Source organism: Rhinolophus hipposideros (genome assembly GCF_964194185.1).
Source record: "Rhinolophus hipposideros genome assembly, chromosome: 3".
Classification (NCBI taxonomy): domain Eukaryota; kingdom Metazoa; phylum Chordata; class Mammalia; order Chiroptera; family Rhinolophidae; genus Rhinolophus; species Rhinolophus hipposideros.
In genome coordinates, this window is record NC_138049.1 from 36,577,270 (window position 1) to 36,721,448 (window position 144,179).

At 36.0% G+C, this 144,179-nt stretch overlaps 1 protein-coding gene across 7 annotated transcripts; it reads right to left on the minus strand.

Annotated features, from left to right (window-relative positions):
* Positions 1-1,181: 1,181 nt before the first annotated feature.
* PKIB (cAMP-dependent protein kinase inhibitor beta) lies at positions 1,182-107,571 on the minus strand. Of its 7 annotated transcripts, none has more exons than XM_081036455.1 (6): positions 107,205-107,571; positions 82,293-82,392; positions 36,275-36,344; positions 20,135-20,239; positions 4,928-5,104; positions 1,182-2,823 (listed from the first exon to the last, which is right to left on the minus strand). In XM_081036455.1, the coding sequence occupies exons 4-6, from the start codon at positions 20,217-20,219 to the stop codon at positions 2,753-2,755; spliced, it is 333 nt and encodes a 110-aa protein (XP_080892581.1). In that variant the 5' UTR covers positions 20,220-20,239; positions 36,275-36,344; positions 82,293-82,392; positions 107,205-107,571; the 3' UTR covers positions 1,182-2,752. The 7 variants fall into 7 exon arrangements, 6 of the variants coding, with proteins under 6 accessions (XP_080892581.1, XP_080892580.1, XP_080892582.1 ...); XM_081036454.1 differs by having other exon boundaries at positions 107,201-107,476; XR_013992444.1 differs by lacking the exon at positions 20,135-20,239 and having other exon boundaries at positions 2,121-2,157; positions 2,699-2,823; positions 107,205-107,570.
* Positions 107,572-144,179: the final 36,608 nt, after the last annotated feature.

Consider the following 144,179-nt stretch of genomic DNA (forward strand, 5'->3'; position numbering starts at 1 on the left):
TCATATGGAATAAAAATGATGGTGATGATAGCTAATATTTGTTGAATAATTGTTCTTTGCCAGACATTAGTCAAGTGTGTTAGATATACAGTAGATCCTCACTTAACATTGTCAGTAGGTTCCTGGAAACTGCAACTTTAAGCGAAAGGATGTGTAACAAAACTAAAATTTTTAGGCGAATTGATATGAACAAGAGTTAAATTCCTAAGGCATATTTCTGGTCACAAAAACATCAAACGATTCAAGATCCAGAACACTTCTCATATTAAATAGTGAAATAAATGTGAACTATACATACTGAAGAAAGATGAATAAAAACGAGATAATTATTTTCCAACTCACTTATTCCAGTTCAGGGTCACGAGTGGCCGGGCCTGACCCCAGGAGTTCAGGGCACAAGACGAGAACCCACCCTGGACAAGATGCCTTTCCATTTCAGGGTGCCCTCACACACACCCACACTCACTCACTGGGACAATTTCATGCCAGTTCTCCTAATGTGCACATCTTTGGGATATGGGAGGAAGCCAGAGTACCTGGAGAAAACCCAGTAGACACAGGGAGAAACATGCCAACTCCACGCAGACAGTCACCCCAGCCAGGAGTTAAAATTTTTCCCCCTCATTATAACAAAATGACAAAACAACCTTATTGGAGGACCTGCTATCCTATCTCATTTACTACTTCCACTAGGCCTATGAATAGTAGGTACTACTATTAATACCATTCCAAGAGGATAAAACTGAGACTTAGAGATACGATGTAAATCGCCCATGATTACACAGCTCGGGAGTGACAGAGTTAGGATTCAAACCCCAGTCACCTGAATCCAAAACCCATGTGCTTGGCAGTTTAACTCTACTCTTGGGTTTCTCAACCTCAGCACTACTGACACACATGGCCGGATAATTCTTTGCTGTGAGGCTCTACCCTGTAGGACTGCAGGATGCCTAGCGTTTTAGCAGCACTCCCGGCCTCTGCCCACTAGATGCCAGCAGTACCTTCTCCCCTTGGTCCCCTCCCCAACTTGTAGGAGCCAGAAATGTCTTCAGACATTGCCAAATATCCTTTAGGAGCAAAATTTCCATGTCCGCCAGGTTGAAAACTACTGCTCTACTCTAACCTTTCTATATACTGATTATATAATATCATGTTATTAAATAATGCAGAAATAACATTTTAATGGCTATAGCGTATTTTATTGAATATTAAATTAGTGCTATACCTAAAATATTACTTTTGGTTATTTCATAAAGAAAATTTTATATTTGAGAACTTAAAACAATCAGGTTCTTTGCAATCTACCCCCACCCCGCCCCTTTGGTGTACATTAGATATAAAGACAAACTTCATTAATTAAATAATAAGCAGGAAGTGTTTTATATTGCAAAGACTATCAACTTCTTTCTTTAAAATATGTTGCTACTTTTCACCTGGTATGCTTTAGAAGATGGAGACTTGTGTCAGTAACAGATTTAACAGTGAAAGAGTTTATTTGATTACTGTATACAGAATGGCCTCAGTTACAATCAAATCAAATAAAACTACATGCATATATATCTAAAAATGAAAATAAATTCATTAGTATTTTTTTAATTCAGAATTGTATTATTTTCCAAAATACCTACTAAATCAAAATTTACTAAGGCTTTGGTTTGTTCCTTTTAAAATATATACTTATATATTAAAAGCAAGTATTTTGCTATTCCTAACTACACATCATTCACCAAATATTTAAGTGCCTACTCTTATGTTAGATACTTTAGGAAAGATATAAAAATCAAGGTCTGCATTCCTGAGGAACTTATTTTAGAAACAAGTCATGTATACACAAAAGCCCCAAGAATAAGAAAAAAACAGTGTAAAGCAACTATAAGTTGTTTGCATAATTCACATTAAAGAAAAACGTACCCACACACATACAACACCAAAGTTAAGGAAGATAGTGAAATTCATTCAGTAGGCATGTTACATATAAATAATTTGTCATATATTTTGCATTTTAAAAGTCCGCATGAAAAATCACAGTCTGGGGGCCGGCCCGGTGGCAGAGGCGGTTAGAGCTCCATGCTCCTAACTCCGAAGGCTGCGGTTCGATTCCCACATGGGCCAGTGGGCTCTCAACAAAAAAAAAAATAATAAAAAAATAAATAAAGTCTATAAAAAAAAAAAGAAGAAAAGAAAAATCACAGTCTGCATAGACTAGAAGCAATGTATATCGGACAAAAACATCTTAGAGATGTTTAGATTGTCAAGCTTTTACAATTTTTTTCCAAATCTTTTTAGGGTTGGCGGTGAAACTTTTGATTAAAAACACTCTATCCACATGTCTTTGATTATTCCATCATTCCTTCTCAACAAGAAATATAATTTCCTACAAATATCATGAAGTTTTAAATTAATGGTGCTTAGTTTTTATTTACCGAGAAATGTTTTACCCATTACCACAAAAATGGAATTAAAAACACACCTGACTAAATAAATGTAAAAGAGAACAGTGTATTTTGGTTTATAGACAATGATATGTATTTAAGTGACCATACATTCTTAACCTTTTCCTTGGGTGCAGTTTGAAAGTAATCTGCCTTTTAATAACCTACACTGGACATCATGATTGCAATCCAAATGAGTAGCATCACAACAAAAGTATCTAAAACACACATGTTGCTTAGGGCTGCAATGTTACCATAGTTACTACCAGATCAAACAACTCAGGAAAGCAGAGCCACTAGGTCTTTCAACGTGCAGAAATTCAGGAATTTTCTTCGTTTGGGGGCTTTTCCAATGGGTCTTGTGTTGTTCCTTCATCTTTCTTTTTTACATCTAAAAAAATAAACAATTTTCATTCATATATAGAATATGCTAAACTGTATTTTGTATTATATTGGAATAAAACAGTTGGTTTTTCCTTTATGCACCCCAGTCATTTTTTGCTTGATTAGGACACACTTTGGCATCAGTCCAGACATGGAAACTACACAAAGAAAAGGCAGACCTCAGCTTTGTGTTTTTCTTAGCAACTGGAAACTATTCATTTTTAAACCCTTAATAGTATTTTTACTTAGCTCATGAACAAAAAGATAGGCCTTACATCTACTCATTTATAGCTTTGTTAATAAAATATTGTTTATACCATCTAACTTTAATTAGGCCTTTTACATTAATTAACAAGTAACGTCTCTACCTCATTAGTTGAGGATGGTCCTTCAACAGCTACATCATGTTCTGATAACCATAGGAATAGCCCTTTAACCTTGGTTTCAATTTCTGAGGTTCTAGTTGCCCACAGTTAACCATGATCCAAAATTATTAAGTGGAAAATTCCAGATATAAACAATTCATAAGTTATAAACTGCACGTTGTTCTGAGAAGTGTGATGAAATCTCTTGCACTCCATTCCACCTGGGACATACTCATCCCTTTGTCCAGCATCTCCACACTCTACACGCCCCTGCCTGTTTGTTATCTAATAGTCCTCTCAGTTATCAGATTGACCCTTGAGGTATCAGAGTGCTTGTGGTCAAGTAACCCTTATTTTACTTAAAATAACCCCAAAGCCCTTCACATAATTTTTATAACAGTATATTGTTGGAATTGTCCTATTTTATTAAGTTACTGTTGTTAATATCTTACTGTGTCTAATTTATAAATTAAACTTTATCATAGGTATGTATGTATACAAGAAAACATAGTCTATATAGGGTTTGGTATTACCTGCGATTTCAGGAATTCACTGGGGGCTTTTGGAACATAATCCTGCCCATAATGGGGGGCTACTATATGACATTTTCAAACTTAAAAGGCCAAAAACATTACACATATTTTTATTTTCTTTTTGTTTCTTCCATCTTTCCTTTCATTGTATAATAATTTATGTGTATATCTTTTTACTTTTACCTGTAGTGTCCCATATGAGAAATGCAATAACCTTTGGAAAAAGGTAAGGTAACCATGGGACTCCAGGATCTGACCACAGTCCCTAGCCTAACAAGGATATATGTATTTCAGAAGGATCAAACCAGGAATATTTGTAACTTTACCAGGTAACAAATAACCTCCTGAGGCAAAAAACCAAAAGCCCTCTTGTGGGGCTCGCATGAGTGGGGTAAATGTGCAGAAGCTTCCAGCTCTCTTTTGCCTCATCGATACCAAGAATAAATTTCTACACATACACTGGGTCCACATTGACATAAAAAAATGGGGCACAAGGTTATTTTAGTAATGACTTGGAACTATAATTATCTTTAACCTCTATGATTTTTTTAAATGAAGAGACTCTTTCAAAACTGTACTGAAATTATCATTATGTTTATTTTCAGAAGACTAAACTCTGAAAGCTATATAAACTATATGTAAGAAATGGGGAGAAAGACCCAAGATTTTCCTTCATTGGTCTGCCAGCTTTCCTTTTTCCTTTCCTACTAGTTGAAGAATGATCACCTCTTATACAAATATTCACCTTAGAGATGTCCTCTCTAGTTGATAATAAACTTATTCTTAGAGAAATAGATAGGCTTATAGAATATAGCAGTGGAGCAGAAGCTTGCAAAGTAATTTGTCAATGGGTGGCAGAAGGAAATTTATTTTATTTCTGAGTACTTCTAAATAAATGTTGTAAGCTTATTAAGGGAAGAAACCACATTCATTCACCTTTTACTCCCAATCACTAGCAGTGTGCATGACTATGTATAACCAATGAATAAATACATGTTTAGTTTCCATGTACACACCATGACATAAAAAGATAAAATTGTCCACTTTTGGAAAGCCTGAAAAATCTACTTAGCCTTAAATAAAAGCTTTGAGGTTTTAAGAAACAGTAAGAAAAAAGAGCACTTCTAACTAGCTAAAAGGGAGAATGTTCCACAGGAAAGGATTGATTAAATAGAAAGAAGTGCTGCTGACTTTAAAAGAATTTTTCTGTTACCTTCCTTCATGGAGAGGGCCTTCAGTTTGAGAGGCAACTCTGAGGTTCCGCCCATCCCTGCTGAACTTTGGATGTCTGGAACAGCATTCCGGCGGCCTGTCCTTGCTGAAGATGCAAAATTGCTGACCACAGGCTCCACATCAGTCATTTTTGATGAATCTGTCCTCATAGCAACATCTACAAGTAGAATGTGCACATGAAGAAGAGGATAAACCTATTCTGAGGTAAATGTTCACAATGGTTGCCGAACGGCAAGGCTTCATCAAAAACACAACAGGTTTGAGAATCTAATCATTGGTCATACTCTGCATCTATGTCTAGTTACTGTCCTGGGGTTTCCCTTTACATATTCACACCTTCGCTGAATAGAGCAGGGAGTTCTCAGTGTCAGCCAGATTGCTATAAGTAACCCCTGAACCAAAAGAGCCACTTGGACGCTTTAGGGGGCAGTAATCTCTTGCCTTTTGTTCTCCTTTTCTATGGACGACGGATCAGCCAAATGAGACCTTGGAAGGAAATGAAAACTGACTTGTTTGGCCACTTCTGTAGAGACTCTGCCTGCCAGTATTTGCCTGTGGTAGTTGTTCAGGATGAAACCAAGTCACTATAATTTGTGGGGACAAAACAACACACATGCTGGTCCCACTCTTTAGAAATAAGAAATTCAACATTATCTCAAAGGCTTTTTACCCCAGTTACAGTTGTGTTATTTCTATCTGTTCTCGTCTAGGACCTAATTTTCAGTACTGCACGTTCACGTTGGGGAGAGCAGGACCTGTTTTAGCTCTTCTTGCCTTCAAGTGGACGTGGTAATTACTCGTGCTTTCCTAAGCATCCTTCATCTTCTTAGCAATTGTCTGTCTCTACGAAAGGATTCTCAAGAGATCACTCATTATACAGGGAGAGAGGTAGCAGATATTGCTTATTTTAAAACTAACCCTCTTTCATAGGATGTTTTCTAATGTATCTTACCTAAGAAGTCAACATTGAATAGTATCTCAAAAGCAGCAGGAGCAAGAGCAAACTTTATTGAGAACCTATTAAGTGTTAGGCTCTCAGCTGGGCATTGAGAGTACCAAGGCATGATATACTTTGTTTTTAGGGGACTTGTACTTTCGAAGGGAAGAAAAAAAAAATACATGAAGGAGAGATAACATCATAACACTGAATGTGCTGAGTATCAACCAAAGGAAGGAAAAAATCATCACTGGTGGTGCTTGGGAGCAGAAATACTGGGGGTGCCAAAATAATGTACACATTTTAAGAGATGTTATCTATGTATTACTTTTTTGAAGTTGAATTGAATTATGGTAGCAATGTATAAGTATGACATTTGCTCAAAAAATGGCGTTAATCAAATGAATGCTGGTGTCATTCACTGTATTACAATTTTAATACAATTTTTTCCTCTCTTAAAATGTGTATATATATATTTTTGGCAGCCTCTGTATGTGCACCTTGGCCTACACAAAGCAAACCAAACTTTTCACTGTAGTTGGAAGGGAGCCCTTTAGAATCGATTAACTTCATTTAGGAAATACTAAAAATGAAGGGAAATATGGTGCATTTGGTATTAGAAATGCAACTCTTTTTGTCCATAGCACCCAAGACATGCAGGCTGAGCTTAGTGTGGGCCTCAGGAGCCATCTAGGCTACTTCTCCAGAGATTTTCATCTTTCCAGGAATCATGGAAAATTTGAGAACAATGCTAGATTTTCAGACACAATTTTGGAATCAATTAGACTTCTGTTTAGTATTGGCCAAATATCCGGCACTGATAGACAACATAGAGTAATGTAAAGACTACTGGACTATTAGTTTAAAAAAAATTCAATACACACTTGCAAGATGATATTGATCAATCCATTTAATTTCTCTGAGTCACAGTTCCTGCCTCATTTTTGTATAAAAAATAGTCTGACTGATTCACAGGATTCATGTGAAGAACTAATGACATAAAAGATACAGAAACTCTCTGCAACTATAAAATCATACGGTTGGTTATTGACGTCATTGTTCACATCTCATTAAATTTCATTTACTCTTCCACTCTCCTCTGTCTCCCCTTTAATTCTAAGAAGAAATATCTCCCCACTGGAAGACCTCTTGGGTTTTCTAAGAGGGAAACCAGCCTTTATTCAATACTACATGAGCATTTGCATATCTATTATCTCATTTAAACCACCCAATAATCCTATGATGTAGTGAGAAAAAACCCTCACTATATGGATATGGAAGCTAGGGCGATCAACATGGAAGAAGAAATCCTGGGCTCCAAGTTTATTTTAAGGTTTCTTTGCTGCTGGCTGCTATTGTGGACATGTTTGCTTTTGCCTTTATATTACTATTTTAGGCATAGATTTTCTAAAATAGCCCTTTTCCATCAATTGGTGTTAGGAAACAAGCTCATCACAAAACTAAAAGTTTGTCAGTTATACTCATTTACTACCATTTTAAGATGAAAAACAGAACTAGATATGCGGGAGGCCAAGCAACACACTGCGTTCCTCTGGAGCTTTACTTGGTCATTTCCCAACTCTCACTCATCTTCCTTTCAGAGCCTGCACTGATGCTGAGTGACCAGGATGTCATGCTCCACCACAAGATGGACAATTCACCCAGCCCAGCCCCCCAGGGCTGTGGGGAGAGGAAGCTTTCTATAGTGAAAAGTCATCCGATCTTCCTGACAGAATGTATCAGTGATTTTAGAGATCGCTGGCAGGAACATTTGAACCCACCGGGTGATTCTTGACTGAGCTCTTTTAATTCTCTGGCAAGAAGATTCATATACATTACACATACACAAACACACACACACACACACACACACACACACACATATATATATGTATGTATAATGTTATGGAACATTATACAGTTATTATACAGCTGTTGTAAAGAATGTACCAAATCCACTTAGGTCTACCTCTGAAGATGTGTCCGTGACACATTGTGAAATAAAGCAAGCTTAAAAAGTAATATTTACAGGGTTGGGGGAAAGGGGAAAAAAGTAATAAATATAATGTGATTTCAACTTTATAAAAAGAATAAAACTCTTAGTTGGGAATGTGAGAGAACAAGGAGAATATTAACCATTTTTGGAAACTTCTTAAATATTATATTTTAACTTGTAATAATGAGAATATAGCATTCCTGTAATTTAAAAGAGTTAAAACACATTCACCTGGCAAAATTATGAATACACAGATGTTCTAGCCAGAAAGGCTCTAAAAATAACATTTTGACAATTTAACCAAAAATAGAATATCTTTAAGTGAAAGCCCCTCTGTCCTCCAAATAGACATCTGTTCTTATCCTATGCAACAATGATTGCCTACGTTTGATTTTTTAAAGGGATAACATATATGAGAATTACTCTCTTCAAATGTTCTGTGACATTTAAAAAACTATATAACCTATAGAAAGTTGAGGGAACACTGCTAAGAAAAATAAAAGAGAGATTAACTTTCACGTTAATTTTCTGGGATTAAAGAGCTAATTTAATTATGTTTATGTTTGCTAACCAAGGCAGATGACTCACTAGCAACTCTTCATTGTTTCTTTTACAGAATTAGCAGAAAAATCCGGATGAGTTCTGCTTTGTCAACTGTGGCTGTTGACAGGAGCTGAAACCATTTGGACATTTGTAGATATCGCAGAAGTCCTTGCATACCCATAGCACGGTAATACGGTTTACATTGCCTGGGACACACTTCCATCTCTATTGAAAAGACACAATTTTCAGGAGGTCTTAACAAAAGACCATCACACAGTCATGTATACACACACGTCAGCATCTCTGCAGTCCCTGAAATATTGAAAATGCAACACCAGCACCCCTGAAGAGGACAAAGATGTTCAAGCCAAATGGAGCACCGAAGGAATGTGTATTAAAAACAACAACAAAAATCACTAGTCAGCTTCCAGTGGGTTCAAACAAGCTTGCTAAGAAAAGTGTATGTTAGTATAAGTATACTTATAATAGACATTTTTGTAACCTCTTTCCCTCCCAACTGAGACAATCCAGTCTCTTAGTTCACACTCATTCCTTTCTGAAGCTTCCTTACTTGAAACCACGTCCGCAAGGAGGTGGACAGCTTTTCTAATCTCTGGATCCAGATCACTCACTCCATCTCCTACAGTGAAATCACTACGTATTCTGCATATTGGACTTGAAATAAACGTCTTACGCTCTAAATCAGTTCTCTGAAGGTATAGTTCTCAGACTCTCTGAAAAAAAAAACAAACACAAAGAAACAACTCAAAAAGGAAGACTAGGCATTTTGGAAAGTCAGTGTTTTTCCTAGCCAAAAGTCAGAGAGAAAGAGACAGAGACACATACCCTGGTTTCCATTGATAACCAAATGCATCTGTCTCTCTCCAGCTTTCAATGTCTTAACATAAGAGCTTACACTAGATTTCTTCAGTTCTCTGCCTACAGATCATTATTTTGCATGATTCTCTGTCTGGAACATACAAACCTCTTTTAAACAAGGTAGAAGAACTATAACAATTGACTCTTAGTGTGGACCAACACAAACAGATAATTATTTATTTATCCAGTCGACATTTATGGAGCTCCTACTAAATTATCAAGTGTCAGGTTATGTGCTAGGACCACAGGCTACGAAAAGGAATCCACAGTCTGGTGAGATCAAACACATTCTGATATTTTCATTTACTTTTATTGAACTCAAATCCTATTCTTTGCAAATTAAGTAACAGTATCCACCTATAAAATGTGAATCCTTTAACACATCTCCTATTCACCTTAAGCATCAAGAGCATTTTAGGCTAAACAGAGCTTTCCTGAAATATGTATACATGGATGTTTTTTTTTTTTAAACTTAGAGACCTTCCTCTTTTTAAAAATCCTCCCACATACGCTGTTTCTGTGCCTCAAATATAAACCAAAGAAAATTCTACCTTTTGTCTGTGGACACATAATTTTTTTCATGCTAGATTCTTGCTTGATCATGATTTAAACAGACCCCTCAACATATAATCGGTAGGCATATGGAAGCTATTTTTACCACAGAAAATGTTTGACAGTTGAAATCTATAAAATTCAAATGCAAAGCCAATAGATTTTCCCATAATCTCCCAGGTAAAGTAAGGAGCACATCTGAATACCGCTCCAGCACAATGACACTTATTATACTAAGATAACAAGAATAATAATATGGAATTAGAATAATAATATGGACTGATGTGAATAAAGATAAAAAAAATTAACTGCATTAAACCATGTAACCCACTGGAGTGTGGGGGTCACATCTAACTGGTCACCGTACTCTCTTTAGTTTCCTGCCGGAAAAATTTAGCACCTTCCATACAGGATTTTGGGAAGTTAGCTTTCCATAGGGCTTCCCCTGACCCCTTGCAGCTTCCCAAAAGAGCCATTAAACTTTTGCCATTATTGCAGGATTTTCAATTTGAAAGGACCATACATAGTCCAACCTTCCAGACCCACATAGCACATCCAGTGTGTGTCAAAATTGTTCCTAAATTCAGAAAGTACTTTCTGCCATTACTGTGACTTTCCGTGCTCCTCTCCAAAACACCTTTCCCTATTTATTAGTACATTATTTTGTGTGTATGTGTGATGTATACTGAGTAGTATCCATGCCACAGTGATATTTTCAGTTCTCCTTTAAGTAAGAATAATACTAAATAGTTCATAACCCACGTCAGAGAGCATCCCTCCGACCTTACATCTTACACAGTTTTATCTTTTCACCTCCCACCTACCTTTTTAGTTCTATCTTTCTGAGTGATTAGAATTGAGAGGATTTAGCATGAATTGGAAGGAAATGTTCTTATTCTTTTTTTCCCCATTTACCTTAAGTCCTGCCTGTACTCTTTCATTCTCGTTTATTTCTCACATTAACCTTTCTAATCAGTGAGTCAAATATCATTGTGTTCTTATTTTATTGAGCTTCTGGAGCTTAATTAAGGAAGTATTTGGAGTCACATGAAAAACTATCTAACACCAAATCTGTGCAAAATACCGTGCTGGTACTATGGGATTTGTCACAAAAGCAAGCACTTCCACCGCCTCAACCAGAGAGAGCTGGGAAGGCTGATGGCCAGGCAGCTCCCACCCTGCACAGAGGAGGGAGTGCTGAATTCCAAAAGAGAAAATTGGGCAGAGGAGGGGCGGGGCTGCCTAGGGAACATAGCATTTGAGTGGGGTCCCAGAGCATGAGTAAGCAAATTCCAGTGAAAGACTGCTCTCAGATCTTTCACTTCTCATCTTTGCCCTTTTCCACTGTTTTGGACACAAAGTGGTCCTGTTTTTCAAAAGGCGCACAAAGGCTCTCCTCAAGTTCACAAAAGCCCAAGAACTCAATTTGTGCTAGTGAGAAAAATGATACAATTTTGAGGTTCATGTGGTCTGCTTGGACCCTTTCCGTCTCAGAACGAACACAGCCTGTCTGTGCAGGGAGGTTTAAAGGCAAGGCCTGAAAAGTCAGTTCCTTTTATTCATAAGACCGTGGTTTTAAAATGTCAAGTGACTCTTGATGACATCAGTAGGAAGAAGATAAGAGGAAGTTAACTCTGACCAATGTGGTCACAGTAGAAATAACTTTGTATTCCTCTGCCTGGTACTTGGACTGGAACATAGTTGCCAAATAAATTTAATAAATGTTTAACTTGAGGAAAGAGTGAAAATAGGGAATGTACAAAATGGAGTCATTTTAACCAAGCTGCTCAAATTAACATTATCAAGTTTGAGGTATAAGGAAAGACTCCATTCTTGTTCTAATTCACCTGGGAACTTAAACTTTTTTGAACTTTCCAGTCCTGCATCAATGCCTGGACGGACTCCTGGATCTCCATGTATCCCTCTAGTTACCTCCTGAAGGACTCAAACACATGTTCACCTGACATCCATTATCCAGACCACCAAGACGTAACCAGACCTCCACGCACCCATCTTCCTCCATCCTCCTGCCTGCCTGCCTGACATCTGACTGAAAGCCACACGGGGCAACACTAGGGGGAAGAATGCAGGACTGATGATTCTCAAGAATGTACTTTTTACTCTAAGAATTTTTAACTTTTGTTTTCTTCTTTGGAACACGTCTGGGTTTTTGCAGAGCTAGCTATATTTCCAGTTTGAAAATCCCAAGACCCTGGAATAGATCTTTACGTATCATTTATTCCTAGCAAAGCCTCCTGACTCTTTTTGTTTGTTCAACAACTCAATACCTGATACCTACAAATTATGAGCAGGCAAACATAGTCGGCAAAAGTGCTTTTAACTATTAATACCTTTAATAAAAATGGAAAGCTTAATTCTTAAATATTAAAATGAATCTTATGTTAACATTAAAATAGTCCTGGAGGCAGAGCAGTAGTTAATGCAAAAACTCTTACAGATCCACCCTCACTGGGGCAACTGGATAATTACACTCTTCAGACACCAGCCCTCTCTGGATCCATAAACATTAAAGTGTGAACAGACTTGGCAACCTGGTCAGTTACATACATTCATCAGCTTTCCCTTGCACAATATACAATCCTTTAATACTTTAAATAAACCAGATCCTATAGTTTTAAACTTATTCAACTAATTTTCCTTTACCATTTTCATTCTCAACAAGGGGAAAAATAAAGCTCTTTATCCTCAGCTTATTTTCTTTGCCTACGATTATTATTGAGAGTGATACATCTAGGACAAAAAAAGAGTCCTGTAATTACTATTCTAGTGTAAAGGTAATTCACAGCAATAGCTTACGCATGGTCACTTTATTATTTATTTATTTATTTATTTATTTATTTATTTACTTACTTACCTACTTACTTACTTACTTACTTACTTACTTACTTACTTACTTACTTACTTATTTTTAAGGAGGGCACAGCTCACAGTGGCCCACGTGGGGATTGAATCGGCAGCTTTGGTGTTACCATCACGACACGCTAACCAACTAAGCTAATCGGCCAACTCCTTAATTACAGCCACTTTAAATTGCATACTTTTGTTTTTAAAAAACTTTTATAATTTATATATGCTTTTCTGTCTTCTAAAGGAAAATGCAGTGTGATGCAAAACAATAGAACTATTTTTACTGACAAAAATTTAAACATGTAAATGTGTTCCCTATCATCAAAGCAATTACTTTAGGAACCTACATATTTATTCCACTTCTCAAAATATTTTTGTGACTCCATCTGTGCAACTAAATTTATATTCATATATAATATAAAGGTAGAATAATACTGTATTTAAAATATAACATTATATTTTGAAATAAAACTGTTTGTAATTAAAAATTGCATGTCCCAACACCGTACACAGTTATTACAGCATATAGTGTCAGGCATGGTATTAGCTGGGTACTAGAATGATCAGTGTGATCACTCCGTTGTACACCTGAAACTAATATAATATTCTATATCAACTCTAATTGAAAAATAAAAATAATAATTTTTAAAAAACTGTCCCATTTGATTATCCATCTCTTTGTACTAAGAATGCCTTCAGTTTCTTTTGAAATCCTCCTTAAGTAATTTAGATTTGCATATTTTCAGAAGAAAAGTATTTCAAGTGAAGAGTTCAAAGCAGAGCTTTAAGCAATGGCAATACTGAACGGCGTACATTAACACACCCTTGGGATGACAGCCCTTAAATTAATTCTCATCTCTGTAAAGCAGTCCATATGGAGCAACAGAAAGTTTCGTTGACTAAAAGTGAGCACTGCTGAAGTGGAAGTCTTCATTGCTTTCTAATACACTTCTGACTTCCTACAAGACTTCTTTGTTAATTAAGTTTCCACATTTATCAAAAGTAAGATTAATATTACCTGGTTTATTACCTTACAACCAAGCAAACTAATGGATATAAATGTGGTCGGTTAACCACCATACAAATGAAGTTTGTTCAGAAATTAGTCATATTAATTTATAGGCACTATACTAGATTATCATTATAAAATTCAATTTTCCTGTTAAACTCTGGTATTGTGGCTCTAGAGACAGCCTCTGATGCTGTGAGTTATAAAGACAAAAATAGATTAACATAGAGATACTGCTAGAAACTTGGTGTTCAGGAAAAAAAAGAGCATTAAGAAAAAAATCATTTACAATCCCTCCCGCCCCGCCCCCCACCAATCCTCCCCAGCAAACACACACTGCAAACTCCTGTTACCTTTCTGCAACATTCCAGATAAGACACCTGTCACAGAGGACCACATCTCCCTTACACTGTTCATCAAAGTTTCTCCCTAAAGGTGAACCTTTCATATACTTTCAACAATAAATCATGTTTAAGTGTTTCTTTAATAGTTAAAATGGGATTGCCATTCTCAGTTTCTTCAAGATGCATGAAAAACAATTATTATTATTATTATTATTATTATTATTATTATTATTATTATTATTGAATATTGGGGAACAGTGTGTTTTTCCAGGACCCATCAGCTCCAGGTCAAGTTGTTTTCAATCTAGTTGTGGAAGGCGCAGCTCACTGGCCCATGTGGGAATCAAACCGGCGACCTTGGTGTTATGCACTGCGCTCTAACCAACTGAGACAACTGGATGCCCAAAAAACAATTCTTAATCTGAGTAATAACACAATGACATAATATAGAGAGGAAAGAAGGATCACAAAATATGTGAGAGAACTCTGTTTTCTCAGTCAGGCTTGCCCTGACCGCACCATTTAAAACAGCATCTCCTCCCTGTAGCTCAAGATCCCGCTTACTTCGTTTCACTTTCCCCAAGGACTTAGTAGCTTTAATACATATTATAATTTATCATGATTACACTTTTTTTATTAATTTTCTTTGATTTTATTTTTTTAAAAATAATATACTTTTGACATTATTTCTGTGTGATTACAATAGACAGACAGTAAAATTACGATGTTAGCCTCTGAAAGGAAAGGAGGTTGATACGGCAGAGGAAAAAAATAACCTGAGAAGATAACATTTTGCATATATTTAAAGTGAAAATAAGAGAAATGGGGCTATCAGACATCTGGTATTATGATTACACCTTTTTAAATGTCTGTTTCCCTCCGCTAGAATGTAAGCTCGACAGAGGCAGAGGTTTCTATAGGCTATTTCACTGATGTATTCTTAACACTTAGTAGGTACTCTATACATTTGTTTACCAAATGCTACAATTATTATTCCATTTTTCTTTTTCAAAATGAATTACTTTCTGTTTGCATGTGAACATAATATATGCTCATTGTTGGAAAAAATGACAATCCTGAAAAGCATAAAGAAGAAAAAAACGATAGCCTTATATCTCATTATCTAGTGATAGCACTATTATAATTCTGGTGCATATCCTTCCAGATTTTTTTTCAGTGCTCACATGCACAAGTGTATCACATATATATCTTACCTGTATATATTTCAAAGCTAGATTATTTGATGTCATTATATTATATCTTAAAAATAAAATCTTTTTTTAGGCCAAGATAATTCTAAACTCTTAATGAAAGTTTCGAAAAAAGAAAATTTTCTAGCGAGTTGACATTTCAAGGTGTATAACTACTACATAAAAAATGCATAACCAAAGGCCAAAAACAATAGCAAAAGGGACATGGCTAAAAACTGAAAGTCATTCACAAACTTTTTCTTAATTGGATAAATAAAGTTGATATATAGGTAGGATTTTTTTTTAGATGTGTACTTTAGAAGTTCTAGTAATGTTTTTTTCTTCCATTTTATTAATTTAAACAAAAATTCTTTAGGATGTCTCTTAGCCCCCCCCCCCTTTTTTTTTAAAGAGGGCACAGCTCAAAGTGGCCCATGCAGGGATCAAACTGGCAACCTTGGTGTTAGTAGCAATGCACTCTAACCAACTGAGCTAACCGGCTACCCTCTTAGCCCCTTTTTGAATGGACTTAATTTTTGTCTTTTTTTCTTCCAACTTTTACTCTAAGATAAAGGGGGGAACGATTGAGCCTTTTCAAACTCTGATTTGTTTTCTAAGTTCACTTCAGCACTTTATTTTTCTTCTCAGGAGAAGAAATCATTTTAATGTTTCATTAAGCACAAAATTCAATAAAAATCACAGCAGCAAAAATTTTAAAGTTTGTTTTGCAGATTTTCTGGGTCATACAGAAAGAAATTTTCCAACTAAATAACAAATAACTTCAGAGAGAAAAGTCGTACCACTGAAATATTTTTTTCATCAAATTATGTATATTGGTATTAACCTACAATTAAGTTAATTGAAGTAACATTATTTATATGGATGCATTTAACTTTTACAAATTCCTTTTGTAAAAATAAGAAATTAATTTACTATAGTTATTTAATATGATATAAGTTGAATAGAAAAAAGACTTAATTAAAAATGATATCTAAAATATATTCAATAGACATAACAAATGAAAGTTCAAAAACAGAGTATACATATAATTTTTAAAATATATGCACAGAATAACATGGTAAGAAACATATACCAAAATTTTAACAATAGTTCAGTCTCAGTAGTATTACAAATTATTTTTTTATTTTCTTCTCTGACCTTTACATTTATAGTTTTCCAAATTTTCTGTGATAAAATTTTTATCTGAAAAATCGTATAAACATGAGTTGAGTACACACTGTTTTAAAACATTTTAATAAGAATTAGCTCATATGATTCTGCACTGTGGGGAAGTCATTACTATATTATTTTAAAGGTGAGGACACTGAAGGTCATAAAAATGAAATGGTTTGGCTAAAGCAACCCAGTTGGCAAGCGAGAGAGACGTGACCGGAACCCATTTCATCCAACACCTCATTCATTGCTCCTTCTATCACAACTAACCAAATATCTGTTGAAAAACAGGCTCAATCTTCACTCAACGTATTGTTTTTAGCATCTACTATATCCTTAACTCAGTGCCAGATTGCAAAGAAATAGTGCCAAAGAAGACTAAATGCTGTAATGAACCCAATGGAGACACACAAGAAAACAGAATGCCTGGCCTTTACTCTGAAAGAATAATCTAAGTGTAATCTAAGTGTACAGTGAAATACAAGCATATTAAAGGAAATGTAAAACTAGAAGTCAACACGATATATTCAAATAAGTAGTATAAATGAAAAATGCCATAAAATGTAGAAGGAAAATGGTTATTGAATTTGGGGGTGATTCAAAGAGACTCAGAAGCTGCAAAACACATACTGAGCCTTAATATTTGGAAGAGATTTATACAGGTAGAAAGAAAACAAAGGCTTAACAAGCCAGAAAAACATCTTGAGTTAAATAATCAAAATGGGAATGTAAAAGGCAAGTTCCTAATAAAGGAAAAGGAGATATCTGGATACAATAGAGTGTTATACCATGTAAAGCTGGAAAAATAAATTGGATCATAGAAATAAATAGAACCCAAATTGCAAAGAAAATGAATGCTATTTAAAAGGAGATTGCATTTCTTACTGTGAGCACTGGGGAACCACGAAAATTTCTACATCACCTTATAAAAGTGTGTATGAGATCCATTGTCTGAAAATGGAGACTGATGTGAAGGAGAATCATTAGGAGGCTATTAAAAAGGAAAATTTTGTAAGTTTGAGTATTTTTGTCTTTGATGCTCTGAAATGTCACTTATCTCTTTGGTGCTTTTTGCTTTTTGTTCCTCTTTCTGATAATTTGTTAGGATTCCTGATTTTGAGATTTTCATTGATTCTAGACAATTTTTAGGTATTACTTCTTTAAATATTACTTTTACTCTTTTCTCTATTATTTCCTGGAGAATTTCAGTTAGATAAATGAGATAGACACTCTCATTCTGTTGACCATATATCTTAATCTTTCTTTCATATTTTCCCTCTTTTTTGTTTCTCCGTGCTGCATTTTGCATAATGTCCTTAGATCCATCTTCCTATTCCTAGTTCTTTCTATCTCCATCTGTGTCTAATCTACCACATATGCTATACACTAAATTTTAATTTCTAATTATTATATTTTTCGTTTCTAGACAATTTTACTCCTTTTCAAGTCTGCTTCATTGTATTATAGTACTTATCCCTTAGTCATACATAATTAAATGCCCTCATTTATTCTTTTCAAATACATTAAGACTATGTTTTAAAATTCTGTATAAATAATTCCAACATATGAATTCTTTATGGTCTGATTTTGTTGTTTCTTGTTTCTGTAGAATCTTTCTCATGGTAGCTTATTTCCTTGCATGTTTTGTGATGTTTTGGTTGTGAGTTTATGTTTTTTAAACGTCTTCCTTGAAATTACCTGCGATCTGAGTTAAAGTGTTTTCCTCTACATAAGTTCTGAATTTGCCTATCCTGAGTATCTGGGGGAACTACCAAACTGGTGAGTTTTAAATTCTCAGCATGGAATTTATAAAACTACACAGTTTCAAACATGTGAGGTACTACTTTTTTTGGTAATAAATAATCAGTAGAGACCTTTTCCCTCTTTTCCACCCTGCACAAGGTCAAGGCTCACAAATATCCTTACTGTCTTCCTTTGAAGGTTAGGGTTTTGCCGTATTACCCTTTGGCTGAACATGTCACTCTTCAGCAGCAGTCTAAGCCTTCTGCTGGGGACCTAATCTAATTTTCACACCTTGAGTGGGTCTTAAATTTCTTCCCTGTCCCAAGAAAATGGCTCTTTAAAACAGAAGTTGTGAGTCACTACGGAACCCAGGGGAGCCTCTCAATTTGTGATTTCTCATTGAGCTTATGAATATTCTCTTACTTATAGGCCAATATGAACATTCTTTTAAAAGGAGTTTTGAAAATACTTTAGCTTTTATTTTAGAGTGTTATGTACTAGGGATTTTTAAAAACATGTATTTAGTCTTCCATCGTGCCAGAAAAGGAAGTTCTGGCTAGGGATCAATAACTTTCTATCCAAGTAATAGTGAGACATCCATTTCACTTAGCCACAAAAAATAAACAAACCAAAAAAAACAAACAAACAAACAAAAAAAAAACACCAGACATACAATCAGGTAACTGCATTATGCTTTAACAGAAATCATTTTAACTTACAGATCCCCATTTTTCCTTCATAACACAAAGCAGTCTTGTGATTCAAAGTAAAATCATTCACTTTCATATTAAAATGTATTCTCTTTGCGGTAAAGTTCCAACTAATTTACAATCATTCACAGGATTCCTTCCTCCCTGTGGTGTAAGGCCTAAAATTAATGCTCTCTATCACATGCTGCCCTGACATCTAGTAAGACTGGAAGGGCTTCAAAGGGCCTAATCATAACTTTCCCTCCCCACGCTGCTCCCATGGATAGATAAGGTACCCTAGGCAAACAACTCTTCTTATCAAAGGGATCAGGCATGGTTCCTGCTTATTCCTGAGTAGTGGTTTTTGGTTTCAGGCCAGACTGTGGAATTATTCAAATAAGCCAATCACATCCTCTTGTGGGATCCAGGAGGTACCACCCCCTCTTGTTGCTACAAAGTTTGCCTTCCATATCTCTTGATTATTTACTCTGTCCCTGAGTATAATCCCCATGTGGCCCTGCATGACCTACAGTCTCCTCCCTGGGCAGTGAATATATGTGTCTGATAAACAGCTGTGGACCTCATCTGTCCAGTGTCAAGTGTTGTGTGTTCAGTCAGCTCCATATCCCCAGGGTAGGAATCTCTCCCTCATCAACAAAGTGATTAGAAGGCAATACAAACTATTGATGTCACAAACCACATAACATGTCCAACCATGAGTGAGGATACCTGGTCAACTTTAATTAACTGTTCTTCGCTAACTTAACTGGTTCTGTGATATGGCTAAGGCTACCTGAGATGAAACCGCCAATTGCTGACAGGCTTAAGTTATGTCCTGTGTGGTATTCTGTGGTCTTTTTTGGCCACTGCCATCTCTTTCCATCCTAAAACCCTCTTGTCTCCAAGACAAGAATTATTGTTATTTGATATTCCCTGGATTAACCAGGTGCTGTCAGGTTTATCCTGTGTTTGGCAGGTGGTCTCTGAGGGTCCCATCTGTAAAGGCAATGAAAACACAGTGCCTTAACCAGTTAGAACTTCAATTCAGCTTACCAAGGGTCAGGCCAGGTCACTGCACCTAGCCTGGTGACCATCACTGACTACTTGGGGAAGCTATATAGACATTGCGTGTACTTGTGCACCTCTGGAACAGCCCCAGAGGTAGTCAGTACTCTGTGAGGCTAATGGCAAGGAAAGAGACCGCTACCCCACAGAGAATTAAGGTTGTCACCCAGGTTGTTATTTTTCGTGCAAAGGTAATAACCTTGCTTGTCTCCTGTTTGGCTGCATCCCTTGCTGCTGTTGCTTGCGCTCTCCTGACCCCCAACGGTATTGAGGTGCACATCCATGGTGGCCTGTGGTCCAGGGGCTGATGAAAACAAGAAGGGTTGGGGAAGGAAGGAGCATTTGGTGCTCAACTGTTCTCCTAATGCAAAATCCATAGTCAATGTACTTAGGCTTGCTCAGTGCTGCTGTTTACTAGCAAGCCAAACACCTAATCTTGCAATCATGGGCCTTATGGCCTCCGTCCAAACCACAGACAAAATGACTTTACTGGATATGGACCCTGATTCCAGAAAGACTAGCATCCCCTAGAGAAAGAGGGGGCCACTTACAAGGAAGGCTACAAAGATCCCAAACGTTCCCTTATAACCACCCAGAAGGTCTGCACCACAGGCGAATGTGCAGACAGAAATTGAAAGCTACAACTTTACATGGCTAGAAACCCAAAATATTCTCGGGGAATTTGTATAGAGAGAGAAAGAAGGAAAAAAGGAAGCACACATGACAGAAATGATGAGGCCATAGCAGAGTATGGTTTTGATCCATTAAATCAGTGGTAGGCCTAGCACTCTTCCCCTGCACCACTCTGCTATCTACTGTATTTTGCAGTGTATAATGTGTACCTTTTTTGCCCAAATTTGTGAAAGAATAATAAGGGTACACATTATACATGGGTAGTACTAATTCCATACCTATATAATGCTTTTAAATCTTTTATTTAGGCTTAGGAGTTAAAAGCATAACTCTAGAAATCAATAACGATATCCGTATGCAAAATAATTCCCTGGAATAAAATAATCTGTTTTGTTGAACTTATAATGAACTTGGAACGATGAAGAGGTCTTGGCGTTCTGTGATGCGTAAATATCATAAATTTGTTACCAGTACATAAAATTTCTTGTACCTTCTATCTGTCCTTGTGTTTTGTAATTATTTGTTACATAAAATTTCTTCACCACAATATGTTAAAAAATAAATGCTAAAATTCCTATATAATACAAAAAACAAGTACCTAAATGTAAACAAATAAAACTTTGAATTAAAAAAATTAAAGCGAAAAATTTTTTTCCCTGAAAGTTTGGGCCAAAAAATGTGAGTGTGAATTATGCATGGCAAAATGCACTGTATGTCTCCATCACAACAAAGATCCTAATCTTCAGAATTGTAAGGAAATATCCATGACACCCTTGCATTTCTCATTAAGAGGTAAATTCAAACCCAACGTAAGCCCACGGTCTTTAAACCACATAAATCAATCACTGCTATGAGAGAGACCCCTAACTCTAATAGTACTTATTTAAGACTCTCTGGAGGAAGAAACTTACAAATATGATAGGGATAGAGAGGATCACCTCCCCCTTCCCCCCACCACCTACTCCAAGTATATCCAGTGACTAGAACAACAGCAAGATAAACAAACAAACAAACAAGAATGAAAAGAAAAGAAAAAAAGAAACCCTCTATCCAGGGAGAGAAAGCCAACAAAATACAACTTAAACCAATGCCTATTATATGGCCCATTGGAAATCCAAAATTTACTAAAAAAAAATTTATACAGCAAACAACGTCTCTACAACATAGGCACTGAATTAACTTTAATATCTGCTGAAATTCACCAACTGGCAAAACTTCATGGCCTTAACTAAGGCTAAAATTACAGTTTTTACCTGGGTATCCCATTATATTTAAACATGGTATACACCATAAGGGGGGATTAACTTGCAGTAATTACTGAATAGAGGACAAATAGGCATGCCTCATTTTAACTATCAGAACTTTTGTCTTGCTTAAATTACCCATGGTTATAGCACTCATTACCCTAAAATAGCCCATAATGCGCATGGATGCTCTGACCCAATGAAAAATAAATAAAAATTAAGTTTTTGACATTTACAAATAAGCTTGACAAAATGAGAACCTAAGAACTCCCTCCTTATCCTGTTAAAATAGTTAACATGACTATATGTAATTTAAAACAGGGTCTTCAAGAATTAACATTTGTTACATAACAGGTAATGAGTGAAGGGTAATTAACCCTATTCTTCCTCCATTTAGCAGCCCCATCTGGCCTGTTCTTTAACCTGGAACAAATCAATGGTGCCCCACAGTGGACTGCTACAACTGTAACGCCATGGTCCCAGCCCGTTAAGGCCTTACTCCCAACAATTTATTTACTGAAATTGCTGACTCCATTCAATCAGCAACTGGTGAATATTTTGCTACTATAAATCTGACTAATATGTTCTGTGCAATGCCTATTTTCAACAGCCTGTTAGCCACAGTTTGCCTTTATCACTGAAGGGACACAATACATCTTTACAACAAGGCTACTCATAGATGTCTTGCCTTTGTACATACCATGTTCCCCTGAAAATAAGACTGGGTCTTATATTAAGGTTTGCTCCAAAAGACGCCTTAGGGTTTATGTACAGGAGACATCATCCTGAAAAATCATGCTAGGGCTTATTTTCCGGTTAGGTCTTATTTTCGGGGAAACACGGTAATCTTTACAGGCAAGATCTTAACTATATGAACTTTTCTTCAGGAGCACAGGTATGACATTATACTGATGACATCCTTCACTGAAGAGATCTGTCTGACATACTCATTAAGGTCATACAAGTACTCAAAAAGGAGCTCACAAAAGGGGACTGACCATTGTCCCACACAGTGCAAGGCCTTCCCACCGCCATTAAATTCCTGAAAGGTACTTGGTAAACTAAAGGTCACTCTATCCTTTACACTGCCAAAACTCAGACACTGACTCACAAGGTCTGATACAAGCCCAACATCTTTTAGTCCTTTATGAATTCTGGAGGCAACGTATTCCTCATTTACCAATTTTACTTGATGTCATGGATGCTGATACTTACAAAATAGCCCAACAAAAAAGGCTCTAGAAATCTGTCCAAGTTTAAATCAACAAGCACTCCAGTTTGTGCCCTCAGAAACCTCTTTACTGTAGAGGCTTCAGTAACCTTGTCTCACGTTTCCTGGCGTCTCTGGACCGCCTATCATGGCCATAAGTTCCCCAAAGGCTTTTAATGCAAGAAGCTGCCTTCGCTGGCCTTGCGCTGTACATCATATTTCTGGCCACATACTAGGCTCTTCTGGAAAGACAGGCTCTCACAAACCTTGAGCCTCAGATCGTCTGTATCCAGCTCCCCATTATGCCTTGAGTTATTGAAGCAGCATCTTAATAGCTCGGCATGGTTCCTGAGTCCTCCTTTCTGCAGAATGGAGTCAGATTTAGGCCCTCTGGCATATTCCACTTGCAGGAGGATGTGGCCTCGCCTTCCTTAGTCCCCTGACACTCACCCCTCTCCTAGAGTCCAAGGCTACTTGGGGAGCTCGTATGTCAAATGAGCGAGCAGCAATGGGAGTTTACACATATTACCGATGCTATCATCACAATCATACATGATGGAACTCAGTGGAGAGCTGCTGCTTTTCATCCCTCAAGCAGAATGCCCCTGAGAAAGGAGAAAACCCAGGGGCCAGCACAATTGGCACACCTCAGGTAATCAACAATTGGCCCCCTCTTTACATTTTTTCAAATTCTTAGGTCATTACCTAAGAGTTGCCCTGTTTAGGGTAAAGAACTCTGAGAATCTCCTGCTTCACAGATACCCAAAATATAAATCAAGGTAACAGATTTCTCTGTATACACTAAGACCTCTCCAGGATATTCTGTATCTAGATACTACTGATAGTGACCAAGTCACCCCTCTTACTTCTCAGTATACACAGCGCTGGCCTTTTGAAGAAGGCATTCAATCAGACTTCCACCTCCCCTGGGGGACCCAGACAGTCAGCTCCAGGCAGCTAGTTTAATTGAGAGGCTTAATGGATTCGTCAAATAATTCCTATTTAGGTCATAAAATGGAACATTCATACCCACTTCCCTGGGGATACCCACTCTACACCAATGCCACACAGATCTCTCAATTGCCTTGACTGGCTTTAAATAGGGACACCTCTAAAGTTCGTGTTTTTGACAACCACCTCACTGTGTGGCCTTCTCCCTCTAGGTCAGATGCTGATTTTGTTCCTTAAAAGTCTCAGTCATCTCAGTTTAAATTGATGTCAACATTTCAAGGGGTCAATTGTGTCTGTCATAAGGCCAAACATTAAGGATTGGTATTACGTGGTATCTTGGCATTTGATAAAATATGCCTTGAATAGCATAACCCAAGTTCCCTCCCCACTCTGCTCCCATGGATAAGGTCCTTTAGCCAAACAACCCTCCTTATCAAAGGCACCAAGCACAATTCCCACTCATCTCTGAGCAGCAGGTTTCAGTTCCCTGCCTGCCTACAGAATTACTCAAATAAGCCAATCATATTCTCCCACAGGAACCAAGAGGCACCCCACCCTCTTAGTCCTAAAGCCTGTCTCCCACAGCCCTCGCTGTCACTCTGTTCCCAAGTGCAGCCCCAGCATGGCCCTGCATGGGGTCCACCTCCCCAAGGCTGTAAGTATGTATGGCTAATAAATTGCTGTCAATCTCATCAGATTGCACCTATCTAGTGTCAGGTGTGTTTTTAGCCATGCCCATGGACTATTTAAACCACTCTTTGACTTTCTTGATGTCATTTCAGTCACTTTCCTGTACTCCTGGGAAGTCCTGAGGTGTCACTCAGGTCCATCTGCTGAGGCACTTCTCTTCACCACTGCTTCTCACTCTTTCTAGGGTTATACTAGACATGGAGCTTCTTTATGGAGCTCAGTTTTCCTGGAAGTGAAGGAAACGTCCTCTCTACACTTGGATTTCCTAATCCCATTTCAATTTCTATTGTTTAATCCCCCTCTGGCTCAGCCCAGTGAGGTGGTGTCCTGGGCACCATCCAGGAAACTCAGACAATGCCCGGGGCCTCATCACATCTTGAAGTCTTCTCCCACAAGCTAGTCAATGATTCAATGCCCTTCCAGAAACAAAAACTTCTACAGTCATCACATACTTTTTTCCCACCCTAAGATTTGTTCTCAGTTCTCCAGTCTGAGGTAGTTCAAAAAATCTTTTCTCTCAAAAAGTCAGCATATTTTCAGAGACAACTTTGATTTTCAAGACTATGGCTCTTTGTTTGCATTTAAAAAACCGATCGGAAAGTTAGCTAACTTTAGTTGTAGATTATGGGCTCCATTCCTCAGTGAAGATTGTCTAGAGAAAGCATTAAAGGAATTATAAAGAATTAAAGAGAATCTTAGCTGATACTTAAAATAATTATCAGCTAGACATATTTAAGACAACTACTCTTAAGTGAGCCATTATTTAGCTACGTAGTACATTGCCTTATATACATTATTTTATTTAATCCTTACCACAAATGTCTGAGCTATGAAGTCGGGGGGATTATTATCTTCATAATTCAAATGAGATGACTAAAATTAAGTCTTCCTGATATTAGGAACTTGCACTAAATTAGGATGTAAGCCCTGTTTTGTGTGATTCCAAAATGTGGGATTTTAATCACTTTATTACATTTCCTTTATTCTAGAGTCATAGGCCCTTATAAATTTGGAAGAGACTAAAATAGCATAGAAATACTTAGGGCTAAAGTTAGGGAACCAGATGCCACCTAAAATTCACCTACTATGCTATCTACCATATGCATAAATCACTTCAGCAAGAATATTTTCTTTCTTTGAACAATATACTCTTCACAGTGTTGAGCCAAACTCAAACATTGCTCAAATAGTTATCTGATATGAAAACTTTAATTCAATTTTGAATCTTAAAAAGGAAGATCATATGATTGAAATAATATGCACAACTTTGATTAAAAATTGCTTTTGCTCTTTATAATTCTCATTAACTATTAAATATTATACATAGTATAATTACATAATATGTGACCATACATAATTCAGAAGCCTTAAAATTCTTTCACAGAATAAAATGGAAGCAAAATCCCATTGCTGGTGGTTTAATCTTATCTACAATTTAATTATGGTTATCTTCAGGTATGTTAGTTTTACTTTCTAACTTAGCTACTATGTCACAACTAGCAGAATTTATTGAAAATAGTGAAATATCAATATAAACTTTTGTTTCAAGATTTTTTTGGTTTAATGTTAGACTTTATTGACAGATGCTTGACCTTTATCTTTGAAGTTTTTGTTAAAATATGAAAATAAGTTTGCATTTAATGAAAAGGCATTTTCCGATCACAAAGGAAAGAGGTCCCAAAGAATGCAGCAAAAGAAGTCCACTATTAGATTCCCTGGCGATAACTGACAGTTAACGGCACTGTATTTACCAAATTTGTTAGTCATTTTTATACAGTCAGACACATAAATATGAATTTTAATGTAATATTCTGAATTTTCCTCTTGAAAACCACGACTACAATTTGGTGACCTTCTCCAAGCTGCCCTATCTATGAACACCTTGGCCCAACTGTCCTTTTAGCCCAGTAGCTGCTAAATGATCAGGCACACTGCTTCATCCATCTGCTCTACCAGTGACCTCTTTCAATTTTTTTTAATATAAGGTTTGGATATTTCCTTTTTATAGCTTTGCGAACATATTACATCCTGACACAAGGCAGTGTAAATTAATTCCTCTTCAGTCTTACGAGCCACTCTACAGAGAAGAACCAGATTTTTCACCCTAACACTTGATTAAACGTGGAAAGAAGACAAAAAAAATAAGGTCTCTGAGAAAATTATATCTCACCTATGCCAGCCTGGAGACTAACAGGGTGATTTTAAGCAAATTAGTTCTTCCTATGATTTTTAATTTTTTTAAAAGATATTTTATTTATTTATTTTTTTTATTTGTTGGGGTGACAATTGTTAATGAAATTACATAATTTCAGGTGTACAACTCTGTATTACATCATCTATAAATCCCATTGTGTGTTCACCACCCAGAGTCAGTTCTCCTTCCATCACCATATATTTAATCCCCCTTACCCTCATCTCCTACCCCCCAACCCCCTTTCCCTCTGGTAACCACTAAACTATTGTCTGTGTCTATGAGTTTTTGTTTTTCATTTGTTTGTCTTGTTCTTTTGTTGTTTTTGGTTTATATACCACATATCAGTGAAATCATAGGGTTCTCTGCTTTTTCTGTCTGACTTATTTCGCTTAGCATTATACTCTCAAGATCCATCCATGTTGTCACAAATGTTCCTATATCATCTTTCCTTAACACCGAATAGTATTCCATTGTGTATATATACCACAACTTCTTTATCCATTTATCTATCGAAGGACATTTTGGTTGTTTCCATGTCTTGGCCACCGTAAACAAAGCTGCAATGAACATTGGAGCACACGTGTCTTTATGTATAAATGATTTCGAATTCTTTGGGTAGATACCCAGGAGAGGGATTGCTGAGTCATATGGTAATTCTATTTGTAATTTTTTGAGGAACCTCCACACTGCCTTCCATAGCGGCTGCACCAGTCTGCATTCCCACCAACAGTGTATGAGGGTTCCTTTTTCTCCACAGCCTCTCCAACACTTGTTACTATTTGTCTACGGCCATACCACCCTGAACGCGCCCGATCTCGTCTGATTTTTAAAAATTTTAATGGTGGAGAAGGAGAGAAATAGATAAAGGAAGAGAGAGAGGAAGAGTGGGTAAAAAGCCTATTTACCTGAAATTAATTTTATTCCAAATGAACCAGAGCAGTGTTTCCCAAACTTGCTTGATCACAAGGCTCATCTGGGCAGTCTGTAAATGATACATACCCCTACTGCCTTCCCTAGAGCCTCCGATTCAGGGGTTTGACAACATATATATTGCAAGCACCCTAGGAGATTGTTGTTATCCTTGATGGAGCACGGAAAGAAAGCAGAGATGCTTATCTTCTGTTAACCTGAATAGTCTTTGTATGTTAAGGTATTGTTAATTGCCAATATTAAAATTCAAAACCTGTTTCCTAGTAAATTCTAAATCAGAAGTCTTTCTGTAGTCTTAAAATGCCATGTTTCTTTAATGTACCTTTAATTTAAGATAAACTAGTCCAGTCATAGCAGAATATTTTCACTGAATTTTTCTTTCTTTCTTTCTTTCTTTCTTTCTTTCTTTCTTTCTTTCTTTCTTTCTTTCTTTCTTTCTTTCTTTCTTTCTTTCTTTCTTTCTTTCTTTCTTTCTTTCTTTCTTTCTTCCTTCCTTCCTTCCTTCCTTCCTTCCTTCCTTCCTTCCTTCCTTCCTTTCTTTCTTTTTTTTTTTTTTTTGGAAGCATTTGTTCAACTGAGGCCAAGCTGAGTGGCCATTTTGCTGTTGTGTTTAGGCATGAGTTGAACTCTTTAGAACCTAAGAATCATCTCTTTCTTTTAATCCTTTCTATAACTTCCCTCCCAGCTGTATGTGGGAAACATACCTTGAATCATTCTCATCTCTATTTCTCATATACATAGTAGTAATTGTAACTGGAAATAGAATTTTTAGTCTTTTAAAAATTGCAATTTTAAAGCATTATCTGCACTCTGGCACACTCTCTCCCTTTAATTTATTTTGGTGGTAACTTCCATTTTTAAAATAAAGGGTAGGGATGGAAACATATGATTCAACTCCTAATTCTATACTTGATCTTAACCAAAAGGCTGAGAAGCGATCAACTCCTAATTCTAACTTTTCACAACACATTTTTAATGACCTGTGAAGTCCAGTAACTGAGTGAAGATTAATAACTGTGTTTTATGCATTTAAAAATATATAAAAATATTTCAACAGGCTAATTTTTAAGACTGAGATGTAATGTTTTGCACAAGACACTCAAATATCTATCTGACCTTGATAAACCAGTCTCTTTTTCCTATTTTACAATCTAACGGAATTGATGTGAAGTCAAACTAATCAATGCCATTAAAGACAGTCAAAAGAAAAACAAAAAAAATTGACAATCCATAGGTAACTTGGAGATACCTGAAAATTTTAGAGGTAGAAGGAACTTTAGGCATTAGCATATTAATAAACAAATAAAAAGCAAAGCTGATTTTAAAGATGAGGAAAAGGAGAACAGATTGTTGGTATGATGGTTATCTCATTAATTTCAGAATTAAGTTCAGATATCAAGTTACTGAACATCTGGATCAGTACTTATTCCACAATAATGGTGGTTCCTAATTGTTTCAAGGATAAATTCACTTTTTAACATCAGATCACTTGTGGACATGGTGGATGTAATGTGTAAAGGGAAAAGGCCCAGTCTCTGGCGTAGGAGGGTGAGAGAAAAAGGTAGAACTTCTGCCAGGCCTTCATGTGCTTAGGGGAAGTTTTCTGATTGTAAAGTCTATTAGGGAAAGACATGTCCATATATTATTAACTTGAGCCCTGCTTAGAAGTCGGTCTGTGCTGTGTTCTCTTAAGGTTTTATGAAAAACAACAAAAAAAATCATTCACCCCTTTGATCAGCAAACCTCTCTTACTTAGGAGTAGATTGTTATTGTGGAGGAGGCTTGGTTAAATGAGAATCCCACTTTGGAATGATGAGATTCAGACGATAATAGTTACTTGTTATAATTTAAAAGTTGTATTCATTGCATAACTGGCAGACTATAACAAATCATAGCATGTATTGATTTATTTATATGTAGGGAGAAGGATTTTAGCCTAGATTCCAGGGAGGCAGGTCAAGATTGACACTACCTTGCCTGTGGAAGGTGGGTAGACACCTGAAACCTGGTGACAGGCTGGATACTAAGGAGAGAGCCAACCAGTAGGGAGACCTCTGTTAATGAGCATAATAAATGGCCTCTATTAGGAATGATGTTGAATATCCAATTCTAGGTTTCCCTTTTCTGCACTATAATTCTATCATATTATCCTCACGTTTTTGGTAATGTTTACTATGCACCATAACCATATGAGTGATATCGCTGTTTAAGGCAACAAAAAAAAAGCCTCTGAGGACAATCTTAAGGCAATGTAGACTAGAGAGAGGTGTAGAAGCAGCAAAAAGCTTTAGGAGACAGCCGGAAATATGAGCAAGAGACAGAGCATCATCCCAGGACAAGTGACATGTAGCACTCAGGAAAGATTCATTCTGAGGATTCTCAGAAACACTAAGTGTGGGAAAAACAAGAAAACATTGTGTTCCCTGTCGTATGAGAGCTAAGTACATTGACTGAGGTTTCATGGCAAGATGATCCCGCAAAGTTGAAGAACCTAGATTTTTTTAGATATCTGTTGATTAAAAACCATAAAACAAATAAAAATTACTTTGAAATAAATTTTTTAAAGAAATTAATTCTCCTTCGTATAATAATGATCTATAGATATTTGAAAACCAGTAGCATATATGGTATGTGATATTTATTTAGACACAGATAAATGGCTTTGTGGACACCTTTAAAAATTCTACAGAAACTAAGGAGGCCAGAATCCCCATGTTGGCAAATACTGGACTACAACCTAAATCATGGCCCTAGTGGCCAGCACCTTGCCCCTGTATCAACCATAACTTTAATCTCCAACATATAAGCCTCCCTCCACCTCTCTCTAATTCCGTCCTTCATCCATTTAGAAGTATAGACCATTCAAATTTAAAAAAAGAAAAAGAAATTGTTTAGCATTCATCTAATCTAACTCCCTCAGTTGGCTCTCAGATATTGAAAGGTTATATAACTTTTATGGTCAATGTTCAGTAGACAGTTCCGGGGCAGGGGTGCGAGGGGGTTGTCCCAGCAGTATATTTGGAAAATAGAATGCAAAAATCTCTCAACTAGATGACATCCCACAGTTCAATCATTTGTTCAGTCTTGAGAGCCAATTTTGAGCCCTGACAGGTCACTTCCACTTTAGAGCTTGGGCTGAGACCTTAGTGACATCCGTCCTTAGGCCTTATCCAAGCCTCATTTGTGAGACTATGACAGTCACATGGCAGAGAATCATCCTTGAAAGGAAACAAATGAAATTTCAATCCTGAAAATTCTAAATTATTTTCGGTAAGGCTGGGATCAAAAAGTTTTATTTAATTAGCAATAAAGATGTAACATTTAAAAATAAATTAAATAAATTATAACACATTTCCATCCTTCATTGGTACACTGAAATGATGACACATTTATTGTTCTTTTATAGTTGCCATTTCCAAGTTTTAATTGCTTTGGTTTAATTGGTTTAATTAAAAAAAAAAGTCAATTCAGTAATTACCCCCATGCTGTTGAAATTAGCTTCACTTATTGAGCAAAACAAAACTGACTTCAGGAAAGGAAAAATAATTACTATATAATACCAGAGGAAGTACTGTATCATTGAGGTATTAAAAAACAATATTGTATAGGTCTAAAACTCAGTTTATTTTATAGGAATAAAAGAAAATGTTCATCTTTCAGTTCTAAACAGAAATATACCAAATAAATAATCAGATATAAATTAGTTAATCCAGAATCACTTTCATTCATTTATAAATCTATTATTCACTTGGAACGTATTGAGTGCCAATTACGTGCATGGCAAAACAGTTATATGACTGCTTTTATGGAATCTAATAGGTGAGAAAAAACATAACCCACATAAATCTATGTATAAATACAAACTATGATAAATCTTCAATGAAAACTTTTAAGGTGTTATGTGAGTGTACCTGAACTGGAATCATTCACAATATAAGCTGAGATATGAAAGAGTAAAAGGAGCTAGCTGGTATGAGACAGAAACAAATATTTCATACAGAGGAGAAGAGCACAGGACATTTCAAGAACTGAAGGAAAGCCAGTGTGGCCAGAGCACAGAGAAGTAGAAAATGATGTAAGATGAAGAGGATCAGATAGCAGGGTATATCATTGAGGCATGTTAAGGATTTGGTCTATCCTAATAGCAATGGGAAGACATTGGAGGTTTTCAATCTATATTGTGGTGATCAAAATTGAACTTTAAAAAGATCCCTTTGGTTGCAGCAAATGGGATATGTTTGGAAAAGAAGAAGACTAGAATCATGAGATGAGTTTGGAGGCCATTGCGGTATTCCAAGTGAGAGATAATGATAAATTAGAAGGTAGAGTTTATGCCTTCAATTTAACACTCCATAAAGTCTAAAGTTATCTGTGTTCTACAAGTGACCTATTTTCACAGAATTATATGTGTCAGAGCTAAAAGGAAAGCAGAGTGATATAATAGAAGGTGTGGGTGCAGTAGAATGAAATACACCTGCTTAGAATTCTGGTCTGAACTTTTGGCTCCACTACTTTTCAGCTAAGGGACCTTAGGCAAAGCATTAAGCTCTGTGAGCCTGAGCTTCCACACCTTTTGAGGGCAGATAATAATAATACCTCCCGCAGTTGCAAAGATTAAGTATGACAATGTGTGTGATATTCTCAGCATGTGGAAGGCCAGTTAATATTGAAGAACCCCGGGAGAGATCAGCTGGTCTCATCCCCTCGTGTTAGAGAGCTTCGTCTTCCTTTTGAAACCTGTTCCTCCTCCTGGGTTTTCTTTCTCAGTGTATAGCATTATAATCTATCCAGTTGCACAAGTCAAACTCAGGAAGCATCTTTCTTCCTCACCCTGCATGATCATCAAGTCATATAAACTCTGTTCTCTAAATAGCTCTTCAATTGGTAGACTGAGTGCTCTGTTCACCCTCATTCACTACCCCAGTTAAGGTCACCAGCCTCCCTAGGTTAGATTACCCTCTTCGCTGATTACCCAGCCTCAGTCGTGTTGCTCTCTGGTCCACTCTTTACATACCCAAGCAAATCTCACTATCTCATCTCTTCGTTCACTGTCCTTATGCCAGGAAAACGTCACCCAGTTCCTCAGCCTAACAACATCATCTACACTCTGCTTACTTCTCAGGCTCCTTCCCTTTCGATGCTCCTTCCTACTCCTGTGATCCAGCAGTTAAAAGAAACTACTCCCCAGTCAGGACTTGTAACTCTCAGGCACACCTCCCCTCACTTCCAGGTTCAGGCCAATGGATGGATTCAGTACCTCCTGGCTGGAATACTCTCCTTCCAAAGCTTCTCTTCACCAGGTCAACAACTACTTAAAACTGAGGCCTCAATTCAGACAGCACTTTGCCTGGGAGGCACTTTTCCTGCACTTACCATATCCCAGTATACAGGTCAACTTATGACACGAATTTTATTATTTGAATGAATTGAACAAATAGTCAAATGAGGTCTAGAGAGTCTGGATTGCCAACAGTCACATAGATTGGGAGTGATAGCATGAGAAGGGGACCCAGGTCTCCTGCCCCATGTTGCAGTATCTCTTTCTCTCCATCATGCTGACACCTGCCTTATAAACATCTATTGTATCAACTCTTCACTAAGTCTTAGAAACCTTCTGTTTGAGTAGTTTCAAAATGTAACAAATTTATACTGTGGGTTATGGCTTTGGCACCCAAAACAGACCAATGTCACTTCCTCACCAAAGCCTTCTTTGACTCCCCTAAGAAATGGCTCAAGTGCTCCTACAGCATTTTCCATACTAGTCCCTTCCCCATGATACTGTGAACACTTCTGAAACTAGGATCAGGATGGATTCATCTAACATCTCTGGTACCCAGGATTGTTCTTGGGACAGAATAGTACTTAATATTTGTTGAACTTAATGGCATCCGGAGGTGAATAGTGTCCAAATAAGGACAACTAAAATAAGGACATAAGGGGCACCATGAAAAAAAAAATGATGCAAGAATAAGAAGATAGACAAAATGAGGAGTGCTCTGTCATTGAGAGTTACGGAGTTTGATAAAAGGCACGGTCAGCTCTGGTTAAGAAAAAGAATCAGAAAGGTAATATGGTGCCACTGGTGGAATAGGCTGCCTCTCCTGGTGAGTTCTGTTGGTTCCCTGATCATCCTGCTTCTTTTTATTCATGGCAGAGAACTGGAGTTGGAAAGGAAGAAGCTCTAACTTTCAGACGGCTGAACAGTTAAGTGGGGAAGCTGACTCACAGACTACTCTTTATGGTTCCACCTGCAAGGAAAGTACCAGCCTGCACTAGAGAAGCTGACTTCACAGGGGTTGCAGGTTCCTAAATGGGCAGAATCAGAGCCAGTTGATTGTAATAGAAATAAAATTGAGCTAGAGGTTCAGATCTTGCCCTGTGATCTTAGGCAAATCTCTGAGCCTCTGTCTCCTCTTTTGTGAAGTAACAGGTTTGAAAGACACAGTAGTCTCCAACAGTCCTTTCTTATTCAGAAATTCTGCAATTTATGGATTTACTTAAAGCAAGACATAACCAAGGGTGAACAGTCTCGTTAATGCGTGCAAATGCAGACATCCAAATGCATGCTTTTTACTCCTGTAACTTGATCTGGACTAGCTGAAGCACATACTCATAATGATTTCCCCTCATCCTTATATGGCAAGCACAGCCAAAAGCTTTATCAATAAAAAGTTAGAGATACAGCCAGGCTATAAAGCAGTGGTTTGCAAATATCAAAATCAGCATGGCAACTTTTTGAACACACAAGTTCCAAACCCTTGCTTCATATCTGTCAAATCAGGATCAACCAAGCGGAAGCCTTAGAAATATGTATTTTTTATAAAATCCGTATGTGATGTTGATAATCAACTACTGTCGTTTGGGGATGATTTTTAAAGAGAAATTAGTGTTTCTCACAGTGTAGCCTGTAGACTACTTTCATGTGAATTATCTAAGATGCTTCTTAAAACTATCTGGGAATGTGTCCAAGAATGTACATTTAAACAATCCTTTCAGTGATTTTATAAACACCAACTTCATACGTAAAATAGCTTATTTATGCTGACAAATGAAATAAATCATTATGTGAACAAAACTTCAAATGCATGAAACAATATAGTAAAGAGAAAAATTATGATTGCAGTATAGGTTTATTTCATTATTATTTAGATTGTATTATGTCATCATTTTATTTAATCCCCATAATAAACCTGTTAACAGAGTAACCAAAATGCCTAGTAACATAAGCATTTGCACCCTCATTTTACTGACAAATTGAAGCATTAGAGAGTTCAGGTAACTTGCTCCAAACCACAAGATTCATAAATAGATGTATAGAACTAGAAACCAACCCCACATAGTTAAGAAGCCACCTATATTGCTACAGAGCGTGTAATTAAAAGTTCAGTACACATTCTAATTAAAGAATTTACTGAGATTTTATCTGATGAAGCAAATTAGAAATATTCACAATTCCTGTTGGTTGGTTTTATTAGCTACTATACAAATGTTAATGTCATTATAATAACCACATATTAACCAAGACAAAATAACTATTGACTGCTAAGCAACAAGGTTTCAGGGATTTCCTGGAATCACAAAATCATCTAAGATAGTCATCATTTCTAGTCAACAGCCTTCAAATACAAATATTTATAGTTGAGAAGCCCAGCCTGAACTATGCTGTCCAAGGTTTTATACGTCTAGGGAGGAACCCACAGACTCTAGACTTCAGTTAGCTAACTCCGCTTCCCTAACCTGTCTTTACATCATAGGTCCTAGATTATGGTATGCTCTTCAGCTCAATATGCTGACTCTTTGCTTTCGTCCTAGAATTGCACTACCTTAGACTTGAAATGTCACTGGTTCTTCTCAATTCATCTAATAAAATGTCTGTTTGTGAAAAGATATGCTAGTCATGATCTCTTGCTGAATTGAAATAGGAAGTGTCTCCCAGATTCCCCATTACTGAGTTGGGATTTAGCACAATAACAGGCATTTCATAATATGATGAAACGGAATGTGCCTTAGTTATTATGAGACCCAGCTTTATTTTTTAAAAAAATCACTAAAAGTGTTAATGGAAAATACAAAGTTGTCCAAAGCCATTTAGCTTTTAATAGAATATAAATTCTTCCCTTTCCTGTGTTCACATCTTACCCTTTTCCTCTTCCTTCCCAGGGATGCTACAGACTTTCTAAAACATGTGGAAACACAGATATTTTCACAAAGAGGAATAAGTAATGAAAATGACATCAAGAAAAAGAAATTGCCAAAAAATAAATCAAACCTTCACTAAGTAAGGGAAGGTTTTCTCATTGAAGTTTGATTTCTTTGTTGTTGTTTTTTTTGAGGGGTGATTTTATGTGTGTTTCTGTCATTCAAATTATGCATGCCAACTGAACTTGTATAGCTTAGCTATATCCTGGCAAGTGTTTTACTGAAAGAGTCATTTCTGCTACAAAATCAATATCTAATTTCCTAAACAAAGAAGAAAAGTATACTTACAAATCCCTGATTGAAATGCGTTGTTATTTCTAAGACAGGTTTAAGAAGAAACTCGGATAAATTTTCTTTCCTGTAAATTAAAAAAAAAAAAAAAAATATATATATATATATATATATATATTTCATACATATATATATATATCATACATATATATATATGTATGAAGAATCAGAAAAGGTAAAAATCTAGTTAGGTTATCAAACTTTAATCATTTTGTTTGGGTTTGTTTGTTTGTTTGTTTTTGTTTCTCATTAAGTTAAAACTAGTAAATTCCATGACTTCCCTGACTTTCTTGGGAAAAGCAGAATCTCCAATTCTACAATACAATTTTATATTAAAAGTCAAAAGGGGGCCGGGCCCGGTGGCTCAGGTAGTTGAAGTGCAATGCTCCTAACGTCTTGCCTGTTAGATTCCCACATGGGCCGGGGGGCTACACTCTCTACAGCTAAGATTGTGAACAACAGCTGGAGCTGGGCTGCCGAGAACAGCCTGAGGTCAGTGTGGGCTGCTGTGTGCTGCTGTGGGCTACTGTGTGCTGCCAGGAGCAGCGACTGACTGCCTCAGCTGGGGGGAAGCACAAGGCTCATAATTCCAGCATGGGACACGGAGCTGTGTCCTACACAACTAGACTGAGAAACAACGGCCTGAACCGAAAGGGGGTGGGGATAATCAAAAGGGCCTTACTTCAAACAACAGGTATTAGTGCCTGGGAATACCAACTACAAAATGCAGTATAATTACTTCATTAATGGTTTTAGGGATCAATGCCAAGTTGAAGAAAGTCATCCCCTAAAAATGACTGACCATTACAGCAAACATTTGTAGGCACAGAAAAATGACTGTACAGAAATACTTGGCATGACTACACCTTTCAGAGGTTGTAGAAACATACCACACCTTTGGAATATGACTATAGAGAACTTTTGCATCTTTGGCAACTTTCTTAAGTGCCCTGAGGCACTGTACGAATATTCTCAGCACCTAAACACTGTATGATAGGAATCTAACCATCTTGCTCCTAGAAACAAACTATACACATATAATTCCTGTTCACAGAACAAGCCCTGTATCTCAGGGCTTAGTACCTGACACAAGAAGGGTGAAAAATACTAGGAGCATGAATAACCTCAGTATTCACATTAGCCACTTGGAGAAAGAGGGCATGTTGCAAATTCCCTCTAACACTACCCTGCCAATTATTCTTCATGGACTATTGCAACAACATCCTCAATGATTTTCTTGTACTCATTCTTGCTTCCTATAAATCTATTCTTTACACAGCTTGCAGGTGGATTATTTTGAAGTATATCTACTCATGATCTTTCTATGATTAATCCTTCACAGCCTCCCCATCACCTACAGGATCAAGTCAAGCCCCTTCACAGGGTGCAAGGTGCTAGTCCAGGCATCGGCCCCAGTCTACCTCCCCTTCATTTTCACCCCGGTCTGACCTGCATTAATCCTAAAGCTCTGCAGGCACAGCCAGCCAGTGGCAACCTTGTACCTTGTTTATAGTGCCCCTGCGTCTGAAATTTTTTTTGTCCTCATTCCCCTCCCTTCCCCCTGGCTAACATCTATTCATCCAGTCAGGGTTAACTTGGGCACCCCTTTCCCAGAAGCCTTTTCTACCCTCACAGGCTAGATATTCTTCATCCTCTGGGCTCTAAAACACTCTGGTACATCTCTATTATTGAAGTTATCACACATATTATAAATTTCTGATTAGTGCCTGCCTTCTCGCCCCTACCTCACATAATTTTTCTAAAGTCTTTTGAGGTCAAAAAGTCACATTCATGACTTTTTGTGACTCATTCATCTTGCACAATGTTTTGCACATGGTAGGAGAAATGCAATAAATAACTGTTTGAATGTCAAGGTGAATGAGGTGTTTTTCAGATTCTGAACTGTCTGAATGCATACATTATCGTCTTGAAAGAATTTAAAATCAAAAGCAGGCATTTTTTAACTTTGTTCCTATACCCAGTTTCCCATATGCTTTTTGCTGTTCCTCTCACTCTGTATCTAGAACTGTTTCCCTTCAATTGAATCCTATTTGTTCAGGCCGAATATAAGGAACTGAGAAGAGGAAGAGAAAAATAAATGGGAAAAAAAAAAAGATCATATGGGAAGTAGTAGTAAAAATAAAATTTTATAAGCTTCAAAGTTTATGGACTATAATGTAAATATGTACCCGTAAAAAAACAAGCTTAAGAAAATATACTTTTGTAGTCCTAATTTTTTCAAACACCAGGTCTTGTCAATGATCTCGTCAAAAATGCAAAGAAGAGTCCAGTTTAAAGTCAATTAGATAACACTAAACAGTGTTACTTTTGCCTTTAAAATGCATATTTAAAAAAATTCATTTAATTATTTCTGCTCAAGATGGTGAAGTAAACACTGTGCTTACATCCTCTCATGACCACATCAAAACTACAACTAAATTACAGCACAGCCATCATTAAGCACTGCCTGAAGTCTAGGTGAATTGAAGTCCTACGATTAATGACATACAGAAGAAACAACTTAGAGACTGGTAGGAGGGCAGACTGGTAGAAAGAGTTGGTCTGACACCCACATGTGACCATTAAAAATCAGGAGGAATATCTTGGCTGTGGAGGTCCGTTTCCCCACCCCCAAGGAGTGAGGGGTCCCAGCCCCACACCAGGCTCCCCAGCCCAGGGTTTCAGTGCCAGGAGGAGAAGTCCTCATAGCTTCTGGATGTGAAAACTAGTGGAGATTGTGGCTGAGACAAGGGAGGCTGCAGTCCCAGGTGCTCCTCTTGAAGGGCCCACAACACATCGACTCACTCGCTGATGGACTTACTCACTCTAATCTCTAGCACCAAGGCAGCAGCTCAAAATACTGGGACATATGGGGAGGAACTGGCTTGAAGGTGAGGACTGGAGGGGCACTTTTCTCCTGGATGGAGGAGCTGGTGGAAGCCATTATTTCTTTGTTGAGCCCTCCCCCTCCTGGTGGGCAGATGCAGGCAGCTGCCATATCTGAGTCTCCATTAAACTGGCTAACACCCTTCATTTGCCCCACCCAGGTGATTCCCAGAGACCCCGCCCAACCAATTTTCAGGCACACCCAAGCAGCTTCCAGTAGATTTTCAGTATAAATGGCCTGTCTTGGCTCATGCTGCAGACTTTCCTAAAATATTTCATAAGTTCAAAAATACCAAACAAGCAGTATACGACTTTGGCATGTCCCATACTCTTGCTGAACAGCCCTAAGCATGGCACTAGCCACAGTCAGTCTCAGTTCGTGGCTGGACATCTTGAGGTACCTCCAAGTCCAGCATGAGTGGTGGCCATCTGGATTGCTTTGTGGGTCATGCCAGCTGGCTCCAAGAAGGGGACAGGTTGTGGCTGAACTTGGCCTGTGGTGGGGTCCCTGCCAGAAAGCCCTAGGAACCAGCACCCCTGGAGCCCAGCTTCAGACTAAGCCAGAGTATCAAACAGCCACCCTCAAGGATGACACACTCAAAGGACAGACTAGGTAGGCACCAGAGCCCTGCTAAAGCAAATACTGCTCCATTGGGTCAGCAGCAGCACAACAGCAACTCCACTGTAGTCATAGCCAGTCCTCACAATCAATCAGCCTGAGGGTGAATTCCTCCCATTGATGTGCAAACAGGTTCAACTATAACAAAGAGAGCACACACAATCCACACAAGGGACACACCTGGAGCACCTGGCTGAGGTAACCAGGGAGACTGTATCACTGGGCCCCACAGCACACCTAGTACACCAGTCTACTCTACTAAGACCAGGAGGCATAGCAGCCCTATCTAATACATAGAAACAAATACAGGGAGGCAGCCAAAATGGGGAGACAAAGAAACATCTCAAATAAAAGAACAGAACAAAGCGCTGGAAAAATCACTAAATAAAATGAAGCCAAGCAATCTACCAGACACAGAGTTCCAAACACTGATTATAAGGATGCTCAGTGATCTCAGGGAGGACTTCAAGAAAGAGACAGGAAACATAAAAACAGACAGAAAACACAGAAAAGAACCAATCAGAAATAAAGAATACAATAACTGAAATGAAGAATACATTAGAGGGAATCAACAGTAAATTAGATGAAGCAGAGGATTGAATCAAATATTTAGAAGATATAGTAGCAGAAAACACCCAAACAGAACAGCAGAAAGAAATAACCCTTCAAAAGTGAATATAGTTTAAGGGGCATCTGAGACAACATCAAGTATACCAACATTTGCATCATAGGGGCACCAGAAGGGGAAGAGAGAGAGCAAGGAACTAAAAACGTATTTGAAGAAATAATGATGAAAAAGTTCCCTAACCTGATGAAGGAAATAGACATACAAATCCAGGGAGCACAGAGATTCCTAAACAAGATGAACTCAGAAAGGCCCATGCCAAGACACATAATAATTAAAATGCCAAAGGTTAAAGACAAAGAAAGAATCTTAAAAGCAGCAAGAGAAAAGCAGTTACTTACAAGGGAGCTCCAATAAGGCTGTCAGCTGATTTCTCAACAGAAACTTTGCAGGCCAGAAGTGACTGGCACACAATATTCAAAGTGATGAAAAGGACCTATAACCAAGATTACTCTACCCACCAAAGCTATCATTTAGAATTGAAAGACAGATAAAGAGCTTCCCAGACAAGAAAAAGCTAAAGGAGTTCACCACCACCAAACCAGAATTACAAGGAATTTTAGAGGGATTTCTTTAAGACGAAAAAAATAAAATAAAATAAAAAATATGAATAATAAAATGGCAATAACTACATATTTATCAACAATTACTTTAAATGTAAATGGATTAAATTCTCCAATCAAAAGATAGGGTGGCTGAACGGATAAGAAAACAAGACGCTTACATATACTGCTTATAAGACGCTCACTTCAGATCGAAAGACTCACAGAGACTGAAAGTAAAGGGATGCGAAAAGATAGTTCATGAAAATGAAAAAAAAAAAAAAGAAAAAGAAAAAAAAAGATGGCATAGCCATACTATACCACACAAAACAGACTTTTAAAACAAAGGCTATAAAAAGATACAATGAAGGACCCAGTAATCCCACGTCAGGGCATTTATCCAAAGTAACCCAAAACACTACTTTGAGGGGATGTGTGCATGTATATGTTCATTGCAGCATTATTTACAACGGCCAAGATGCGGAGGCAGCCAGGGTGACTGTCGATGGATGAATGGATAAAGAGTAGGTAGTACATATATACAATGGAATATTGCTCAGCCATGGAAGAGGATGGCTTCTTGCCATCTGCAGCAGCATGGATGGACCTGGAGGGTGTTGTGCTGTGTGGAGTATGTCAGACAAAGAAAGACAGATGTAATGTGATTTTGCTTATGTGTGGAATCTAAAGAACAAAACGAACAAACAAAACAGAAATAAAGCCATAAAGAGAATATTTTAATGATTGCCAGATGGGAGGGAGTTTTGAGGGTGGGTGAAAAAGGATAAAGAAGTACAAATTGGTTGTTACAAAGTAGTCATGGGAATGTAGGTTTTGGCATAAGGAATGTAGTCAATCATATTATAATAACTATGTATGGTGTCAGATGGCTACTAGATTTATTGGGGTGATAGATGAGAGGAGGATGGGGGCAGGGTGAAAAAGATGAGGGCATTAAGAAGTAAAAGTTGATGGTCTCAAAATAGTCATGTGGATATAAAGTAAAGCCCAGGGAATATAGTCAATAATATGGTGATAATTATGTATAATGTCAGGTGGGTACTAGACTAGTCAGAGGAATCACTTCTTAAATTATATAAATGTCTAACCATTATGCTGTATGCCTGAAATTAACATAAAATAATATTGAATGTCAACTGTAATTGAAAAATTTAAAAAGGGAGGAAAAAAAGTGAAGGGGAACAAGAAGTTCAAATTCCAGGTATAAAATACATGTCACGGGGATGTAATGTACAGCACAGGGAATATAGTGAATAATATTGTGATAGCGTGGTATGGTGTCAGATGGTTGAGGGATTTCTGGTGATGATTTCTTTAGATATATAAATGTTGAATAATAATGGCATATACCTGAAACTAATATAACATTGTATGTTATATATATATTTTTAAAATCTTTTAAAAATAAAAAATAATAAGTCCCTTTAATTTGTATACCTCTTCTACGATTAAATTTGTGTTCTTATTTTAGGAATTTCTACTTATCTCTCTGTTCATTGCAATAGAATCAAAAAACAAAAAAGAAATAGGAAAAGAGTAACAGTTATCTTTCCCTCTCCACTTCTTTGAAGCTTATGTTACATCCAAATATACTTATGCAGTAAACTTTAAAAATAATATTCCATACATATATTTCGTTACTCACATCAAAACTCAGATTTACAGGGGATATACTAAACCCCAATACACAGAAGACTAAAAGATAGTCTATTCATCCTTTAAGTTATCAGTTATCAAAAATTTTACTAACAAAAGAGAAGTAATTCCTATAAAGCTTTCAAAAACAGTGGCATGCCCCTAACAACAAAAAAATGTTTTGAGCACATTTCTCCTATCATGAATATTTGTTTTTATAAATTATAAGTATATTAACATACTAATATACTTATAACTACTTATATTATCAATTATAACTTATATGTTATATCATAATTATCATTAATGTTAAATACATTAACAGAAATGTAAAATAAAATAAATATAGCTAGGTGCTCTACTATCTTCTTCCTGAACATTAGCGTAGGATGCAGAATTTGAAAGATGTTGCTACTACATGAGGTCTAATTCTCTGTCCATTAGCTCTCTTGGAACTGCAATTAAATCTAGAGAAATCCTGGTGATATATATGACAGCTAAGAGATATCAAAGGCAAAAACATCAGTGGTCTCACCAAAGGGTGGTGCCTGCCTTGCAAGAGCAGATCAAGGTGTGGATGGATCATAAAAAATCCATCCCTTTTAGAAATACATGTACATTCAGAGTTGTGAGTTAACAGAGATCTTGAAAATTTCTAGTCCAGTGATTTTCAAACTATTTTTTTCAGCTGAAGAATTTTTTTTTTTTTTTTCAAAATAAACTCTTTAGCAGATGGTCAACATACAAGATGGATACAAGCAGAACTGCTCTGGCTAATGCAGTTTCAGGGTCTGAGGCTCTACCCATTCTTCTCTTCTTCCTCCACTTCTCCTCCTCAAGGGGTGTAGCTCAAAAACCCATGACCACATTGTCATTTTGGAGGTAAGGGTGACAGAACAGGAGCAGCCATGTCCAGATCATGTACTAAAGTAGCTAAAATTAGTCATCCTGGGCACTTGTCCATCTTTCCTTTTGATGCACCCACCTTGTTTTCATGGACTGGCTTCCTTGTATATCCCGATCTGATCTCAGTTGTAAATGGAAAGAGTTAAACTATGATCTGATAGGATTTAAGGTAATGTTTGCGTCTAGGTTTTGGTAAAGTAATAAATACTTATTTTCTCATTTAATATACATATTTTCTAAAACTTGAAAGCTTTAATGACTCAAGCACCCAGACACATCAATATGTAAATAATCTGCATAAAGAAGAAAGATCCAGGGCATCTCAAACCCAAGACTTCAGGAAGTTGCCGAAACCTCAGAAATCAAGATAAAAATATTTTAACGTAGTGTGTGTGTGTTTCGCGAATCAAACTGAGTGCAAAAAATCCACAATGAACACAATGTCAAAATTTTAAATAAAGATTTGACCCTGGACTTGCATACCTCAGCCTCTTGCACCTCACTGTAATGCTGAACCTGGCCCAGTACCTTCTCTGAAAGAATGAAGTGCACTGTATAAAAATGACGTCAGGTTAGTTGTGTTATGTAAATGTCTGCCTTTGTAATACTTAGGCCTGTAGAAGGAGAAAACAATGTAGCTTGGAGAACAAGGCCCAGTCAAGGTATTTGGTGTGATGTACACCTTTACACCTCAATCTGTAGACCGAGGATGAGGTTAAGGTGTTTGGAAACCAGTAAGAAACCGGAGAACTAGAACAAATGAGGCCATACGTAGTCCATGTTTACACTTGAGCTGTTGTACAATCTCAATGTGTTCCTAAATCTAGTTATCGTGGCTTCAATAAGCATTATTTTCCATTTTTTGTTTTGCTTTTAAAGTCAAATCATAGTTCCAAAATGTACAAGAAGCTGAACGTTCAAAATGTCAGGGGTCTGACATCGTCTGACTCCTAAAAGCAAATGAACCACTTCAACAGCAAGATTTGAAAAGCTGTTCTTAAGATGCATTTAACCTCTCAAGCATTACAATGGTGAACACAACGATCAAAAGATGAGTCATTGTGACAGTAGAGTAAATGGACTTTCAGGAGAATGTTTTCTATCCACGGAACCCACAAAAACTATCTTAGGATAACAAATGATTCCATGCCTGACACATAGTAGGTACTCAGCACATAGTTACTGGACAAGTAAATGAATTAATGAATGAATGAAAGTTGAAACAAAGACTGGACACAGGTAGAAAAGGACTAGATTGTAAAGAGCTTTGAAACAGTGACAGTGGGCTACTGAACAGGGGTTTAACAAGCAAAAAAAAAAAAGTGGCTCTTTGAAGGAAAAAAAAGGATGAGTTGATAGTAAGCAAACAGTAAATTCAACTATAAGTCTCCAGAATTAATCTTGGCATTGGACGATAAAATCCCACCAAAGGGTAAAGACAGTAAAACTGGAGTAAGAATGTTGTGGCAGTAACTGCTGATTGGCTCCCAAGAGCTCTTCTCCCCTTCTTTAAAAATAGAAATTTTATCTGGATACATAGCTAAGAACCATATTACCAAGTATCCTATGCTGCTAGATATGGCCACGCAAGTGATTTTTTTTTTTCATTTAAACATGAGCTATGAGCAGAAGTGATGTATTTCACTTCTAGGTTATACCTTAAAGAGAGAAGAGTGTGGTTCCTCCCTCCTCTTTCTGAAAACTGGACTGAAGCGACCAATGCTGGTGAGCAATCATTCATTCCTCAGGTGGACAAGGACAGTGCCTTGGGAACGGCAAAGCAACAAGATGGAAGGAGCCTGCATCCCTAACATGGTAAAGCCATTATACCATCTCTGGACAGTCTACTTGGGCCATCCATAAGACAAAACTAAACTTACTTTATGTTTAATCCACTGTTATTTTTGGACTTTGTTACAACTGCGAAACCAATGTCTTAACTAATACAAATGAATGCAAAACAAATTTCAAAATGGAAAAATCCATGAAATGTGGTGATAGGCTACAGTGAATGAAGGAGAACAATGAGCTGAAACAATTATAAGGTTTTATGTTTAGGAAACTAGGATAACAAAATCACTACCAAAAAAATAGATGAGAAGGTGAGCTAGTGGAGATCAGATGATGGCAGTATCAGAGGGATATTCATGGTAAGTAATTGGAATTATAGGCCTGGAACTTAGTCAAGAGGAGAAAATTGAAAACGAAAATTAGAGTGCATTTATAGTATTGATGATTGAGAAGATGAGAACTGATAGAATCTCAAACTAGAAGACGTCAGAGTGTATTAAAAACTGAATGACAAGGTGTCCTCACAGAAGGCAGGAGAAGGAAGCAGTAATCAGCAAAGGAAAAAAAAAGAAAGAAAACCGTTTTCTTAATAAGAGAAGGGTAATGATTGAAAATATGGAATAATAGAACTAACCTTAATCCAAGATGACAAATAAATTTAAAAGGATGTCGATGTGGTCTAAATTTCTTAAGTCTGTTTAAGGGTCTCATGAAAAATTAAAGCAATCATTTCTTGAAATAGAAAAGCATTCATCAGAGTTCTGAACAAGCCAGATCTCAATCATACTTTAGTTTCAATTTAAATTTCCAGAATCCCCAGACAGCAAAGAACAAACTGCAGGTAATTACATCATTTTCTCCTTTCTTCTCACAACAGAGGGAGAATGAGTTGAGAGGAATACAGGGACAAGGAAGCAGAAGTGTTTTGCTCCTTTCGGAAGACTGATGTTTATAAGTGGAAGTGATAAAATGAAGTAAGAGTCTTGTCCCCAGATTTATTAACTTACAGTTAAAGACACAGGGGAATCTAAATTTCACATTGAAACTTTGAAGTTAATAGAAGGCTGGCAACATGGAAGCCAGCTGCTACTTACAAGAAGCAAGAGTTTGGAAATCTGTATCACATGTCAGATGCATTCCCATCATTGGAAGGTCACCAGAATTCCAGAACACTCAGCCAACATTGTTGGATCGTGCTGTCCAACAGTTTTTGTTCCCCACCTGGTGTTGGCAATCCAACCAGAAGGGCATATTTTAGGGAAGAGACAGACCAGAGATTTCTGTTTTTCATTCCACTGTCCACTTCAGATTGATGAAGCTCATCAGGTTAGCTTTTTCTGAAGATTATTTTCTCTCTAGCTTTAGCTTGCAGAATGCTCCTTAGAGCTGCCCAAGGGACATCAGGGGAAACTTCAGGATTCTTTACCACTACATTTTCATTGAAACCAATCATAATAATTCCCTTTGGATGAAAAATTGATATTCCCCTCCTTTCCTTTGAAGAGAACTCTGTTAGTAATCTCCTTTTCCTCCTCTCATCATTGCTTTATCCATGGTCTTTAAACTGCTCCGGGGATAGTTTTTGTCCTTGTTTCTAGGGTTACATTTGAGTTTCATCATCAACCTTTTTTTTTAAGTTATTAATACTGGCTTGAATTTTAGAATCCCACCCTCCACCCTACCCCCACTTTTTACAAAATGACTAGACATCACTATTCATTCCTCCAAGTAACTCAGGATGAGAAGGTCTGCCCTAAAATGATCTCTCCTTTACAATGGTGGCAAAATACCTTAGCAAAGGTTGCTGTACACCATCAAACTAGCTTGAGAGGAAAATAAATTTTTGAGTTCTGAGTTAGTGTAAGTATAAGGGGAATGAGTGTCCGTGTGTCGGGGGTGGGAGCAGGAGGGATCGTGTGTCATGGTACTTAGTATTCAGCATGCAAAACTGTCATGCTTCACCCCCATCTGTTCTGCCCATCTTCTTAGGTGTGGCTTGTGTGGTTCTAAAATTCCTGGCATTTAGCACAGAGTCTGAAAGCCACTCTGACCATTCCGGAAAGCCCCTTGCTCTACCCTTTTACCATGTGTCATATAAAAACCACAGAACCAAAGCATCAGATGAAAATTTATTATTAACTATGTACTGCTTTTTAATGTTTGCTTGCAAAGCTTCAATGAAGGAAGTAACTTTTACATCGTTCCAACAATATTAAACTTCTTAGCCTATATTACTTGCTTGCCTATATCATAATCCTCAAACACCAGGAAATCAGCTCATAAGCCTTAAATGTGTCCCATGCAACTCACAACACTTAAGTAGGTACATCTGTTGCTAAAGAGAAAACTAAGGCATCACAGCTGATAAAGGAATTTTTATGTTAATAATAAAACAGTGTTAAAATCTTAAGTACTAGCCTCCATACTGTTATATTCATACTAGCAGATTTAGATCTGGCTTTCAAACATTTAGGTTCACAAAAGAAAGCCAATGAAAACTATGTTGTATAGGAAAGAAGCAAAGAGTTGCTGAGTGCTCACGATTTTCCAGATGTCTCAAACATTCTCTCACCGCATACTTACAAAAGCCCTCAGAAGCAAATAGTAATACCATTGGATGCCTGAGGTTTTCATAAAGCCAGCGCCAAGTAGTGTCAAGATTTGAACCCAGGTCTGCCTAACACAAAGTCATATTGACTCAGTACTAGCAGGGGTGCTTGACTAAGTCAACCCATAGGAGCAGCAAAGAATAAATATGTGCGAAAGTGGAGTTGAGGAACTCTACTTTAGTGGTCACTTAGGATATGCCACATTTTTTTCAAAGTGGTTTTGATAAGACATCCTACTAGCATTATATTTTAACACCAGATGCTCCATCTCCACCTTGACAAAATCAGTAATCTGTTCAAAGGAACCTGATCTGTTTTTTAAAAAGTACAGCAATGTCCTCCAAGGCAGTTCAGGACTAGCATTAAATGTGTTGCCATCTTGCATGTTTTCCAGAAAATGATGCGACATACTCCTAGAGTAACAGAGGTAGGAGGTGGGAGAGGAGTACAAAAAAACATTTTAAAAATTGTTTTTGAAATAGATATTAATACAGTGTGGTGCCTCTTTGGGGAAGGCAAGATGCTCTTAAGAAATGGACATAATGACCTCTTACAAAACAATAAGCTCTTTGCACTTCAGTTCCCTCTGCACAGATAGCCTAGGGGAGCTGTAAGGGATTTTGCAATCCTAACCTTCTTGAGTCTGGTTAAGATGCAGTGTGTCAATGGTAAGAACACTGGACAAAGGAAGCCAGACAGGCATTAAAGTTTGGTGAGAGAAAGCTAAAGCTGGGAGAGATTCTAACACTAAAGGCAGTATAACGCTATGCACATGAACTTTGGAGCCAGACTGGCTCTAGAACCTAACAGCTATAACTTGGGCAACTTCAGCCCATCTTTCCTTAGTCATATGTGGAAATAAAATTTCTGCCTCACAGAGTGTTATGAAGATTAAATGACACAATGTCTGAAAAGTACTTAGTACCTAACACATAGTGCTTAATAAACAACAGTCATTATTAGGAGGTTCTTTATACTAAAGTTCTTTGCACTTTAGAAGATTAAATGACTAGCACGAGATCACAGGACATTTCTTAATTGGGGGGAAGTGACTATAAACTCAGCTCCATCTAAAACCAAATTTCTTCTAAATAACCAATTACCAACATAGGACCAGAAAAGGTCTGCGACTTTTTAATAACCAATTACCAATTACCAACATAGGACCAGAAAAGGTCTGTGAAAATTTCAAATGTACTGTTTTTTCCCACTAATAAAATTGACTGTGTAGCCAACTCTTTTTCTCTTCCTGATCTCCATTTCCTTTCAAAACAGTCTGTATGAATTCCTATGTGTTATTTTTTGGGGGCTGAAGGTGTCTCTCTTACTAGTAGATCTACTTTGTCCTTATATTCTCACTCATTGCTATTTCTTTCTCCTGTAGTCTAAACACACACACACAAGAAATGTATTAGGGGAATCTTATTCAGAGGCATGTATATTTGCTAACTATTTAATATGTTGCAGGTTTAGATGCTTTTGTTAAATAAGACACAGATTCTTAGAGTTTCAGCTTTTGAATAACAGGAAGAAAAAATGAGAAATAGCATTTTGAGATAAATCCATTCTTAAAGGTCTTTAGAAGAGTGACTCTTGGGCACTATCTGTAAGAACAATCTCTGTGAAGTAAACTGACTGAGTTAAGATTTGACACTTAGTTCATCAATAAAGACGGCTTACATGGAAAGACTCATGTCCTTATTCATCTTCACTAAGGGATGCAGCCTAGCCTTATTTCTGTTTATCATTATTGTTGTCATCATCATCATTTTGAGGATTAAAAAAAAAACAAAAAACCCAGGTAAATGGGTCAACTAAAAAAAAAAAAAAAAGCTTCACTTTTCTGATTCATGATCCATCTAGACCTGGAGAGGTATTCATAGCAGGCCACTGCATTAGGCTGTGCAGACTGTGTACTTCACAACTGCCATTTACACTGGGTCCAAGGAACACACACAGCTGAATGTAAAACTGTTTCCATCAGCAAAGTCCAAATCTAGAATAAAAGAGTCTTAATAACTTTCTACAAGGATGTGTTTTTCCCTAGACTGTTGTTTACTAGGCTCACTAATTTCTTTACATTAAATGTATATATATATATATATATATATATATATATATATATATATATATATATGTATATTGCTTTTTAGAGAAGAATTAACTTATTTAGATATACTTTACTTCAAGACATTGTTCTATTCAAGGCAAGATTACAAATAGGACAAAAAAAGAGAAAAAATAAACAAAAATATATTTAATGTCAAAAGTATCTCCTTCCTTGAATCTGAGAATGACTGCATATCTCACACTTAGGCCTGTGACATTCATTACTAGCTGAATTTGCACCTCCTATAACAGCACCTTGTTTATGTCAGGATTTATTTGGCTCAAAGAAAAATGGCAGATGCAGTGGTGATTCACTGAAACTAATTCTCAGTGAAGCAGCTGCTGTGCAAAGCTGTGCTTCACACATCCATCATTTGCTGATTGTCGCAGCTAGTTCAGTCACATCATCTGCTCACTCTATTGATTTTGTGGTTGTTGATATTTGGATTGCAGTATTACTGTTGTCATATCATGCTACACTCGTTGAAACAACAGCATCTTTCGGGACTTCAAAAATATGAGAAAAATCCACATAATCATAAAAATACAACCACTCTGTGAAAGAAGTGGTAAAAAGAACATTTGTCCTAAATGCTAAGAAACGAACTGATTTTCAGCAGAATGAATCCACTCACCTCTATGTTTCTCTTAGGAGTTGGCCTCAGTCAAGCACCATCCAGCAGCATCACAAATGCTAGATTTGGTGTTATGGGTTGACTTGTGTCCCTGAAAAGATAAGTTGAAGTCCTAACCCCCAGTACCTGTGAATGTGATCTTATTTGGAAATAAAGTCTTTGCATGTATACCAATAACAAAGATGAGGTCATACAGGAGTAGGGTAGATCCTTAATCCAATATGACTGGTATCCTTATAAAATGAGGGAAGACAATATGAAGATAGAAGCACACAGGGAGTACGTCAAATGGAGATGGAGGCAGAAATTGGAATAATGCATCTACGAGCCAAGAAATACCTGTGGCTACCAAAAGCTGGAAGAGACAAGGAAGGACTCTCCCCTAGAGGCTTCAGAGGGAGCATAGCCCTGCCAACACTTTGCTTTCAGACGTTTAGCCTCTAGGCTGTGAAAGACTACATTTCTGTTGTTTTAAGCAACCCCTTTTGTGGTACTTTGTTGGCAGCCCTTTGGTGATGGTGAAAAAATACCAAATCTCTCCTCCAGGGCATGGGTATAGACTGTGTTGACCTAGGGAGCCATAATGGTTGAAGAGACTCCTTTTTCGGGGCATATTTACTCAGATTAGAGAATTTCCTCCAATTAGAGCATCCTTAAGTATATAGATGATTCCTAACATAAGTCAAGATCAGATGAATAGATCTTTAGTAGTCACATAGCATTCTAGCCGACTGTCCCCCTGTGTCTTTCCCTGAGGAAAGAAACGTCTGTGCCTTTTTAGGACTTTGCTTATCTCTATGGTTTACACCTTATGTCTCTCTGTCTGCTCCCCTAAAGATGGTTTGCAGCCAATGACGAGTAAGATTCCCCACGGTGGGGAACAACTCAAGCCAGGCGGAACCGCGTGGGGACCCCCAATGATCTGCTTTAAAAGATCCAAAAAGGAGCCTTGCCTCCCCTTTTCCCCCGCCTGGGAAAAGCCACTGCTGACTCTGGCTTTCCTCTCTCATCTGATTGTGAGAAAAGTCATGAGGGCAATGAAGATCAGTTCTCTCCACTTATCTCAACGGAACTGTTACAATATGAGAGACTTGTCCCTGAGAGGGTACATACCATAATTAAGACATCATGAGACTTTATGCTTCAGCTGTTGACAGACAAAGGGTGATTAGAATAAGCATTTTTTCTGCTATGACGTATGAGTCTCACAGACTGTGTAAGAAGCAGTGTTACTTTCTTGTATTTGTATGAGTGTCAATAAAAACCACCAGTCGGCTCGATTCGAGGCTCCAGTCTTTCAGAACTGTGAGACCCCTGGCCTTCTGAGATTTAATTGCATTAAGTCTCTGTTTGTTTCTTTCTTAAAAACTTAACCCAAAGCTGCTCCTTCTGGCACCCTCACTGACCGTGTTGTGCTGGACGCGACAATCTTTGATTCAAAAATGCACAAAAATGGCTTGAGATGAATCAAATATCCCATAACAGCTTGTATTTCTAGTGCTTCCTGGTGCTATCTCATGACCTGCTGCTATATTAACAGACACAGGGCAAAGGAAGTCAGACCATCATGAAGTCATCACCACATTTATTCATGCCCAGAAATCCCCACACACTCAAAAGAAGAAAGAGATGTATTAGAATCACTAGAGTACCTATTTCTATGAAGTTTTTTAAAGCAAAGTAAGTGGAGAAGAAATGGTACAATCAGGATAAGGGAAACAATAGAAATAGGCATAAGAAACTGAGCTATTAAACTAACTCTCCATGATTCTTTCCTTAAGCTTTTCTCTTGGAAAGTAGCAAAACATAGAAACTAAACTCAGACATCCTTGAGTCATGCTAGCTCTACCACTGACTGGATCTGTATCTTTGGGCAAGTTATACACCCTGTTTAAATTTCGACCCACTCATTAGTAAATGAGACTAATAACTCCACCAACTTTATAAAGAAAACATTTGGTAATTATTATCATTACTAATCTCAATGCCACTTCACTCATGGGAAGAGACATTCCTCCACACCTCTGCTTTTTGTTTCTAACCAGAAAGAAATAAAGCCAACTGCAAAATGGGTCAGCTTTAAAAAGCAGGCACAGTGCCATAGCCTCACTTTGACTATATGCAAATGGATGAAAAAGAGTAAATCCTTTGCAAACATTGCTGATGAGAATTTTTCCAAAATGTTCTAATCCCTTTTTCCTGTTTGGTCAATAGAAAATACAGAACATGACAATATATTTTTAATCATTGAGTCCCCTGCCATTTTTAATGGTCATTATTCTGAATATCGAATATTATTAGGATGATTTTTCTTACAAACACTGTAAACTAATAAATATACCAAAATATCCTTTTATAATGTATAAAGCAAGTTCACAGCGCTGAATAGATTCCCTTATAATGTTATCTTATTCTTTTGCTTCATTTTGTTTCATATTCCATATGTAAAATTTCAGACATCTAAAAAGCCATCTATTATGCCCTAAGTCTTTTCTTCTCGAACTAAAATAAATATCAACTATACATAGTTTGATATTTTCAAAACTTTTTCCAAATTGCTATTTAGCAGTTAAATTTTTGAACCTGAATATAGTTATTTACTTTTAAGGCTGACAAATTTCACATTGTTGATTTCAGTTCATCATTCGGCTCTGAGATAAATATCAACGCAACAAATGTCCATTCCATCTTGTGCCATCAACAAAGTTGAAAAAAAAGGCCTTTTAATATTAAAAAAAGCGATGCCAAGAACAATGCTATGGTAAATACCACTAGAGATTTTCCTCTACCTTGAAATGGGCCCATTCGAGAAAGAAAGGTAAATTTCATAGATAGATTTTGGATCTGAAGACTTAATATGGTTAATTTAGAATGGCAATACTTTCCAAATTGATCCACAAATTCAAACACAAGCCCCATCAAAATCCCAGCTTACTTTTCTGCAGAAATTGATAAACTGATTCTAAAATCCAACGGGAATATACAAAACGTAAAATAGCCGGAACAGACTTACAAAAATCACAAAGTTGGAGGACTCACATGTCTCAATTTCAAAAGTTACTACAAAGTTATAGTAATCAAGACAGTGTGACACTGACATAGCATTGACATGTAGATCAATGGAATAAAATTGAGTCTAGACAAAAAAAAACATACATTTATTACCAATTAATTTTCAACAAGAGTTTCAAGACAATTCAATGGAAAAAAGAACAGTCTTTTCAACAAATGGTGCCACGCAACTGGACATCGAGATACAAAAGAATGAAGTCAGATATATATTTCACACAATACACAAAAATTAACTCAAAATGGATGTAAGAGCTAAAATTGTAAAACGTTTAAAAGAAAAGTAAAAAGAGTAAAGTTTCATGACCTTGGGTTAGGACATAGGTTCTGAGATGACACCAAAAGCACAAGTAATAAAAGAAAAAATATGTAAGTTGAACTTAACCAAAATTTTAAAATTTTGTGCATGAAAGGACACCATCGAAAAGTGAAAAGGTTATCCATGGAAGTGGAGAAACTATTTGCAATCGTATATCTGATAAGTGACTAGTACCTAGAGTATGTAAGAGCTTCTACAATTAAATAATAAAAGATAAATAACTCAATTTAGAAAATGGGCAATGGATATTAAATGCATTTCTCCAAATGGTCAATAAGTACATGAAAAGGTGTGCAACATCATTAGCCATTAGAAAAATGCAAATTAAAAGTGAAAATACTATTAAAAAGTGAAATACCACTTCACACTCACCAGGATGTTTATAATAAAAAAGAGTGACAAATGTTGGCAAGGATGTGGAGAAACTGAGAGCCTTATTTAATGTGGTTAGAATGTAAAATTGTGCAGTCTTGTTGGAAAATAATTCACCAGTTCCTCAAATTGTTAAACATAGTGTTACTATGTGACCCAGCCAATGGACTCCTAGGTATATACCCAAATGTCCCTCAACTGATGAACACATAAACAAAATGTAATGTATCTTTACAATGTAATGTTATTCAGCACTAAAAAGGAATGAAATGCTACAACATGGATGAACCTTGAAACCATTAGAGCTAAATGAAAGAAAGCACATGGATGGCTCCATTTATACAAAATGTCCAAAGTATGCAAATTTATAGAGACAACTTAGGCTTATGGTTTCCTAGGGCTGGTGGGGGTGTGGTGGTTTGGGGTAATTGGAGAGTCACAGTCAATGGTTTTAGGGTTTTTGTTTGTGGTGATAAAAATGATCTACAGTTGATTGTGATGATGGGACATGAATATACTAGAAAACACTGAATGTATACTTTAAATGGGTGACTTTGATTGTTTGTGAATTACATATCAATAAAGATATTTTTTAAAAAGTTAAATAAATTTACTGCAAAACATCCTCAGAGGATATTAAAGTTCAGTGTGAAGATCTGGGAGGAATTAATGTGCAATATGCCAATCAAGTTATCCATAGAGCCATTTGTATGTAAAATATTTTGAAAAACACTTTGATTATAGATCCCAACTTAAGCCTTTCTCTTTTTTCTAAATGCAGGATGGAGATTTAGGATGCCAGGATGTTACATTTAACACATTTTGTATATGTTCTATCTTTTGTAGAACATGTTTTCTTCTAAAACAGTAAGAAATGTCTGTATATTCTTCTAAAATAGTAAGAAACATCTCTATGTGTATATTCAATATATAAATATGAATGCTTTGTATATAGGAAGGTTTATTAAATGGGTGAGTTTTTATATGAATGGTAATATTGATTGCAGGAAAACGTCAATCACTGACATTTTCTCCTCTATGTGTTTACATCTCAGTTCCAAATCTGTTTTCTTGAAGAAGCCACACATTGCAGTATGAAAACATGCTCTCATTGGCCACTTAATAATAGACACAATCATCCTTTAGACCATAAAATGACATGGAAAGGGGGTTGCCTCATTTTATTCTGATTAAGTATTTGTGCTTAATTTGTGCTTAATGAAACAGGAATTTTTTAGCGTAAATAAACATATGCTTATTTAATTCCAAGATATTCATGCCTTTTATGCTTTCCAGTGATCATCATTCTAAACATGCAGCCTAAGCAAGGAGGACATGAGTGGTTTAGTTTATAAGAGAACAACAGATCAGAACTATAGAATTCTAGAGTTGGAAAGTGCCTTAGAGAAGAATACATTTAAGTCTTTAATCTCAATTCTCTAATTTCAGAATTGAGGCCTCAATTGCTGTAGTCTCTCAATGAGTTGCCAAGATGAAGAGTAGAGGCAGAATTAGAAACTAGGTCTTCTGAGATCCTCCCCAGTGTTCTTTTCTCTACATCATATTGTCTTTCAATACATAAGGCAACATGGGCTTCTTTTCTCTTAACCATGTTGTCAAAAACAATGAATGTGCATGAAAGTATGATAAACCCACCACGTTTCCTGGGGCTTTTCTCATGCATGTTAGCGTCCCCTAGGTTCTGCTGTGTTCAGAAAACACTTGCAGATGATTCGGTGCTTGGTCTTCTCATTCATTCAGAAATTTGTTTGATATTTCCAATTTATTTGTAAAGAAAAACTAAAGTACAGAATTAATTTGCATGCTCTTTCAGAATATTTTAATATCATGCTACACAGGATAAATGTTTTCATTTTTTTCTTTTTAATTTGTGCAGCTCTTTCTGTTGTTGACTGTCATTCTCTGTGTCTTTTTATAAAAAAGTTTCTTGGTTTTAACTTTTTTCTTTATTTGTATACTCTAAAGATAGCATAAGGAGAAATCTCTGAGCTAATAGATTTACAAATCTTCACTTCTGCAATTACAAATTCCTCTCCTGCTACTTCATTAAATCAATTCTAGTCACATACATGGACAACATTACCCCAAAAATGTTTACTAAAGTAGAATTTCAGATGCTAGTTAAGAATATATCTCCCTACAAACAGTGAAATTCTTGCCATAACAATCCTTGCTTAGTTATGACAGAATAATGTTTTCCTTTACTGAGTTAAAGCTTATTCAGTGGTTAGGTAGAAAAGAAATACCATGTACCTATAGATAAAATATATAACAGGCAATGGTCTTGTAGGAAGATTTCCCACTTAGTTTGATTTATCAATAAATTCATATTTCAAAATGTTTTTTAAAAGCATAGTTAAATTTTGCATAACCTCTGAAGGAAACAGCATGGTACATCAGGGCTGAATATTCCTGATGCCAATAATTTTGAAAGTATGTACTAACTCTCTAGCTATAAATTTAAAACACATTCAAGTGTATTTTATGTATTTATATAAAACCTCATTAATTTTTTATGTAAATTAATGGAGAAAATAAAATTCTAATGTGAGGTAGAGATCTTCAAACTCATCAATAAAAAAGTTATTGTAAAGTATTTAGAAGTATCCATCTCCATGTAAATAATATGCAAATGTAAACATCTTTATTAATTTGAAAACTCCATCTGACTTCTATGTGGTAATATCCAGCTTTTTGTTCCTCATGAAAAAAATTGCTTTGATTAAAAATATTAAATAATTCAAGTCTACTATTTAATATTACTATAAAATGTTAGTTCCATCAGGCTATGGTTCTATTGCATTCAAAACTATGTCTCCAGTATCTAGAAGAGTGCCAGGCAGATGGTAAGTAGATGCTTAAAATAAAGTTGTCAAATATGGGATGCCGCAAAAGCAGTTTTAAGAGGGAAATTTATATCATTACAGGCCTATCTCAATAAACAAGAAAAATCCCAAATAAATAATCTCATGTTACACCTTAAAGAACTAGAAAAAGAAGAACAAGTGAAACCCAAGGTCAGCAGAAGAAAGGAGATAACAAAAATCAGAGCAGAACTAAATGAAATAGAGAACAAAAAGACAATAGAACAAATTAATGTGACAAAGAGCTGGTTCTTTGAAAAGATTAACAAAATTGACAAACCCTTGGCTAGACTCACTAAGATAAAAAGAGAGAAGACACTAATTAACAAAATCAGAAATGAAAAAGGGGAAGTTATCACGGACACCACAGAAACACAAGGGATTATCCAAGAATATATGCCACCAAATTCAATAATTTAGAAGAAATGGACAAGTTCTTAGAAACATATAGCCTTCCAAGGCTGAATCATGAAGAACTGGAAAATCTAAACAGACCGATCACCAGTAACAAAATTGAAATCAGTCATCAAAAACCTTCCCAAAATCAAAAGTCCTGGACCAGATGGCTTCACTAGTGAATTCTACCAAACCTTCAAAGAGGATCTAATACCAATCCTGCTCAAACTCTTCCAAAAAATTGAAGAAGAGTCAGTACTCCCTAACTCATTTTATGAGGCCAACATTACCCTGATACAAAAACCTGGTAAGGACAACACAAAAAAAGAAAACTACAGACTAATATCTCTGATGAATACAGATGCTAAAATCCTAAACAAAATTCTAGCAAATCGAATACAACAATGCATTAAAAAGATTATTCATCATGACCAAGTGGGGTTCATCCCCGGGGCACAAGGATGGTTCAACATTCTCAAATCCATCAATGTGATACATCACATAAACAAAATAAAGGACAAAAATCATATGATTCTATCAATTGATGCAGAAATAGCATTTGATAAGATACAACATCCATTTATGATTAAAACACTTACTAAAATTGGTATAGAAGGAAAATACCTCAACATAATAAAGGCCATATACGACAATCCCTCAGCTAATCTCATAATTAATGGTGAAAAGCTGAAGCCCTTTGCTCTACGTTCAGGAACACGACAAGGTTGTCCCCTATCACCTCTGCTTTTCAACATAGTGTTGGAAGTCCTTGCCAGAGCAATCAGGCAAGAGAAAGTAATAAAAGGCATCCAAATTGGGAATGAAGAAGCTAAATTGTCACTCTTTGCAGATTACATGATGCTATATATAGAAAACCCTAAAGACTCCACCAAAAAGCTATTAGAAACAATAAATGAATACAGTCAATTTGCCGGCTACAAAATCAATGTACAAAAGTCCATTGCTTTCCTATATACCAACAATGAAATCTCAGAAAAAGAGATAGAAAAAAAACAATTCCTTTTGCAATTGCAGCAAAAAGAATAAAATACCTAGGAATAAACTTAACCAAGGATGTGAAGGATTTATATGCTGAAAACTATAAGGCGTTTTTGAAAGAAATTGAAGACACAAAGAAATGGAAAGATATCCCGTGCTCATGGATTGGAAGAATCAACATAGTTAAAATGGCCATATTACCCAAAGCCATATACAGATTTAATGCAATCCCCATCAAAATCCCAATGGCATTTTTTACAGAAATAGAACAAAAAATCATCAGATTTGTTTGGAACCACAAAAGACCCCGAATAGCCAAAGCAACTTAAGAAAAAAGAACAATACTGGAGGTATCACACTCCCTGATTTTTGCTTGTACTACAGGGCTACAATAATCAAAACAGCTTGGTATTGGAGGAAAAACAGACACATAGACCAATGGAATAGAATTGAGAACCCAGAAGTAAAACCACATAAATATGGACAGATAATTTTTGACAAAGAAGCTAAAAACATACAATGGAGGAAAGACAGCCTCTTCAATAAATGGTGCTGGCAGAATCGGATAGCTACGTGCAAAAGAATGAAACTGGACTGTTATCTGTCACCATGTAACAAAATTAATTCAAAATGGATCAAAGACTTAAGCATAAGACCTGACACAATAAACTGCATTGAAGAAAACATAGGTACTAAACTTATGGACCTTGGGTTCAAAGAGCATTTTATGAATTTGACTCCAAAGGCAATGGAAGTAAAAACTAAAATAAATGAATGGGATTATATGAAACTGAAAAGCGTCTGCACAGCAAAATAAACTATTGACAAAATAATGAGGCAACCAACTGAATGGGAGAAGATTTTTGTAAACAGTGCCTCTGATAAGGGCTAATATCCAAAATATACAAGGAACTCATGAAGCTCAACAACAAAAAAACAAACAACCCAATTGAAAAATGGACAGAGGATCTGAAGAGACATTTCTCCAAAGAGGACATACAAATGGCAAACAGACATATGAAAAAATGCTCAACATCGCTAATCATCAGAGAAATGCAAATGAAAACCACAATGAGATATCACCTCACCCCAGTCAGAATGGCTTTCATCAACAAGACAAATAGTAACAAGTGTTGGAGAGGCTGTGGAGAAAAAGGAACCCTCAAACACTGTTGGTGGGAATGCAGACTGGTGCAGCCGCTATGGAAGGCAGTGTGGAGGTTCCTCAAGAAATTACAAATAGAATTACCATATGACCCAGCAATCCCTCTCCTGGGTATCTACCCAAAAAATCTGAAAACATTTCTCTATAAAGACACGTCTACTCCAACGTTCATTGCAGCTTTGTTTACAGTGGCCAAGACATGGAAACAACCAAAATGTCCTTCGATAGATGAATGGATAAAGAAGTTGTGGTATATATACACAATGGAATACTATTCGGCGATAAGGAAAGATGATATAGGAGAATTTGTGACAACATGGATGGATCTTGAGAGTATAATGCTAAGTGAAATAAGTCAGACAGAAAAAGCAGAGAACCCTATGATTTCACTGATATGTGGTATATAAACCAAAAAGAACAAAAGAACAAGACAAACAAATGAGAAACAAAAACTCATAGACACAGACAATAGTTTAGTGGTTACCAGAGGGTAAGGGGGTGGGGGGTGGGAGATGAGGGTAAGGGGGATCAAATATATGGTGATGGAAGGAGAACTGACTCTGGGTGGTGAACACACAATGGGATTTATAGATGATGTAATACAGAATTGTACACCTGAAATCTATGTAAATTTACTAACAATTGTCACCCCAATAAATTTAATTAAAAAAAGTTGTCAAATAAATATTTAATAAATGAATAATTGTAATTGTTAATATAAATATCTAACATCACCAATTGCTTCAAATTTTTCCAGGTACTATGCCAAACTCCCTATTTTGTCGCTTTTCATCCTCAAATAGTCCTATTGGAGAGGAACCATTGTCATCTCCATTTTATAGATGAAACTCAGTTCATTGAGGCTAAGTAAATACAAAAGGTTGCCCATTCAGAAAGGGTGAGTATTTAACCAAGTTCTCCCTGATTGCAGAGCCTGAGCTTAAACCCTACTCTGCAGTAACAGTAATACTACTAATAATATTAGGAATGATATAATAATAATATTGATAGTAATAATAATAATGATAATAACATTGTTGAGCCATCCCTGCATGCTATATATGATTTTAAGCCTCATATATCTTAACTCGTCTAATCTTAACAATCTTATAAATCAGATATTACTCCCCCCAATTTACAAATGAGCACAAAGTATGTTATTATGGTTTTCCCTCAATTATTTTCAATTATTAGGCTTGTTTTTGTTATGGTTCTTTTTTGAGTAATAAACCAACAAGAAGGGCATAATTTTGGTCTTTCCCAAATATTTGGTTCCAAGTCATACGTTTGGTGGGTCCCTGACTAACCAATAAACATATAATAAAAGTAACTTATACTGAGCAACTGAAATATGCTAGTCAACTAAAATGAATTATTATCTTGGTCCTCTTAACATTCTCAAGATAGATTTGATTATCCTCCTTTCAACGTGAAGAAAGCTGAAGCTGGGTAAGGTTGCCCAAGACACAAGCTAGTTGGTGTCAGGGTCAAGATTCAAACTCAGGTGTTGAGTCCAGTCCAAACACACTAACCAATTATTACTGGTGCTGCTTATTTTCTTGATATAAAGGTTTTCCTAGACCTTTGGCAAAGTAGAATTAACTCATTCCTGAACCTGCTTCCCAAAAGTAGCTTCTTCTCTATGGGCCTTGTCACTGTGATATCAATGGCACATCAAAGCAATAAAGAGAAAAGGGCACACATCACTGGACTTCATTTCAGTAGGACCCAGTGTAGTTCCTGGACGAGAAATCCATTGATAAGTTGCCTGATTCATTTTCACTCCATCTTCTCATGGAACATAGTGCCTTATGGTTGTGATACTGCAGTTTTCATGTTTTATCATATCCAAAGTTGACCAAATCCAGTCATAGGAATATCTCATTAATTCCCACAACTTTTCTCAGATAACAATACACTTTGTTTATTTTATGATGATTTGTGTAAGAAAAGGCATAATAGAATGAATGCTGAAAATTTATTTCCCTATTGAAGAGACACATGTTTCCTCTAGATACCTTGTTTTCAGTGACCCCTGTTTCAGATTGAAGGTTAGAAGATACAGTGGTCAGGAATGGTCCTGAGTCAGCTCTGCTCTTGCCAAGACCATGAGGTTCTCCCCTGGCCTTAATTTAGAAAGAGTTCTACACATAGAAAGTCCCTACTACTAAGGAAAAGTAAAGCATGAACTCAACCTTGTTAACTTCCATTGTGACGTGTATATTACATCATGAAAGCAGTAATTGCAAGCTTGAAAAAAAGCCAAAATGAATGGAGACAATTAGTGAAAAATTAAGTCAGGCAATCGGATTTATTGCACCTCAAGGGATAATATTTAAGTTATAATCTTAAAGCTCTCAAAACCTAAGCCAACATATTTCCTACTCCATTTTAGAGTAATATATAGCCAAAACTTATACATGCACACACACACACACACACACACACACACAGAGTGACAAAAAATGTACACATATTTTAAGAAAGAAAAAACTATTATAATTGTAATACAATGAATGACGCTAGCATTCATTTGATTAACGCCATCTTTTGAGTGAACGTCATACTACACATTGCTATCCTAATTCAATTCAACTTCAAAAAGTAATACATAGATAACGTCTCTTAAAAATGTGTGCTTTTTTTTTGGCACCCCCTATATATAGAGACAGAAACATACACACATATACAGACACACACGAGCACGTGTGTGTGTGTAATTTATGTGTGTATATCATTACTTTTCTGAATGTGTAAATTAAATCTGACTCATCATTTAGTAAGGATCATTAAATTAGCATAATTATATAGTAACTAAGCTACTGCCCATATGTACAGATGTTGTCAAGGCATAACAATAAACAGCGTTATCCAAACCAATTTTGCACATATAATATCTAATATTATATACAATATTTCCTACTAATTATTCCAGCACCAGCACAAAACCCACTCTTTCCAAAAATATTTTAGAGACCTTCAGAAAATTAAAAGCACACAATATTTCTAATTATTCTCAATTAGTAAACTAAGGGTCCTGGCAGATTTTTCTTTGAAATTTGCCTGAAAGGCTAATAAATTTAATTTTAATGTATATCTTAATCAACATGACATGAAGAGCTTAATCCAGAGATTCAGGACAGCAGCAGAGAACTAGAATTTGTGACTGTTTCTTTAAGGCTATCATACACACCACCACATAGCTGATATTTGACAAAGCCTTATTTTTAGTCCCTTAATTGCTCAAGCAAAAGCTGCGTGGTTCCTGCATCTGTGAAGCTGTAGTGAGAGAACTTCTTTTGGTTATATCACTACATTAAGATGTGGGTTAAAGCCAATGTTTAAGTTGAATTACTCCCTAATCTTTCAAAGCTTAGAAACACACAGCGGAAAAGAACTCAATAAATATCAATACAGTTTGCTGGAAACATCAGTGTAAGAAAGATTGACACAGTTCTTCCTTAACTATGATGGAAAAGGAAGCAGCCTGCAGATATGCCCCAAAACAAGAGATAATCCAAATACTTTGGTAATCATTCACTCATAAATTCCCCTCACTACTAATTCTACATATTACCCTGAAAACTAAAGCTAAATTAGCTCCAAAATATCATCTTAACATCCATCATTGATATCAATAAAAAGTAACTAATGACATTAACATAAATCACAATACTAAATTATGATGAATAGCTGCATTTTTGGTATAAACGCAATCACCAAACACTTACTGCAAGCCAACTGAATAATGGCTCTAAAAAAATAAAGAAAATTTCTAAACATTTTTTTGCAATGTTTATGAGAGCTCAAAGGAATAAGTAGCCCAATGCAGCAATTTTAGACTCAGGTTGGATAAATGGGAAAGACAAGAGCAACCAACTGAAAGCTTTCGTTGTCACTCATCCATTCATTTAACAAATATGTATTGAATAACTAAAAGCTAGTGGGGGTGGGTGGATAATATGGTAAACAAGAAAGACAAGATCCTAAAGACTAAGGGAGATTATAGAATATATATAAGTAATCAAATACATACTTTATAGTTTTATTGAGGGCAATGAAGGGGGGAAATAAGTTGTTAGAGAATAATGAGAACTCAAGGATAATATAAATTAGATGAAGAAATTAGAGGCAGCCTTGCTAAAGAGGTGAACCCAGTGGAGCTGTACATGACAAATGTATTAAGGGTGCCTTGGAGAAAACATGTGGATCGCCAGTGACCTTATCTTCATTGATAATTTACTTTTATCCACATGCCAGTTCTGCCTCTACGCCCTCAGGGCCATATGTATAATATAGGGATGCCCTTGTTTCTCCTCTCTTCTACTCACAGGAGTCCCAACTTTTCCATCAACGTCCTTGCCCCCTCACTTCTCCCAGCTGGGCTTGTCATTGGCTGGCTGTATGTCTAAAGCTATAACTCAGTAGTCCTGCTGCGTTATGGGGCCAAGGTCAGAGGAGTGAGAACCAGCCAGCTGACACGTATGGGGACAAATCTCAGCACTGATAAATCAGTTTGACTAAGAAGCTGTTCATGATATTATAGGAGCAATATCTTACCACAATAGCTGGGCAAATTTATTTTTCTCAAATTCAAATACTATCTTTAAAATCTCTTTAGGTGGACAAATTTTATTTAGTTCCTTATGCACTGGTCCTTTCCAATTATTTAGGAATATCCTTAGTGTTCAGTTTACCTAAAATAAAAATGAGATTTATGCTATCGTTGCTACCCATATTCTTAAAAAGAGGCAACTAACTGTTGGCTAGTTCATCATGGTGTCCCTAGAAAATAAATATATAGGCACTCTAAAAACTTCTTACTTGATCTGTATAAGCATAAGAGTTCACTAGTGAACAGCTGTCTATTTTGAATCATCCAAAAAGAGTCACAATCCCTCAATCAATTCTTAGTCTTGATCTAGTTTACAAACCCAGATCCTTGAATGATGGGGAGTCTGGCTCCCCTTGAGAAACGGTTACACTAACACAAATGCATATTGTTGATCTTTTTTCCAGCCTTCTCCAAAAGAACCTACAACCATTTACTAGGGCAACTGCATACTGAGAAAAATAAAATAGTCAGGGTTCTTCACAGACTACCGGACACTGACTTTGAAGTGACACTAATATCAAGAGATCCAAAACGTCACTTGGACCACTAGTCAGAGTAGGGACTTATAGAAGTCAGGTGATCAGTGGAGTTTTAGCTCAGGATGGTCTCACAATGCGTCCAGTGGGTCCCTGAACCCAGCTTATGGCTATTTACCCAGTTCTGGAATGCATGATTGAAATGAACATACTTAGCAACTGGCAGAATCATATTGGCTCCCTGACCTGTACAATGAGGGTTACTGTGGTAGGAAGAGCCAAGGAGAAACCACTAGAACTGCTTCTACTTAGAAAAAATAGTAACCAAAAGCAAAACTGCATTCCTGGAGGAACTGCAAAAATTTGTGCCACCATCAAGAACTTAAAGGCCATAGGGATGGTTATTCCCACCACATCCCCACTTAACTCACCTATTTGTCCTGTGCAGGGACTTCTACCTCAGAGAAATTCCTAGAGGGTCTAGTGGCACGGAGCATGTGGACATACTCCTTCCAAGGTGAAGGTTAAGCTGTTGCATCTGGCCTTCCTACCACCAAAAGAGAAGCACAATGCCTAGTGGGCCTTTTGGATTCTGGAAGCCACTTATTCTTCACATGGATGAGCTACTTTGGCCCATTTACTGGGTGTCCCAAAAAGCTGCTAGCTTTGAGTAGAGCCAGAACAAGAGAAAGTTCTGCAACAAGTTCAGGCTGCTGTTTAGATGACCCAGCAGATTGCATAGTACTTGAAGTGCCAGTGGCAGAACAGAGATGCTGCTTGGAGCCTCTGTGAGGCTCCTGCAGGTGAATCACAATGCAAACCCTCAGGATTTGGAACAAAGCTCTACCGTCCTCTGCCTACAACTACTCTCTTTTTGAAAAAACAGCTTTCAGCTTACTACTGGATCTTAATAGAAAATAAACGCCTCACCACGGGCCACCAAGTTACCATGGGATCTGAGCTGCCCAACATGAACTAGATGTGGGACCCACCAAGCCTCAAAACTGGGCCTGTACAACAGCACTCCAATCAACTAGAAGAGGTAGATATGAGATTGGGCTCAAGCAGGCCCTGAAGGCGTACGTAAATGTCATGAGGAAGTGGTACAAATGGCTTCTACTCCTATTACGTTACCTTCTGTCTACCAGCCCATATCTGTTGCCTAATGGGGAGTTCCCTAAAATGAGTTGACTGAGGAAAACTTGAGCTAGGTTTACAGATGGTTCTGTATAATATGCAGGCACTACCGAAAAGTGGACAGCTGGTGCACTCCAGCCCCTTTCTGACACATCTGTGAAGGACAATGCTGAAGGGAAATCCTCCCAGGGGGCAGAACTTTGAATTGTGCTGCTAAGTGTTCATTTGATGGGAAGGAGAAATGGACAGAGATATAAAACTGTACTGATTTACAGACTGTGGTCTATGACTTTACTGGATGGTCAGTAATTTGGAAAGAAAATAATTGGAAAATTGGTGACAAGGAAATTTGGGGAAGAGGTATATGGATAGAACCCTCTCAATGGGCAAAGAACATAGAGATATTTGTGTCTTATGTGGGTGCTCACCAAAGGGTCACCTCAGCAGAGGGGGATGTTAATAACCCAATGGACAGGATGACCAGTTTTGTGCATATTGTGCCTTTGCCATAGCCACTGCTGTGATTGTCCAATGGGCGCATGATTAACGGCCATGATGGCAGAGGTGAAGATTATACCTGGGCTCAGTAACATGGAATTGTTCTCACCAATGCTGACCTGGCTATAGCTACCACTGAGTGTACAATCTGCCAGCAGAAGACACAACACTGAGTCCCCAATATGGCACTATTCCCCAGGGTGGTCAGCCAACTATCTGATGCCAGATTTGATTATCCTGGACTGCTTCCATCATGGAAGGGGCAGAGTTTTATTCTTACTGCAATAAACAAACCCTCTGGATATAGATTTGCTTCCCCTTCATGCAATACTTCTGCCAAAACCACCATACATGAATTTAAAGAATGCCTTATTCATCGCCATGGTATGCTACATAGCATGCTTCTTTTCAGGGAGCTCACTTCACACCATATGAGGTCTGGCAATGCTCATGCACTAATATTACCACATCCTCCTACTCCCTCCAAAAGGGGTCTCTGAATTTCAGGCCCCAGCCCCAAACCCAACCCTGGGCTCCCACTATTTGTGATCAGACTTCTTTGTTTATCTGCCTGGATATCTATTGCCTACTTCCAGACTCTGTCACCATGGCCTGCCCACCTGCTGGGACACCATCTGTTACACCTTGCTGGTCTTCCTGGACTCCTTCTTACCGCTTGCCTTTCAGGACTACCTCCTCCTGTTGCCAACATCATTCTCCCTAAATAATAAGCCCACTGGCCTGGCTGGACTTTCTCCCATCAGCTGAAATAAGCTCCAATTTCAGTTGCCTCTTTCACACTGGTGGGTGTGTCCTGCCTTTAACAAACAAACGAATCTATCCCTCTACCACCAAGCTCTTATTCTGACATTAGACTACTCTAGGTCATATAAAATATTTAAATTTAACAGGTTTCAAGCTTAATTAAAAGAGATTGTGAATTGTTTGACAAAGAGTTATGGGTGTGTGATAAGTCTAAAAAGACAGAAGTCATGTACCAACCTGCACTAAAGAAACCTGATAAACAGTGGAATATTTTCACTGACACCACAAGCTATCATCAACTTGTTTTCCAAGCAGCCTGCATCTAATAGCACATTTATAAAGACAGAAATTGAAAAATAATAAATGACATTAATCCTTTAGAAGGTGAACAAAATGTCTACACAATGTGAAAAGAAGTTCCAAGACCAATTAATAGGTGCTGTCACAGTCTATATACAACTATGAGATACTGTATATAGACATTTTGCCTAGATTTTAAAGCAAATCTTTAGTTATGCATATGTGCCTTAATTTAAAACAAATGACAAAAAAAATCAATGGTTGACCATATAGGCCTAACACTGCATAGAAACTATGTTTTCACCAGCATAAGTTTAATAAGTTAAAGGTATGTTTTAAAAAAGGCAAGAAACACACAATGGGATTTATAGATGATGTAATACAGAATTGCATACCTGAAATCTATGTAATTTTACTAACAAATGTCACCCCAATAAATTAAAAAAGAAATTGCTACTAAATATAATGCTGCAACAACAACAAAAAAAGGAAAGAAACAGAAACTTAAAATGATACAATCTTCAAACTGGACTCTTAGAGACATCAAACCCAGTGAAGTCCAATCACATTAAAATTTTATGAAACAATCAGTCACTATTCTAAGTGCTTTACAAATATCAACTGATTTAATCTTCTTAGTAATTTTTTTAAGACAGATACTATTTACAGATGACAACCTGAGACAGAGAGGTTAAGTAATTTGCCTAACGGCAAACAGCTAATTAATGAGACACGAGGGACTCGAATTTGGCAATCAATGATTTGATCCACTGCACTGTGCTGTACCTCTGAATAAAAGACTTAATAAGACTCATGTAGCTGGACAATGGCAAAGAAAGGTATAGAATAGAGATCAGATTTTCAATATTAAGTGCTCTTTCCACCAAATCTTTTATGATGTTAAAATGTTCATCTAGTGTCAGAAAGACTATAAAACCCCATATGATGGGCTAGTAAATTATCATAAGCAAAACAGCCAAAGAAATATTATATATACCATTGAAATTACAACTTGATGTGATGTGATTAAGCTATGATATGCATTTAAATACTCAAAATAGATTCCGCAAACTAACACATACAATAATTTTAAATGAAGTGGCGCATCTTGGGGTAGCCCGCTAGCAGTCAGCTCACAAAGTTGAGTCATGTTCCACATGATATATGAATCACAAATGACCACAAACTAAACAAAACCAAATAGGAGCTTCTTTCACAGATAGGCAATGTGGATATCACTTTGAGGGACATCATCCTTTTAGCCACCCTTCAGCAGCCATGCCCACACATACTGAACTGTTAGACACTGAAGACTTTAATAATAATCAGCAGCTGAAATATTCATGACATCTTCCAGCAATTTTAAAATATATCATCTGAGACAAATAACAAAAATCAGCTCATGTGCAGGTTTTGGACAATAATTTCATCTTTTCAAAAGTTACATTCTTGACCTTTTAAGGTTGTATTTAAAAACAACCATAAGCACTTATACTTTCCTACCAATTGTGTTTTTTTTTATAACTATAGTTACAATTTCTAACCTACAAGGTAGGATAAGAAGTTGACATTAATCAAAAATGTTATATGTTCTCAAGCATCTATAAATTAGGATTTTACAGGTTGAACTTATTTGTAAAATAATCAAATTACATACTTTTATTAAGAAATTAATTTGGTAAAACTTGATATATAACACATACTAAATCTTTACTTTCAATGCATCATTTATCTTATATAGAGCATTTTAGCAGTTAAATTATATTTCCAGCAGGTAGTCAAGAATACTTGTTTTTTTTTTTATCTTAGAAATGAATAAAACATCTTGGAAAAACAGAAACAAATTTGAAATAAGTAAAATTTAAAAATTATTTGCAAGCCTTTTAGTCCTAGGAGTTGTATTAGAAGTTTAAAATAAAAACAAAATGATGAATTATTTGTCCTAACCCCATGAACTATAAATGACATAATTACAATACCATCCTACTATGAAGGACACCTGAGATTGGTCAGGTTGAAGGAAATTACAGACCTGAGTTGGAACTGAAAACCGTTGGATAATTAATGAATCAGTTCTCTGTTTCCCATACAATCTTGGCACAACCAAACCTTGCAGAAACAGATATGTCACATTCATTAACTAGCCAGCTGTTAATTGAACTAAGGCAACACTAAGCTGACAAGTAACTGGAAAAGACATGACTTCTGATCCCCAGTGAAACCTGATTTACCTGGCCACTTCCCACTACCTACTGGGACAAATAGGATGGAGTACTTTATCTAGTGGAAAGAGGCAGTAATTAAGTTTATCTGGGAAAGGAGAGAGCAAGCATAAGGAAAAAATGATGGATCAAAGCCATTCAGTAACTAGCCATTCTGAAGGCAGGATATCAAGCATTTCCCTGGTGAGGTGGCCCTCAGAATCCATTATCTTATTTCTCTACATCTTTAAACATAAGAAGCAGCATAAAGAAAATAAAAATGGACTGGAAAGCTATATATGTCTTCTATATCTTACCCCATGCAATTGTTTGCTTTTGAGATTTGGGCTGGGTATTTCAAGGACTGCCATTAAATCAGCTGTGTAACCCAGAAAGCCATTTCACTCCCTCGGCCTTGTTTTCTTCATACGCAGGCTGATCCTCCATTGTGATTTGCCTGGGAAAGTCCTAGTTTATTTACATTTTCTTTGACATCCCTTCTGGCTTAGCGTTTGTCATTTTCAAAAAGTCCCAGTGTTGACAATGTATAAAAGTGTAAACTAGAATGATATTTTCCTCTAACTCTTCCAGCAATAACATCCTGTCATCCATGGACCCCATTTAGGTGTAAGGAAGATCACCAGATGTGAACAGCAAATGTCTAGTCAAGGAAAACAAATTTCAACAGGGAGAACAGAACTAAAACTATATATAACTACATAGATCTCAAAAACATAATGCTGTAAAAAGCAGTGAGATATTACTTTTGTAAGTTTAAAAAATACAAACCAGGACTAAATATTGAAATAGTTATATAAATACATGAATAAAAGTATAAAATAGATTGGAACGATATACACTAATTTATAGATGCTTCTAAAATGAGACTTAACTAATTGTACCATTAATTTCTTTAAAAAGACAGACTTTTAGCAAATATTATAAAACAAAATAAGTGTCAATTCTGAGAAGTGGGAGTTGATTTTATTCTTTTTTTGTCTCTGCCTTGTTAAATGTCTCAATATATAAATACACCAATACAAAAACAGAACACGAACTAGTGAATCAAAAAGTAGATGGAGCTAACCAAGGATAAGCCTGGAAAAGTGGCACAGAAGATTGAAATGGCTCATGTATTGCAGCTGATAAGCATGACTCACAGTCAACTACAGTGTTTTGAGTTGATGTTACAGGCAATCACTGTATATTGCTTTCTAGGCTCCTGTTGGCATAACCTGGCTGTAGCACAACCAACTTTTGGCCTTTGTAATGGCTAATTCAAATTATTCAATGGTCAATACCAACAACATGACTAAAACAAAGGAACTGATAGCAACACAGATACTTGGTTACAACCAAAGCCCCAGCAACTTTCAAATTTCATCCAAGTACATAAGCAGGCTTTCTTTGAACAGGTCATGACACATTGTCCAAGATCCTTTTTGATATAACAAATGGAGGTTGAGAATATACATCCCCCAGCATAATTCAAACAGCTACAGACTGAGCTAAAAAACAAATATTTCCAGCAACTAAGAAGAAATAATAAGCAAATGCTAACAAAACGGAACAATTAGCCCAATGTGTTTTATAATGTGCATTTACTATTTCTCACAGTACATTTTAGAAAGATGTTGTTTCTACAAATTCCAGGATAGTGAGACACTATCTACATTAGTGGGTATCCTTTTTACTTTCTGAGTTTTTTAAGTCAGACCAAGTGTTTCCCAAAATGAGACTCTAGGTTACCATAACAGTACCATTTGTTGAGTGCCTATTATAGGCTAAACAGTTCAAATTAGTTCATTTAATTTAAATGAAATTTGGCCAAGGTCTATAAGTTAAGTGCAAAGCTGCTGGGCCTGACTCCAAAGCAGCCATAGAGTCCCTCATTGTGTTGTCTGTCTTCAGGGGAGCTCTTCACACATCAATGATCTCAATAACGCATCCTGAAACTTTTGTCTTCATAGATGAGTTAATTACCAACCCTCCATCCCCAGCCCCTCAGCATCCCATACCCTGTTTCCCTGAAAAGAAGACCTTAAATTAATATAAGATCTGGTATTACATTATATTACATTATACTATACTATACTATACTATACTATACTATACTATACTATACTATACTATACTATATTATGTTATATTATATATTATAATTATTAAAGACCCAGTCTTATATTATAGTAAAATAAGACCTGGTCTTATATTAACGTTTGCTCCAAAAGACGCATTAGAGCTGATTGTCCAGCTAGGTCTTATTTTCAGGGGAACACGGTATATGAATTGTTTGTGCCACATTCCTTCCTACTGATACCAAGCTTCTGCAATCATCTCAGTTACCAGAGATAACTTGCTATAATTTCAGGCAGCCATTCCTTTGATTAAATAAAAAAGTATCTTCCTCTGATTCCCATCCACTCAAAGCAAGTTTTGCCTTCTCAGTCATGTAGAACGGATGATATTTCTTACATAATTGAAGAAAGTTAGGATGTCATCCCAGGATTTCCCCAAAGTACTAAACGTCAGTCACTCCTAAGAAGATGCTCTATGGGTCTCCTCATAGTCCTCCAGACAATTTTTCACTAGATCAGCATTTCCATTCTGGCAGTTCACAAACCATGGGAAATTGTAAAGTCTATACCTCTGTGAGAGCTCACAGAAGGGCACAGGATAAATGGGGTAAGGGCTCAATAAATACTGAGCCCAATAAAACAATCAATAAAAACAATGAATGAAGGAATGAAAATATTTGTTTGGCAAACACTCTGAACATTAAATGATAACAATTTGATCACTAACAATTAGCGCTAAACTGTCAATGACCACCTCCATTCATTTTATATATATCCCTTTTTGTCTCCTTTATTTATAAAAGTGTCTGTTTGTTCTGCTCTTTTGCGTCTTGGTTGTTTCACTTGTTTTGTTGCCCATTTCCCCCTCCATAACTCACCAATTACAAATAGTTTTTTAACAGTCTTTAAAAAGTGACAGTCTGGCTAGCATGAAAATTAACAAGATTTATTTCTTTATCTCTAGAGTTGTGCTTGCTTAATTTTGTTACTCTTACTTAACATAAAACAGGTAAGCTTCTCTTTTGCTTTTATTACTTATGAGAAGAAGAAAACATTTTATACATTCGTTCTGGTTACTCCCAGGCCTTTTTTTCCTGAGGATGATCAATAATATACGTACTAAGTGTATAACTATGAACAAAATAAGATACATTCTTAAACCAATGTTTATTTAGCATGGGTATTAGAGCTAGATCTAAGCTGTTTTTGTTTTTTTGTTTGTTTGTTGAGATTTGGACATTTCCAAGCATGTCTCGTGAGCCAGCAGGATGGATCTGCCAAAGATATAACTTCGTGAGTACCTAAAAGTCCTTATAAGATGGGCAATGATGATGGCTAAGACCTCTAAGCTTCCTCAGAAAAAGCCACCTATTAACAGTCCTGGCCCCTGTGTGAGAGAGGGAAGAACCTCTTAGAAGGAAGAATCTCTGTATGTTGACGGATAAAGAGAGTTGGAGAAAAAAACCTGATCCCAGGACAATGGTCAGGTTAGGAAGGAGCAGAAAAAAATGGCTGAATGCAGAACATTGTGCAAGTTGAGCCTGGAAGAAAAGTGCACCACAGATGAAACAGGTGGCGGGGGATGTGAGCTGAGGGATCGCTAGCAGAAAGGCGTGGAGAAGAGGGTGTGATCTCGGGAGGAATAGCAGTGGCCAGGAATCAACACATTGCCCAAGGACATGGAGAAAGACTGGATGTAACAGAAAGACGAGGAAGTTCATGGGCTTTTTGGTTACTCTTTCTCATGAGCTATTTGGGGCTTGAAGCAATTTTCCCACTAAGGATCAAGACAAAATTGTACTGTTTTGTTAGTGTTTGTGTAAATTAATTGTCAGGCTGATAGCACCTGAAATGTTTTAAATAAATTCAAACTGTTTTCCTTTATTTCACTGTTCATTGACCATAATAAATTTCCCTGTTCTATTTGTTTCTGGGGTCCCAGCATTAAAGGAGCGAAACTACTCTGGAAAAAGATGAAGAAAACAATCTTTGCTGTACTATACAATAAAAAGGAAATACTTCTCTCCAAATTTTATCAGTGTGTCACTCCTCTGCAATTATCCACTACATAATTCAAGATAGGAAACTGGAATTATTTCATTTTTTATTAGTGATAACATGTTTTAACGCATTATAAAAATTCAGACATTACTCAATGATGTTGTAAATAACTTCTACTGAAATGAGATGTCCTGGCACGTGTAAGAATTACAAAACTGTCTAGTTGAAATCCCTATTCTCTTGGATGTTATAACTCAAATTAGTTGACCTTTTTAGGTGAAACAATCCTGATTTCCAAGACATTATTTGGTCTTCTCTAGAACTCCATCTTTATTTTTAACTAGGACATATAATATATTCAGCCCTCAAAAATGTCTGTGATGCTCTGTGTCTGCAGTGGGTACAATTCCACAAAGTGCTGGCCCAGGATGGGCTCTGCTTTATTAAGCCTTCAAACAGTCGTATATTTGGAATGTTAGTCAGAGCTTACTATTTATTAATTCTATCCCTCCAAACACCAAGAAAAGGATTATAAAACACACTGTTAGGCATACTGCTTGAATCTCTTTCCTGTTTATATTTATAGAAATTTTAATATGTCTATATTCAAGTCTATCAATCTTAAATTATGATTTCTGACTTTGAAGTCATATTTTACAAGATTAAAAAACTATCCACTGATCTATTTTCCTTCAGTTATATCTCATTATTTGTTTTCTTTAATTAATCTGATATTTGTGTATTATATGAGTAAAAGATTCCAACTTTAAAATTTTTCCTTGTATTAATTCCAATTTCCAATTTCCTTGGAATTGTGTTCATATAATGATAGTTTCTTCACCGACATAAAATGCTGCCTTTGTTACACATTACCTTCATATACTTAAATCTGTTTTGAGAATTTTCAAGCTGATTGGTAAATTGTAAAAATTGACATATTGTCTTAGTAATTGTAACTTTATAATATTTTTTAATACTTGGAATTAGAAGTTCCTTCTTCATTATTCTTTTTCAAAATTTTGCTATACTGTACATTCTTACAGATGTATTTTAATAATTATTTTGCTAACCTCTCCCTAAAAATCTCTTTACAGTTTTAATGGAATTGCATTAATTTTATAAATTAATTTGGGGAAGCTAAAATCATTACAATATTTATTATTCTCATTCAGGAACACAATATAAATCTCTATTAGTGCTAATCTTATTTTGTGTTTCTCAATAAAATGTTTTATTTTCTTTATTTAAGTCGTACATTTCTTATATAGTTTATTCAGAGATATATGATATTTCATTGCTATGATAAATGGGATTTTTTCATCATGTTTTTCAATTTGTAGCTATTATAGAAAAGTCAATTAATTTATACATATTTATTTTTTGTATGGCCACTTAACTGAAGTTTCTTATTCTAATAGTTCTTCAATTGATTCTTGGGGGGTATTTTTAGTAAAAACAAAAAATACATTGTTAAAGAAAAAAGGTGTCATCTCTTTTCTAATAATTGTTAAATTTTGAGAGACAGCATACCGTACTATTTAAGATTAAAGACTCATGAGTTAAGCCACTTGAGTTTTAAAGTTCAGCTCTGACACTTACTAGTTGTGTGATCTTGGCTAAGTTATTTAGCTTCCCCGGGCCTCAGCTTCCTAATTTGTGAAATGAGAATAATAGTCTCTATTTCCTAAGATTGTTGTGAAGATTAAACCAGTTAATATTTGCAAAGTAGAACAGTTTTTAGCATATATAATAAAAAAATTTTAAGATGTTTGTCTTTTAATTTTATTGCATTGACCTATAAGTGATGAAGTTGAACTATAAGTGATGAAGTTGGGCATATGCTATAGTAAGCCTCTAACATTCTTCTGTTTTCTTGAAATTGATTTTTCAGAATTTAATAACATTTCCATTCCTAAATTACTCTGTTGTATGGATGTATTTTTTTCTTAAAAGTAATATGGTTGCATTTTATCAAATGTCATTTGGAATTCATTAGGAAGTAAAAAATAGGGGTTTTAATCTTTAGTCTATGACTATGAAATTATTTTAATAAATTTTCCAATATTGAAACACTTGCACATTCCTAGAATAGACACCATTTGTTATATTATTGTATTTTGTTGATTTCTACATTCCTATAGCTAGTATTTCAATGAATTTTTGTGATTTTCTTTTTTTCCCTACTTTTATTAGTGTTTTCTTGTTTTTGGTTTTCTTTTAGTATTATGCTTTTTATTAAATGAATTAGAAAAAAATAATTCATCTCTTTTGTAGAACTTATAGAGTATGGCATAATATGTTCCTTAAAAATGCATATTTTCACAAAAAACAATTCCTTTTGCAATTGCAGCAAAAAGAATAAAATACCTAGGAACAAACTTAACCAAGGATGTGAAGGAAATATATGCTGAAAATTATAAGACATTTTTGAAAGAAATTGAAAAAGACACAAAGAAATGGAAAGACATTCTGTGCTCATGGATTGAAAGAATCAACATAGTTAAAATGGCCATATTACCCAAAGCAATATACAGATTTAATGCAATCCCCATCAAAATCCCAATGGCATTTTTCAAAGAAATAGGACAAAAAATCATCAGATTTGTTTGGAACCATAAAAGACCCCGAATAGCCAAAGCAATCTTAAGAAAAAAGATCAATACTTGAGGTATCACACTCCCTGACTTTAGCTTGTATTACAGGGCTACAATAATCAAAACAGCATGGTATTGGCAGAAAAACAGACACATAGACCAATGGAATAGAATTGAGAACCCAGAAATAAAACCACATAAATATGGACAGATAATTTTTGACAAAGAAGCTAAAAACATACAATGGAGGAAAGACAGCCTCTTCAATAACTGGTGCTAGGAGAATTGGATAGCCATGTGCAAAAGAATGAAACTGGACTGTTATCTGTCACCATGTAACAAAATTAATTCAAAGTGGATCAAAGACTTAAGCATAAGACCTGACACAATAAACTGCATAGAAGAAAAGATAGGTACTAAACTTATGGACCTTGGGTTCAAAGAGCATTTTATAAATTTGACTCCAAAGGCAATGGAAGTAAAAGCTAAAATAAACAAATGGAACTATATGAAACTTAAAAGCTTCTGCAGAGCAAAAAAAAAAAAAAAAAAAAAAAAAATCTACAAAACAAAGAGGCAACCAACTGAATGGGAGAAGATTTTTGCACACAGTGCTTCCGTTAAGGGGCTAATATCCAAAATATACAAGGAACTCATGCAACTCAACAAAAAAACCCACAAACAACCCAATTGAAAAATGGGCAGAGGACCTGAAGAGACATTTCTCCAAAGAGGACATACAAATGGCAAATAGACATATGAAAAAATGCTCAACATCACTAATCATCAGAGAAATGCAAAAAAAAACCACAATGAGATATCACCTCAGCCCAGTCAGAATGGCTATCATCAACAAGACAAATAGTAACAAGTGTTGGAGAGGCTGTGGAGAAAAAGGAACCCACATCCACTGTTGATGGGAATGTAGACTGGAGCAGCCGTTATGGAAGGTAGTGTGGAGGTTCCTCAAAAAATTACGTATAGAATTACCATATGACCCAGCAATCCCTCTCCTGGGTATCTACCCCAAAAATCTGAAAACATTTATCCACAAAGACACGTGTGCTCCAATGTTCATTGCAGCTTTGTTTACAGTGGCCAAGACATGGAAATAACCAAAATGTCCTTCGATAGATGAATGGATAAAGAAGTTGTGGTATGTATACACAATGGAATACTATTCGGCGGTAAGACAAGATGATATAGGAACATTTGTGACAACATGGATGGATCTTGAGAGTATAATGCTAAGAGAAATAAGTCAGACAGAAAAAGCAGAGAACCATATGATTTCACTGATATGTGGTACATAAACCAAAAACAACAAAAGAACAAGACAAACAAATGAGAAACAAAAACTTACAGACACAGACAATAATTTAGTGGTTACCAGAGGGAAAGGGGGTGGGGGGTGGGTGATGAGGGTAAGGGGGATCAAATATATGGTGATGGAAGGAGAACTGACTCTGGGTGGTGAACACACAATGGGATTTATAGATGATGTAATACAGAATTGTACACCTGAAATCTATGTAATTTCACTAACAATTGCCACCCCAGTAAATTAAAAAAACAAAAAACCCTATACTACAAGGCTATAGTAATAAAAACATCATGGTATTGGCATAAAAACAGACGCATAGGTCAATGTAACAGAACAAAGAGCCCAGAAATAAACCAACTCTTATATGGTCAATTAATCTATGAAAAAGGAAGCAAGAATATACAATGGGGTAAAGACAGTCTCTTCAACAAATGGTGTTGGAAAAATTGAACAGATACATGCAAAAAAATTAAACTAGACCACCTTCTTACACCATATACAAGAATAAACTCAAAATGGATTAAAGATGTAAATATAAGACTCCAAACCATAAAACTCCTAGAAGAAAACATAGGCAGTAAACTCTTTGACATTGTTCTTAGTAATATTTTTTCTGATCTATCTTCTCGGGCAAGGGAAATTAAAGAAAAAAAATAAACAAATGGGCATACATTAAACTAAAAAGTTTTTGCACAGCAAAGGAAACCATCAACAAAACAAAAAACCTATTGAATGGGAGAATATATTTGCCATGTATCATTATACATCTGATAAGGAGTTAATATCCAAAATTTATAAAGAACTCATACAACTTAACACCAAAAACTCCCAAAACAACCCAATTTAAAAATAGGCAGAGGACCTGAAGAAACATTTCTCCAAAGAGGACATACAGATGGTCAATAAACATATGAAAAGATGCTCAAAATCACTAATCAGAGAAATACAAATTAAAACCACAATGAGATATCACCTCACACCTGTCAAAATGACTGTCATCAGTAAATTAACAACCATCAAGTGTTAGCAAGGATGTAGAGCAAAGGGAGCCTTGTGCACTGTTGATGGGATTTCAAATTGGTGCAGCCAGTATGGAAAACAGTATGGAGGTTCCTCAAAAAATTAAATCTAGAACTAACATATGACCCATCAATTCTACTTCTGAGTATTTATCCAAAAAAATCCAAAACACTAATTTAAAAAGATATGTGGGGGTGGCCTGTTAGCTCCGTTGGTTAGAGCGTGGTGCTAATAACACCAAGGTAGCGGGTTCAATCCCCACATGGGCCACTGTGAGCTGCACCCTCCTTAAAAAAAAAAAAAAAAAAAAAAAAAAAAACTCTGAAAAGATGTATGTACGCTTGTATTCATTTCAACATTATTTATAATAGCCAAGATACAGATGCAACCTAAGTGCCCATCAATTGAATAAAGAAGAGGTGGTACATATATAAAAGAATGGAATCTTACTATTTGTGACAACATGGATGGACTTAGAGGGTATTATGCTAAGAGAAAGATAAATGCTATATGATCTCACTTATATGTGGAATCTAAAGAACAAAATAAGTGAATAAACAAAACAGAAACAGACCCATAGATACAAAGAAAAAACTGATGGTTGCCAGATGGGAGTGGGGTTGGGGGGCTGAATGAAAAAGGTGAAGGGATTAAGAAGTGCAAATTGGTAATTACAAAATAGTCACAAAAATGCAAAGTACAGCACAGGGAATATAGTCAATCATATTATAATAATTATGTATGATGCCACGTGGGTACTAGACTTATCAGGAGGATTACTTCATAAATTATATAAATGTCTAACCACTATGCTCTACACCTGAAACTAATATAAAATAACATTGAATATCAACTATAATTAAAAATTTAAAAAATGACAATGTGGGATAAAAAAATGCATATTTTCAACCACTGATTATAAGTATCTGGTGAAAACAAGATACTTCACTCATCTAAAAGGAGTAGTATAGCTCCTGCCAAATGTTCCTATCCAAGCTGGTCAAAAACAGAGGCTTAACTATCAGATAAAATTAGGCTCAAATCTTAACCCCACCACCCACTAGCTAAATGTGTGCACTTGGCAAGTTGCACTTTGATTACAGGGAATAACCATACCTTTTTTTACATTCCTCACAAAGAATTATTATGAGGATTACATGAGATCATATTTATAAATCACTATGCACTCTACCTGCAGTAAAGACTCAATGAATTATTTAATAGATTAGTTTTAATTTTCCTTAAATACAAAATTAATGTTTACAATTGTACTTGCTGCTTTTCCTTAGCATGGAGATTTTAGTTGTTTATGTAGAAATAGAAATGTTTTGGAAAAACAGTTCCGTATGAAATTACTTCATAATAAAAGGTAGATTTCAATTAAGTCAGTTATTCTCTACTGACAAATTTAAAAGTTGACATGAAAGTAAAAATGCTCTGATAACACATGAAAATGAACTCATTGCCACTGTCTAAATGAAATCACAGAGGATGACTGAGAAAATTGTACTGGTTTTTAGAAAACCCGACAATAAGCCTAAACTAACTTAATGTCTGCCACTCTTTCTTGTTCCCTTGGAGCTTTGTTCTCATGGGAATCAGAGAGTGGGAGGAAAAAGTACCTTTACACAGGCTGAGGCTTACTCCCTGTTCTCTGATCTGCCATCCAAACTGCAAGAGGACAGCAAGTCTCACATTCCAGGTGGCAGCAGGAAGGGATTGGAGTGGCCTCAAATATAACCAACATAATATAAGTTTTTGTTAAATATTAAGATTGTACCATAAATGTAGTTTCATTTTTAAAAGACACACAATCTGTATAGGCTGTGGACGCTGAGACAGAAAATACTAATGAAGAAAGGCTCCTGCTGACTACCTGGGTTCAAATTTCAAAGCAGAGCCTAGCAGCCCTTTCTAAACAGGGGCAAACAGTGCTTCAGGGAGAAGCCTGTACTAAGTTGCCTACCTTCCACACTGAACTGCCTACCTGAGCTCTGTGCCTGCCATCTGAGCCAGCCCTTGTAAAGGAGTACCTGGAATGGTATTTCAACTAATAGTACTGAGGTATTCCCCACCTAACTGGAGCTATACAGGTATATCCCCATCAACATCTTCATTGACCAATCAGAGCGGCTCCATTCTGAACAATCAGGGCAGTGCCATTTGGACCAATAAATTGTAAGCACTAGGAGTCCTCATGTGATTGAAGATGGACCAATCAGGGACCAGGGGTAGGGACTCCTGTCTATATAAGTCAGCTCTAGCACACTTTCTCTTTCCACCAAAGACGGAGAAGTTTGTGTTTCCCGGCTGGAGCTGAAACACCAAGGATGAAACACTAAAAATGTCTTGCCAGAGCAGAGCGAAGTGGACTAGACTGGAGCAGGTGAAGCAGACTAGAGCAGAGCAAAGCTGTCTAGCAGGAGCAGGGCCTCGCCCCAGGGCCACCTTGTTCCAGGGCAGCCTTGCAGCCATGCAGTTTTATAATTCAGCTGTAACACTATTGAGCTGTTCCACAGCCATGCTATATCACAATTGAGCTATTTGCAATGAAAAAAGTTTCCCTCTTTACTGTACCCCAAATTGGGGATTCCTGTTGGCATTGAATTGATGCCAACAAGCATCAGTTGAAAAGATGAATATGAATATATACATATATATAGTGTATATATTATATATGCAATATATATAATATATATACAGATGAGTATAAACAGAGATCTCTATTCATATTCACCTACACAAATGGATGCCATACACACACACACACACACACACATACATATATACACACACACATATACCATTGTCATATATATGCCATTTATATATGTGAAATATATATGATACATATGCATATATAGGTATATGTAATCAGCACACAGAAATCTGTTTCTCAAGAAATATTTGAGATTTATGTCCACCAATCAATGTCATCAAGAATATTGACTTGTGTGTTCTGATTATAAATCTATTACTATGATCTCTGAGAAGAGTAATATTAGAAGAGTAGTACGTTTTTAAGACCTGATAGGTAATATTATGAATTTCTCTTCTGTTTCAAAGGCTATAAATTGAAACATTATTGTGGTGGGATGGTCACGTCTGCTGAGAACAATTTAAATAAGCACAGCTAAGCATGTAAATATCAAACCAAGTCTGGTCTCTGTACTAATCCCTGGTCCCTGGCAGACACAGGATGGAAATGTATATCTTAGGTTCTCAGCATGCATTATTTGCTATTAATTTGACATTAACAATAGATTCTATCAAGTTTTGATTAAACTGTATCTATCTGATTTCCAAGAAAAGATCCCCCCACCCTACCTTTTCTTTGCTGTCCTCTGGCTTTATAGCAAAAAAAAAAGGATATTTTCAGGGACAGCCTCAATAGTAGGATCAGTGGATAAAAAGTGTACCTACCTCTGTCTTTTCTCCTCCCTGTATGGCTACAGTAACTTGATGACTTCCAGCTTCCCCCAGATTTCTCTTGATCGAGTGCCTATTCAGTGTACCATGACCCCTGAAGGAAACAAAGAGAGAAAAAAGATTTATTAAGATAAACCTCTCATTCCTTGTCTCTTTCAGAAAAGAACAATGGTTCCTCGGGCAATAACGTCTAATTTAATGACAAAATGTCATTAAAATTTTAAAACAAAGTTCATTGTTATTTTTTCATTCCTCACCCTGGTTTCCTTTTCTTTTATATTTCTCTAATTTTTAACAGGAGCAGGATGAATTTCCTTGAGTAAGCAGTTCAATACTCCTTTGCAAATGAGAAGCGTGTTTCTTTTTATTATTTTGTTCACCATTCAAACCCAACGCTTGTATTCCAAGCAATCTTTCCTGTGTTTTGTTCTAAGAACATGTAACATGAACACTAAGAGCCATTCTTACTAAATAGTAAAATCAACAATATAGCAAGATACATATTTTTCTTCAGCTTTTCAAATTTCCGTTGAACACAGGTTCACTAGCTAAGTGACAGCCTTTCTCAAATGTGTGATTTTAAAAGCAGTAAACCCCTGCAGCAGTTCATCTTTGAACCCCAGTGCCAAAGAACAAGGACATTACATTGTTTTCCTCAATTATACAATATGGTGATTGGAATTCCGGAAGAGAAAATGAACCCAATGAAATCCAGCCCACATGTAATGCCTCAGTATCAAGAGGTAACTTGAAAATTTGCTATGAATAGGCATCCAACCCACTTGCATTGTTGTCCTGTTCATATCTTATTAGGTATTATATATACAAAGTCCCTATTTTAAAACTAATAATACAGAGAACAACTTAGTTATTGTCATTTCCATATATACTGACAGAGGTAGCTACAGTTGATCACAGGGTAAACCAGGCCCCCTTTCACTCGGGCAGTTTACATATCTGAGCAGACACATAGTAAATGCTTAGTTGGCCACGATGAGATAGCCATGTTTCTTTCATGTTATGGAGATCATCTGCTCCTTTTTCTACAAAGTGTGGCACCGGTAATGTCAACATTCCTATACTTATATGCACTGTTTAACTTTACTAGGGTTATTCAGAGAAGGATAGAGTCCAATGCTGTCTGCTGTTTTCTTCTCTCCCCTCTCCCTTTCTACTAAGTCACCAAATTTTGTCTTTTCCAGGCTCATAATGTTCCTCAACTCACTCTTCATTCCAATTCCATTCCCCCAGGCACCATCTAGTTCGACCCTCCTCACCTGCACCTTCCTCCACTCCATCAATTCTTACACAGATTAAGACATCTCTCACTAGTCTCCCTGGGTAGAGGAATGCTCCTTCCAGCTCATGTTCCACAGACCATTCATGTTGGGACAGTAACTGAACTTTAAATTTATATATATATATATATATATATATATATATATATATATATATATATATATATATATATTCCAAGAATTAATTGTTGTGAAAATATTTCAGTATAATTCTAAAATAAAGTATTTTTCCCCAAATGCTAACAGCACTATGCTAGCCATCTTCAAAGTTAGTTTTCAAATAATTTCATTATTCTTCTCTTTCTTTTGCTTCTCACGTTTCCTCATAGCTTACAAGTAACCCAGTAAGAGAAAGTCCTAAGGATGTTGTAATATAAAGGCAGAAGCACTGAACTTAATTCTAGCTCCAGCTCATCCATTAATCAACTATTGACTCTGAGGAGCTATCTCCTTTCTTGGAGGAAATGACAGAGCTTTGTTTATCAAATGGAGATGAAAATATTTATCCTGCTTATCTCTCCAGGTTGCTTTGGGAATCAAGGAAGATCACATATAATAAAATACAGAATATATGCTGTATTGTTATTACTCTCCTTGAAGAACTGCAAAAGTAAAAAGGGTACTTCTTGTGTTCAACACTAGATTTAGATTGGGATCCTAGAAAGGCAGCTGTGAATACACTCCTAAGTCTTGCAGCTTCCTTTTGAGATTGTGATGTTCTAAAGCATTTTGTTTTGGCTTCCAAAGGCGGGAAAAAAACAAAAATCAGACTCTAATATTTGGGTTTCCAAGACATGCTGAATCTAAAAAAGAAAGAAAAGAAAAAGGGTCTCAAAAAAGTGACCAAACTTACTTGGCTGAAACTGCCATTTAATTAAAATAACCCAACAGTCACTTGTGGCATAAATGTTAATGCAATCTCCAGCTAATGACTCCAGATATTACTGGACACTTTGCAGTAGGAAATATATGCCTATTTTCTACCATTGTATTGCAGGTTTTTAATTGGAGAATGTGGAATGTGTGTAATAGGATGAGCTTGTTTTGCTTCTAAAAAGAAAATTGTAAACAACCCAAATGTCATTTCATATATAAGCAGCACTGTAGCCTAAGTTCAAGGCAGTTTTTTATTTTTTTATTTATTTATTTTTTTATTTTAGACTAAAGAAACCAAAGGGATATATTTGAACTCATGCATCTAAACAAACCAATGAAAGTACAGAAATTAAGTGTAGAAAGAAGAGCAGAGTGCTAGGAATAAAGACCAAAGCTATATTTTCTTAAAATTTGATGAGATGAATGTTAATTAGAGTTCACCAGTTTAAATTTTTCTCTGAATTGCAGATGTATAATGAGGTAAAGAAAACAATCCTCAATGAAGTATAATTTTTTATTTGAAAGTTATTGTCCTACATTAAGAAGAATCTGTGTGTTCATTCATCCATTCATTTAGATATTCAAAAACCAATACTTACTGAGTGTCTCCCGTGCACGAGACTTTGTATAAGATGTGATAAAATGTGCTGGTTTGGACCCCTTGGCCACATAGGGGTAGCAACTAATGTCAAAAGAATTGCACTAACAGGCCACATTAAAACAAACAAAAAAACAAAAGAAAAACAACAACATTCTGCTTCTGCTTAGAATACACATCACCCTTTGCTCTCAGCAGGATAGCCCTGTGGGGCATTCCTTAAAGGTCCAACCCTAATACTGCTGCTTTTGTAGAGCTCTTTGGAATTGCTCCAGTTTGGTATTCATCATAATCCCTGCCCCTAAATCACTTTGTTCATAACTCTCTGATGTACTTAGCATAGTCGGCTTTGCATTAAGGCTGTGTGCGTGACAGTTTTCCCTAGCATCCTGTGAGTATCTTGAATGGCAATATTTCACTCATCCATCTGTAAGACTGAGCACGATATATGTAGGCACTTATTTAGTGATTACTGAATGGAAAATTCATACATTTTTGCTTGCATGAGTAAAAGGTATACTATAACATCAATATGAAGATTTGCAAATGTTTTACGCTCCCTCTTCCTCCATATAGCTCTAAAAAGTTGTATTTATGTCATGAATTTATACCTTTGTGAAAATATGAAAAACTCGTGGAATTATTTATAAAAGTGTTCATAACAAATGAGCTTGATTCTACTCAAATTCTTTCATTTACTTATTCTTAAGTTTACTTCTTGTTGACCCCTTAGCATATTCTCTCCTATTTTTTCCTACTATCTATGCTTGATTTCTACAATTTCAACTATCCTACAAACAGATCCTTAGCTATTGCTACATTTTCAAAAGCTTTAATGGCTACTGTATGTACATAAAATTGCAAATAACCTGTGTGATCATGCATCCATCCATCCATCCATTCATTCAGCAAATACTATTGTCTACCATGTGGTAGATACCATGGAAGAAACACAAACCCCTCTCTCTGTCTGTTTCAAAAGACAGAGAGTCACACCTACAGTAGTTGATAAGAAATATACACAAATGATCACAATCAAAATTTTATCTAAGTGTCATATCTCTAATTTATCTGAAATTATTAATAAAAAAATTGCATGAAGCCTTCATAGCCAGAGAATGAATTAAGAGGAACTAATGAAAAGGATTACAAATCAGAAATATATTCATGTTTCAGATTCAGTTAATACAAATAGTTAAACATTCAGTCGAATTGTCTTCTTAGATTCAAGTCAATACCATAAACATCTGTAACAGGCAAAATAAAATTAGATTTTCTAATTTAAAATGGAACGCCTGCATTGTACAATTGCTTTTACCTAGCAATTTGGCAAATTTGACCAAGAGTCTTAAAACTTTGATCCCATCATCCCACTGTGAAACTCCCTTGCCCCTTCAGATCCCCAGGATAAGCCTCCTTTTACTTTGCTATTGTTGCTAGGAGGGAGAGGAGATAAAAGGATTTTAACATTAAGTAAATATGTGTCCTGTGTCATGCACCTTGCAAGATACTTTGCCTTTTATTCCATTTAATCAACACAAGTAATCTACCACAGAGTAGACTTTTTTTTCGAAGCTTAGAGATGGTAAGGTACCTGCCTAAGGCCACACAACTGATGTCAATATCACAGAGACAAGATTCAAGTTCAGCCTTTTCTGACTCTAAAGCCTGAGATTGATACTAGTCACCACGATGCCTCACAATATTCTTGGACTGTTGACCTAAGTTTTATATGTAACTTTTCCCAAGTATTATTTTTCTCTTATGACTAAACAGCAGTTCCTTGACTCTTATTAATTTTGCTTTGTATCTAAAGCTCTAAAAAATATGAAATTTTGGAGAACTGACTCAAAAACAGTTCACTTATTCATATTCTCTAATTTTTCTTTTAACTATTTCCTTTCCTCCACATCTCATATGCCAAGGAAAATATACCTCACATGTCATACTAAAAAGAAAGTTCAGTGCTAAATGCCTGAATTATTTTTCACGTTCGTAGAATGTGAATGGATGTAAAGAAGATTGATTAAAAGGCTGTGCACTGTAGGCCCAAATAATAAAATAAGCAAATTTAGTTATGTAAATTATTTCATACTTTCCCTCTCTTGCATTTTCTCATTATATCATTATAACCCTGACACAAACTCCAAGCAAATGGTATCCAGAGAAAATCAGGTGTAGCCATGCTGATATCAGATGAAACAGACTTCAGGGTGAAAAAGATAACAAGAGACAAAGATGCACATTTCATAATGGTAAAGGGGACTATACAACAAGAAGACATAACAGTCATCAATATTTATGCCCCCAATCAGGGAGCACCAAAATATACCATGCAACTACTGACAGAACTAAAGGAAGAAATTGATCAAAACACAATTATACTAGGGGACTTAAATACATCATTGACAGCTATGGATAGATCATCCAAACAGAAAATAAATAATGAAATAGCAGCTCTAAATGACACATTAGATGAAATAGACATAACTGACATTTATAGAGCACTTCATCCTAAAACATCAGACTATACATTTTTTTCAAGTGTAGATGAAACATTCTCAAGGATAGACCATATATTGGGACATAAAATCTGCCTCAGCAAATTTAAGAAGATTGAAATCATACCAAGCATATTCTCTGATCACAAGGCTTTGAAATTGGATATCAACTGCAAAAAGAAAACAGGAAAAACCACAAATACGTGGAGATTAAACAACATACTTTTAAAGAACGACCGGGTCAAAGAAGAAATTAGAGGAGAGATCAAGATACATAGAAACAAATGACAATGAAAATGCATCCTCCCAAAATTTTGGGGATGCAGCGAAAGCAGTTTTAAGAGGGAAATTTATATCATTACAGGCCTATCTCAAGAAACAAGAAAAATCCCAAATAAATAACCTCACGTTTCATCTTAAAGAACTAGAAAAAGAAGAACAAATATAACCTCGAAACAAGACTTTCTGTATTGCCCATATGAAATCATATGGTACTTAAAGTATAGTGTTATAATTGAGAGCACAGATTCCGAAGACAGACTTTCTGATTATAAATTTGTTATTGTATATATCTGGTCTAGATACCAACCTTTCTGGGCAGGACTAGATTTCCCCATATGTAAAATATCCATGCTAATAGTACCTATCACAAAGTGTTGTTGGGAGATTTAAATGATATACTGAATGTAAGTCATATAAACAATACCTGGCACATACTATGCTTAATATATTTTAGATTTATTAATACTCTTATACAACAAGGATAAATACAATACTTGTTCCAATGATATGTATGATAAAAAACAGTGAAAAGATCATCTTTTTTAATTTATTGGGGTGACAATTGTTAGTAAAATTACATAGATTTCAGGTGTACAATTCTGTATTACATCATCTATAAATCCCATTGTGTGTTCACCACCCAGAGTCAGTTCTCCTTCCATCACCATATATTCGATCCCCCTTACCCTCATCTCTCACCTCCCACCCCCCTTACCCTCTGGAAACCACTAAACTATTGTCTGTGTCTATGAGTTTTTGTTTCTCATTTGTTTGAAAAAGAGCACTTTTAAACATTAAGTAGTTTTAAATAAGGCATCTTAGGAAAACATTTAAATTTTCTATTACTACTGATATATTTCAGTAGTACTCTAAGTGAATGGCTGAGACACATTAGTGGGTGTGCATGTTTGTGAGCAAAACAAAAACCTGTGTGCAATTCTTGAGAGGAATTTTTATTATTTTTATTTTTTAAAATATAGGTTCCCTCAAAGAGGGAGGCCCCCAGTGCCAACAAAGAAGTTTCCCCTGTGTACCCAGAGCAAAGCCCTGCGTCCTGAACCCTTAGAACCAGAGGGCAAACAGTAACCGCCCAAGGCCGGAAGTACTGGATGCAAAGGTAGAGGAAGGGAAGGAGATAAGAAGGTTTATATCACTTCTCTCTAGCTGGCCAATGTTAATTATTTCTCAGCTCTAACAGTTGCATATTTCTCTACTTCACACTTTAGCCTCAGATGCAACTGTGTGTTCTTCCAACCTATTGAAAGAGCTCAATTTTGGCTGTTACACTATATGCCTAGATCTTCACGAGAAGCCATTGCTCAACACAGGTGACTTGAAGTCCTAAAAATAGAACTCAAGCCTCCTTACAAAAGCTGTTTAGTTTCGACATTTTATCAACTCTCCTGAAGAGTCATTTATGGACTGTGTCAAATATTACAAATAAAATAAGATGTGGTCCTGGTGAATTATCTTCTGACTTTCTTATACAGACAGAAAATTCAAAGCAGTATCTCCCGTATTAGTAGCAAGTTCTTGCATCAATATTAAATCAAATACTTTGCCATTCCAGGCCCCTTTGACAAGACCAGAATTAGCTTGCTGATTTTTCTCAAATGTAAACATTTGTTTTGGCTTAATACTATTAATAGGGAAAGTACGTATTTAATATGGCATAAAGAAAAAATAGTTTCCATTGAACCAGAAAATTTACCTTGCAACTACGCCTGAAGGAGAAAGAACTGAAATGGAAATATTTGATATGAGAACTCTAGCTGCCACGGCTACCTGCCTTGCACCAAGTTCATGTTTAATTGGATTTACATCAATTATATCATGAATTGCTTGCATGTTCATAGAACATAAGTTGTTGTCTTTGATTCTAAGGTCAAATACTCACTGCTAGCAACCCTTGTGCCTCTGAGGGAGGATTGCCCTGCCAGACTACTGCTTCTCCCATGGGGGCAGGCCCACTACTGTAAAACTCCATCGGGGCTGACACGCCACCATGAGCCCCTGGTTGCTCAGCAACAACCCCTTATGATGGCTCCTCTGGGACTGCTAGGCAACAGCGCTGAGTCTGCCCCAGCTGCTCCCATAGCACTGCCTCTCAAGGGGGCCAGTTTAACAGGAGACCAGGGGCCCTAAGTGACTAACTAGTTACATAATTAATACATATTTCACGGAAAGCTCTCCAACTGTCTCTAAGTAAAAATCAGAGCAGAGCTACTTTCTATCCTGAAGAGTACCCTTGAATGTACCCTTAATTGAAACTCTATCCTTGGATCTTTACAGAAGCTGACAGAAAACTAATGCATTACAGCCAAAATGTGTGGGGGTAGAGGGGTGCAGGGAGAAGTCTATTTAAAAAAGCACACACATACACATAAAGGAGGACATTCCTTTTTTAAATCACGTTTAAAATATGACTTTCAAAGCTTTCATAATTTGAAAGAATTTTGCTAGTTAGATATTTTCTGTTAACAGACCAAAAAATAAAATAAAAATGGGAAAAACATAAGAATTAAACCACATTACTCTTATGGCAAGGTTTTTCCTAAAATATTTTAAACATAACTCCTTTTAAGTATAGCAATTTTTAGGAAAGACCTTCTATTCTTATCTATAGTTAAACCTACATTTACATCTTCAGTCTCAATGTCTCCTTAGCTCTAGACCAGGGGTGTCCAAACTGCAGCCCTCGGGCCAACTGCGGCCGGTGGGCCAACTGCGGCCCGCAATCCATTTTTTATTGGCCCGCAGCAAATTCCAAAAATATATTTAGTTTACTTAAATAAACCAGGTGAGGCAATACGTACTTCACCTCGAGTGAGTGGCCTGTCTGTTTGTGTATTTTGCCACATATGGCCCTTAGTGAAAAACGTTGAAAAAAGTTTGGACACCTCTGCTCTAGACTCTTAACTCAAACTCCACACAAATCTAAACTGGTCATATTTTTCCATCCATATACAGGCTACCTGTTTGTAAAAAGGCAACAAGTCCAGTCAACCAATCTAAAAACTTATCCAGACATCAAAACAAGAGTCCAGCCTTTCCTCTATGTCCCCTATGTCTTACCTCTCTGTTATAGAGGAAGAGGTATGTTCTCCAAGAGACATGGACTTGCCACCAAATACATCACAGTACAAAAAGATTCTACTACTGCACTAATTCAAAATAGTCAAATCTAAGCTACTTAGCCTGATACCACAAGGCACTTCTGAAACTACTTCCTGTCAAACTTCCAAGCATATATGCTGCTATCCACTATGCTGATTTAATTATAGTTCCCTAAACACATCACTTTAAGTATCTTTCCTCTTCGAAGGACACATTACCCTTTGCCTGGCAAACTACTGCTTCTCTTTCAAGACCTAGCAATAACATTACCTCCTCTGAAAAACCGTCCCTGATGTTAGAATTACTTATCACCACCTCTAAACATCTGCATACCTCATTCATACTGCTATGGTGGTATTAGTCACGTTGTTTTACAGTCATTTACCTTCTCAATATTTATTCCTTGTTCTACAAGGTCTAGGACCTTGTTCTGTTCAACCTGGTATATTCCTTGGCATTAAGAAGGTATTTTATACTATAGTTTATAAATGGTTAGAGAACTGTACTCCTAGGTAAAATTGTAAAATATATGAGGATTGGGCATTTTTAACGTCTTAATTAACCAAGGAAGGGTAATAAAACAACTCACCAACAGCAAAAACTTAATCTTCTGACTGTGGCCTGGTCTTTTTCTCCCTAAATTTATGGTGAATCATGGAGGAAAAACAGCAGATATCTCTATAGTGATCCAATCCATCCAGTAATAGGGCTGAAATAATCAGATGGCCTATGCCCCTTTTATTATAATCATGACAACATGAAACTCAAGGGAACTACTTGGTAACCAAATCACTAAAAGCTGGTCTGCAACTGATCTCAGGGAAGATAATTTCCCACTCAGATTAGCAATTCTTAAAGCAGTTTTTGCAGAAATCTTGGTGCAACTGAAATAGGGAAGCAAATATAAAAGAAACAAACAAAAAATAGGGTTAAATAAAAAACAAAAAAAAAGTTATTCTAATTTTAAAACCTCTTAAATAATGCCTCAAAAACATCATTTATTTAACATCTAGCTCCCTCAAAACACTAACTAAAAAATAAATGGAAACATGAGCAAACAACACACAAAAGGCCACAAATGCAGCAGCCAAGTGTAATATTAGGAAGCCACTCTTACCTCATCACCTCAGGAACTAAAGATATTGGTTCCTTTTTCAAATATAATAATGCTTCTATGCTTTTTCCATAACTTCTTAAATTCATATATATATATATATATATATATATATATATATATATATATATATATATATATATATTCATACAACTATCCATGCAACACAAATTCTATTCTATAGAAATCGGAAATATTATCCTGTGTTAAACTGAGAGAGAATTCTTAGTCTATTCCAAGCTTGTGGATTCTGTATTCTGCCAGCCTGTGTTTCTTCAACTGGGAAACCTGTACCCTTGGAAATACTTGACTGTATGCTGAAGGTACTCATAACCATATGATGAATTTTGTATATCAAAACAGTATTACTTTATTTTATATATATATATATATATATATATATATATATGTGTGTGTGTGTGTGTGTGTGTGTGTGTATATATATACACTTACATATACATATATAGGCCTATTTATGTATTAAAATAAAATAAGCACATTATAAAGCAGAGTGCTAAATTTACACAAATTTGTTTTGTAAGATACCATTACTTTTTAATTGCAGCTTAACTTTTGTAACATCTTTTTTTATTTTGTGGCAAAAATCATTTTCTCTCCAATATTAGTCCTAAATCTTTCTTCAGATACCTCACAGGGCCAGCCTAAACCCCTATGTACCTAAGACATTCCTTCAAAAAAATAATAATAATAATAGTCACAACTAATGGAGGATATGTTCCTTCTATACTGGATGCCAGGAAATGTGCTGGGTACTTGACAATCATTCATCACAACACTAGAGCTGAAAGTAAACAGTACCTCTATGCTATAAAAAGAAAGGAAGGAAGGAAGGAAGGAAGGAAGGAAGGAAGGAAGGAAGGAAGGAAGGAAGGAAGGAAGGAAGGAAGGAAAGAAGGAAAGAAGGAAGGAAAGAAGGAAGGGAAGGAAAGGAACTAGGTCTACAAAAGGATAACTAAATATGGATCTAACTCCAAAGCTTCTGTTGTTTCTTTCTCTTTTTTAGATACCATGTTATACTACATTTCCATGCCTTCTTTCCTGAGTGTTCATTTCTCCTAACTAAATATCTCCATTTTATGACTAGTCCTTCTATCATTCTGCAATAACTCACCATGCTGATCAATATGTGATGTGTGTGGGTGTCTGTGTGTGTGTGTGTGTGTCTGTGTGTGTGCGCGCGCGTATTTATTTGTAGGAGTAGAGTATCCAGAATAATTTGATCATGGCAGAGCAGAGTTGGGTCATCACTTTCCTTGTTCTGGATAAGTACTGCTATTAATACAACTTAAAAATATACTACCTTGTTGGACAATAACTTGATATTATCAATTCTTATTGAATAGGCCATAAAACAAAACTCTTTCGTATTTTTTAACAGATTCTATTAATAACCATTTCTTCTCTATCTGGCTTAAAAAATGTATACAACTCTCGTATTTATCCACATCCAAAACAACTGTAAAAATAATTTTTGACTCATAAAGTACAGCACAGGTTATATGACTCCCTACTCAAAAACATTTAAAGATCCTACAAAAGTAGTTACAAATTTAAGTCTAAAGTCTTCATCCTAGCATTTAAGATTCTTCCCTATAGCCCCAGTGCATCTCTCCATCCTCATCTTCTTCTAGTTGCTAAAATTCTATACAGCTAAATCACATTCTTTTCTGTATTTGTACTTTTGTTCATGTTGTTCTTTCACTTGGGAATGTTTCACCTACTCATTGAAATTTCATCAGTCCTTCAAGGACTGTCCCAATTACTACACCCTCTATAATATCTTTCTGATTAATTTCAAACTTTATCTTTCTCTTCTTTGAAACCCCATAGTACTTGTTAGTTCTTTTGGGGTACATATTACAGTCTACCTCACAGAAATCTTATGTGTATTATCTTCCCTCACTTCCCCAAACAGATGGAATTATACGCTTCCTATAGAAAGGATGGGGTCTCACTCCTTCCTGTACGCACTAACTATATCACTAACACAAGTACCTGAATCCAGGAAGGAGCTTTTTAATAGATATTTGTTTATTTGAATTTCATTAGCTATACATCTCATACACGAATGTACTGAATTCCAAAATTCATGAAAAATTTAAATAAAAGACGTCTATAACCATCCACAGAAATGAACCTGAAAATTAATGGGCACACGTATGGTAGCATTAAAATATGGAATTATAGATTCTATTCAGAATAATACAAGTACTTTTTTCACTGTATTAATTTCGTGATGAAGAATTGAAATTGTGTTATTCATGTTGGTGTAATTATGTTGACAAAAAAATTGAAATGTCAAGAGATTAGGGTCTCCAGGGTCACATGACTAATTAGAAGCTGAGTTGGCCACACAACAAAGCTTTTTAATTTCTAGTTTATTGTTTTCCACTGCTACCTCCCAAATCATGTGTTGATATTTTTTAAAACGTTAGCTGCAAAAATATTTATATAAAGAAGAAAGATTCCCTTCTTTCTTATGTATTATTTTATCTTTAAAATATTATTTGAACTTGCAGAATTTAAAATAAAATCCATTAATGATGCTTAACAAGAGTGATATTAAATAAAATGTACCTACACAAAGGTCACTAATTTTGCAACTTAACTACAAAGAATACAATCAAGAATCAGGTTATTTAAAAATACTACTGTTCAGTCAAAACAAATGTCACAAAACCTATATACTAATAATGTTCACCTTCTTTTCTCATAAGAGAGTCTTACAGGTTTAATCAGAGCCTGTTTATTCTTCTGTTTTGTTTTTAACCTGTTTTGTCACCAATTTGGAGAGTCGTAAAAATTTTGCCTGTTCAACATCCTGTCCCCCGTTGAGGAGTGTTCACTCTTATACTCACTCCATGTGATGCAGTTGCTTCCAAGAATGAAGTTGAGACCCAGACCTGACACATCAGAACTCTAAATACTCCTTAGCCACAGTGATTAGTTCAGAAGTGATGAGTGACTCAAACCCACCCCTGCAAGCTTATTACATTTTTCCATCCCAGCAAATGATTAAAGAGTGGGTTCATGGTACAAGTTAGTCCGTCATAGGACAGGTGCCAAAGCTACTAAGTAAAGACTTTTTTCTCTTTGAATTTCAAGTTGGGAAGTTAGATCCGGAGCTGTTGATAGCTATTTTGTCACCCAGCAGAGCCTGAGAATAAGCCAAGTAGAAAGAGAGTAGAGCCAAAAAGTAGAAGGGAATTGGGTCCTTACAAAATAATTTGAGTTCTAGATCAAGCTGAGACTGAAGGCTGGATTACATAAATTGGAAAAATTCTCCCTCTTTTCTTAAGCCAATTTGATGCAAATTTTCTGTCATGGGCAACCATAACATTCCTAACTAATGTACTTGGTTATCTGAATTTCTTAACTCACACTAGATTAAAAGGGTCACATAGAAAGAGAGGAAAGAGTAAAAGATATCACATACAGTAAATCCTCACTTTACGTCCATCCGTCTATAAGTTCTGAGGCTTTCAACAAAAAAAGTCTATGAAACCAATTTTACCATCTGTTAATCGATAATAAGAGTTAAATTCCTACAGCATCTTATCAACATTATAATGAGACGATATTATTCAAAGACTTGCTATAGTTCAGATGAGCTAATAGCTTATAGCTTGAAAGTGGAAAAGAAAGCAGGTGATGTGTAAAAAGAAAATGAAGAACTGCAAAAATTTCAAAAATGTGACGTCTTTATATCAAGGACTTTCTCCATATAGCATCCTGCGTGTGAAACCCCTCCGTCCCAGGAAAACCAGGACAGTTGGTCATGCTACTTGGGAGTATAAGGATTCTTGCAGTGATTTGCATGAAGAAGAAGATAAGGGGTCATTAGGTCATGGAGGACTCAAGGCAAGTGGTGGTGAGGCTCTGAGGTTGCTGTATTGGGAAGGGAGAGAGCTAATAAGGGACTAGCCAGAAGCACACCGAGTTCTTAGGTCCTACATTGACTGGTGCTGATGGAAGTAGAATCCACTGAGAAACATCTTACTCTAAGCAATAAGAGCACGGAGAGTGAAAATAGATGGGTCAAAGAATCGGCCATTCCAATGAAGCCAAAGGACAAGTGTAGGAGTGAATCATCAGATTGTTGTAAGAAAAGAATATAGGATGCTATGCCCAGAGAGTTTCTGAATTTTAAATTTTAGGAAGGAACAATTTCTTATGATAGCAAGCCCAGGGTGTGGGTACAGAAGAGGTTGGGTGAGAAGGAGTAATAGAGAAGATTACTGCTTGAGTTGTGGAGATCAAAAAGTGAGAGGTTGTGGTGTTGGGTTAGATATGAAATTACCCAGATTGAAGATAGGAGATGACGGTACACCAGTTTCTGGAGTATTCAGTGAAGGAAGGGTTTGTTCCTACTCACCAGGTGGTGAGTAGATAACAAGAATGAGCAATGGTACAGGATAGTGCAGCCAGAAGGCTCAAAGGAACAGCGGTGAGTATAAGAGGGTGGAGAAATAAGGGTCTAGAGGTGGGATATAGGTATATTAAGGGCATGTGACACACCTCCCCACACTGAAATTCATAACTGATGAAATAATAAACAGCCTCTAACAGAAAACCTCAAGGAGAAGTGGGATGCTCAGGGGAGAGCCAAGTTTCAGGGTTCGGGGAAAGAAGTGGAGGTCAAGAGGAGTTTATTGTGATTGAACAGGTGTTCCAGAGGACATGATGGGATGGTTTTGATGGAAGAATAAAAAACAGAGATTAGGTCAGAGAGACAGCACAAAAGCATAACAAAGTTTCAAGGCAAACAGGAAAAATAAGTAAACAATAGATGAAATGATGAAAATAGAGAAAATAGAGACTTAAAAGCACTGGAAAATTACCTGTTTTGCAGGGTTAATACAATTATATGTTCCAAAACTGGTAATGTGGGAATTTAGGAATAGCTAGCTGCTATGATGTGGGACATGGAATTTCTTTTCCTTCTGGGATGAGGTGATGAGTGACAGATGTGGATCAAGGAAACTTAGGGAAGCAATGGAAAAGACTGAAGTCACGTGTTGGAATGATGGTCAGGAAAGTAAGTGGGTGGAAAACCTATGGGACTCCACAATGGTACAAACAGCTGTGACATAGATGGGCTCCAAAGAGGTGCAGGGATTAGAGGCATGGGATGCTATTTGAAATTAACGGGAAAGGAATCAGTTACAGAACAAATGGATTTGAGATAAGATTAGCCATTAAAAACAATAATAATAATAATAATAATAATAATAATAATAATAATAAATTTTAGGTTCCCTACTTCACTCCCTACTAAAATAACTTCCAAAGGATTAAAATTTTAAATAAAAAAATAAAAAATACAATAAAAACGTAAGTGAATAGTTTTACAAATAGAAAAGTCCTTCTCAAACTTAACAAAATCAGAAACTGTGTGTGAAGAAATTGATAGCTTTAACATCCATAAAATTTCAGTATTCTTCCTAGCAATGTTCCCTAAATAGTTAATGGCAAAAGAATAACCTGATTCAAAAATTGCAACAGCATTCATATCCTTAAGAATAAAAAGCTCTTGAAACAAACAAACAAACCAAAGATTAAAAGTAGGCAAAGAATATAATAAAACAATTCATAAAAAATAAATCCAAAATACTTATTAAAAATATTGGCTAACTGAAAATATTCAGCCTCCCTAGCAATCAAAGAAATACAAATATGAGCTATCTTTTCCCATTGACTTTTAAATTTAATTTTTTGAAACAGTGTTAGCATATTAGTAAAAATATTATTTTGAGTAGAAATTGCTACAGGGTTTTTGAAAAAAATTTTGTAGAATGTATCAAAAATCTTTAAAAAGTCAATGTCCGCTGTCTTAGCAATTCCATGTATAGAGATTTATTCCAAGGCATTAGTCAAAAAAGTGTGCACAGTGTATAAAGATTATGAACAGAGTTATCTACTATGATACTATTTATGCAACTAAATTTGAAGAAATTCTGCATATTTACCAATAGAGATTAATAAAAAAATTAATAGAACACTATGCAGCCATTAAAATATGATTATTGTCTAGGAAAGATATTTTAAGATTATTTATTAAGTGGGAAATATGATATATATGTATATATATGTATATATTATATGTATACGTCGCTTGTTTTTAAAAAGCTACATATATGCAAATAATGTTATAATTAATGGTAGAAAAATAGGTGGACCTTATTTTCTCAATACAATTCTATAATGTTTGACTTTCATTGCAATGTATATTATCTCAAAATCAATACTTCAATATTTTAAAGTATAAAACTTAATGGTATTTTAAGTGGAAAAGATTATCTGCCCAGACAATAACATGTGGAATAACTCATTATAATGTAATAATGGAGAGTTGACAAAAGAATGAGATCGAAAGGAAAAAATCACTTCCTTATATTTTCACATCTGTTATTCTTGTTGAAGAAATCACAATAGCAAGCACATACTATCCTGGGAAATATTGAATTCTACATTTAAACATTATTAATAGTTAAAGCAATGTATTTTAATGGTTTGGGTATATTTTTCTTTTATTTTCTCATCTCTATGTTAAATCAATGATTACCACAGGATTCAGCAAAATAAGAGTATAGCATTTGATAAACTAGAAAATTCTGTTTCATAACCTTAAGATTTGAAATTTTATCTAACCAAAAACTATTTCATAGGTCACTTTACATAATAAAGGAAAATGTTATTTTTTTTAGTTTGCTATTTTGATTCATTTTTATTCTGGTAATAATAATTTTAAGAGGAAAAAAGTAAAATACAAACTATGTACCACTATTACATCAATCTAAAAATACATCCTTACAAATGTAGAAAGACTGGAAGATACTCAATATTAAAGGAATCACGACGGAACATTAGAATTGAAATTAAAAATCTATAAGTGTTCTTAATAATATGAAAGCTATATGACAAAAAGTATCCAAAAGAAAGAAGTTAAATAAAGTAAACCTTTAACAATTCTTTTGTAAAATAATTTGAGATATCTTTAGATATAACCTAAACTGTTGCCATTAGACAAAAATCCATATTTCATTAATCCGTATTTCAAGTGGATCATATTGAATCAAGACCTATAAAGTGAAGAACTGAATCAATTGACTATTAAGACAAATAATATACTTACTGACAGATAATATAAAAAGTTTTCAACAAATTAGGATAAATTAAGATACTTTTAAGAGTTGATAAAAATAAACATGCATGAGTAGACAAAATGCTTTGTTTTCTACCGTTTTGCAGTGAAAACTGAAAGGTTTATATTTGCTTTGAAAGCATAGAAACCTAGAACCCCACAAAAAAAGAAAAAAACACATGGGTTTTTTCAAGTCGGCACAACCTATGCTGGGTTTTACTTGAAGCTTGATATTATTTGGTAAAAGTCCACAAACATCTCAGGAAGTTGATCCAGATCTATCAAGTGAGGAAATTCCTTACTTCCTCTGAAAACTTTTTTCCACTGCTCCCTGAGGCAAATGAATAAAAACTTTGCCCCCACCCCCACCCCACCCCATGTTGTAAACTGGCCTCATTTCCATCCTGTCAAATCCATATGGTATAATTGAACGGAAAACCTAAAATTACCTGGTTTAGACTTACACTTGGTTCAGTTGTATAGGACTTGGACGATGTCAGGATAGAGCAGAGGCACTGCCCAAGTTATAACGTTGCTTTTTTGGTAACCATCTTTACAATTGATATGGAGGATGAGCGCAGGGTGTATCAAGCTCAGCAGTGACTTTTAAGAAAGCCCGATTTGAGTAAATGGGCTGAGTATTTTAAGTTAGAACAGTAGAAACACTGTGAATTTAGGCACCAATCACACATGGATTGTAAGCTCAACTCCGTCACTGTTTTCTTTTCTCTTTTTTTCTTTTCTTCTTTTCTTTTCTTTTCTGAAGAGAAGCTTCTATTTTATAATTGTTTTATTTTCAATTAGAGTTGACATTCAATATTATTTTATATTAGTTTCAGGTACACACCATAGTGGGTAGTCATTCATATAATTTACTAAGTGATTCCCCCCAATTAGTCTAGTACCCACCTGGCATTATATATACTTATTACACTATTATTGACTATATCCCCAATGCTGTACTTTACATCCCCTTGACTATTTCATAACTATCAATTTGTACTTTTAATCCCTTCACCTTTTTCACTCATCCCCCTAATACCCCCAATCTGGCAACCATCAATTTGTTGTCTGTATCTATGAGTCTGTTTCTGCTTTGTTTGCTAATTTATTTTGTCTTTTCTATTCCACATGTAAGTGTGATCATATGGTATTTGTCTTTCTCTGTTTGACTTATTTCACTCAGCATAATACCTTCAAGTTCCATCCATGTTATCACAAATGGTAAGATTCCATTTTTTATGGCTGAGTAATATTCTATTATATATATATATATATATATATATATATATATATATATATATATATAATTTATTATATCTATTATATATATATATATCATTTTTATGGCTGAGTAATATTCTATTATATACATATAGAATATATATATATACCACATATATACATATATGTGGTATATATATATATACCACAATATAACCTCACACCTGTCAGAATGCCCATCACCAATAAATCAACAAACAAGTGTTGGCAAGGATGTGGAGAAAAGGGAACTCTCGTTCACTGTTGGTGGGATTGCAAATTGGTGTAGTCACTATGAAAAATGGTATGAAGGTTCCTCAAAAAATTAAAAATAAAACCACATTATGACCCAGCAATTCCACTTTTTTATCCGAAAAAATCCCAAACAAGATATATGCAAAAGATATATGCAGCCCTATGTTCATTGCAGCATTATTTATTAATACAATAGCCAAGATACAGAAGCAACCTTAGTGCCATTTCTATTAAATGACTTTGGATAGATACTCTCTTCACTCACTTGTCTAGAGAACAGAGCCATAAGACCAATTCTACAGGTTGGAGAATAAATGAAATACATAGAAACACCTACTTTGGGCCTGGTATGTTCCTCAGTAAATAGCAGTTTCCCTTCTCTTTACATATACACTCATTTCCAAGGAAAGAAAAATAACTACTGTCCCTTAGAAAATTTTCAAGCTTCTGTTACAATTTGAAAAATATATTACATTTTTAAGGCCTCTACCTTTACCTTGATCCCATATCCTCCTTTGGAAATCAGCTCCATGAATTGTCTTTTCTAGACCTTCAGCCTCTCCCACACTAATCACTCTTTCATGGAATCTAAAGAGAAAACTAAGGCTCTCCTTGAAACATTAACTAAAAATTAATTTAACCCTTTGTCTTGACTCCCACTACCCACCCCAATTTTTCTTCTATTTTCAGCTGTAATCCTAGGATGAGTACTCAATACTGGCTGACCCCATTTCCTTACTTTCAATTTCTTACTCAATACTACCTGGCTTCCACCTCACAGTCATAAAGCCATTACTCTCACTTTCTACTTGTCAAATAAAAAGTCCTTTGAGCCTTTCTCCTACTGAGCCTTCTGATGACTATGACCTGTTGATCATGGTACACTTTTTAAACCTCTATATACCCTTGTTGCTATAGCAATGCCCTTTCCAGCTTTTCTTCTTGGGCTCTCAGAGAATTCACTTCACAGGCTTCCATTTTCTTATTCTACATGCTTGTCATAGGAGGTCTCATCATAATGTTTACCACCTGGATGCCAATGTCAACTAAATATATGTCTCCTGAGCTTTTTATGAAATAACCTCTTGGATACCTTCACCTCTGGTTCATCTTTTAGTCATCATCTACCTCCATAACCACTGTACTAGTTTTCTATGGCTGCCATAACAAATTGCCCACCAAGCAAGTGCTTTAAAATAGCAGGAATTTATTCTTACATAGGTGAGGAAGCCAGCAATCTCAAATCAAAGTGTCAGCAGAGTTGCCTCAATCTTAGGGACTCAGAAGGAGAATCCATTTCATGCCTCTCTCCTATTTCCTGGTGATAGCTGGTAAATCTTGGAATTCCTTCAGCTGCCTAACTCCAATCTCTGCCACCACTGTCACAGGTTTGTCTTTCCTCTACCTGTCTCTGTCTTTGTGTCTCTTCTCTTCTTATAAGGACACCAGACATATTGAGTTAAGGGCCCATTCTACTCCAGTATGACTTTATCTTAACCAATTATAACAGCAATGACCCTACTTGTAAATAAAATCACCTTGTGAGGTTTCAGGAAGTACCTGAATTTTGAGGAGACATTATCCAACCCCCTAAACCCACCAAATCCACCCTTATTCTTATATTTCCATCTTTGTAAATTGTGTTAGATCTCAAACTGAAGCCAAGAATCTGAGAAGCATTATTCATTCCCACCTCTCCCCAACTTTATATCCCAATTATTATCAACCTTGATTGTTTTGGCTTCTGATATTTCTAGCCTTTGAATACTCGTGTTCATCTCTAATTTTTCATCCCTAATCCCTGACTCGTTCTTTAGCATCCCTTGCTTGCCCTAATACAACAATCTGTCCAATACCCCTTCAATCCAACCTCCTTAGAGCTACTAAAGTACATACAAATAAATACATACAGCTCCTTCACATGTTAGAAAGATGTAGAGTTGTGTTTATTTTTTGTAATTTTTCACTACTGTGAAAAGTTCTGCTTCTTGACAGCAATGCACACAATTATAATAGCCATACTTCTTCAAGGATGGGGGAACTGAGAGGCAGAGTGGTTTCTGTGGCAGCCCTGGCCTTTGTAACATCTTCTTTTGGTTTGATAGATTCTTTACAAATCTTCAGAGTGTGACAAAAACCAAAACATCTATAATCTAGCTTTTTATCAGGTTTCAAGGCCTCTTTGAGAAAGGAAGACAAGAGGGGCTTATGTCAGTGTTTTGAGATTTAAAATTATACCTGGATCCATAGGCTCCATGACAGAAGTACTCATTCTCATTGTTTTTTAAACAATCTTAGTAAACCAGTGTAATTGCATGAGATGTAAGCCATTCTTATTGACACACACACACACACACACACACACACACACACACACACACTGATTTTATGAATAGTGTTTTCTTCTGAGACATGTTAGCCCATTCATAAAGATTAGTTTAGAAGTAAATTATTTTATAGTCATTTAAATATAAGCGTGTTTGGGAAGATGACTTAACTCTTCCGTTTTCTGTGGTTTTACTCCAGATATTATCATATTGGACCTCAGTTTCCTCCTTTACTTCAAGCAAAAAACAAAAACCTACAGTTTACCATGCTGATTTCCATACTCCCAAATGGGGATTCTTTTTTCATCATCATAGTAGATTTTCAGACTTAGTAGGAAAAAGAGACTATGGAAAGGGAGAATACGAGAGGTAGAGGAAGGCATTTAGCTCCATTTATATTATCTGTAAATGCTTCTTCTACTGCCAACAGGTGTCCAAGTTGTATTATCTCCAGACTACATAATCTTAAAGTGTCTCCATTCCTTTGGCCCTCTTTCCAGTCTGAGAAATCCTATTCTATCTGATCCAGATTCTAGGTGAGATTACCTCCTCCTGTTCAGGAATAAATACAAATCCAAACTGTTTGATTCTTGTGAAGCTCTGAACTTCTTCTCCAACCAAGCACCTAGCTTTTGGACACCATCACATTTTAAGAGTAAGAGTGACTGGAGGACACAAATCCATGGCGATTTATAAAGTTCATAGCACTCATCATACCTGGGCAGATGCATAAAGCTGCTATTTGCCTTTGAGAGCCAGAATGAGAAGAACAGCTTGAGTAAAACATGGACTACGTATTTGATTTCTCAAAAGCAATTGTATGTCAAATAAAAAGAAAAAATAATAATAAACAATTTTGTTTGTCTGGGTAAGTTCAAATTCTTAACCTGGAGTTCTTTTTATTAATGTCACCAACTGATAGAGGTTTATAAAAAGTATGTAGAGCATATTAATATGAATTTAAAACTGGAAGACAGGCGTTCTGGATTTATCATTAATATGTCATATTTGTACATATAAATTACTCTTGAGCCTTAGATATCTACATCTAATAATAGAATATATTTAATTATTATTTAAAATAATTATGCTTCATCATTGTTAAGGAAGCTTATTCTAATCATAGGATTTATAGGAGGTTGTTTCATATCCACGAAAGGAATGATATTTCCTAAAATCTGTTGAAGAAATAGAAAACCATTGCATTTACTATCAAGCCATTCAGGTCTGAGTCTCATCAACATTTTAAAATACAATTTTCAAATTACTTTCTTTCTCATTTGCAATGGACATTGAATGAGCTTTAGTTTTGATGAAACCAAATTTACTCTCATTTAGCATTCAAAGAAGATATTGGGGGAAGGGATGAATAGACAGATCACAGAAGATTTTTAGGGCAATGAAAATACTGTGTACGATATTTTAATGATGGATACCTACATTTATACATTTGTCCAAACCCATAGATTGTAAAACAACAAGAGTGAACCCTAAGGTAAACTATGGACTTTGGGTGATTAGCACATGTCAATGTAGCTCATCCACTGTAACAAAGGGACCACTGTGGTGAGTCATGATGATAGTGGGCAGCTATGCACGTGGAGTGGGGGTAGGGGTTATGTGGGAAATCTCTGTACCTTCCTCTCAATTTTGCTGTGAATCTAAAACTGCTCCCCCAAAAATTATCTTTAAAAATATTTTATTTATGAGAAATATTACTTTTTTTTCAAAATTGCTGATTTGAGCTCTAAATTTGAAAGGCAGTAAAGTGTTTCCTCTTCCAACCTTCTCTTTACATATATATCAAATCGTATGTGATCGAGTAGGAAACATTTATTTCTCCACAATTTTCTGTGGAGAAATATGTAACTTCTGCATAAAAATCAGTCTATAATGTTCTTAAAAGGTTACATAAGTTTACCATACAACCCAGCAATTCCACTGTTAATACTACCCAAGAGAAATGAAAACATATGTACTCACAAAGACTTGCACATAAATATTCTTAGCATCATAATTCATAGTGGCCTTAAATTAAAAACAACCCAAATTTCCATCCACTGGTGAATGGATAGACAAATGTGGTATATCCATAGAAGGGAAAACTATTCAATAATAAAGAGGAATGAAATACTGATACATACTACAACATGGATGAATCTCAAAAACATGTTAAGTGAAAGAACCCATAAACAAAAGGCAATAATTCTGTCTACATGAAATGTCCAGAAAAGGCAAATCTATAGAGATTGAAAGTAGATTAGTGGTTGCCTTCGCTGGGGTGAGAGTAGAGATTAACTGTAAATGGGCATAATGGATCTTATTGGGTGATGAAAATGTTCTAAAACTGAATTATGATCATGGTTTTATAACTTCATAAACTTTCTTTAAATTATTAGCAAAGTTACATGGATTTCAGGTATACAATTTTGTAATAAAAAAATTTCTTTAAAAATCATTGAAAGGGGTAGTTTCTAAAAATCGAAATTTCTAGTTTAATATTGACTAAAGAAGAGGAAAGAACTTTAACAAAAATGAAATTTGACACATTTTTAAATATCCTGCATTATGTATTCCATTAACCTTCAATATTTTGTTGAAGAAAGTTGTGGTAAAGATAAGACTAAAAAGTCAATTACCGAAAACTTCTTGCAAAAAAATTTTTTTCCAAAGTATATTTTGCTTCCAAGTTGAATGATTTGATTTTCCAAAACACTTTTTTATAATATGAACTCTCTTGAGATAGTGTTAGGAGTATTGACCAGCAGATGACGTAGGATCAGAAAACAAAGAGGGTTTTCAAAATGCTTGATCCAGAACCTACCACATTACAGTACTTGCTGTGGCTTATGTCCATCAGATCTCATTTTAATAATCCAAATTCTGAGTTTTCTGAATATTAAACCCCAGAATAATTTTTAACGTGTAGCAAAGTCAATAAGAAGAAAGACTCTTGTGAAGAGATAAAGTGAACAGATGGATTTTGAATCTAGATGTATACAAAAAGAAATGCAAGATTCAAAGTAATTCTAACAAAACACTTTTTCAGTACCCAAATCATTAACATGAATGCTTTAGGATTTTTTTTGGTTTTGTTTTTGTTTGTTTTTTGTTTTCCCTACGTGAATGCTGAAGTGGTCATCAGCCTCAAGTTTCCACTTTCCAGTCCTACACAGACTGACTAGTAACACCACCTGCAGTTTTTTAGTTTATTTTTCAAATATTTCCGGTGTGCCTCACTCAGGCCAAGCACTTTTCCAAAGGAACCGAGTTCAGCTGCGCTCCCTAGCATGAGATCTAAGAAGAGGGGGCAAGCCAGCAAGTCTCAGCCTCATTCAGCAGGGACCTGCCAGCCCCAGACTGAGCTGCTGGTTAAGGAAGATTCATCCCCGCTCCACCCCCGAGAAGGCGCTTTCAGGATCTTTCCTAAGGGGGTGCAGCGGTAGCAGTAGCAGCAGTCAGGACCCACGCCTCCCAGCTCCTAAGCCCCTGCCACCGGGTTACATTCGGGTCTCTCCCTGTCGCCGGCCGGGGTCCTAGGCTCCAGGAAAATCCAATAGTTGCCCTGGGGATCATCCATTCTAATCATCCCCATATTTTATTAAAGAATGGACAGAGGGATAGTGGCTAGGCGAGGTGACCTGGCTAAAGCCATGCAGCTCGACGCTAGCAGAGCCAGTGAGAACTCCGGTCTCTATTGACTGGGTGGCCGCGAAGGGCTGCCTGGGACTCTGAACGTGCAGCCCAAGGAAAACGACTGGCATTGTGTGTGTGAGAGGCGAAGGGCTGGGCAATTTACAACAGGAGGTCACCAATATCCACCTTCAGGACACAGTGGGCAAAAAGAAGGTGACCAGACCTCCGTGGCTATGCCTGTAGACCTGAGCGCCCCCTTTCACTAGTGTGCATAAGAATGATGTGGTCACCTTAGCAAAAGGGGCCTCCGCTTTGAATCCACCCCCCCCCCCACCCCCGTGCTAGTGCAGACAGGGTGGGAATTGGGAAAGTTACAATTTCGCAGGCTCAGTCTCCCTCGACTCCCCAAGTCCTTTCCCTCCATCCTCGCACCAGCGACACCCACTCCCACTCCACCACCAGGTACCTACCTACCAACCGCGTGCAGAGCTGACCGCGTGCCTGGGCCAGGTGTCCCCTTGCGTTCCGGCTCGCCCAGCCTCCGGTGGCTGGGAGCTGCGCCTCGGGCTCTAGCTCGCGGCAGCCTCTACAACGTAGGGAACTGCAGCCGTTTCTGAGCTGTGGGGCTGAGGTCTAGTCAGGCGGTAGCAGCGACTCCGGGGGCGGAGGGAGTGACCGCGGGACCCGCCCCCCAGCGCAGAGCGCGGGTCCCCCTGCCGCGTCCCGCTCTTTGCGCTGCCCCGGCCGCCGCGGAGCTCTCGCGGCAGCGCGAAGGTCGCTCTCCCTGTGGGCGCCCGCACAAGACTCTTCCCTGCGTGCGCGTTCAGACAACTCATCATCTGAGATCATCACAGGACCCGCGTCCTCCCCACCTGCCACTCTCAGTCCCGCTGGGCGACTGTTCAGCTTCTGTTAAGAATTTAAGTGACTGCGGGAATTTTTCTTCTCTTCCAGCTCCCGGACGCTACAACTTGTCAGTCCGACCCATGTGTGCGCGTCTGCACGTTTTATATTCCAAGTGCCATCAAGTTGTCCTTTGGTCTAATCCTGGCTGTTTGGAAAAGGTAGGAATGTGCATAGTTGTCTCATCTGCACCCGGCATCTGGATCTTCACGTTTACTCACAGACTGTTTTAACTGATTGGGAAGGAACATGCAATGCTGACAACTTTGGGGCCAAGCAAAGAAGAAAACAATGTACATCAAGTTTCACTTTCAGGTTCTCACCGAGGAAAATGAAGTCCTTACTGTGAAGTTCTCACTTGGTGTCCTTTAAAAGCCATATTTAATGGATGATAATACTGCTGCAAAAATTAAGGTGCTCGTCCCGCTTCCTGAGAAGGTGGTTTGTTCTTACGGAAGTCGTGAGATCCTCTCTGGTTTCCTCAAAGTCATTATTAGTGTTCAAAGTCTTCTTAAGACCAGTATGCTCACTGATACTGTGCTTTGGCTTCCCACTCGGGGATACCTACCACTTCATTGACTCCATCAAAATTATTTTTTACACAAAAGCTATGTGAGATAAGAAAATATAACCAGGCAAATATTTTATTTAATATCTACTAATGATGCTTCAATCATGCTCTTTAAGTCATTAAATATTAAATAACCCCACAATGTAGTAATGATTATCCCTATTTTAATATAATAAAGTGAGGCTCAGAAAGGTTAGGTAATTTGTACAAGACTGACATAGCTAGGAAGATTCCAAATCAGTTTTTGAACTTAGGTCTTTCTGCCTTTAAGGTTGATGGACATTTTTAAACTTACACCATGTTATTAAAAGCTTGTGATTTTTCTAAATGACAGCCAGTACATTTAGTTTTCTAAAAACATCGTTACTTGTGTGGTCATACAGATATTATTAATAATTGAAGAAATTGTGACTTATTTGTATTTTTAGTGTAACTTCAAAACTTATTATTTGGCATTATCAAATGTATTTCTAAGGTGTCATAATTTTATTATATAATAATATATAATATTATTCAAGGTAAATTATTCTAAGGCCTATTTATTTTAGAGAACCTGTGTAGTGATGCTAAAATGTTTGGATTTATAAGTTACACTGCCATGTTTGGATTTTTACGATTCTGCAATTGTATTCTTATGCTCACCAAATTTGTTTTGTAAAAACCTGTAGTTTTGGGTAAATTTGAAAAAAATCATTAGCTCTCACTGATACATTTTTAAGTTACATATTTTAAATCATTAGAACCACTAGAATGTATGTTCTGTGAAGGCTTTACCTTCAGTACCTAGAATAGTACCTGTAACAAAACAGTTGTTTAATAAGCAGTTTTTAAATGAATAAATATAACCTAATTTCCTTCAATTAAGACAAAATGACTTAAGAAAATGCTATTTATAGAATGCTTTCATCTATTTATAATGGATTGAAGATTTTTGATTGTCTCTCATTTCTACTAGGAAAGTAAGGGAGGTGATGCAATCAGGTAAGCAACCTAAAGCTTTGCAGTAGTTGAGGTTGGGAATGGTAGAGAGAACCTGACCATAAGGCCAAAGAAGTACTTTTGAGTGCATTGGTGGTAGCGCTACTACCACACAATCATGTGAATTTGTGTAAAATATATGACCCTAAATGCAGAAAGTTTAACTAACCCAACTTTCAGGTTTTGCCAAGTGATTTGATAGAAAGACAAGGAGAAAGCTTGGCTGCCGTTTTTAAGAGAGTGGTTGAAGGACAGGGCTATGAGGTTAATTTAAGATTATGTAGGAAAATGGTGAAGACATAAAAAGGGAGAAAAAAGAAGTGAAAGAACTGCACATCTCGATCAAATGAGAGATCGAAAAATTAGAAGTAGTGAAGGTGAATAGCTTTCTTGAAAGCTTTAGTAAGAATGATGGCAAGATTTACAGAAGAATTGTGGGTGGGACTGGCTAACAAAGAACAAAGATCAAGGAATTGGATACTAAGGTACTGAAAAGGCTATTCTCGTGGATTGAAGCCACCAACAGTGGATGCCATGGGATAGAGAAGAAGTGAATCAGATACCAAAGACTTCCATGAATGTGGTGGAATGATGTGGAACTAAGTAGATGACGGTGCAGTTGTGACAGAATGTACATATACATGGAAGAGCCTAAAAGGATCAAGTGCTGGTATAAGAGGTAGTACACAGCTCAGAAGCAATACTGGGGAGCTACAAGGATGCTAATAATGCTTCCCTTGGTCCTAGGATGTGAGATGATGAGCATTCTACACTGAGGGAGATCTAGAGGAAACTATTCTAAGGAGAAAGTTGATTTTCACCTAAAGCAATAAAAATGGAGAAAGCATAGTGTGAGTGGGTTATATAGGTAGTGGGATTTTTCAATATTGAACAAGGATTCTGTAAGTTCAGAGTGGATAAATTTCAAAGGCAAGCCAGCTTCATGGGTGTGCAATCTGTGCAGTAATGTAGGACTCTACTTTTAAGAAGCCCCATCCCTGTCTTAGTGTTCTGCTGTCCCTGCCTTGACATTCTTAATAATATTAAACAAGTGACCCCACAGTTTCACCTTGCATTGAACCCCACAATTATTTAGCCAGTCCTGTTTGGAGGAAGTGGAGAAAGAGGAGGTTGGTTGAAGCAGAAACAGTACAAATCCACTGGGGATTAAAGAATGGGAGAGACTAAATGCAGATTGTCTTTTGAGGTGAAACCAAGAATGGTGGGAAAAGGGGTTTGATTGCGAGGCAAGGTTTCAAATGACATCTAGTTTTGCAATCGTAGAGGAGGCTAGCTGAGACTTTGCCAGGAGAGGCTAGCTGAGACTTTGGCAGGAGAGTCAGGCACCATCACCATTTTTCTGTAGGCTAGTGTATTAGTTTTCCTAGGGTTGCATAAAAATTTACCACAAACTTGGTGATTTGGACCAGTAGAATTTTATTTTCTCACAGTTCTGGAAGCCAGAAGTTCAAAATCAAGGTATTGGCAGGGCATTGCTTTCTCTGAAGTCTCTAGCGGAGAGTCCTATTTTGCCTCTTTAGCTTTTGGTGCATATCAGTAATCACTGGTGTTCCTTGACTTGTAGTTGCATAACTCCAATCTCCACCTAAACATTTTCTCTGTTTTTCTTCTCTACTGTCTGTATTCTCCTCTTCTTATAAGGACGCCTACTAGATTTAGGATCTGGATTAATCCAAGGTGATCTCATCTGGAGCTCCTGATGTTTATTACATCTTCAAAGACCCTTTTTCCAAGTAAGGTCATGTTCAGGGTTAAGACTTGGACATATCTTTTTGGGGACGAGCATCGGTCCACTACAATGAGGTTCGCTGAGGCCACAGGAATAACATGGCTGGATGACCCTGGGAGCTGGTAGCTTTTCAGATCTATTTGGCAAACCAAGATATCTATAATATGAAGCTTGCCTATGTTTCTAAAGCTTTCCAACTGAAACAATATATATGAAATTCAGAAGATTAAAACTGTCTAGAGAGACTTTACATCCATTGGAGTGGCTGTCTGTCCTTGGGAACAGAAGGTCCTAGGAAGGAGAGACATGTGCCTAAACTGTGCCAAGTCTGGTTACAGAGAACTGAGAAAATGGGATCCTCCACTCCTCCTTTTCATCTAACCCCCAGGAAACATATGTGGTTCCCTGGTACTAAAGGAGAATCTACAGGATGACTGCATTTCATCCCTCCCTAAAATATGAGGTTTGGAAGGGCTGGAAGAGTGACCTTTTGAATCTGACAGAAGCTAAGCTAGCTTCCCAAGACATGACCTAACGAGGACAATCTTAAAACCTCTTAGAGAGGGGAGAAAGAACTGCTGAGGCTGATTCTAACTACACTATTCCATTCTCTTCCTCCAGTTGATAGGCTCTCTGAGAAATGGTTGAGTAGCTGCCAGAATCAAGTGAACTTTCCTTAAAAAGTGTCACACTCTGATCCTACCCCCCTCTTCTGCTCACAATAGAATGGGAGCCATAAATTCCATTAGAGGTTCCATCCATCATTTTCTGGGTGATGACCGTGAAAGGATCCCAGATTGTGGCAATACGGCAAAAGCATAACTGGGCCGAGGTTTACAGCAGATTAGAGGAGCATCCATCTTTGGGTAGCCTGGAAGAAAGTTGCCCTGAGACCAGGCTTGGATGATATAGTGCCCTATGGTAGGAGGGGGTGGAGGCTGAGTTGCCCACTAGTGATCCTGTTCCTGCTGTGTGGCAGAAATGACGCCACAGACCCACATCCACTGAAGGAGAGGATGGGCAATGAAAAGGTTGGCACACGACTAGCTTTCAGAAAAATCAGAGGCTGTAGAGTAAGAGGCAGTAATTTCTACTGTTTGAAGTAGAAATTTCCTAACAAAGTATTTCAAATTATCATTATACTCATATGTCTCTCATGCTCCTGGTCAATGGGGCATTGTTTTGTAGAGTAATAGAGTGAAAGAGCACTCTATGAAAAGAGCACTGGAAACAGGAAATGTTGGGTTTTAATCCCATGTGGCAATGCCATGAATGGTGTATAATCTCAGTAGTCAGTTTCTCTGAAGGGAAGGTAGAAGACTAAAGGATTGCCCTGCTCTAAAATTCCATAAAACTCTTAATTGACTTTCTGATTAAATCCAAACTCTTCAGCCCAACATTTAGAACATTTACTCATCCATCTCCATCTCAATTCTAATCATTTCCCAACACAAATTCTGTTTTCCAGATAAGCTAATCAATTTTCCAATTCCATGTGACTTCCTTAGTTCAACATTTATAATTGGGCAGAGGAAACGCTTATTTTTACTACCTTCCACTCTTAAGCAATGTCACTTAATTTCTTCAAATTCCTATTCACAAATAATCTATTTTATGACAGCCTATTGATGATTTTTTTCCACCTCTGATCAATTTATCCAAACATGCCAAATTGCTATCCAAATTTTATAGCCTTTCTTTCATGTGTTTGGGAAGTATAGCAATTCTAAATTAAAAGAAAAAAATATATTCTCTTAAGTTTTTGGTATGTCCTTAAAACCTTTTCAGGTGTATTAATTCTCCTAATTATATTGTAAGTTTCTTAGTATGAAGTTCTTATATTCCATAATACTATTTTCTAACCTCTTCCAGTAAATGAGAGAACTCTGAATATTTTAGGAGCAATAAAAAACATTACTAACCATCTAGTCATCCAGTGGTATGGCATCAACAAAGTGCTTGGTCCAGAGTACACATTCAATAAATATTGAATAATAATATTTGCATGAGTATGTAAGTAAATTAATCCACACCTTTATATTCAACCATAATTACATATGCATATACACATGAAAAAATACCAACCATTCTCTCTCCTCTGTTCCATATGGTAACTTTAACACCTGGCAAAAACATCATAAGAATTCAAAGACATCTAAAACTTAACAAAGGTACCTTTGTGATTTATCAGTAGATAGTAATTTATTTGCCCAAGTAAACTTTATTTTTAACATATATAATAGTTAAAAACGTTTCAATATATTTTTGTATGAATTGCTTCTATGTACAAACTCGTAAAATCTGAGATGAGAGCTTGAAGATTAGATGATCAACATAATTAAAAAATTAACTTGTAACTTCTAACTTCTTGATATCTCTGGGATTTTCTCTTATTATATTAGAAAATGCACATTTATCAGAACTCCAGTAACATTTTCGTGATATCTATTATAGTAGATATTATTTATTATGGTCCTGAATTACTCAATAACTGTAGGTAAACATAACAAACGCTAAATTGTCTTATAAAATGAGTTGGGCCTTTTTTGTTTGGGGGCAAACTCTAATTTAACATAACTCACTCATCACTGATGGAACGTAGGGTGGGTGGAGTCTTCTAAAATGGAAGCTTCTGAGATGGCACTGGATGTGATGGCTAGCCTCTTAAAAATTTCCTTGGGAACTGAGAATTTAAACTTAACCCAGTTGGGACACTATTTTTTTTAATTCTCCTTACACTGTACAAGAGTTAGAAAAGCTGTAAAAATTAAAATATCTTAATATTTGAAATATAATCGTTAGCATTAACATTTCTCTGGGTTTCCTGGATTAGATGCATCTTATTCATCATTCCCCTTATTAGTTACAGCCCAGGACAAAATTTTAAAATAAGTAAAGCCTGACCCTTTCTGCATCATTTTTGTCTTCTCCTCAATCATTTGAGGTTTTCCTGTGAGCCATGAAGAGGTTTATAATCACATTGACTCTCTCAGTAGCTTCTTGTGCGATGCTCTTTGGGGTTAGCAGTGGGGGAGTGCAGCAATTGGCATTGCAGATGAGAACGTTAGGGAGATAATAATGTCTTGCAACAATTTCCAAAGGTTAGAGTTTAAGTACCACTTTGACACCTAAGAGGGGACATCTGCCTTTACAAATCAGACCTTAGCATTACCAATTATTATATGTGTATAAGATAATTCTTCCCAACGTTGTATTGATAAAGAAAGGAAGGGAGAGGTGTAGAAGGAAAGAAGGGGTGGGGGGTGGATTGACTGAAGACTTACCACACAAGGCCCATGCTTTCCTGTCTGATTTCAAACTATTTAATGAAGATTCCTTTTTTTAAGTAATAGGAGGGCTTTGATACAGAATTCTAAGTTGACAGATTCTTTCCCCCAATACTTTAAAAAAAAAAAGTTGCTGTACAAAATATTAATATGTTTTTTATTCTCTGTTTTAAAGATTGTTTTCTTTACTGGTGATTTTAAGTAATTTTATAATGATTTCTTTGGGTAGTTTTCTTCATGTTTTACACACTTGAGGTCCATTGCACGTTTTGGGTTGGAAACATTTCAGTTATTTCTTCAAATGCTTTTTCTGCCCACATCCCTTGAGGATTCCAGTTAACACATATGTTTAAGTTGCTAGTCAGTGAGGCTCTGTTCATTTGTTTTTGGTCTTTTGCTTCTCTGTGTTTTGTTTTGAATAGTTCTATTGCTATGTCTTCAAGCTCACTGATTTGTTTTACACTGTAGTGTTTAATCTACTTTGAATTGTACAAAGTGTCAGTTTAATCTCAGATATTGTATTTTTTATCTCTAGAAGTTTGATCTGGATCTTTTATATATCTTTCATTTCTCTCTACTCAATGTGCTCAATCTTTCCTCTACTTTTATGAGCATATGTGACAGAGCTACAATAATTTTTATAATATCATCACCTACTAATTCTATTGTTTGTGTCAATTTTGGATTTCTATTGATAGTTTTTTCTCTTCACTGCAGGTCATATTTTCCTGGTTCTTTACATGCCTGGTAATTTTTAATTGGATGCCAGACATTATGATTTTGCCTTGTTGGGTGGCTGATGGATATTTTTGTATTCCTATTAGTATTCTTGAACTTTTTTCTTGTTCATAATAAGTTACTTGGACAATATGTCCTTTTGAGCTTTCTATGAAGTTTTATGAGGCAGGAATAGAGAAAAATCATTAGTCTAGGGCTTATTTTGCTCCACTCCTGAAGTAGTAACTTTTTGAGTACTCTAATATATATTGAATTATGTCTAAAATTCCATGTATAGGAACATGAATGACTCTCAGATCTGTATGAGCTTTGGTGACTGGCCGTGGTGTTCCTTCATGTGGTTCTTGTTTCCTTACATGAACAGACTGATTTTTATCCAACTGAAGACATGAGAGGATCTTCTGGAGACTTCAGGAGCTCTTTCTCTGTGAGGTTCTCTCTGCACAAGTACTGTGCCTGCAACCTTTAGGTGCTGTGCCCCCCCAGATGACCAGTTCGATCTCTTCAGCTCTGAGAGGTGGCCAGACTTAGCCTGGGTCCCCCCTCCCTGCCCTATTACCTGGAAACTCTCTTCACAGTGCTTTCCTCATTTGTTTCCTCTTTCTTAGGGACCATTATCCTGTGCTGCTTAATGATCAATATCTGAAAAACAGCGTTCCATACATTTTGTCTACTTTTATAGTTTTTCATTCAGGCAGGAGGATAATACTGGTTCCTGTTCCCCATTTAAACCAGAAGTACAAGTCCATTTAGTAATTTGTTTTTGTTTTTTACTTTTTGTTTTGTTTTTCATGTAAATTTTTTTCCATAAAACACTTAGTAATAGTTCACTGCATACAGGGGACTTTTTATAAATATTTTGAATTGAATGGAATGAATCTTAAAGAAAAAGGGGGAATTCTGTTTACTTACATTTTGCTCAGAGGAAAACTTATCTGGAGAATTTACTGGAGGACAAAATTTCTGAGACAACCAGTTCTGTTCTCATCTCTGATCTTAACAACTTCTGTGGCTTTAACCTATAATGGCTATGTTTTCATATAAAATAGTAATGGGTGTTGACATTTTTCTCTAAAATTAAGAAAGGTTTTTTTACATTCGATTCAAATAAAGACAGACTTAACTAGGATTAAATTGAAGTTCTATCTATATTGCCTTATCTGTTTATAAATTATTCATTATCAGTAAAAGAGCTAATTCCAAGTCATGCTCTGGAAATCATGATAAAGTCACCATTAATGGCAACATTGAGGCTACAGCTCAAGGAGGGGGACAAACAAAGATTATTTTTCAGTTCAATGGTGATAATCTAAGGTTTCACATTAAATTAATGTCACTTTTTCCCCACAAAGCATTTCTATGATAGTTATATATAAACAGCTTATGCAAATTTCTGTTGTATTTTAAAAGAAAAAGCATATAAACTTGCTGCATCAAACTCTTCCCACCCAGTCTTCCAGTTTATATCAAGCTATCTGGGGCATCTGAAATAAAGAAAATTAAATAGCACAAATACATGAAAGAATTCTGTCTTTACCCCAAAGCTCATGAGCACAGTTCTATAGACACGATTGGCCTGATGTGTTAGAATATTTAGTTTCATTCCAGTATACAGATCCTCTCAGTAAAGGGACAATTTATGACTGAAAATATTAGCTTGGCCCCACACACTTTTACCATCAATATTTTAGCCTGTGAAAGTTCATGAGAGAAAGTGACCTCCAAACATTATTAGATTTCAAATAAATAATATTAACCTTATCTGGCCCTAAATATAAAAGTTATTATGTACATTATTGATATGTGAGATCCCCAGAATTCATACCATCAAGGAGATTTTTAGAAATGTAAGACCTCAGGCCCCACCCTACTGAGTCACAATGTGCATTTAACAAGGTCCTCCCAATTATCCATATATAAGCTACAGTTTAAGAAGTACTACTATACATCACCTTGCGTCCTTAACTCGATGATTAAACTCGATGTTTTACTCTAAACTGTTTTTCTCTTACTCTAAGAAAAGACCATGGCTCTCATTATTGCACAATAATCCTGGTGTTGAAGTGACTCTGATTTCTGTGATGGCAAATGCAACTTTTTTCCTAGAGCTCATGATCCTGAAGTATCAAACTGTATATGACCATATAGTATTAAAAATACAACTCCTTCATGATTCTGTCAATGATTAGCTTTTCCAGAATTTACCCGAGCCCCTAATTTAAAATAAAACCAATTTTCATTGTTCTGATGGACAAGTTAAATGTAGTTGTTTAAAACCTTGGTCATAGTAATAGGAAAGCTAGGCGTTATTTAGTCCTCCTGTTTTATACCACCTCCTGTTGCATTTAAAGGGAAGCAATTTTCAATTAAAAAAAAAAGTTGCAGAACTCAGTATGTATCCTCTATGTAGCTGATAGCCTGCCTTCTTCCAAAAGGAATTTATTATTATTACAAATAACCACTGTATTATCAAACATTAGGGTGCATGCATCATTGGGAATCTCTTGGGGTATATGTTTTAATGTTAAACCTGAATAGCTGAAGGGAAAAGTAGATACCTGCAAAAATCACTAATTAGTTAAATTAAATTCTTCAAATGGTTAACAAGTTCATCTTCAATTTTGTTAAGTAGTGCTTTATTTTTCTCCTTTGGAGTTCCAGAGATCTTACAGTACTACATTTTCAACATCAAAAGAATAACTTTGTAAATATGATTAAAACATATAACAAAAAAAAACAAAAAACAAAAACAAATAACCACTGTATAAAATAAGACTATTAAATTAGATTTTAAAAAAATGTATAAAAGGAATGAAATAAATATGTCAACAACCTGAACTATTTTACTGACTTTAAACATTAAATTTGGTTCTTCACTTCCTGGCAATTAAGGCAAGAAAGGGAAACAAAACTGCCTATGTAGAAAGTTAGCATTTGCAACCCCATGAATAGAATCCACTTAAGGATATTAATAACCACATAGTTTATTTTTCTTTTTAAGGCCTTCTATACATGATCAATTTTTTGAATCAGACTTTCATCTGAAGGGTTATATTTCTACAGTAAATGAAAGATCCTTAAATTTGGTTCAGCGTCATGCTAACTGTTTAATAAAGTCTAATATACAAGAAAAATCCAAATCCCATTGGCTAAATCCCGAGTAAATGGAACTGATAAGAACAAACATATGGTTTATTTTTTTTTAAATAAGAAATTAAAAAACCTTTGACTTCTCAAAGATTTGATTAAGTTATAGCTACCTGGTTAAAACCCTCTGGTGAGGTATCCGTGAAAAAACTGGTATTATGGACATAAAATCCTTTTGCCCAGTACAAACATTCACTCCTTCCCCAGATGAAGACACTTTGAGAATCAATAGTTTTCATATACACTTGCATTGGCTAATTTTGTCCCAATGTTGATATTAAGACCAAAAACAATACTGAGTTTTTCACTTGGATTTCAACTACCATCTTGGCAACTGACTTTGAGTAAGTTCAAATATATGGGAAGTTATTTTACAAAGAAAGGTGAATGGATAGTTTTCATTTCTACTAAAGGAAGCAGTGGGAATCAATGTCAATAATAATAATCGTAATAAAAAGTAATAATTTCCAGTAGCCCTTCAGTTATTCAGAGGAAAAGCATGTAGTCCTGTAGGCAAACGTGTGTGTACGTGTTGGGGAGGCGGGTGTGGTATGTGTGTAAGGAAACAGGAATCAGCAGAAAGAGAAACCTTCCTAACTATGGAATTATTTAACACGGAGAAACTGGAGCACAGCTGGGGAGTAGTGTCCCATCTGTAGATACTCTCCAATCTTTTATCTGCTTCAATCTATTTTCTCCCCTGATCCTTGCCAATAGAAGTCAGTTATCACCTGTGCGCAGAGGACAGCCCTGTGGACAGAACACGGAGCGTGCATCGTCTCCCCGCTATCACCTTAATCTCCAGTGTCTCCCTGGCTGTGTTCCGACTCTCCATTTCTCCTTGGCCCAGCTAAACCAAGAAAAACGTCTGAGTGTTCTGCTCTTACCTAAAATCTGAAAAGCTTACTGTGTCAATTAAATTATCATATATATATGTATATGTATATATATTTTTTATTATTATTATTTTTTTTTTTAAGGAGGGCACAGTTCACGGTGGCCCATGCAGAGATTGAACCTGCAACCTTGGTCTTATCAGCACCCCGTTCTAACCAACTGAGCTAACCTGCCACCCCAAAAACAATCATATCTTTTGTGTCTATATTCACCAGATTAACTGAAGGGCTAAATAATCTACATTTTGTTTCGTGGAACACTAATAAAAGGCTATCATTTTACCGTTTGCCTAAGTTTATAAACTGCCACAGGAGGGAAAAAAAAAAGTAATTCTTCTCTAACTAACTGAGCGTGACTAAGGAAGTGCTTTTCTTTCATTACCTCATGTTTTACCTTCTTAAAACAATCTGTGAGGTATGCAGTATCATTGCTTTTAACAAATAGTAAACTGAGGCACAGGCAGGTTAAATAACTTACCTAAGATCTTACATCTTGTAAGTGCTGTAATCAGGTTTCAAAACTCACAGATATGTCTAAGCACTAAACCTGTGATCTTCACCTCCACACTACATAACTTCCATAAATAAAACTCACAAAGTTTCATTGTGAATCATAGTCTATGCACATTAGCTATTCATGAAGCTCTTCTTCCTAAATAAGGTTTCACTTTAAGATGACATATTTGCTAGCAGCAGGCTCAGAGCTCAGAAAAATAAACCAGATATCTATCACTCGTCCTTACCAATAATTTAGCATTTTTGTATACTTCCATTATTTCCCCCTAAGTGTATGTCTAAATGCCCCCCCTTTTTTCTGATCCTGATTTTTACTCATTTCTTTTGATTTCCACTGATGTCAAAACATAATGATTAAGCAACAAAATATTTCAGAATAGCCAAAGCCTGAAAATTCTGACCTTTTTCAGAGAATGTTATTTAGGGAATATTTGAGGATCACTTATCTGGACTTGAAAAAAAAATTGGCTTCTTATTACTAATTTAACTGTTTGTTGATAAAAACTAACAATTTTACTGTCTTCTTCCATTACTGCTTCATATTGTGTACAATTGTCTTTTTTCCTATAATTAAATAGCAATAAGTTATTTATGTTATCTTCTTTATAGACTATGAGCTGGCCTAGAATGACAACCTTCTCTTGCACATCTACACATTCTCTCCCAGCCCCTAGTGGAAGGTCATGTCAAAATAGAGGCACACTGAGCTTTTAATGAATAATGTGCTTTTAAGAAACTTTCTTTTACATTACACAAATAATTCATGAATACATTCTATTTTTTACAAAATTAAAATATGGAGATGAAATCGAGCCACCTTTGAAAGCCACCTTCAATTTTTAGTCCTGCCATCCCCAGAGGTAACTATCTCTATTACAAATTTAACATATTTATTTCCCACCTTTTATTAATGCTTTTATATAAACATCATATGGAATGAGAATTACTATATAGCTTTTTACATGTCTATGTGTTTGCATAATGTAGATACTCTGTAACTTTCATTTTTTATTGTATAATGTCTTAGAATTCTGTTGCTATTACATAGGTATAGCCCATTCTTTTTAACTGTTGCACAGTATTTCATAGAATAAAAATATTAAGATTCATATAACCCCTTCCCATATAGAAACATTAGGTTCTTGCCAGAGTTTTATTATTATATTCGCTGCTGAAATAAACATTTTTTTAATCCTTTTAGACAGGTGTTATTCTAAAGTAGATGACTGAGAAGTAGAATTTGTCGGTTATGGCATAAGTCTTATTCTAAGAGATATCTCTGTGCTAGGAAGTTATATTAGGGTCATAAAGACTCAGGCACTAAAGTAAGAACCTCCTCAATCCTGGCGTCAAGAGTTATAAAGGCTATCAATGTAGCATCAGTTGTATTTTTCCAATGGAAGAACATATTTTAGTTGAAATCAAAAGAAATGGACACTAACTAAACCCGTTCTGCTGCTGATTAGAAATTATGTAGTCTCCCCAGACTTCCATTTCCTCATTCTATAGTATTAGGGGACAGGACTAGATGATTTATTTCTCACAAATGTTTTAGATCTACATGGCATATTTCTGTTCTTCATTTGTTCATTCATACAACAAGCATAGACTCAGCATTAGAATCTATAATGTTTCCAGAAGGACTTAAGAAATACCAGGAAACAAAGCAATGTAAAAACAGACATCATTTAAACAAATGTATCTAGGCAACAAAATGTGTGCTTTCCAAAAAGAAGAGAGTACAAGAGATAAACAGTTATCATTTATTTAGCTTGCTTTGTTTGTCTGAATCAAGCAGCTGCTTGGTACAGCTTTATCTGCAAACAGTAAAATCTGGAGTGAAGTTATTGCCCTCTCCCTCCACCCCACTCAGGTGGAGGCATAGGGAGATTTGTTCTAACAGGTGCTCACATGTTCCTGTGCCCCAAAGCCATAATTGTCCAAAAGAGTTGTGGCCAGCACTGAGACCTGGAGTTCTGGGAGTTATTTCTTATGTTCTCCAGATTCTCAGCTCCCCAAATTCTTGTTCAAGTTCCAACTGCTGGATTTTCCTCCTAAATATAAGTCCTTTCATCTGCTACATCATCAACTGTACATAGTACACACACACACACACACACACACACACACACACACACACACACAATATAGAAGGGGTCAAGAAGGAGGAAGTATCCAAGAATGACTTCCTCAATAAGAGACTTGTGAATTTAATACTTATTGAAGACTGAAAAGAAAAATGTAAGCATTTTTATCCAGATTTTAAAGATTTTTCTCCCTTAGCACTGAGTCTAAACATCTCTTCATTTATTTTAGCTTTTTTTTGAAGTTAAAGTATCTTCAAAAGCAAAAGGACTATGGTAAGACACAAAAAGATGAAACAAAATACAGATAACGTAAGGTAATTCGTAACATTATTAGTCTTCTGAGGAGACAGACAGAAATAAACTATACAAAGTATAGCTATGTTAAAAAGAGGGAAACATATGATAGTATCAAGTCTGTATTTCATAATTACAACACAAATAATGAAAAACCTAACCAGGACAGAGCCATAGGGAGTTTCTATTTGGCAATGCCATTCTTGCTTCAATAAATTAGTTTACTTCCAATTTAGACAGTGTCTACCCACACAGAGTAGAAAATTGAAACACTCTCTGAGTAGGTGATTTCAAAGCATGATTTCACTAAGGCTTTGTCAATTATATAAATTTGGTTAAGCTTAATTCAGTTCAGAGAACATTTATTATGCACTAGGTGACAAAATGTGATCTCCACCAAAAAGAGTTTACCTTTCATTGGAAATATTTCAAAGTCCTCAAATCTAAACATCAGATTACTTTCAGAGTGTGTCAACGAGAGACAAAAAACAAACAAGAGACAGAAACACAGGTAAAATATAAATTTTGCAAGGACTCAACATAATTAACATAATTAGAAAGTGATAGCTTTAACAACATTAGAAATTACTATTCTGGATAATTAAAGGGAAAACATTCTTGCCCAATTTTAACATTTTGTAACAAATTTCTTGGGGGAAGTAGGATAGTAGCATGGAGAGAATACTGGACTGGAAGAAGCTAGGTTTTAGCTATTGCTCTTCTATTAACTTGCAGTGTATACTTACACAATTTAGTTTCACTTCTATACACCTAACTTTCTTCAGCTGTGAGAGAGGGAGCGAATTAAATAACCTATGGCTCCTTTGAGCTTTAACCCACAACTGAGTGAGCTATTAGGCTTTCAGTTGTTTGTGTAGAAAAGTAGCGGATAAAGGTAGCCCACATACGAGTCACTTCAACAAAAGCCAAGAGAAGTTGAAGGGTGTTCAATTATTCAGTAGACTATATGGTGCTCTTTGTATATCTTACCTCACTGCATTAGTTAAAAACTCCTCCACTGCTCATAATACTTTGCGAATAAGGTATTTCATGAATTTAATACTTTGGAACAACAGAAAGTTTATGAGACGGCTCATACTTAGTCTCAACTTCCCATTTTAAAATCCTTTATTAATAGACTGAGGCTACTTTTCTCACCATGAATAAATAATATGATAAATATAATTTAACATCTCTTTGGTTCTACCCACTGTTAAAACTATATTTAAATCTCCATGATGTAAAAGTTAGTAATACCTGAGAAGATATTTTTACTTAATATTTTTGAATCTTTCTTCTAAATGTGGAATGTGGAAAAAAATCCACTAGATTTTTAATCAATGTATCACAGGCCTCTAGCTTGCTGCTATGCTATTTATTTATTGAATTAATTTATGTAAAAATAAAACACCTGGCAAGACTTCTATTCATGGTTGATTTATTCTAGGACTTATTATAATTTTAAATGACAATTTCACTTCTGTATGACATATTTAACTTCTGATTTGCAGATGTAAATTTTATTAAATTTGTATATTTGATGTTCCCTTAAGATAAGAAAAAATATATACTTATTTGGGGAAATACACAGCATTAAGGTAGAGATACTGTCCTAAAATCGTATACATGTAACCATTCTTACATTCTTCTCATTCTTAACGTATTTCTTTCTGATTGGAAAGTAAACGTTTTCACTAGATCTTTTTGTAAATTTTCTGTCAACCTATAATTTAGATAGCCATTTGCCTCCCTCACAACATTTAATGATGTATAATATTTAGTAGGTGAGATTCGGTCCATTGAGCCTTAGTTCTGTATATACTTTGTATGCTAAGTGGTTCCACACACACAAGACTTCCAAAGAATTCCACTTAAATCATTCATCTCAATCTCTTTTAAGTTCAGTGCTAGGCCCAACATTGTGCATTCAAATGTTGTATATTCATGAGCCAAATCTCATCTCAGCTGGACAAGTAGCACAGGTAGTTCAAAGCATAAATTTGGTCTAAAGTCTGAGAGGGGCAGGAGTGGTGATAGCAGTGTTTCTTAGATCTATTCCAGCAGGACTTCCATCTCTTCTCTCATTTCTCAAACTTTCAAAGGATCCTCTAAGAAAAGACATTCCATAGGGCATGGAAAAGCTAAGGAAGGTTGAAACTTAGCTGGTACCCGCCCCCCATCCCAGTGCTAGATCCAATGCATTCATATAATTCAAAAGAGAGGGATGGATACCTTACCACCAGAAAAGTAACAGGTAAGACCTTCCCTCATTCCTTTAAGACTTCCCAAGATAGAATCTTCCATACTGCAAAGACACTAAATACTAATCCTCCAGCTCTCCATCCAAGTGAAACATCTAAGTCTCATATCCAAGTGAAAATCTGATAAGCCTAGCAGTTGGCCTTTCTGTTCTATTCTCATTGGTCTCAGAGGATCTTAAGAAACTGTTTATCTCTCAAATAAAGACAAGTAATTTAAATATAAGTCTATAAAAATAAATAAACTAATCCAGAATGGATTATTATTATTGTTATTAATACCAGCATCATTATGATTAACGGTGTCCATTATAGTTGGTATTTGTACCTAGAACAAAACTAGACACACTAGGATTATAACTGCAGCATATATATGTGTGTGAGTATGTATGTATTTTTTTAACTAAATGGTAGCAAGGGGTGTTGTGTTAAGGTAGCATCCTAGGGTAGTAACAGCAAATATTTAAAGGAATAACCTTGTAGGCAAAGAAAAATGTTAGAGAGGTACTTCAGAAAATCATTTTTGAATACTATTCTGCAAGATGAATCAAGAGTCTCATCTTTACTATGTGTCATATTGGTTTATTACCCATATCATTATTAGAATGAAAATTCTCAATTCTAGAAATAATTGAATATTACTATGAAGTATGGGTTAGTCCTTCCATAGAAGTGCTTTGGCATTCCAATCTTATCACTTGCTGTCTGCATAACATAGAAGATATTATTAATATTTCTGTTTTAAGGTTGTTAATAGGTTGAGATTATTATGCTAAGAAAAAGTCGAGAGCTATATAATTTCACTGATGTGTGGTATATAAAACTGAAAACAACAAAGCAGCAAGACAAACAAATGAAGAACCAAAAACACATAGACACAGACAATAGTTCAGTGGTTACCAGAGGAAAAGGGGGACGGTGGGTAGTAGATGAGTGTAAAAGGGGTTGAATATATGGTGATAGAAGAACTGACTGGGTGTTGAACATCCAATGTGGTAGACAGATGATATATTACAAAATTGTACATCTGAAACCTATATAACTTTACTAAAACTTGTCACCCCAATAAACTTTAATTTTAAAAAAGAAATATATTTTCAAATAAAATTATTAATTACTCTATTAATTTGTTCAAAATAATCTTCACCAAAGCATAGTTTGATTTCTACAGTGTATTATGAATGCAATCAATGAAACAGTAACCCCGGTAATCAATCTCTTTGAGAGAAATAGCAAAAAGGAAAAAAATAAATAAAACATTCATGATGGAAACGTTTTTCTATCTTTCTTGCTAAGACTATTCTATGTCTTACATCTCTTCACATTAGTATTAATGTTATTAGTATTAATCAATACTCTGTAGATGTTTATGAAGTCAGGAAAACAAAACAGAACTTGAGTAGCCAAAGACAACAAAATGCAAGAATAACGTGTCCATATCTTTCATTTAACAACTATTTCCTTCATGATTACTATGTGTTAACTACTGTTTTAAGTCTTAGGATACATAAGAAAACAAAACAAAAATCCCTGACCTTGTGGAGCCTATATTCCAATCTCTACTTAAAAATGTTTATAGAAGAGATCCAAGATGACAGAGTAGATAAACACTGTGCCTGCTTCCTCCCATGAACACATTAAAACTAAAACTAAATTATAGAACAGTCAACCTGGAAAACCATCTGAAGTCTGGCTGAACAGAAGTTTTATAACTAACCATATGAAGAAGCTATGTCAAGACTGGTAGCAGGGATGGAGACGCAAAACAAGCTGGCCCCAAACCTCTGGTCGAGATATCGACCATGGAGGTTTCCATTGGAGGAGCGAGAGACCCCAACCCCACACCGGCCTCCCCAGCCCAGGGTACTGGTGCTGGAAAAAGAAGTCCCCACAACATCTGTGAAAAACAGTGGAGATTCTGACAATCCTGGTGGGACAGAAGGCTGTGGGAAACCCAGAAGTCCATTAAATGGCTTGCATACATACTCTCTCTCGCAGGTACTTACCTTGGGCTCCAGCTGAAGGAAAGTAACTCAAGGGGCATCAGAGGCATTGGTGGTAGACTGATGTGTGTGGCTTCAAAGCGAAGGTTGGAGAACAGTCACCATTTTCCCTGTGCGGGGTCCTTTTCCCAGGCAGCCTGCAGGCAGGCACCATCTTTACTATATTGAGCTCTCCCACACAGGCCAAAACTAAATCTGATTGGCTGGGTGAGCTCTGCTTCCTCCGCCCTGCTGACTCAGCTGGGACCTCACTCTATCCAACTCACCCAACACCAGAGGCATTTTCTTTGAGATCAGCCAGCCTCACCTGTATTGCACTCTTTCTTCGAAAATTATCAAAGTATTCCTGGGCCATGGAAGGGAATGGGTCTTGCCATCTGCAGCACAGACCTAGAAGGTACTGTGCTGAGTGGAATGCCAGACAGAGAAAGACAGATGCAATGTGATTTTGCTTATATATGGAATCTGAACAAAATAATCAAAACAGAAACAAACTCATAGATACAGAGAACATATTGATGGTTGCCAGGTGGGAGGGGGGTTGGGGATGAGAGGAAAAAGGGAAGGGATTAAGAAATACAAATTGGTTGTTACACAGTAATCATGGAAAGGTAGAGTATAGCATAAGTAATATACTCAATAATATTGTAATAACTATGTATGGTGTCAGATGGGTACTAGATTTGTTGGGGGTGATAGACGGGACGGTGTTGGGGGGCAGGATGAAAAAGGTGAAGGGATTAAGAAGTACAAATTGGTAATTACAAAATAGTCATGGGGTTGTAAAGTAAGCACAGGGAATGTAGTCAATAATATAATAACTATGCATAGTGTCAGGTGGGTACTAGACTAGTCAGGGGGATCATTTCTTAAATTACGTAAATGTCTAACTACTATGTTGTACACTTGAAATTAGTATAATATTGAATATCAACTGTAATTGAAAATTTTACAAATAGCAGAAAAGGTGAAGGGGAATAAGAGATCCAAATTTCCAGGTATAAAACCAATAAGTCATAGGGATATAATACACAACATTGGGAATATAGTCAGTAATATTGTGATAGCATACTATGGTGTCAGATAGCTGCTGGTGATCACTTCTTTAGGAGGTATATAAATGTTGAATAACTATGGTGTATGCCTAAAACTGCTATGATATTGTATGGTAGCAATATTTTAATGACAATCTTAAAAAATAAAATAAATTGGAAGAAAAGATGTTTATATATAATAAGTATGTTAATATGGTCATCAGCTCCTTCATCACAGGCAGAACAAAGGAATTGCACCTTATAGAAATATCATTCATAGACACAAGGAAAACAGCTGTCATCCCAGGAAAATAGGCTGGAGACAGCATGTTATGTATCGGTCTTTCTAGCCCCTCCAGCAGATACCACTCCTAGCTTCAACCTCTCTGAAATACATATTTACAAACATTCGTAAGAGTGGCTTTTGAGGGGGAAAAAATAAAGACGTTGTACTCAGAATCTGTTTGTTGCCTAACAACATATTATGGCAAAAAAAAAACCTGTCTTTTGGCATTTGGAATCAATCCCAATCATTCTCATCTGAATGAAAGCTACAAGCCAACAATCGGGTAGGTTGTGAAACAGTAACCACATCTCCTTATTCCTCTCTTACATTCTTTTATTCACTTCTTTTTTTTTTTTCATGACAAATAGAAGAAAGTAAAGAGAAGCCCAGTGGCATGACTGATAATGTTGCCAAACAAGGGGTCTGCTGCCCAACATGCATACATGCTAATACTGTAGGACAGGCTTTTCTTTGCTAGAAGACAGGTGGCAAGCCTCAAGTCTGTTTCCAATCCAGGATTTGGGGTGGGATTTCAAGAGGTAGCAGTTAAGGGTTCACAAGTGTTACTCCTGAGTGGTGTATCCAAGGTTTAAACGTTGGTTCCAGGTCTTATTAGAAACAGGATAGGACCAATTAGAGCTGGTTCTGTAGTTGCAATAAGTTCTGCTAGATGAAGTACATCTACTGGATTCTGGCTCAAGGATGACTTGGATGATTGTAGGACTTTTATTATTAGGATGCTAATTTTTATCGTATCAGTTCCATGGAGATGATAGAAAATAAACAACTACAGTGTCCTCTCAGCTATCATCAAGAGGCACAAACAGTTTTTGAGCCAACTCCCATGTATGAATCATGAAGTATATATTGAATGATTCATAGTAGTAAAAGACAATCTCTGCACTCAAAGAAAAAAATATATATACATATATATTCCACTATGAAAAATGTAAGGTTCATGGTTCATACAAATGTATGCATGTATGTGAATATACCATGTTTCCCCCAAAATAAGACCTAGCTGGACCATCAGCTCTAATGCATCTTTTGGAACAAAAATTAATATAAGACCCGGTCTTATTTTACTATAAGGCCAGGTCTTAATAGAATAGAATAGAATAGAATAGAATAGAATAGAATAGAATAGAATAGAATAGAATAGAATAGAATAGAATACCTTATATTCTTATAAGGTCTTATATTAATTTTTGCTCCAAAAGATGCATTAGAGCTGATAAGACAGCTAGGTCTTATTTGGGGGGAAACAGAGTATGCGTATGTATGTATGTTTATATATACACACATATGTGTTCATATACATGTATGGCATATGTAAAATAAGACTACAAACATTTAAAAAATACAGAATAATGTCATATTCCACAATTACACCCACTTTCCAGCCCACATTCAGATCACTCTTGCCCATGCAGATAGAAAGCTAGAACAAAAATGTAATAATTGTTCTGTATAATAAGATGGCAACCATGAAAACAGATCCTAATTGCTCAATCAACTAATATTTATTCAGCAGTCAGAGACATCTGGCATGATTAAACATTTGCAATGATCCTTATAATCACAAAGGAGATTCTAAGAAGAAAAACAGAAAAAAATACAATAAATGCAAACGTACATGGATAAAACATGGAATTATAAGAACAAAGCATATTAAAGGAGGATTACGTTTGTGTAACAAAGAAAACAAATTTCTTTTAAACCTTTAATCTTCATCCTTGAAATTTTAAAGATTTGGTCATTGTTTTTCAACATTTATATGGCAAGTTAATTAAATTTAAAGTAGTCTTGTATTTTCCATTCCAGATCTATTTAAGTTCTTTGAGACTCTCTCTGACGAAGTAATTTGCATTACTTCTTTTCTATTCAGGTTTTCATGCTCAATATTGCCTAGTTTTGATAATAACCAGCAATCGTAAGACAAGATGGAAAGGAAAATCTTACGTTAAAAATACTGTGATAATAAAGACAACTCTGAGATAACTGATAGAGTGGAGAAAATTCTCTAAACAGAAATCTGCATTTCCCAGGAGATCTTAAATTTCAACACCAAGAAACTGCTTTAGACCTGAAAAGCCTATTCTATCCTATATAGAGAAAAATTTTGATAGGATTAGAATGGTGCACAGTGTGATATCGTAGTTAATTTTTTATCTCCACAACATGTCTAGGAGTATTTGAGGAGTGAGTTAATATCCTGGCTGTGCTATCTCCAAAGGTCCTTGGCTCTAGTTGACCTGAGGTACCTCTCGAGCCTGTGATTGGTGGGAGATCCTGGGCATTTGACAGGCTAGAGTCTGTAATATAGAATCAGCACCATATACCTAGTGGTAGCCGAGACATGAGCTGGTGATGATTCTCCATCCCAGCGATTCATGTTTTCTAGAGAGAGTAAAAAAGCAAATTTACCATGGGTAGTGTGAGACAAGACATTGAGCATAATTCAGTAAAAATAAGTAAACCTTACTATTCCATTTATCCATTAATTTTTCATTTTGGAGGCTCACTCAAACAGATTTAACCTAAAAGAAGAAAATAGTGGTATGCCAAGAACCAGAAGCTACCAGACCAAATGTTATTCTCTGCTGCTTGTAGTATATGGTGCATGCAGATATAATACAGAAAATTCCACGGCCAATGTTGCAGCAGCATAAAAAGCCTTGTGCTCAGGAGGCCTAACAGGGTGAAGCTGGGCAAATCCTGCCCAGGCAAACAATTAACTTCATTAACAGGCAAAAGAAGAAGATAATTTTTAAAAAGAGAATGAGGAAAAACGTGATGTACTAGAAATATATCTCTAATTCACTTAATGAATAACATACTAATGGCAATAGGCTGAATAATTATCTTCATTTAATAAAAGAGATGAAAACAAATAACATCATTACATGCCCAAGTCATTTTCCAGAGCTCCCAATTCCCCATTAAAATCAACCAAATTCTAATTTCTAAAGATTTGTTTTTTATAATTCATAATTTAAGATAGTAGGAGTAGGCTTACCCATTCTTAGACTCACCTAAATCATTTCAGCCTATAGAACAATCTTCAAGTAAAAGATTTTAGTGTTTGAATTTAACTGCATTCACATTCTATTTTCAAACAAATTTCAAAACCTTTAATCCATAGAACTGGTAAAGCTAGTCAAATATAAATTGTTATATAATTTCAGTGTAAATTCATTGAAAAATATATTTTATACTTTAAAAATTAAAATATGAAATGTGTGAATTTTACTAAATGGAAAGCACTTTATAAAGAAACAATTTTGAATAATTTCAGAACAAGGCTGCTTGCATTATACATCTATACACAGTGTCTTTGCATCTGAAACTCTCTAAATGAAAAACACTTAATTGTATTTAATATGTATCATTTATTTAACATAGTTACTTTTGTAAGAACAATTCAGATTTCCTCCAGCTAAACTATGGAGAGGTTGCTACTTCATTGTCAGTAATAATATTTATCATTTATAACCTATTCTTGATACATGGTAATGTATTCTTGATACATCTTGATACCAGATGATAACTCCTATTTTGTTATACAGTACTTTTCATTAGGCAACGATACATCTTAGGTTTAAATTTTTGAATGAATGAATGATTAAATGAATTATATTTTTTAGTAAATAGTACTTTGCTAGTAATTATTAATACTCATTCAATTAAAAAATGTTTACTGAGTGCCTAATCTAATGTGAAAGAGTCATAAAGATGAGTAATACACAAATCTCTGCTCTGGAACAGGCTATAATATAGCATGGAAAATAAAAATAATTCATATATTCTTGTAAGAGAAGATAGAGTGAAGGAAGTGGCATAAAAGATAACGGGGAGAATTCAAACTAGAAAACAACTCCAAGGAATTTGATGTACCAGGAAGATCTTCACAGATGGATTTGAAGATGGGGTATGTGGGCTTGAGGGGGAATGGGAGAATATTTCATGCAGAGGGAACACAAGTGCAAAGATATGGAGATGCGAAAGCATGGGTTGTGTCAATGCAGTAGTAAAAAGTCCAATTTGATTAGAGTATAAGACGACTATAAGGAAATAATTGGAAATAAACCTGAGAAAGTAGGCTGTAGGTAAATTATGGCAACCTTGAATTCCTGACTCTATTCTGAATTAATGAGGAGTCATGCAAAGGGTTTGAGCAGGTAGAGTGATCAGATCTGGCCATCAGAAGATTGTGTTACCAACCATGTACATTGTGGGAAAGAGCTGGCAGGCTCTGAGAGCCCAGGCAAGAAGTAGCAGAGCAAGATTAGGGCCATGATCATGGAAATGGGAAGGAAGGAATGATAGATTAGACAATGTAAACCTGGACAACTAGGCAAATAATTGAATGTAGGAAATAGAAAAGATGAAATAGCAGCTGGCTATAGCTGGCTATAGGTGACTAGAAAATTAGTGTTGTAGTTAATAGTAATAGGTAAGTCCAGAGGAAAATGAGTTTTTTATGGGAAGTTGATGCATTCCATTTCGAACAAACAGAATTTACGATTCTAGAAATACATCAAGAAAGAGAGGTCAAAAAAGTATATCATCTTTAAAAACAAATGTCAGTAGCAACCTTACCAATCTTACCATCACCATCCATGATACGAACTCACTTGCCAAATCTTCTGAAAATGTCCAAAAATGTTTATTTTTGTCCATAGCCCCCCAGTCTTATTTCACTCACATTGAAGTAGAATCAGTCTTCCTGGATCTTATTGTTTCTATCCACACTTCCTTCTAACTAAAATAACATTTGTTCAGTTTGTTATTTTGTTAATCACATTTCTGCTCCCTTTTAATACCACCCTAAAATATTTCCTGCCCACTAAGTTTTATCCCTTTATCCTAAATTACACACAAAAAATATCTTTTTTTCATTAACTATGCTCTTTACTGTTTCTCTCCAGTTAAGGCATTTTAAATAAATGTATGTCTTAAAATGAGAAGAACCAGTTCCAGTTCTGGTTTCTGTTTCTTTCTTCTTCTTCTTCTTCTTCTTCTTTTTTTTTTTTTTTTTGTTTTTTAAATTTATATTTGACAGCAAACAGGTACTGTTTTTCTGGGAAGATTTGATGAACTGACAAATCTGAAAATTCTTTATCACTTTTTTCCACAAATCTGTTTGAAATACAATGTAACTATAAACTTCTAAAATGACACATAAACAAAATAAGCCCAAATCTAAAGTCCATACTTAGGATGTTGTCACTTTATTACTTTGTCTTTGACATCTTTGACCTGCCTCCCTCATCTCAGGAAAAAGTTATTCCATTCTAGATTTCTTTCCTCAAAGTAACATAGGTCAGGTTTTAATCTCTAATATTTCTAATTTGAAATATCCTTACAATACTGTTTGGCTAAATAACCTAGTCAAGCCATGAGTGGCTCCTGCCTTTTGCCCCTACAGCACTTTTTACCTATTCCAGTATATGTTATAGTTCAGTCATTGTATGTCTTTTCACCAAATTGTGAGATCCTTGAAGACAGGGACCATCCCACCTGAATCCCTATATGCCTCCTGACTACACAGTACCTGATAGACAGCAAAGGGTCTAATGTTGGATGAATAAATACATGAAGAAATTAGTGTGCAAATTGTGGAGAAAATCCTAATAGCCATTCAGGCCATAGTGCTTTAGAAGAACTACGCTTAAAATGGCTATTTCTGTGATTCTCCTGGTAGTTTTCAACTTGTTTAATTACACGTAAAGTTAGAATTTTAAAATGCATGAGATAACATATCACATGCTTAACAAAATCAATATGTGATATGTTAAATATATCCTTTTAAACAAGTAAATGTTTGTATAAGTAATGTTTCTTTACTTATAATTTACTTATATTTACATACCAATTAACTTATACTCTTTTCCACCATATTTCCTTTGTAAATTTTTTTCTTTTGTGACTTTTTATGATTATGAAAGTAATGATGTTCATGGTAGGAGATTTGGAAAATGTCCAAAAACATTAAGCTGAAAAAAGTCATTCATAATTCTACAGCCTAGAAAGAACAATATTAATTTTGGGTACATTTTCTGCATATATTTTGATATGGAGTATCATAATTTGTGTACAGCTTTTTATGCTCACCTATTTTTTTCACTTAACATTGTATTGTGAGTACATTCTTTGTCAGTAGACATTTTTAGAAAGTATATTTAATGGCCAAATACTGTAACCATTGAAAATACGTAGTGCCATATTATTTTTGCCTATCCCTGTACATACTAAGCATATTGGTAACGTCTAAAATGTTAAGATTATATACACTGCTGTAAGAAACATTGCTATGATAAAATGGCTGTCAGGTAAATAACTCTGAATGTGTAACCCTATGCCAAGTTGTTAATTATATTATTTAATTTAATCTTCATGATTTTCTATAAGTAGATATAATTATCCACATTTTATAGTTGAAGAAATAGGTTCAGTGAGAAGAAAAAAGTAACATACCCTAAGTCACATAATCAGTAAGAAGTAGAAGAGGTATTTGGATCAAAAGTTGTCTCATGCCCCAGCTTCTCTCTGACTAGAAAAACTATAGCTCTGATTGGACCTTTACAATTAAGTCCAAGAAGGCAAATTACTGAGGCAAAGGGACCAACTTTATAAAATGCTGTGAGCACATTTAAGAATATGTATGTCTCCATATCAGCATTAAGAGTAATTAAATTTTAAATCTTTGCCATTTTTACAGATGAAAATTTTAACTCTTATTTATTATGCTTTTATTTGATTGCTAGTGAAATTAACTGAAAACTGGTTAACTAGTTTCTTATGTTTTGTAGCCATTTTTATCTCCTGTTGGAGAATTGTATGTTCATAGGTTTTTGCCATTTTTGTTACGGCCTTTGTATTTTTCTATTGATTGTGTGATCTCTATAAACTAAGAATATCATATTTTTCATATTTGTGGTAATGTTCTAGTTTAGACAATTTTGTTTCATTTTTGAGACAAAATGAAACATAAAAATTCACTGTTCATCTGTGCATTTTGATGAACTTTCTCACAATAAAATTGAGCAGAAGATAGAGATTTTCTATATACCTTCTTCCCCAACACATGTATGGCCTCTGCCATCAACATCCCCATCAAAGAACTACATTTGTTAAAAGTGATGAGCCTAGGGGCCAGCCCAGTGGCTCAGGTGGTTGGAGCTCCGTGCTCCTAACTCCTAAGGCTGCTGGTTCGAATCCCACATGGGCCAGTGGGCTCTTAACCACAAGGTCACCGGTTCAACTCCTCAAGTCCCGCAAGGGATGGTGGGCTCCGCCCCCTGCAACTAAGATTGAACAGGGCACCTTGAGCTGAGCTGCCTCCCAGATGGCTCAGTTGGTTGGAGCGTGGGCTCTCAACCACAAGGTTGCCAGTTCGATTCCTCGAGTCCCACAAGGGATGGTGGGCTGCACCCCCTGCAACTAGCAATGGCAACTGGACCTGGAGCTGAGCTGCGCCCTCCACAAGTAAGATTGAAAGGACAACAACTTGACTTGGAAAAAAGTTCTGGAAGTATACACCTGTTCCCCAATAAAATCCTGTTCCTCTTCCCCCCACCAAAAAAAAGTGATGAGTCTACACTGACACATTGTTATCCCAAAGTCCATAGTTTATATTAGGGTTCACTCTTGGTGTTGTACATTCTATGGGTGGTTTGGATAAATGTAGAGTGGCATTTATCCACCTTTGTAGTATCTTAAAAATTTATACTTTTAGGAGCCAATTCTATCAGACTTTCAATTTCTCTTTTGTACTTGTAAAGTTTTTTAAATTTAAATATTAGATGAATATTTCTTTGCAAATTTTTCTTTATAAATTTCTTTTATTTTATATAGTTTAGGTAATTATTTTTATAATAATATTTGTGACATACAAAGAGCATATGGAACAATATAACTACACAGAGCTCCAATGCAGCTTAAAAACTAAATACCAACATAACTAAAGACTCCTATGTAACCCTCCCATTGACATTCCCCTTCCTTCTCTTTTCATCTTTTTTGACAATTGGTTTGGTGCAACAAGGAGCCCACGGTGGCCAGTTGTCAGTCTCAACAACCAGTTTAGTGAAACCATGTCTGAGTCTGTCCCGTAGTGGAAATATTGCTTCCTTGGGAACTAAGAACTCCAAACCAGCAGACTCAAAAGTTGCAGAAATAAGTAGCAAAAAATGCTGAGAAATGGTCTATTTCTACCCCTTGAATCCTAGCTCTGGGAGAAACAGTACCATGTATTGGTCTCCGATTCAAATGATATACCTAATCCTGGAGAACATTACTTCAGCCCCCAAAGGTGTTGCTATCCAGCTGGCATACTAACTGAGTTCGCAAAAGAACATTAAGCTGCTTCAGGGTGATAAGTAGCATTCCAAGACCAGTGAACTCTATGAACATGAGCCCATTGCCACACTTAACTTGTTGTAAAATAAGTTCATTGGTCAGAGATAGTGCTGTGTAGAATTCTATGATGCTGAATAAGACATTCTGTAAGTCCATGGATGATGGTTTTGCCAGAAGGACTACAGATGAAGGCAACTCCATATCCAAAGGAGTCTCTATTCCAGTGAAAATAAAGCACCATGATGGAAAAGTAATCATCAATGTAATCATCATGCCAGTAGGTGTCTGGCAAGACTACCAGGGGAATGGTGTCATATCAGTGTCTCAGATTTTGTTTCTTGGCAGGTTGGACATTCAGCAGTGGCTAGGGCCAGATCCAACCTTGTGTTGCTTAGCCCATGCAAAACCTCCACCCTTGTTTCCATGGCCACTTTCTGTGTTCATTTGGCTGGGACAGCAATAGCTGGGGACAGATAATGACTGATATCCACAAAAGAGCAGCTTTTGTGTTATTAAACTCTTCCTTTGCTGATGTCACTATTTGGTGAGCATTAATATAGGTCACAAATCTCCTCATACTCTATACAGTCAGAGAGTTCTATCCACATATCTCTTCCCCAGACTGTCTTGTGACCAATTTTCTGATTGTGTTCCTTCCAAGTCTCTGACTGTTCATTCAAATATTAAGCACTGCATTGGATCAGGGTATATTCATGTCTCTGGCCATACCTTTTCCTAGGCAAAACTGAACAACCACGTGCACTGCTCTGAGTTCTGCCCACTGGAAGGATTTCCCTCACCACTGTCCTTTATGGCTATCCCTGAGTGGAGCTATAGTCCTGCAGCTTTCCACTTTAGAGTGGTGCCAGTATATTGGGCAGAATCACCTTAGTCATTTGGTCATAGGGAGTTTCCATAAGGCTATAGGCACAGGTTGAGACGGAGGAAGCAATTTAGGCAGAAATATGGGCCATGAGCATCTGTGACACTTGCTCAAACACCAACTTGTGCTTTTAAGACCTTCTTGAACCTGATCTTGTACATACTAATTTCATTTGATGATATAATGCTACTGCACAATGCCCAACATTTTGGTGTGATGCCAAACACTTGGTTCATGATAGGCAGCTCAGGTGATTTGATAACTTAGTGGCCCATCATCAAGCTTTCAGTTATTTGTAGCTTGTCCAGCAACAAGTCAAAAGCTGCTTTGCAAAAGCAGGAGAGTTTTCTGCAGAGAAGGCAAAAAACATTGCTCCAAAAGTGTTAAACTTCCATTCTGTGATTCACTTGTAGGGATCTGCCAAAGGTTTCATACAGCATTCCAATCTACCTGTCACTTCAAGAATGATCAGATCTGCTCAGTCATAGGGTCCAGTTGTTGAGCAGCTTGTATGGAAACCTGAGACTGATATAGAGCTTTCGCTTCCTCTGGTCCTACTCAAAACTGGCAGCCTTTGGAGATACTTGGTAAATGCGTTGGAATAGCATATCCAAATGATATATGTTGTCTCTAAAACTCCAAAGAGGACCACAGGGTGTTTGCCTCTTTCTTTGTGTTAGGTGGGCAAGATGCAGTAACTTGTCCTCCATCTTCAAAGGGATGTGTCAACATGCTCTAGACCACAAACCTCTAAAAATTTCACCAAGGGGGCAATCCTCTGAACTTTTGTGTGGTATTTCCGTATTATATACATCCTTACACTTCCAAGTGCTGAGTTTTTCTCTTGCGTATTATGATGAGACTAGCCAAAAGTATCATCACTAATAAGAAAGAGCTAAATGACAGTGAACAGGAGTTTCAAACAAGTCATGAGTAATGTTCTGAAAGAAAGCAGAACACTAAGATAAGAAATAGAACCAGAGGCTAAAGTCCTAATGGCAATTTGAAAGGAAAAGAAGGCCTGCAGGGTAGGAAACCACAAAATCAATGTATGAAATTATTCCCCACCCCACCACCCATCACAAAGAGATTGCCACATTCAGGAAAAATTCTGCTGGTCCTTTATCTTTTTTATATTCCTTCCTCACTTTTACCACTTGGTATCTCCTCTACTATCAACCTAAATGCTGAGTTTTATCCATTACCTCTGCCACAATCTATCTAATGTCTCCTAGCTGCCTAGAAGATAAAAAAACAAACGACTCAGCCAAAAGGCTCTTTCACATATAACCCCGAACTCTCATTCTAGCCTCAGGTCCCTATGTAACTTATCCTCAAGCCATGCTGAATTCCTCCTCTTTCCTACAATACGTTGAATGTTGTCACAACTTTCAGTTTTGCACACACTGGTCCCTCTCCTAGGAATGGCTTCCCTCCTCTTTTGAATTGCTCAATTCCTCCTCAAGATTCAACTCAAATATCATGTCTTCTCTGATTTCCCTGATTCCCTCAAACAATAGATCAGTCCCATCTCTGGGTTTCCCTCAGCATTTGACTCATACTTGTTAGAGAGCTCACCACAAGAGACTGTTATATTTCTATCTATATATGCCTATCTCAGTGAATAAAACACAGGAGGAGCATAATAAACATTTGCTCAATAAATGAATGTATGGATTTATTACCTTTTGGTTTGCCCAGATTCTCTACTGTAGACTCCATCTTTTTACCTGCAATTTGCTGGTGATTTTTTTAAAAAAACTTTAAGAGGGAATTTATTTTTCCAAAACAACTACCTAAGCAATTCTCTAAAGTCACTAATAGAATGTTCCTTTGAATTGATATATTTAGTGGTCACTTAGAAAAGCCTGGTATTTAGTGTTTAATTCACTCTCTCTTTTTTTGGTGGCCCAGCCTTGTATGAATTTCTGTAGATGAGATATGAACATATGGAAGCACATGTGCCTTTGAAGTAGTGTTTTCCGTTTATTTGGCTAAATACCCGGAGGCAGATGGAATATATTTACAATGGAATATTACTCAGCCATAAAAAAGAAGAATGAAATCTTGCCATCAGCAACAACATGGATGGACCTAGAGGGTATTGTGCCAAGTGGAGTAAATCAGACAGAGAAAGACAAATGACATATGATTTCACTTATATGTGGAATCTAAAGAACAAAATAAACGAACAAACAAAATAGAAACAAACTCATAGATACAGAGAACATTTTGATGGTTGCCAGATGGGAAGGGTGTTAGGGGAAGGGTGAAAAAGTGGAAGGGATTAAGAAGTACAAATTGGTAGTTACAAAATAGACATAGGGATGTAAAGTATAGCATAGGGAATATAGTCAATAATGTTGTAATAACTGTGTATGGTACTAGATTTATCGAGGCGATCACTTTGTAAGTTATATAAATGTCTAATCACTGTTGTACACCTGAAACTAATATAATAGCATATGTCAACTGAAATTGAAAAATAAAAAATATTTATATTTAAAAGAGAAAGAATAAACTGGTTAATTACAATGTTGATCTTCCTTTTATAGTTTACTCTGTTAAAGTTATGTACTTACCCCAGAATAGTGGACAGAGCCCTTGATTAAAGTCCTGTTTTTCAACATATTGATTGTGTGACCTTTGAGAGATAACCCCTCTACTGCTCAGTTATCTTTCCACTGGCAAATGAAGATAATAATTCCACCTATCTTACAGATTTCTTGAAAAATATCAGTTTCAGTAAGGACAAACACTAGTCAAATACAAGCATTAGGAGCATTTTGTGTGCCTGACAATCACATCGGTACATTTAATGAGGCATTCCAGAGGTGACTCATGTACTCTAAGATTTATTTAATCTCATATCTCTACCAACCTGCACAATGTCTGAACAAAATAGAAATTTAATTAACATATATTTAAGTATGTGCATTTCAAAGATCAGTGTGACAGTACCTGGAAAATTCAGGAATCTTTCCTTCATAGCTGGAGTTAATTTTTTGTCATTATTGTGGCTATTATCTTACTTTCATCAGAAAGAATCAAGTAACTTATAGTCATAGTAGACAAGTGTAGCAGTCCTCATGTTTACGTAAAATTTCAGCCCAAGTAAATCCCGACTCAGTAGTATAGAATTTTAAACTGGGAAATTTAAGGAATCTATGACATGCTATTTATTGATTTTTTTTGAGAACTACAGGATTTCAGTTATACCTGTTGACCTATAAATGTAAATATCCACCAGAATACTGCAATACACTGACAATTTGTTTTATCTAAATTAAAAGTGTCCTTTTACTCCAACTAAATTAAAGGTACTTGTGTCACTTTGCCCCAATTTTATGGGTTGTGAAGAACTCCAAGCTCAAGCTGGTCTAACAGCTGCTTTTGTGGCAACAGCAGTGGAAATAAGGCTACACATCAAGGGAACATCATCCTACCACTTAACATTTTTCTCTCTCCTAAATCTCACCTTGAGTTTGCTTTATATTCACAGCTTAGTTCCCTACGGAAGAAACTGTAAATTACATTCCTGAAAAATTAAACACATTCATTCATTTCACAAAGGTTACTGAGTTCTTAATATGTGACAAAAGGGCAATGTGCTAAGTCTAGTCATAGAAAGATAAAGGTTTCACTGTAAGTTCAGGGAGACAGACCGATGAATGGCTTATGCCCTAAGGAAGCAACAGTTAAAAGCAAGTAATTTCAAGAGAGAACGGGATCAGGGAAGGCTCTTCAGCAATGGTGGCACTGAGCAATGCTGAGAGATGCTCAGAGATGACTATGCTGATGAGCCAAGCTATTTCTAGAGGGAGGAAACTGCACGCCTTTAAGGCGCAGGCGTATCAGTTTGCTTTGTGAATCCTAAAAAGTGCAAGTAGTTTAGTACACGTGAAAAAAAAGAATGAGTATTTAGAGCAGGGGTGTCCAAACTGCGGCCTGCGGGCCAACTGCAGCCCGCAATCCATTGTTAATTGGCCGGCAGCAAATTCCAAAAATATATTTAGTTTACTTAAATAAACCAGGTGAGGCAATATACGTACTTCATTTCGAGTGAGTGGGCCAGCTGTTTGTGTGTTTTACCACATATGGCCCTTGGTGAAAAACGTTGGAAAAAGTTTGGACACCCCTGATTTAGAGATAGGCAGCAGAATACAAACCAGTTAGGATAGTATGAGGAATAAGTAGATAGATGGTCAGGGGCAGATTGAGAGGCTCTGCATACGCTGCTATGATTCTGTGATGACAGTCTCCTGCGGGCTTGAAGTACAGGCTCAAAGTGACTACAGCAGTCAGGACCGAATCACAGTAACTTGAACAGAAATAATTTAATAGCAAGAATTACTAAGTATAACAGGGGATTGAAATAACCAGGGATTAGCTAGTAAAAAGAACTCTAGAGAATATAGAGATGACAGATTTAAGGAGCAGCCACTACCATAGAAAGAGAAGAAAGCTAAAATATTCTCAAAACAATAAGAGAAAATATTGCAAGACTTTATTGTGATATAAAGGACTATTTGGGAAAGACAAAAAGAACATGATAAAAAGCCTCATAGCAAAGATGAAAAATTCAACAGTAATGATGACAGATAATGTCAAGAAAATCATCCAGAAACCAGAGTACAAAAACAAAAAGATGGGAAATAAGAGAAAATAAGAAGACAGTCCAGGAGGTACAATATTTGAAGCATAGAAGTTTCAAAAAGAGAAATCAGAAAAAATAGTACCCAGGGAATCATCAATAAAATAATTTAAGAAACTTTCCCAGCACTGAAAAACAGGAGTTTCCAGATTAAAGGTGCCCACTAAATGATAGCAAGAAAAAGAAACAGAAACTCAACTAAGACCTATTAATGAAATTTCAGGATAACAGCTTAGCAAAAGGTTTCAATGAAATCAACCTAATGAAAAATCAAGGTTATTATTAATGTCAAGAAAAATTAAAGTACAAAAGGAAATGTAGTTTTATCAGATTCCTAAAATGCTCAGCTATAAATGTTATTTACATAGTCATAATAATGTAAACAATTAATTAAATCTAAATACAATTTTAATGTAACTGTATTATGGGAAATGGGGGAGGGAAGCAGAGAAGATGGAGGTTTCAGGGAGCTAAAATCTAAGCATCATATTAGAAAGTCGATAGATAACATTTAAAATTGAATAATCAAAATATAGGAGTATAGGCATAGTATTGAGAAATACGGACATATATGAAGAAGCAATCTCTAAAAAAGTCGAAAGTGATTGCCTCTGGGGAAAGGAATTGGAGGAGTATGATGGAAAATTACTGTATTTTGTTATGAACTATGTGTACATATTACCTTTTCAAGAATAAAATTAATTTAAAAAGGAGTAAAATATTAGTTAAAAATGTTTTTGTAATCACACTTCACTGCCGTCCTGGTTCAATGCTCTGAACTGGGAATAAAATTGGAATAAGACAGGGTTCCTACCCTCAAAGAGCTCACAAGGTTAGAAATTGACAGAAGAGTGGTGAGAGAAACACGAAACAAATAAATTAGAGGACATTGACATTAAGTGCTAGATGTAGAGTATGAATTGTAGCATAGGGAATTCAATTGTCTCAAAGAAATATGAGAAAAAGTTTCTTGAAAATAAATGGTTTTACAGTTTAAAAGAGGCTACCGTATCAGCTCATTAATAATAATAGTAGCAATAGCTGTTATTTTTTTTTTCTTTTGACCTCATATATGTGATACTCCTACCAGGTCTTTTACCTACATCCTTTGATTTAATCCTGTCTCTAATGAGGCAAATCTTATTAGCCTCATTTTACAGATGAGCTGAATCATAGTAGCGTTAAGCATAAAAAGCTTCACGTTTATGATATGATTCAGCCTCTGGGAGGGAATGAACTAGATTCTCTTCTTGGTGTACTTCAAGGACTGTTATTTTACAGTGTATGTTTTTCTGTAGGTTGCAGTCAAGAAAGTTGAAAAGTCACTGCTGTAGGTTACCAGAACTTCACAATACTGTTGAAACGGACCTGTGTGCCAGAACCTGGAGAGGTCTTGGTGATGCGAAACATTCCTTTAAAAATTTAGTATTAACTATTGATCACTACAGATATACGAGTCTATAATTACAAAGAAAGTATGTTTTTTCTTTAAGGAAGCCTCTTAAAATTTTCATGTGAATAAACTGAAAGCTCAATCAAAATATGCTTGTGTTCTCATATTTTCTAACTCCTACAATGTTAATGTTGTTAATTGTACTCTTAATATATTTTGAATAAATTTAACTCCACTTTTCTGCCAATTTAGTAATTGTGAACCTGCCATATTTGTCTCAAAATAAAGGATGAAAACTGAATACTACAATGAAATGCTTAACTCTGTATTTCGTATTTATTCTGTTAACCTATTATTGAAACACTTTGAATAGTGTCTACATGTGACCTGCATACTGTCACAATACTATATTCTAAATTGAAATGAAATGATAGATACTATAAATATTTGATGTCCTTTCTCCTATTATTCTCTATGTATGCTTTTCATCTTTATGCCACATGACCATTCTGCAAATAGTAGGATGAGATTTCATATTTGCTAAGAGATTTCTTTTCTAAATATTTCAGAAATGCTCAGGAAGTCAATAGTTCAGCCGTTGAAAGTTTCTAAAGCCATTGCATAAATTATAGAAGCTTTTAAAATCCTCACCATAAAAGTCTCATAAAAGGTTATTATCATATTTAAAATTCGCTGTGAATTTATATTTTTGAGCAGAAAACTGGTTGAAAGTTATCTTTAAGCTACTGTAATTCCCAGGTGTATTTCCAATTAATTAGTCATGTCAAAATAGGTCTGTTGAAATTAAATTACCTTTTTTCTCTCTTTACAACACATTTCCAAATCTGGGAGGAAAGAGATTCAATAAAATACCAGCAACACGTTTCCTATTCTCTAAAATATGAATGGTAAATAAAATGGTATTTACCTATTTCTAAAGGTATACACAGACTTTTTTTTATAGATTTAGCTTTGTCATTCACTGGTCTAATGCTGACCTGTATGAACAAAAATAAAAAATGACGCAAAGTGGTAGCCATAAGCCCTTCTTTCCCTGCATCTGTACAGCACATATTCTGAGCCATCCCATAACACTCACTACTTCCTATGATGGTTTGTGTTATGTGTGTTAAGTCTTATCTCCCCTACTACAACACAGCTATTTAAGGTCCCTTCTCTTATTTATAATAGCTTTTGATCTCCACTGTGCCTAGCCTTGATTTTGTACATATGTAACATTCAGTACATTATTAATGCTTAAAAAAAATCCGTCCACTAAAGAATATTTGAAGAGCAGAGTAAACAAAACAAAACAAATGAAATATATTTTCTTCACCTAAATATAACAGAGATAATGTTTAAAAATATTACCCCTCCTGTTGTATACCTGAAACTAATATAATATTG

Coding starts and splice junctions, on each gene's coding strand:
- PKIB (XM_081036455.1), bottom strand. CDS start 20,219: ATGGATGTGCACCTCAATACCGTTGGGGGTCAGGAGAGCGCAAGCAAC. Junction 5,105..20,134: donor CCAAACAGGAGACAAGCAAG/GTTATTACCTTT, acceptor TTCTACTTGTAG/ATGTTGCTATGAGGACAGAT. Junction 2,824..4,927: donor GGCCCTCTCCATGAAGGAAG/GTAACAGAAAAA, acceptor TTATTTTTTTAG/ATGTAAAAAAGAAAGATGAA.